This window comes from Lepus europaeus, chromosome 17 (assembly GCF_033115175.1).
Source record: "Lepus europaeus isolate LE1 chromosome 17, mLepTim1.pri, whole genome shotgun sequence".
NCBI lineage: Eukaryota > Metazoa > Chordata > Mammalia > Lagomorpha > Leporidae > Lepus > Lepus europaeus.
The window spans coordinates 68,755,472-68,898,359 of NC_084843.1; the positions used below are offsets into that span (position 1 = coordinate 68,755,472).

The following is a 142,888-nucleotide window of genomic DNA, read 5'->3' on the forward strand; positions in this document are numbered from 1 at the left end:
CTGGGGTCAGAGGCCCGGGAGGACTTCCTGTTCGGGACAGGCCATCAGAAAGGGCACTTTGTGGCTGCTGGTCTGGGCTCCTCCCCTTCTAAGTCTCTTGTCCCATCTACTTTGCATGTTCTTGGCAAGATGATTGGAGAGAGGGCAAGACAGAGCGTGGTCAGGAGGCACTGGTGTCAAGCGTCCAAAACCTTAAACAAGGTTAAGCAGCAGGGGGCTGCCAGGCTCTTACAGCAGAGGACAGGGGCACGTCCGTAGGCAGAGAGATGGGTCCAGGCTCCGGGGGCCGAGAGGGACCCTGCAGCACACCCATCGGTATCTCTGCAGATTGCCCCGCCCTCCCCAACTGCATGCAGACCCTCCCCCCCGCAGGTAGCAAATGGGGCAGGAACCCCCTCAGCCACGGTAACAGAAACTGCCCCTTCCCCTGGTGTTTGTGAAACAGACCCAGCCCCGAGTCTCAGGCCTGACCCACAAGCGAGGCGGGGATGCTTGCTCGGCAGGCAGAAGTAGCTCCTCGCTGTACTCTGCCACTTCAGGTTATTTTGATTTTCCAAGTTAGCAAGGAATCAGGCCCCAGACTGAGAAAAAGGGAAATAGCGTGTGCTTGGCTGAATTTCATAAATTCCTTATACAGTTAATGCAGACGAAAGCCCTGTGGAGCACTCTGAATTTTTTTTTTTTTTTGTAAGATTTATTTATTTATTTGAAAGAGTCACAGGGAGAGACCGACAGAGAGCTTCCATCTGTTGGTTCACTCCCCAGGTGGCCGCAACGGCCTGGGCTGGGCCAGGCCAAAGCCAGGAGCTGGGAGTTTCTTCCAGGTCTCCCACTTGGGTGCAGGGGCCCAAGCACTTGATCCATCCTCTACTGCTTTTCCCAGGCCATTAGCAGGGAGCTGGATCCACAGTGGAGCAGCTGGAACTGGAACCAGCGCCCATATGAGATGCTGGCATTGCAAGTGGCAGCCTGACCCACTATAGCACAGCGCTGGCTCCAAGTGCCCTGATTCTTACCCAAGAGAGACTCACGAAAAAGAGAACTGCCTGGATCTTGGGGCTGCTGGGTTGGCCGCAGCCCTGGGCTCTGCTGCTGGAATCAGAAATGTGCGCGCGTGCGTGTGTGTGTGTGTGTGTACAGTGGTTTGTTTGTTTACAAATGTCAGCGTGGGTAGTCTTGTCTTTTACACACGCTTAGATGCCACCGGTTCTGTGGCGAAGAAGGCGCAAACCCTCCTCGTGAGTTCTACGTAGTGCGGGGGACTCATGCTCCTGGCAGCCCGTGTGCTCCTGACTCCTGTCTCCTTCGGGGATCTCTGCTTAGCCCCACTTCTACCCTGGCAGAATTTGATAAAAATCCACATTTTAAAAATAATAAATCTCACTGTGCGGGTTTTGTGCTTTAAATCAGTTTGATGAAGGTGGGGTGGTCCTCAGCCTTGTGTCACCTGGCCGCTCCCTCTCTGCTGCCATCTTTGCAGCTCAGGAACCCTAATTTCCAGCCCCTTGGTTGTGTGGGGCAACTTAGCTCCTCCTCTGGCATCGCCTCCTCACCTAACAAGGTATCCAGCTCAGGGGGTCCTTCATTTTAGTGTGACTTGGGAGGGCGCAGTGAATTTAACCATTGCTTGGGACTCCTGTGTTCCATATTGGATTGTCTTGGTTAGTCCATATCTGATTCAGCTCCCCGCTAACGCGCCTGGGAAATCAGCAGATGATAGTCCAAGTACCTGAGCCCCGGCCATGCATATAGGAGACCTGGGTGGAGATCCTGGCTCTTGGCTTTGATTTGGCCCAGCCCCAGCTGCTGTGACCATCTGGAGCATAAAACAATATATGCAAAATTTATGTCTCTCTGTCACTCTGCCTTTTGAATAAATAATTAAATCTTTTAAAATGAGACTTATTTACTCTCCTTAGAAAACAGTGGGGGCTAAACATAAAGCTGGGGCCATATTATACAGAGTATGATAGTACTTTATAAGCTGAGCATCCTCAGGCCAATATTCTTCTCACTATCAATTCTTTTTTAAAAGATTTATCTACTTACAAGGGACAGTTAGAGATGGGGGAGAGACAGAGAGAGACCTTCCATCCTCTGATTCACTTTCCAAATGGCTACAATGCAATGGCTGGGGCTGAGACAGGCCAAATCCAGGAGCCAGGAGTTTCATCTGGGTCTCCCACGTGGGTGCAGGAGCCCTAGCCCCAGCCCAAGCTCAAGCCCAAGCCGTCCTCCATTGCTTTCCCAGGCCATAGGCAGAATGGCTCAGAACAGGAGCAGCTGGGACTCAAACCAGTGTCCATATGGGATGCTGGTGCCACAGGCAGAGGCTTTACCTTCTATGCCACAGCGCCGGCCTCACCAGCAATTCTAATATCTGTATTGCACTTTATCCTGTAATTGTGCATGACTGATTAATCCAAATCCCCTTTATTGAACACATCAGTTACTCTGAAAGATGTACTCATGCTGCAGTAATAACTCTTATGTATGTCTCCAGAGGAGAGAACCGCTGAGGGATGTCCTGGTAGCATCATGAGTAACAGGTGAGGGTGCAGCACATGTCCCCTGCTTCTCTTCCTGGGCATGCCTTCTCTTTGCACTGTTTTGGACTTCCATTTCAAACTAATGAAACGGCAGGGCCCTGTCTAGGTTCTGTGTACCGGCTCTTGTCTCAGGACAATATGTCTTAAGTTTAGAAGTCTGAATACCAGCAGGATTCTCAATATTTTTGAGGCTGTTCTCATCTGTTCATACTTTTGGCTAACTTGGGAATCAGTTTATTAGGCCTCTCCCCCACACCCCAATTTCCTTTCAGATTTGTCTTGGATGATATTAAATGTATAAACTGATTCGATACTGTATTAGGCACTGCTGCATGACAGGGCCCCTCCAAGTGTAGTTGTTTATATAAATAAGCAACACATATGCAGGGGGGTTAGGAATCCAGGAGCAGCTTAGCCACATGGTTCTGGCCCCAGGCTGAGTCTCTCTCGGCCAGAGCTGGGGGTCCTCCTCCAGCCTCGCAACATGAGTGTTGGCAAGAGGCTCCAGTTTTTCTGCATGTGGGTTTCACAACACGGTTTCCGGAGAGGGAGTGAGGGGAGAGGGAGAGGGAGAAGGAGAGGGAAAGGGAGAGGGAGAGGGAGAGGGAGGGAGGAGAGAGAGAGAGAGCCCGAGATAGAAGCCAAAATGTCTGTTATGACATACCACCACTTGCAGCACATTCAACTGACCCTAGAGAGCAGCCTGGTATGTGTGAGGTGATCATGCAAGGGTGTGAGTTCCAGAAACTGGAGATTACTGGCACCCATTCAGGAGACTGGCCAAGCCAGATGTGAATTGGATAGTTTATAATACTGGGTCTTTCTGATTGTGAATGTGTTGTGTTCCTAGACCAACTTAAATCCTAGATATGCTCTCAGCAACGATGGTAGCTTTTCTTCATTACTGGTCCTCACATTGTGAAATTCATCCCTAGGATCTTTTATTTGCATTGCATTTTCTAGTCTGGTGTTGTACTCACATGGGGACACTCCTGGTTTTTATGCCTGTGGGTTTCCAGTGGTGACATAGCAAAAACTACTGTAGATTCTGGGTTGCAAAACTGAGGCCAGGGGAGTCGCTGAGGATGCTTCTGGGGGCAGCTTCCCTACGTGACCATGTGCCAGAGCAAGTGGGCAAAATGCCATGAGCTGATCCTTCTGCGTTGGCTGTGGCAGACTTGGCTGTGCCTGAGATGATGGGGCTCTCAGGCCATCCCCGAACCCTGCCTGCGTGGTCACAGCAAGAGGGGAAAGCCGGGGTAGGGTCCTGTCACGACCATCAAGCCACCTGCTGCCCCACAGATACAGCGCATCTGCCCATCACTCCCAGGTCCCTCTCCAGCAGCCTGTTTGCACCGGCCTAGGCTCTAGTCAGTTCTCTTTTGAAAGCTTCATTCTATTTGAAGAGACACTTACCCAGCGCCTCTGTGCACCAGGCAGTGTTCCAGGTCAGCGAACCTGCCAGAGAGAGACAAATACATGATAACCAAATAAATAATTGAAGTGGTATTTTACAAAGTAAGTGCTAAGGGAGAAAACAGAGCAGGAAGGCAAGGGTCAGGAGTACAGAGCGGGTGAAAAGTCTGAGGTAGGACTTGAAGGAGGGGATTGAGCCAAGTGGGTTCTAAGCAGCATTGGCTCCAGGCCCTGAGCAGGGTGCCTGGTGTGTCTGGCAAGCAGCAGGGAGGCCCAGCGTGAGGCCAGAAGCCTGGAGCTGGCAAGACAGTGGAGGAGACTGGGGGCTGGCGGTGACATTTGAGGGGGTAAGGGGTGGGGCAGATCGTGGAGGGTATTGTGGGCCCCTGCAGGGACTTGTCCTTTTTTTAATTTTTAATTGATGTTCCTATTTCATCCATATTCATTTAATTTGCTTGCAAGGCAGAGAGAGAGAGATCTTCCATCTGCTGGTTCACTGCCCAAATGCCTGCAGCAACCAGGGCACGGGCCAGGCGGAGTTCAGGAAACAAGAACTCCATCCAGGTCTCCCTTGTCGAGGGAAGGACCCAAGCACCTGCACTCGCTGCCTCCAGGATGCACATTGGCAGGAAGCTGTTTGGGAAGCAGAGCTGGGACTCAAACCCAAGCACTCCCGATAAGGATGTGGCATCTGAACTGCTGTGTGACTTTGGCTCTGACTCTGAGTAAGGTGGGCTTTCAGTTGTAAAAGAATTTCAGATGAGGGTCCGGAGCTGTGGCGTAGTAGATAGGCTAAGCCTCCACGGGCGGCACTGAATTCCCATATGGGAGCTGGTTCATGCCCTGGCTGCTCCACTTCTAATCCAGCTCTCTGCTGTGGCCTGGGAAAGCAGTGGAAGATGGTCCAAGTTGGCCCAAGTCCTTGGGCCTCTGCACCCATGTGGGGAGACCTGGAAGAGGATCCTGGATCCTGGCTTCGGATGGATCCAGCTCCGGCTGTTGTGGCCACTTGGTGGGTGAATCAGCAGATGGAAGACCTCTCTATCTCTCTCTCCCTTTCTCTGTCTGTAACTCTACCTCTCAAATAAATAAATCTTTTTAAAAGAAATTCAGGTGGAATCAGAGGTATGGGCACCTGCAGTTCTGCCTTCCTTGTCCCCACTGGCAGCGCACCCAGTCCTTGTGCCTTGTGTCCTGGGATCTGGCTGGAGCCTGAAGTCTGTCTTTTGTGTCTCCTGCATCCTCCTCTCCCCACCACACCAGTGCCAGAGCCATCTCCCAGGCCTCAGAAAAGAGCAGGCATTGTGATGCAGCAGGTTAAGCTGTGGCTGTAGATGCCCATATCCCATATCAACTGCTTCAACCCTCACGGCTCCTCTTCTGATCCAGCTTCCTCCTAATGTGCCTGGGAAGACAGCAGCTAAAGACTCCACTGCTTGGTCCCTGTCATTCATGTGGGAGACCCAGATGGAGTTCCTGACTCCTGGCTTCAGCCCAGCTCAGCTCTGGCTGCTGTGGTCATGTTGGGGAGTGAACCTACAGATGGAAGATCTCTTCCTCTCTGTGCCTCTTCCTGTCATTTCGCCTTTCAAATACATTATAAATATATAATTTTTTTTTTAAAGAAGTGCCTCAAGCAAACAAAGTCTTTCAGTTTAGGCGCTCCGAGCGGCATGAGTGGTTTATCCATCCCCACTTCCAGATTTCCTGGCATGGGAAAGCCCAGCTCCGGCTGCAGGTTTGGGTCCCTCCCTATGCCATTGGCCGACTTCCAGAGGCTGGGATTTTGGATCACATGGTGGGATTTGTGAGATGCATTTCATTTCAGTCATCTGAATTATAATTACACATATATAATTATATACACTCTATATCTTACTCATTGTATAAAACAACAAAGAATTGTCTGAAGTGGTCTACTTTGCTCTTCCGGGGGGTGGGGGCAGGAGACCTAAGAAACCATGCTGAAGAATTGGGTATGTAATTTGTAATTTCCATATTTTTCCTTTGTCTATACAAAAAGGGAAGAGCCATCTGGACTGTTTATAATACGTATTACTCTGTGTGCGACACTGCGCATGGTGTCTTATTTTATCTGCGTGGACATTTTCCTTCCGCAAAACAGCGGACCCCATTCTCTGTGACAGGCACAGAGGGCATTCAGGTGCTTTCCAATTCCTTGCACAACAGCCTCGCAGGCCTGCGTCAAAAGGAATTGCGTTAGCGTGCAAAATCAAACACGCCACAGCGGCCAAACTGGAAACGAAACGAAACCAGCCGAAAGGCCACCGGAACCCTTATCCCGCGGCCCTGCGTCCAGGCCATTAACGCCCGTGGGCAGGGCATCCTCCCGCACCCAGTCCCGCCCCCTCCAGCCCCGGGCTCCCCACGTAGCAAGAGCTGGGCCCAGGCTGGACGCCAGGGGGCGTCGCGGGCCGTGCCGGGCCGGCGGTGGCGCCGCGCTGGGCGGAGCCACTCCTCCCGCGTGTTTTAGGAAACCGGGTCCGGCTCGCGCAGGCCGCGACCCGCGGCGGGGCCCGGCCCCAGGGGCTCAGCGTCTCCCGGCCTCCTGCGGCTCTTGGCCTGGGCTCGCCGGGCAGCTGCCCTCCCTCAGGGAGCTCGCCCAGCCCGCCCAGAAGGGGGCGCTCGCCGTGCCCTCTGCCGGAGGACGTCCACCTCAGCCACTCACCTGGCTGCCCAGACGCTGCTCCTCCCGCCCTGCGCCCGCCCGCGTTTGTCGTGGGTCGTCTGGGGAGGGGGCTCCAAGTTGGCCGGCAAGAGGCCGGCTCCCCGGCGGCTGTCCTCCTCGTGTCTCCTGCCAGGCGTGGGCGCCACCCGGCCACAGGTAGCGCCAGAGGCTGACGTGAGAGCAGAAGGTGGGAGTCCCGGCCCACAGCTCTGGCGGTGGCAGAAGCACCTGCGTGGGGGCGGCAGAGAGTCCCGGGCACCCTGTCAGTGCTCCTCTTTTTGATGCGGTGGACTGACTGACAGCCCCTGGGAGCCACTGAGCCACGCCCCTTCCCTCCCACGGCTCTTGGGTGCCTGACCTGTCTCCCGCCCTGTCCCCCCTGGGGACCTACGTGGACGCAAAGGTCACCAATCCCACCAGGCCATCTCGCTGGAATCCTGTGTGCGTCTCCCTGGTCAGATGACACTTTCGAACCCTCAACAGAGTGGCCAGTGGGCGTCAGATTTGATGACTGGGTCCCGATGCAGCCACTTGTCGATGGGGACAGCCAGAGGCGAGTCACTCAGCCTTCTCCCAACCCAGCTTCCTTGTCCGAGTAAAACGAGGAGCTCTGGGCCCGTGTTTATTCAAGGTCTTTGTGTCTCAGGGACAGCATCCCTCCTGCCTGTCACAGGCCAAAGGGGGGGGGGGGGGCGGCGGCGGCTTCTAGTCGAAGCAGGAGGCGTGACCTCGCCCTGGCCAGGGTGCTTCTGATCAAGATGGACACGAGCCGGTTTCCTCTTCTTGTTGGTGAGCTCCAGAGGCCCGCCACAAACAATGAGATCGCCAGCCACCACCTAAATGGACACTATCTGTGGGACTAAGCTATAGCTGGTCTAGGCGAAGGGGAAGGACTGTGCATCTCCATCCTCCTCTTGCATTCCACCGGGAGCCCCGCTTCAGCTGCTCTGTGTTGATTCCATTTCATTTTCTCCCTTGGCTATGATACAGACAGGAGGAAAAGTCTTTTCTCCCCCAGCGCAGAGTTTTCGAAGCATTACCTTGCTATGCCCGGTGTCCTGGAAAAGCCAGATGACAATGATGACGCAGGTGGAGTGAAGGCCCGAGGAGCTCAGTAGCTCCTGCTGGCTCCTCTGGCTTCTGAAATTGGCTCCCAGGACATGGAATGAGCGTGCACACTGCCGTCTCCTCCTCCTCTTATCTGCGTAGCAGAGATCGGTTCTCAGCTGGCCGGGGGCAATGTCATTGATACAGCTGGTGTCATTGTTACCTTCCACGAACAGATCACTCGACACCTACCGGCCCAGGCAGAGCTGGACCTGGGCATTGCAGGCCTGGGCCCTCCCCATTGTCCCAGAACCTCAAGTGAGGCCTTGATGGATGCAGGTGTTGCTGGGATGCGGTGCTTGGTGACCCAACAGAAGGACTGAATTTCGACTGGCGGCTGCTTTTCCCTGGAAGGTCTTGGCTGCCTGTTTGGCGCCTGCTGCCTGGTGTCTTTCGCTATCCTGGGGCAGAGGAGATGAATTTACCCCCGGCTGGCTGCTGAGGCAGAGTGATATTGTTGCCCAGAGCAGGGGCACTGGGAGCGGCCCTGGAGTGAGTAGCAGCGGGAGGGGCATCCTGCCTGGCGCAGCCTCCTGGGCTGGCGGCCGCCTGCGCGGTGCCTCGCAGGTGGCATCATGCTGCAGCAGATCCTGCACGACATGTACATCGACCCCGAGCTGCTGGCCGAGCTCAGTGACGTGCAGAAGCACATCCTCTTCTACAAGATGCGAGAGGAGCAGCTGAGACGCTGGAGGGAGCGAGAAGCCGCGGAGGCCCTGGCCCAGGCCGAGGGCCTCAGGCCTCCTCAGGGCAAGCGAGGTATGTGGCTGAGAGGGGGCTGCTCCAGCGGGCAGAGGTGCTGGCAAGCCTCGGCTGGGCTCTTCTTCAGGAGTGGTGTGATGAGGGCTGTGGGCCTGAGACCTTTGTCCCATGGGCATCGGGTCCCATCAGCCTGGGCTTTAATCTTTCGGCCGGGGTGACAGGGCTTTGGGGTGGCGTGCGGGTGTATCCCAGGACTTGCTGTATTACAGGTGGAAGGTCTCGGTTCTGGGAAGACACCATCGTGGGGCCCCCAGATGGTGCTGACGTGGTTGGTATTTCCATGGTGGGTGAGGGGGCGTATTCTCGAACCTTACCACTGGTTCTCGGCCAGGGTACATTGCACACTCACAGTTCCTGTCTTCCTTGTGAGGTTCAGTGTTCCAGCTGGGGCTGGCACTGTGCACTGTGCCTTGCTCTCATGGGCTGTGTTATACCTGGAGCACCACTGGGCCTCTGGAATGAGGGTGTCAGGGGGGCTTTATACCTTTCAGGTAGTTTGCATGCAAAGTCCTGTGCAGTCAAGCCTGTGGACTGGTTCACCTGGGAATGAGGGAGATGCTTCAGGATTCCCCCGGGTGGAAGCAGGCAGGCTCCTGAGACTTGTACAGGCCTCAAGAACCTGCTGGGACAGGACTCATATGGCTGCTACATAATTGAAGTGCAGCTTTGATTTGATTTTTAAGATTTATTTATTTATTTATTTTTAAGATTTATTTATTTATTTGAAAGGCAGAGTTACAGAGAGGCAGAGGCAGAGAGAGAGAGAGAGAGAGAGAGAGAGATATTTTCCAGCATCTAGTTCACTCCCCAAATGGCTGCAACAGCTGGGGCTGGGCCAGGCTGAAGCCAGGATCCATCTGGATCGGTAGTACTTGGGCCATCATCTGCTGCAGGGATTGGGATCAGAAGTGGAGCAGCCGGGACTCGAACTGATGCCCATAGGGAATGCTAGCATTGCAGGTGGTGACTTAACTTGCTCAGCCACAATGCTGGCCCCCAAAGTTTTTTTTTTAAAAGATTTTATTAATTTGAGAGGTAGAGTTACAGACAGTGAGAAGGAGAGACAGAGAGAAAGGTCTTCCTTCCGTTGCTTCACTCCCCAAATGGCTGCAACAGCCAGACCTGTGCCGATTCAAAGCCAGGAGCCACTTGCTTCTTCCTGGTCTCCCATGTGAGTGCAGAGCCATCTTCTACTGCTTTCCCAGGCCACAACACAGAGGTGGATTGGAAGAGGAGCAGCTGGGACTAGAACTGGTGCCCATATGGGATGCTGGTGCTTCAGGCCAGGGCTTTAACCCGCTGCAGCACAGCACTGCACACACACACACACATACACACCCGCCGAAGTTTTTAATCTGGGATGAAATGCTTTGCTGGGGCTCTTGCCTTTCACTCCAGGCATGCCATGGTGCACTTGCTTACTGTTGCCTCTGGTTTTGGTGTGTGCAGTTCTTCCTATGGGGAAAGCCCGGCTGCCTTTGTTTTGCCTGGTATGCTCCGTCAGGACGAGCCCCGCCTGTGGAGTCTTTGGGAACACTCCTGGCACAGGAAGTGCTTGCTCCTCTGCAGCCGCTAGTGCTAGCACACACCCCTGTCGCTGTCATTCATCATCTGTTTGCCTGGCTCTCCCAGTGGACTCTGCGCCTCTGGAGCACAGGACTATGCTATACTCTGTCTTCCTCCCTTGGGTCTTGCAGGGAGCGGGCACACAGTGATAAATCCCTGTTTTGAATAAGACACGGAGGACTCCAAGGTGGGACGTTGTGGCAGAGTGGCAACTTGGCTGCAGGTGGGTGTTGTCAAGGCCGAGGCCTTCTGGGCTGGGCCGTGTGGCAACTGCGTCACTGGCTGTGAAAGCAACAAGCCGGCCTTCCAGCCTCACCTGGTCTGAACCCTGGGGCCTCATGTCATCTGTCTGGGGGAAGATAGATGCCTCTGAATTTAACTGCAAAAATGGGGATTTGTCACACATTGACATCTGCATTTTCATTTAATTATACATTAAACTCGATTTGGGTTTCTGGTGCAGGAGACTTTTCCTGGGTAATTAATTTTCCGATTTATAAAGTATGGAAACGAGGGGTAATATGCTGTGTGTATCCAGGTCAGGATCCTGTTGAGATCCCAGCTCTTTGCTTCAATTCTGCCTGTGGAAGCATCTGGGCAGCACCTGGAGGTGGCTCTGTGTCCTAGGAGGCCAAAGAGCCCTTTGCCTGTGGGTTCAGGATACACAGTGGTGCTTCCTGTCCTGAGATCATGAGGACCACTTGCAACTAAAAAAACCCTCCAGCTTGTCTGGAAGCTTTCTTTTTGCCAGGGGCCTGCCCTGCGCTTAATCTCTCTTGTGTCTGTTCAGTGTTCCCCACTTCACGTGAGGAAGCTGAGGCCCACAAAGGTGACTCAGCACACCCAAGGTCACCCAGCTGCTGAGCAATGGAGTCAGGGTGCACATCCTGTGATGCTGACCTGGGATCTGGTGATGGATGTTTCCTCTACTCATTCACTTCTGGACTTGGGACTGCAGCTAAAAGATTGATCTATGCAGCCGGCGCCGCAGCTCACTAGGCTAATCCTCCGCCTTGCGGCGCCGGCACACCGGGTTCTAGTCCCGGTCGGGGAGCTGATCCTGTCCCAGTTGCCCCTCTTCCAGGCCAGCTCTCTGCTGTGGCCCGGGAGTGCAGTGGAGGATGGCCCAAGTGCTTGGGCCCTGCACCCCATGGGAGACCAGGATAAGCACCTGGCTCCTGGCTTCAGATCAGCGCAGTGCGCCGGCCGCAGCGGCCATTGGAGGGTGAACCAACGGCAAAAAGGAAGACCTTTCTCTCTGTCTGTCTCTCTCTCACTATCCACTCTGCCTGTCAAAAAAAAAAAAAAAAAGGTTTATTTATTTATTTGATAGGCAGAGCCATAGAGAGAGAGGGAGAGACAGAGAGAGATATTTTTCATCTGCTGATTCATTCCCCAAATGGCTTCAACAGTCAGGGCTGGGCCAGGCTGAAGCCAGGAGCCTAGAACTCCATCCATCCAGGTCTCCCATATGGGTGGTGGAGGCCCAAGCACTTGGGCCATCATCCTGTGCTTTCCCAGACACAGTGGCAGGGAGCTGAATAGGAAGTGGAGCAGCGGGGACTCGAACTGGTATTCATATGGGATGCTTGCTTTGCAGGTGGTGGCTTAACCCACTGTGCCACGATGCTGACTCCTGTGCACACATCTGTTTGTTCATCCGTTTTCTTATCCGACATGACTAAGTGCTGACTTTGGTGAGCTGGGTGGAGCTTGGCCCTTGAGACTGTGGGTGGACAGATCACAGGGAACACAGCCAGAGGTGCTGGGAGCAAGACTTGGTGCAAAGTGGCTGTGTGGTGATTCAGGGCAGGAGCCTGTGGACAGGGACAGGCTCCCTCAACTGAGTGTTCTCTCTTCCTTCATAGACATCCTTTTCCCTGTGCTCTTTCCCACGATTTGTCCAAGAAGAAGCATTAACTGTGCTCCTGTTGAGCTGTGTGCCGGCCTCTCAGGATCGCTGAGCCTTACTTTGCTCAGTCCTGGTCAGCCTGGAATAACATCGTGCCTCCCCTGCCTGTCGTTCCCCAGTCCTGCTTGTCATCTGAGGCCTCCTCTTTCACCCTCTTTTCTGGGAACATGTCACAACTCCTAGCAGGCCTGACCTTGCTGTACCTGTAGCACTCCCGTGACACTGTTGGACAAGGTGTGCCTTGGCCCTGAGAGCCTGCAGGCCCTTGCATTGTCTCTGGAGAGAGTGGAGTCAACCATGGTGCGATGGCTAGTTTGCAGAACCCCAGGGTTCTGCCGATCATGGGACATGTGTTTGGGAGCCTCAGAAATAAACTGGGGTGGAAGCTTTAGAGGTACAAAAGGAGAAGAGTCAGGTTCTGGGGTTGCACACACTGCTGCCCTGACCAGCGGGCATTGCTGTCTTGTTTTCACTTTACACCTTGGGGAGGCTCTTCTGATATTCTGCACTTTTGTGGAAAATACAGACCCTTAGTAGTTTGCTCATGTACCATCACATTGACTGTTTGGATCACATTTCTGACAAGTGTTTTGTGCAATAAGTGTTTTGTGTTGAGCTTCTGGAAGATTTAGGCCAAGCTCCTCCAACGTTGGTATGACCTGTGCAAATTCTTCCGCCTTGGTCCCCCTCAGCTACCACCTAACTCGCACCCTATGTTGGGAAACTAGAAACTTTGCAACCTTTTGGACCCCTTCTGTGCTTGTTCAGTCGTCCCAGGGCTCTCAGCTGGAGCAGGGTGTGGCCTGTGGACAGAGACTTGGGACATCATGGGGGTTGCATTGTGGTACAGCAGGTTGAGCTGCTGTGGTGACAGTGGCATCTGTATCACACTGCCAGTTCGAGTCTCAGCTGCTTCACTTCCAATCTAGCTCCCTGCTAATGTGCCTGGGAGTACCTGGCTCAAGTACTTGGGTCCCTACCACCCATGTCAGACTCAGATGGAGTTCTAGGTTTCTGGCTTCAGCCTGGCACAGCCCTGGCTATTGCAGCCATTTGGGGACTGAACCAGAGGATGGAAGACATCTCTTTCTCTCTGTCTCCCACTCTCTCTATGACTCTGCCTTTCAAATAAATAAATAAATAAATAAATAAATAAATAAATCTGTCTCTCCCCCTCTCTCTGTTGTTCTGACTTTCAAATGAACAAATACATCATAAAAAATTTTTAAAAAAGATTAGGGACATGGGCTTACAATGTTGTCATGACCCAGGAAGCTCTCCTGCCTGGGCCTGTTAGTTCTGTCCTCACTGACACTTTCTGTGAATGTTGATTTCGCTCCTCTGTGACTACTTCCTCCTTTCTTGGGGAGCCAGATGGCCTTTGGCCTCCTTCCTGCTTTGGTTCTTGGTGGAGGGCCAGCCTGTAACCTCAAGCAGCTGGCATATTCTGCTTTGGTTTTCTTACCACGCAGCCCACCTATGTTAGCATCTCCCCTCTCTCCTGTGCCGGCTCACTGCCTGTCCTTATTCCAGCCTAGGATGCACTGTGAGTCCAGTGGGCCTCCAGCTGGGCTCAAGATGGGCTCCCACCTTGTAGGCCGCCAGGGGTCTGAGGGCGTCACCCTGCTGAGCACCCCATCTACATTAAATCACACCCGCTGTCCTGACGGAAGGTGTGTGATGAAGTCCATGTCACTGGGCGCCAGCCAGTAATCAGGACAACCTTGCCTGCTGGGCCTGGGCCCTCCTGTCCTCAGCGTGTTCCCTTTCCAGGCATGGAATTGCCAACCTTGAATGCCTGAGGAGCCCCGACCTTGCCTGCAGACATTCCTAGGGTGGCCCTGTTCTCAGGGGTCTCCGTGCCTCACACAACCCCTTCTGTACACAGTGTCCAGAGACCTCAGACACATTGATGAGCTCGTGCACACAAGTCCGCTCCTGCATTCCCTTGCCACGGTGCCCAGCTTTGGACTCACAGTCAGCACTTTTCACTAGCATCTGCCCGTCTCTCCGACCAGGTCTTCTCCCCCTTGTGTCCATCCCACTGCTTCAGAAGCTCTTTCCCCCAAACCCTCTCGGGCTGCTTTCTTCTCTAGTTAAATACTGAGTGTGCCTCTGGCCACCCATTCTCGATGAGCCCCCACCCTGTCTTGTTCTTACAGCACCCGGCTCCCCGCGCTCCCTGCATCCAGAAGTACTTCTTTGTTTTATCGTGGTAAAGCACACAGAACATACAATTTACCACTTCAACCATTTTGAAGGGTGTAATTCAGCTCAGTGACATTTTAGTACATTCAAAATGTTATCATCAGTCACCACTCTACTTCCTGAACGTTTCCTTGCCCTAAGAGGAAACCTCACATCTATGAAGCATTGCCCCATCCCTTTCTCCCACCAGGTCCTGGCAGCCAGCGAGCCCTTCTCTTCCCCTTCCCTTCTTTCTTTTTTTTAAAATTTATTTTATTTATTTTTTTGTCAGGCAGAGTGGACAGTGAGAGAGAGAGACAGAGAGAAAGGTCTTCCTTTTGCCTTTGGTTCACCCTCCAATGGCACCGCGCTGATCTGAAGGCAGGAGCCAGGTGCTTATCCTGGTCTCCTATGGGGTGCAGGGCCCAAGGACTTGGGCCATCCTCCACTGCCTTCCCTGGCCACAGCAGAGAGCTGGCCTGGAAGAGTGGCAACTGGGACAGAATCTGGTGCCTCGACCGGGAATAGAACCCGGTGTGCTGGCGCTGCAAGGCGGAGGATTAGCCTATTGAGCCTCAGCGCCGGCCCCCTTTTTTCTTTTATTTTTCTTCTCTTCTCCTTCTTTTTTAAAAAAGGTCTGTTTATTTATTTGAAAGGCTGAATGACAGAGAGGGAGACACACACACATACACACAGATATCTTCCATCCTGCTGGCTCACTTCCCCAGATGGCTGCAATGGCTGGGGGTGGGCCATGCCAAATCCAGGACCCTGGAACTCCATTTGGGTCTCCCACGTGTGTGACAGGGTTGCAAGTGCTTGGGCCACTTCTGCTGCTTTCTCAGGCACATTGATAGGGAGCTGGCTCGTAAGTGGAACAGCCAGGACTTGATAGTGGATGCTGGCTGTGCCACAACACTGACCCTCACTGATTTCTGTTCTGTCTCCATGGTTTTGATATCTCTTCCTTCTCCCTCTCTCCCTCCCCTTCCCATCAATAAATCCATTGTTTGCTTATGGTTTGTCTTCTCCAACAGTCCAAAAGTGCATGAGACCATGGATGTTGCTTGCATTGTTCAAGTTTCTGTCCCATAAAGGAAGGCCTAGGGGAAGGATGGGGTGTGTAGGGGTGAGTCGTGGCTAAGACCCTTGCGTGTGTAGTGTGTCAGAGGAGCCTGATGGAAGACTGATGGGAAAGAACTTTTTTTTGAGTGCAAGTCTGTGTGCTACACAATGTGACCCCTCCCCTAGACCGTGAAAGTCTCCGGCAAAATCCTAAGAAAAGTCACAATATACTTGTGCTTTAGGGTTAGTTGTGGAAGCTGATACACACTACCATAACATATGAGTAACAACAATGCTTTCACCTTTCCACTGGTGCTCGTAACTCATTTCATTTTCATTTCCTGTTTTTGAATTTTGACTTGGATGTGAGCTTGATCACTACTGCTTTTTTCCTTTGTGTTAACTGACTGGGTACCTGCTGGCAACTTTCTTCCCAGTCTTTTGATGACATCTTGTTTTAGGAGACTCTATTGGAAAATGCTAATAACACATGCTGTTTTAAAACTTATTTTCGTAAATGTTCTCAAACCCACAGTCTATCTTTATCTGGAATGACGCATACTGAAGGTGAGAAACATAAGCCTATTTTTATATTCTCCATGGTTTTGTTGGTATAATCAAGGATGTTAGATCATACTTTAATTAATTTTGTTTACATGATTATTTCCTCTTTCAAGATTTATTTTTTGTGCCTACAATAAGGCTTTCATAATCCAATAATAGCAGGCATTATTTGGACATGCACTTCACTTTGTACTGGTTTCATGGCACCTCACATTTTTTCCTCTCTGAAGGGAAAGTGATAAATGTTTTCTTTCCCCTTTGCCCTTTGGCCAATCAAGCAGTGCCTCCTCCCTGTTAGGATTCCCAGCATGCCCCACTGAAGTCACGAAGCATCATGGGAAATCTACATTTGATTCTGTCTTCTGCCCCATCTCTGTTCTTGCTGTCCTAATGTGTCAGAGCACCACTGGTCCCTCAAATCCCTTCTTGATTTCTCTAGTTCCCGCGGTTGCTGAGTTGCTTCACTTGGTACTTGGGAGCAGTCGTGCATAAGAACGTGGGGGAACCTGGGGTGTGGGTGCTCCCAGTGTTTGGCCTGTAGCTTGTTGCTGCTGTTTCTCATGGCCCCTTTTCCAGGCACTGAGGACATTGCTTCTAGGATGGCACCATGGGGGTAGGAGTTATGGAGAGGATACAAGCTCCACACTTTTTTGTTAAGAAAATGTTTCCTGTTAACCTGCAACTATTCAAGGAACAATTCTCCAGGAGAACTCTTTGACCTCTCTCAGAGAATGTGTGTGAAGGAGAAAGGCCACAGTGTCGGGGCAAGTGGGAGGCTACTGAATGGCTGAGTGTGGTTCTGAGCCCCCAGTGGAGGCAGAGAAGAGCAAGCTGCTGCTGCTGCTGCTGCTGCTACTACTACTTTAAAAAAGAGAGAAAGGAAGAAGGAGAGAGATCTTCCATCTGCTGGCTCACTCCCCAAATGGTTGTAATGGCCAGGGCTGGGCCAGGCCAAAACAGAGAGCCAGGAACTTCACTTGAGTCTCCCATATGGGTACAGGGGCCCAAGCACCTGGACCATCCTCCATTGCCTTTCCAAGCCATGAGGAGGGAGCTGGATTGGAAGTGGAGCAGCTGGGACTCGAGTCAGCGCCCATATGGGGTACTGGCACTGCAGGCAGAGGCTTAACCTATTGTGGGACAGCACTGACCCCTGGAATAACAACTCTTAGTCACAAAGTTTCTTCAGCAAGTGGGAAAGCTTCCACTACCAGGCAGAATCCTAAGAGCCAAGTCAGGCTCATCTCCTTCCTTTCCTGGTTCTAGTGGAAGGTCCCCTTGGACTTGGCTCAGGCCTCTTCCTGGGTGCTCTGTCCCTAGCCCTCACCCCTTGTCAGATCTGCAAATTTACTTTTATACTTGAGGATAAATTGGAAGACATTCAGTTATTCCAAAAAAAGTTCACTCTTGGTCCTTGGGATGCTGACAAACTTTCCTGTGGATAAAGTGAAGATGTGGCTTTACGGTGAGTATGAGAAATAGTCCACAGAAAAGTGCTGTGAACTGCTGACAGCTGGATGTATGATCTGTGACCTGTGGCTGTGTGGCTAGTTGTGGCACTCCTCCTGGGCAAGGCAGTGGGGCTAAGACTGGGGATCTCTGAGAGCCGTGGTGGGATGTGGGATGCATATGCTTGTGATTGGTCTGTGTTCTGCTCAGAGTTTCGTGACATTTTGAAAAGTGCAGCTGAGGGCCAGACGTTTGTGCCCTGGGACTGTGAGACCCAGTATAGGCCTACAATGCAGCAGGTGTTCCACTTAGGTTTGTGGCCTTGAAATTGATGAGGCTTCACTTTCTGGTGTTCCCCAATGGTGCTGGCTCAGCCTCACTGGACTGGTCACTCTACCCTGCAACTCAGTCCTTCATCTGAACCCCCTCCCTCCGTGGGAGGGATTGAACAGGTGCTGGGAGCCCACACTGCACGCAGAGCACTGGCTGCCTTGCTCCTGTTTCCTTCCTGCCTTCCCTAAGCCCAGTGGTGTGGTTTTCCTTCTTATCCTGCTTCTCCTTTTCTTCCTTGGGTTAATGAAGAGACTTTAATAAAAGGGACCCTGGTGTGGGTGTTGTGGCACAGCAGGTTGAGCCACAGCTTGGGATGCCTGCATGTTTTATCGTAGTGCCTGGGATCAAGATCTACCTCTAGTTCTAATCCAGTTCCCGCCGATGCACATCATGGGGAGCAGAACATGATGGTTCAGCTACTTGTGTTCCTGACACACATTTGTGGACCTGAATAGAGTTCTTGGCTCTTGGCTTCTGCCTGGCGTTTGGGGAGTGAAACAACAGATAGAAGATCTATTTTTCTGTTTCTATCTTTCTCTGTCACTTTTCCTTTCAAATAATTTTAAAACAAAGAGATATTTACATATCTGTAGGCAGTATCTATGGAACAAACAAGGGTTGGGGCCCAGAAACCCACAGAACAGCAATAGCAGGAAGCGGTCACTCGCTTACCCAGGGGAGAGGGTATAATAGTCAGCTTTTCTGTACTTTCATAAACTTCCTGAAGGAGCTACTTAGAAAAAAACCAAGATTTATTTCAGCTTACAGTTTCCGAGGTTCACAGTGTAAGACCAGGCAGCCACACTGGTTTAAGCACGTGGCAAGGCTGGAGGATGGCAGAGGGAGGATCACATAGCAGACCAGGAAGCAGAGAGAGGCAGGACGCACCCTCGGCTTATAGAACCAAACCCTCGTGAGAGAACTGCCTTCCAAGAGCAAGCTCCCAGGGACTTAAAAGATCTCACTCCAGGTCCACCTCCCAGATGCCATCATTAGATCAAGTCTCTGCCCTTCATCCATCAACCATTAGCATTAATTCACAGTCTGGGGCCTGGTGCCTTGGCTCACTTGGTTAATCCTCTGCCTCCAGTGCTGGCATCCCATATGGGCACCAGTTGTAGTCCCGGCTGTTCCTCTTCCAGTCCAGCTTTCTGCTGTGGCCCGGGGAAGGCAGTGGAGGATGGCCCAAGTGCTTGGACCCCTGCACCCGCATGGGAGACCAGGAGGAAGCACCTGGCTCCTGGCTTCAGATCAGCGCAGCACTGGTCGTAGCGGCCATTTGGGGGGTGAACCAATGGAAGGAAGACCTTTCTCTCTGTCTCTCTCTATCTGTAACTCTACCTGTCGAATAAGTAAATAAAAAATCTTTAAAAAAATTCACAGTCTGTTAACACAGGACTTTGGGGTTTAAACTTCTGCATGTGTTTGGGGAGCCAAATAATATTCAAACCACAGGAAGGAATGAATAGAACTATTTAAAAAGTTTATTTATTTATGTTTTAGATTTATTTAATTTACTTGAAAGGCAAAGTTACAGAGAAAGGGACACACACACACACATACACACACAGAGAGAAATGGAGCTATTGGAGTCTAGTGGCAGCTGGAGCTCTAGATGGGAGGCTGCCCACAACTGCTGGCAGAGATAATAGTCAGCAGATAATAACCAGTGTATTTCATTAGCAATGTGTCCTCAGTGAGACAGCTGTACCTGGCAAGGGTGTCAGGGTCCACTGCTCCCCACCTCCAGTGCCAGCCCTTTCAGAAGCTGCACAGTTCTTGACTTACCAGGTGGGCAGCAAGAAATGTCAGGACACAGACTACTAGGAGAGGGCACAGGGTCACCCATAGTGACTGATGGTGATAGCTCTTGGTGCCCGGCAGGTGAAGGTATTCCCAGGGGTGAGGGTGCAGGTTTCGTGGCTGTCGAGGATAGGTTACTTTATGTGGAGCCCTTGTCAGCTCAGAGCATTCTGTTCCTACTGGAAAGAACTAGAGGCCTCTGTCAGCTGGGGGCTTTTGGAAGGGGAAGCCCAGAGGGGTCCCCAGAGATGGGTTCAGGTTCCAGAAGCTAAGGAGGTAGGGCCTTCGAGAAGCTGCAGTCTTTGGAATGAAGGAGAATTCACCCAGGGGAGCACCCATCTGGCTGTGCTAGGCCCTCAGCTTGTCTTGCCCTCTCTGTGGCCTAGAATATGCACCCTCATGGAGTTCATAAAACCTGAGCGTGAATGATTGAAAAGATGAACTATTATTTTGGTGCTATTAAGAAAGATGTTAATTAAACCATGATCTACTATGTTGGTTGCGTCCCGGCTGCTCCACTTCTAATCCATCTCCATGATAATGGCCTGGAAAAAGCAGCAGAAGATGGTCCGAGTGTTTGGTCCAAGTCCTTGGGCCCCTGCACCCGTGTGGGAGACCCAGAAGAAATTCCTGGCTCCTAGCTTCAGCCCTGCCCAACCCTGGCCATTGTGGCCATTTGGGGAGTGAACCAATGGATGGAAGACCTCTCTCTCTGTCTTTCCCTCTGTAACTCTGCCTCTCAAATAAAGACATCTTTTAAAAAAAGAAAAAAGAAAAGAAAAAGAAATGGAAGATCTCTCTCCCTTTTTCTCTGTGACTCTTTCAAATAAATACTTTTTTTTTTATTTTAAAGAAGTATTCTGATTTCAAAAGTGTTTAAATGTCTGTCTTTGAATCAATGAAATGAGGTATTATCTGCACGTTAGCTGAGCAAATGAAACCACTGCAAGCCTTAGCAGTCTGCTATGTGGGAGATAGAGTTAGACCAGCCTGGGCTGCTGAGATTCAAGTTTCTTCCTCTTTTTACTACAACACACAACGGTTTCCTCCTGACAGCTTCTCTCGTAATGAAAAAGATCTATTGCAGGCGATTAAAGACCAACACAAAAAGGCAAAAGCAAAATAAAATTATAAAAGGAAATATGAGAGACTATTGGGCATAGTGAGGGCTTTCTTATAGCACAAGGAAAATAAAAATAAACGTGACTAAATTTTAAAATCTCAATAGTAAAATATGCTGAACTAAGTTAAAAAAAAGATAAATGGGAAGAAAATATTATCAATGTATTTAGCAGACAAAAGATTAGCCTCCATAAAATACAAAGACGTTCTCCAGATAAGTTAGCAGAAGATATGCAGCTAGGGGCCGATGTGGTGCTGAGTGTTAGGTCACCACCTGTGACACCAGCATCCCATATGGGCACTGGTTTTGGTCCTGGCTGCTCCACTTCTAATCCAGTTTCCTGTTAACATGCCTGGGAAAGCAGTGAGCCCCTGTACCATGTGGGAGACCTAGATGAAGCTTCTGGCTCTTGGCTTCAGCCTGGCTCAGTCCCAGCCATTGTGGCCATTTGGGGAATAAACCAGTAGATGGAAGATCTGTATCTCTGTAACTCTGACTTTCAAATAAATAAATAAATAAATCTTTTTTTCTTTAAAAAAAATGTGCAACTAATAGAAACATGGAGAAAAAATAGGAAGGAAATTTCAAATAACAAGTAAATCACACAATGGAAATTAAAACATAAGATTAGCAAGAGCTAAAAAAAGCTTGATAGGTGTAATGTTAGTGAAAATCCAGCTACTCTTTCCCGCACACTGTTGAGGGAGGAGATTTAGGAAAGGATGGAGAAGGGCAGGCGTTTGGCCTAGAGGTGAGGACACCACTTGGGTTGCCTGCATCCCACATCAGAGGGCCTGAGTTTGAGTCCTGGCTCCACTCTCAATTCTGGCTTCCTTCTCAGGTGATGGCTCCTCTAGTTGGGTCCCGGCCCCTCCTATGGGAGACTCGGATTGAGATCCTAGTTCCCAGCTTCAGCTTGGCCCAGCTGTCTGTCTGCCTCTTGCAGGCATTTAAGAAGTGAACGAGTGAATAGAAGCTCCCTCTCTTTAATCAATTAAATAATAAATTAATTTAGAAAATAAAAAGGGATGGAAGCCTTGTCCCTTCCTAGTGTTCCTGAGAGTTCTTGAAGCATTGGGCACATGTGGATGGGGCTGGAAGTATCTTGGTTGGCTCAGGCTGCTGTGACATTATCAGACTGGATAGTTTGAGTAACAAACATTGACTTCCTTTTTTTAAAAAAAAAGATTATTTATTTCAATGGCAGAGTGAGAGAGTGGAGAGAGAGACAGAGAATGATCTTCCATCTACTGGTTCATTTCCCAGATAGCTGTAACAGCTGGGGTTGGGGCAGGCCAAAGCCAGGAGCCAGGAACTCCATCCAGGTCTCCCACAGGGGTGGCAGGGACTTAAATACTTGATCCATATTTCCCAGGTGCATCAGCAGGGAGTTTGGAAGCAGGATAGCTGGGTCTTAAATCAAGCACTCTGTTATGGGATGGGGGCAGCATAACCAAGCTAAATCTGCTGCACCACAATGCCCACCTCCAAACAGTTGTTTCTCATAGTTTAGAGGCTGGAATTTTGAGCTCTGCCAATACAGTTGGGTTCTGGTGAGGACCCTCTTCTATGTCACAGACATTAACTTCTTCTTGTAACTGCATGGCTAGTTTGCTGGGGAAGGCCAGCTGGCTCTCTCTCTGGCCTCTTCTTTTAGGGCACTAATTCCATTCATGAAGGCTCCACACTCCCAAAGGCCACATCCTCTAATACCCTCACCTTGGGTTAGGATTTCAGCACATGAGATTTGGGTGACACAACATTCAGTGCATTGCAGGGTGATTTTAGAGAAGAGAGGCCTGTGCTTGGGGTCACACTAGCTGGGGGGCAGTGATCCACTGATCAGCAGGGGACTTGAGTTTCACGGTCATTTCCTCCTTTTTCTGCCCTAACTGTTGCCAGTGCCCAAGGACTGTGTGAGGACTGAGTTTCAGTCAAGTCTGCAGAGAGGGAGGCTCCTCTCCAGCCTTGTTTGAAAGCCCCAGCTGGGAAACGCTGGATAGAGCTGCCCAGGCTTTATTTCCCTCCCGTGGTCTCAGGGATGCTCATGCCTGCAACCCCTATACTTCTCCTTCCAGCCTCGCAGCCAGTTAAAACTGTTCCTGAGAAAGGCTGGTTGTCTCCTAACTCCTAGTAACCTATCACAGGTCTTTGCTCCAGCTCAGAGTAGCTGGGCTAAATTAGCAACTTTCAGACACAACTCCCTGTCCCTCTGCTGTCTCTCAGAGTGGCTAGCATTACTGCTTTCCAGCTTTTTCTCACTTAGGAATTAGCAAAGCTTTTAATGGCTTTCCTAATTTGGAAATGAATTTTGCATTAGACTTTCTTTTTCTTTTTCTTTTTTCTTTCTTTCTTTCTTTTTTTTTTTTTTGACAGAGTGGACAGTGAGAGAGAGAGAGAGAGACAGAAAGGTCTTCCTTTTGTCGTTGGTTCACCCTCCAATGGCCGCCGCGGCCGGCGTGTTGTGGCTGGCGCATCACGCTGATCCGAAGCCAGGAGCCAGGTGCTTCTCCTGGTCTCCCATGGGGTGCAGGGCCCAAGCACTTGGGCCATCCTCCACTGCACTCCCGGGCCATAGCAGAGAGCTGGCCTGGAAGAGGGGCAACCGGGACAGAATCTGGCACCCAGACCGGCACTAGAATCTGGTGTGCCGGTGCCGCAGGCGGAGGATTAGCCTATTGAGTCGTGGCGCCGGCCGCATTAGACTTTGAGGTCTAATATTTTTGGGTTCGTTTTCACACCTATTTCCCCTGCGTACTTCCAAAATGACATAACTTAGGCCTCAGGAACCATTTGTTTCTTTTTTCCTTTTTAAAGATTTACTTATTTATTTGAGAGGTAGAGTTACAGATAGAGAGAGGGAGAGACAGGGGAGGGATGGAGGGATGGAGAGAGAGAGAGAAAGAGAGAGAGAGAGAGAGAGAGAGAGAGATCCCCCATCTGCTGGTTCACTCCCCAAATGACTGCAATAGCTACAGCTGGGCCGATCCAAAGCCAAGAGCCAGGAGCTTCTTCTGGGTCTTCCACGTGGGTGCAGGGGCCCAAGGATTTGGGCCATCTTTCATTGCTTTCCCAGGCTATTAACAGGGAGCTGGATTAGAAGAGGAGCAGCCGGAACTCAAACCGGCACCCATATAGGATACCAGCACCACAAGCAAAGGCTTAACCTACTACACCACAGCACTGGTCCCAGGAATCATCTGTTTCTATGCTATCATTTCACATATGTGCTTATTTCCTGGCCATTCTGGTTGGGTTCTCATACTTAGACCCCATGAGATGCTAACAATTTATGTTGTCTAGTTCCTGCTTCCAGAATGTGCACAACCTTCTTGCTATGGTTTGGATGTGGTTTGTCTCTCAAGAGTTCAGGTGTTGAGCTGGCACTGTGGCGTAGCAGGTAAAGCCACCACCTGCAGTGCCAGCATCTCATATGGGTGCCGGTTCAAGTCCTGGCTGCTCTACTTCCGATCTAGCTCTCTGCTATGGCCTGGGAAAGCAGTGGAAGATGACCCAAGTCCTTGGGCCCCTGCACTCACATGGGAGACCCAGGAGAAGCCCCTGGTTCCTGGCTTCAGATTGGCCCAACTCCAGCTGTTGCAGCCATTTGGGGGAATGAACCAGCAGATAGAAGATCTTTCTCTCTGTCTGTCTCTGTCCTTGTCTATGTATCTGTCTCTGTCTGTAAGTCTACCTCTTAAATAAATAAATCTTAAAATAAAAAAGAGTTCAGGTATTGGACACTTGGTCCCCAGGATGGCAGTGTTGGCAAATGGTGTGTAACCTTTAAGAAGGTTGGGAGCTCCTTAGGTCATTGGGGGAGCTGCTCTCAGAAGGGATGAGGGTAGCCCTCCTGTGATCCCTTAAGGTTTCACAAGAGCAAGTTGTTACAAGAGCAAAGCCCACCTCCAGGTCACCTTCCGACTTCCTGTTTGGCAATGTGACATCTCTCTCTTGCATATGCTCCTACCATGAGGTCCTCACCAGAGCCCAGAAGATGCTGGTGCGTGCCCTTAAAGCTCCAGAACTGTAACTTCAATAGGCCTCTTTTCTTTATAATGTAGCCTGCTGCAGATGTTTCAATATAGTCATGAAAAATGGGTTAATGCACTCCTCACTTTACAGTTTATGTTGGAACACGGTGAGGGTCCTGAGCTCCTCACTGGCACATTGGATCTGCCACAACTCAGGATGGAAGGAATTTCTGACAGTCACACAGAGTAACACACGTGGAGTAGCATGGCCCTGGGGGGGATCTTAGGTTTGTTCCTTGTTCTTCTCACAAGAAAGGGTCAAGCTTTAGCATGAGGTTTGACCTTGATTGGGTGTGTAGGGGGGAGGTCACTTCTCAGTCACAAAGTTGGAGGGAGTGATAGAGTTTAGGGTGCCCCAGCACTATGTCTGTGTTGCTGATATTTAGTAAGACCAGCACTGTTATAGCATGGAATTCACTCGCCTACCTGGAGTAATTGCCTACTGTGTGCAGTGTGCATCTACTGTGAGAGATGCTCAGGATCTGCTTAGTAGTCTCCTGCAGCTGGACTGAGTATGGAAGTATTTGTTGGTGCAATCTCTGAGTACCAACAGCCAGAAAGAAGTGGGAGGAGAGGAGAGTAGGTATTTGCCATAGTATGTATTGCACTTGTTTTACCTATAGGGTTGTTTGTTGTTTCCTATTCATTCATAGGAATTCTTTGTATGTTTTTAGGTATATATATATATATATATATATATATATATATATTTTTTTTGACAGGCAGAGTTAGACAGTGAGAGAGAGAGACAGAGAGAAAGGTCTTCCTTCCGTTGGTTCACACCCCAAATGGCTGCTGTGGGCAGCGCGCTGCGCTGATCCGAAGCCAGGAGCCAGGTGCTTCCTCCTGGTCTCCCATGCAGGTGCAGGGCCCAAGCACTTGGGCCATCCTCCACTGCCTTCCTGGGCCACAGTAGAGAGCTGGACTGGAAGAGGAGCAACCGGGACAGAATCCGGCGCCGCAACCAGGACTAGAACCCAGAGTGCCGGCGCCACAGGCGGAGGATTAGCCTAGTGAGCCGTGGTGCCAGCCATTTTTAAGTATACTTTTAAAAATTAGGATTCTGTATGAAATGTAAGCTCTGATGTCCTGACAGAGATTCTCAAAATGTGGTTCATGGATTCTTGAGGGTCTGTGGGCCTTTACTGGAGGGTCTACAAGGACAGAGATTCTCAAAATGTGGTTCATGGATTCTTGAGGGTCTGTGGGCCTTTACTGGAGGGTCTACAAGGTCAAAACCATTTTCACAATAACACTAAGGTGTTATTCACTTTTTAAACCATGTTTTTGCTTGCACTAGGGATGCAAAATCAATAGCGAGTAAGACTGATGTACTGTAGGGGTAGTACTTGTGTTTTTCACCATTACATAGTCATATGTAATGATGAATGATGGTTTCGCTCCTTGATGGACATGTAAATCTCATTCATTTTATTGTGTGGCCAAATGGAAAGTATGCATAAAGCATTACTTCTGGGTAAGTATGAGGGATGTCTTGAAGAAAAGTATTATGGGATTGTTTGAGTTATGTGCTCAGCTAGCCTCTTTCATGGAACACCAGTTTTACTTGTAAGAAGACCAACAAACAACATATATATATATATATATATATTTAGACTTGAGTATAAGAAAAGGAATTAAATAAATATGCCACTTCAATGGAAGTGACTGATAGAATTTATGCCAGTGATAAAATTCCAGGTTTCAAGCAAAAATTAAAATTTTTGGAAAACTTGTATCTACCACAATAACTTATTAACTGCCCAATATACTTTTCTCATAAGATTAATGGTGACATTTAGAAATGTGACTTTTCTGATATTGTAAAATAAAAAGGAGTCCACATTTGGAAGACCAGCTTGACTCAATAAACTATTATTTTCTTATGTTTATTTTTATTATTTATTTGAGAGCAGAGAGAGAGAGAGAGAGAGAAACAGACAAGAGTGAGAGCGAGCCACTATCTGCTGGTTCATTCCTCAAATGTCAGTCTGGCCGGGCCCAAAGCAGAGGGCTAGAAACTCAATTCAGGGCTTCCATGTGGGTAGCAGGTGCACCATTCCTTGGGCCATCACTGCTGCCTCCCTGGGTCTGCATGAGCACGAAGCTGAAGTCAGGAGCAGAGCTGGGGATCAAACCCAGGCACTCCAATATGGGGGTGAGGTGGGGTGCGACTCTTAACTGCCAGGCCAGATACCTACCTGCAAATCAGTATTTTCTGAAGAAATAATGAGTAATGTTCTAAAATCATTCATGAATAGAAGATTGATACAAAGTGAAACATAAACCAAAGGATTTTTTTAAAAAAAAATATTTTATTTATTTATTTGAGAGGTAGAGTTACAGACAGAGAGAGGGAGAGACAGAGAGGAAGGTCTTTCACTCTCTGGTTCACTCCCCAAATGGTTGCAACAGCCAGAGCTGGGCTGATTCGAAGCCAGGAGCCAGAAGCTTCTCCTGGATCTCCCACGCAGCACTTGGGCCATCCTCTACTGCTTTCCCAGGCCTTCAGCAGAGAGCTGGATCAGAAGAGGAGCAGCAGGGACACCAATCAGCACCTGTTTGGGATGCCAGCGCTGCAGCCAGAGGCTTAGCCTACCATGCCACAGTGCTGGCCCCCAAAGTATTTTTATTTTATTTTGCTTTGTAAATGCTTAAGCTTTTAAGTTTGAGATAGCTTTAGATTTACAGAAATTATAAAGTTCAGAGAATCTCCATATACTTTTCACCTAGCTCCTCATAATGGTAACATCTCATGTCACCATGGCACACTGATGAAAACTAAGAAGCTGGGCCAGCGCCGTGGCTTAACAGGCTAATCCTCCGCCTTGCGGCGCCAGCACACCAGGTTCTAGTCCCGGTCGGGGCGCCGGATTCTATTCCGGTTGCCCCTCTTCCAGGCCAGCTTTCTGCTATGGCCTGGGAAGGCAGTGGAGACCAGGAGAAGCACCTGGCTCCTGGCTTCAGATCAGCGAGATGCGCCAGCTGCAGTGGCCATTGGAGGGTGAACCAACGGCAAAAAGGAAGACCTTTCTCTCTGTCTCTCTCTCACTATCCACTCTGCCTGTCAAAAAAAAAAAAAAAAAAAAAAAGAGAGAGAAAACTAAGAAGCTAACATGACCAATGGATTTTATTATAGCAAAGTACAATCAGTTCATTGATATGATCTCAGATTCCACAGCACAAGACGTTTGAAACCACAGCTTGTTTGAATTTTGGTACAGTGTCAAAGAATATCTGAAAAAGCTATCAATTCTTCTTTTCTTCTTTTTTTTCCAGCCACATATCTAAGTGAAGTCAAATTTTTTTTAATATAGTTCAACCAAAATTGCATATTGTAATAGAGTGAATGAAGGAGCAGATATGAGTGATCTATTTTCTATTAGGTCAGACATTGAATAGTTTGCCAAAATATAAAATAAGGACAGTCTTCTAATTATATATATATGGAAATTATATATGATATATCTAATTACACATATATGGAAATTATATATAATATATAGTATGTTATACATAAATAAGATATATAATATGTGATGTTATCTATTATAATATTCTATATAATTTCCATATATATATATAATTCCATCATCTCCCCGTGCTCTCATGTCCCTGGTAACTTCCTTTTTGTGCTTCCCATCTAAGTGAGACTGTGTATGGCATTCGTCTTTCTGTGTCCTCCAAGTTCATCCATGTTCTAAATGACAGGACTCCCTTCTTTGTAAAAGCTGCATGGAATTCCATGTCACATTTTCCTTATCCATTCGTCCGTGGATGGGTAGTGAGGTTGATTCCCTATCTTGGTTGTTACGTATAATGCTGCAATTAACATGGGAGTACAGACATCTCTTCAACATACTGGTGTCATTTCCTTTGTATGATGTACCCAGTAGTGAGATTGTTGGATTGGAGGATACTTCTATTTTTAATTTCAGAAGAAACTTCCATACTGTTTTACACAATGGCTGTTCTAATTTACATTCACCAACAGTGTGCCAGGGCTCCCTTTCCTCCGTGTCCTGGCCAGCACTGGTTGTCTTTTGTCTTTTTGATAATTGCTTTCATACCAGGTGTGAAGTGAACCCTCATTGTGGTTTTGATTTGCATTTTTCTGATATTAGTGACACTGAGTTTTTTTTTTTTTTTTAATATACCTGTTCGTCACTTGTAGAGTTTTTTTTTAATTTATTTGAAAGGCAGAGTTACAGAGAGAGAGAGAGATTTTCCATCTACTAGTTCACTCCCTAAAAGGCCACAATGGCCAGGGCTGTGACAGGTCGAAGCCAGGAGCTTGTTCCAGGTCTCCTATGTGAATGCAGGGGCCCAGGTGGCTTTACCTGCTATGCCATACACCAGCACTCACATGTAGAGAAATGTCTTTTCATAGCCTTCACCCATTTTTAAACTGTTCCCCCCACCCCGGCCTGCCTTTGAGTTGTTTCACTGAGTTCCTCACTCAAGCTGGATATTAACCCCTTATTAAATGCACAATTTGCAAATATTTTCTCCCATTTCATAGGTTGGCTCCTTTTTTTTTTTTTTTAATTTGACAGAGATAGAGAGAGGTCTTCCATCTACTGGTTCACTCCCCAAATGGCCACAATAGCTGGAGCTGCACCGATCCGAAGCCAGAAGCCAGGAGCTTCTTCCGGGTCTCCTACGTGGGTGCAGGGGCCCAAGGACTTGGACCATCTTCCACTGCTTTCCCAGGCACATTAGCAGAGAGCTGGATAGGAAGTGGAGCATCCGGGACTCAAACCGGTGCCCCCATGGGATGCCAATGCTGCAGGCTGGGGCTGTAACCAGCTGTGCCCCAGCACCAGCCCCTAGGTTGGCTCTTCACTCTGTTGATTGTTGCTTTGATGATGAAGAATCTTTTTTTTTTTTTTTTTTAGACAGGCAGAGTGGACAGTGAGAGAGAGACAGAGAGAAAGGTCTTCCTTTGCCTTTGGTTCACCTTCCAATGGCCGCCGCGGCCGGCGTACCGCGCGGATCCAAAGGCAGGAGCCAGGTGCTTCTCCTGGTCTCCCATGGGGTGCAGGGCCCAAGGACTTGGGCCATCCTCCTCTGCACTCCCTGGCCACAGCAGAGAGCTGGCCTGGAAGAGGGGCAACCGGGACAGAATCTGGAGCCCCGACCGGGACTAGAACCCGGTGTGCTGGCGCCGCAAGGCAGAGGATTAGCCTGTTGAGCCACGGCGCCAGCTGATGAAGAATCTTTTTAGTTTGATTTGATGTAACTCCACATGTCTGGTTTTGTTTGGTTGCTTGTGCTTTTGGGTTTATATATATATATATATATATATATATATATATATATAAAATCATTTCTCTGACTAATGTCTTGGTTCCGATTTACAAATCTTTTGTTTTAGAATATATTGTTATTTTTCATAGGAATGTTATACATGTTAAAACATAGTGAACTTACCATTATTTGGAATAAATAACTAAGAATGTATCAACTTGGGGCAGGCATTTGTCTTAGCAGTTAAGGTGTTGGTTACGATGCAGGCATCCCACATGGAAATATTCCAGTTGGATTCCTAGCCCTGGTTCCTAATTCCAGACCCGTGCTAATGAAGACCCTAATGAAGGTGATGCCTCAAGCAATTGGGTTCCTGCTACCTACATGAGTGATCTGGATTGAATTCCTGGCTCCTGGCTTGGCCCTCCAGCTGTTGTAGGCATTTGGGGATTAGAGCAGCAAAAATGAGAGCTCTCTGTCTATCCTTTTGTATCTCAAGGAAAATAAAAAAAGAAAATTTTTATCAACTTTAACTTCAAAAATGATAAATATTGATAGCCAGAGTCCACATAAATGAAGGCTCATTGAGACACTCAGTATTTTGAAGGTGTATAAAAGAATCTTGAATGCAAATTGTTGATTACTGCTGACCTCAGGAGTGCATTGTATGGAGTGAGTCATCTGGGCCCAGTCTGGTACTGTTTGTGCATCACCCTTGGGAGAGTTGAGAAGAATTGTCATTCAGATGATTTTTTCAGGGCTTGTTTCTGTTACAGAACTGCGGTGGAGAAAAATTGTTCTAGATCTTAAAATATTAGTAAATATAAAATGAGTTTTGCTTCAACTAGTAGTAAGCCCCCTGGAGAGGTTTGCTGTTACTATTGCTTTTATTCATGGTTGCAATTGTGGGGTAATTATGTGTGGTCAAATGTCTTCTGTCAATCAATTGATTTTTAATTATATTTATGGTGTTTTGGTGTTGAAATCTCAAACTTTAATCTGCATTCACATTTATCAACATTGTTTCTAACAGGTATTCTTTTTATGTCTTTTAAAAAAAGATTTATGTATTATGTGAAAGGCAAAGTGACAAGAGAAAGAGGGAGAGGCGGGGGGGGGGGAGAGAGAGAGAGAGAGAGAGAAATCTTCCATCTGCTGGTTCACTCCCTAAATGACTATGATGGCCATGGCTGGGCCAGGTCAGAGCCAGGAGCCAGGAACTCTATCCAGGTCTTCCCCATGGGACCAGGCACTTGGGCTATCCTCCAGTGCTTTCCCAGGCACATAAGCAGGGAGCTGGATGGGAAGCGGAGCTGCTGGGACTGGAACTGGCACTCTGATACAGGGTGCAGGCATTGCAAGCAGCCAGCTCTGTGTTTTTTCTTGTAAAAGAAGTTCTTTTTCCCCAGTCATAAGGGTAGAGCAGTGGGAATTTTTATGACTATTTTTCTCCATTGACTTCTGTTTTATTTTATTTTTTTAATTTGTTATGTGAAAGAGTTACAGAGAGAAAGGAAGAGACAGAGAGAGAAGGAGAGAGAGAGAGAGAGAGACAGAGAGCATAGAAAGGAGACAGATCTTTTATCTGCTGGTTCACTCCCCTGGCTGGTCACGATGGCCAGGGCTGGGCCAGGCTGAAACCAGGAGCCACAAGCTGCTTCCGGGTCTCTCATGTGGGTTCAGGGGTCCAAGCATGTGGACCATCTTCCACTGTTTCTTTTTCAGGCACGTTATCAGGGAGCTGGATCAGAGTTGGAGCAGCTGGGACTTAAACCGGTGTCCATATGGGATGCTGGTGTTACAGGTGGCAGGCCCTGGGTTCTGCTTCTGATTCCAGCCTTCTGGTAGTGCAAACCCTGGGAGGCAGCAGATGATGACTTGAGTACCTGGATTCCTGCTGCTGTGATGTGAGACCCAGGTGGAGTTCCTGTCTCCTGGCCTCAGTCCAGCTCAGCCCCATATGTTGCAGGTGTTTGGAGAGTGATCCAGCCAATAGAAGAACTCTGTCTATCTGTCTATCTGTCTGTCTCTATCTGTTTTTCAAATAAAATGAAAATAAATTAATAAAAATTTTAGAATTTTTGAATTTTTTGGGGGGTTATTTAGTTTTTCTCAGCGTTGCAAGATCAAAAGAATAGCACATGCTCAATGTTTAAGGAATAAAGATCTGTAATTATTCAATAAAATTTGTTGACTGTATTTTCGATTCTTCTACCTTAAAATCTTTTTGAATCACTCCTGAAATAGATATAGTAAACCACCCCCTGCTCCATGAGTATAGACTCGTATACATTTTCAGATTCTCCTTGTGTTGTTAAGAGTTTTTGTTTTATGCAGTTGGCTGTTATGTTTGTTGTATAAAGTTTATGGCGTTTTATCTTCTTTGTGGGTTGCATCTTTTATTATCCGTGGTACTCTTTAATGCCTTTGTCCTTGAGTTCTGCCTTGTCTGACATTGCCATTTCTGCTTCCCTTTTGCTTGCCTTTGCATGGTCTATGGCTTAGCTCTTTGTTTTTACTCCCTTTCCCCCCATTTTTTTTCCCTTTAATGCATGTTTTCTTTTTCATTTCTTTTTTAAAAATTTGATTTATTTGAAAGACAGAGTTACAGAGCGAGGCAGAGACAAAGAGAGGTCCTCCATCCGCTGGTTCACTCCCCAGATGGCCGCAATGGCCAGAGCTGCACTGATCTGAAGCTAGGAGCCAGGAGCTTCTTCTGGGTCTCCCACATGGGTGCAGGGGCCCAAGGACTTGGGCCATCTTCTACTGCTTTCCCAGGCCACAGCAGAGAGCTGGATCAGAAGAGGAGCAGCCAGGACTAAAACCGGCGCCTATATGCGATGCCGGTGCTCCAGGCCAGGACTCTAACCTGCTGTGCCACAGCGATGGCCCCTTTCATTTCTTTATTTTAAAGATTTATTTATTTATTTGAAAGGCAGAGTTACAGAGACAGAGAGAGAGAGGGAGAGATCTTCCATCCATCTACTGGTTCATTGTCCAAATAGCCACAATGGCTGGTGCTGGGCCAGGGCTGGGCTGGGCTGAAGCCAGGACCCTGGAACTCCATCTAGGTCCCCCATGTGTATGGCAGGGGCCCAAGCACCTGGGCCATGTTCCACTGCTTTCCTAAGCACATGAGCAGGAAGCTGGATTGGAAGTAAAGATGGTGTTGGTGGCTTAACCTGCTGTACCGCAATGCGGGCCTCCAAAATACATGTTTTCTTTGGATAACACATAGCTTTCTCTTGCCTTTTTTTTTAAATCACATATGACCATCTCAGATTTTTTTTTTGACAGGCAGAGTGGACAGTGAGAGAGAGAGAGACAGAGAGAAAGGTCTTCCTTTTTGCCATTGGTTCACCCTCCAATGGCCGCCGCGGCTGGCGCATCTCGCTGATCCGAAGCCAGGAGCCAGGTGCTTCTCCTGGTCTCCCATGCGGGTGCAGGGCCCAAGGACTTGGGCCATCCTCCACTGCACTCCCGGGCCATAGCAGAGAGCTGGCCTGGAAGAGGGGCAACCGGGATAGAATCCGGCGCCCCGACCGGGACTAGAACCTGGTGTGCCGGCTCCGCAAGGTGGAGGATTAGCCTGTTAAGCCACGGCGCCGGCCAAGTGCTTGATTTTTCTCGAAGGATAAAAATCTGGAGGTGTCTACAGAGGGTGGTGTTTTAAAAAAATAATCAATTAATTATTTGTGTGAAAGAAAGGGAGAGAGCAGGTGTCTGTCTGGCTCATTCCTCAAATGCTCACAACGTTTGGGGTTGGGCCAGGGCCTCCTAAGCTGGGATCTGGGGACTCAATCCAGGTCTCCCATGTGTGTGGCAGGAACCCAATTCTTTGAGCCATCACCACTGCCTTCCAACTTCTGCATTAGCAGGAAGCTGGAGTCAGGGACCAGAGCCTGGAGTCCAACCCAGGTCCCTTGACGTGGTAAGTGGGTGTCTTAACCAGTAGGATAAACGCCTGCCTAGTGGATGGTATTAATAAAGCTGCTCAACAAAATTATCAGGGACCCATCTCTTCTTTCTGCTACCCTATTCTTAGCTGTAAAAGTCTTCCGCAAACTCCAGGCATTGCCGCCTCATTTCCAGCACGAAGAAGGAGTTGGGTGAAAGAGCCAAGAGTGAGGAGGTTCTCTGATAAAGTCTTTACCTTTGGAGAAGAGAGTCCTTCACTAGGGCTTCTGCCTGCATCTGCTTTGTCGGGATTAGGGGCATCTGGCCACTCCTAGATTGGTCACTTGCCAGTGAGAATAGTATTACATGATGGATTTAGATAAGTTGCTATTTTTCCTATGAGGCTGGGGTAGAAACTCAACTTTCTTGAACGTGAGGGATCTCTGCTACTCCATGAACCATCTGAGAGTCCTCTGGTGAGAGAGAAAGGTGGGCTGTGTTGGATAGTGGGTAGGGGACAGACAGTGTCTGCTGATGTAGTTACACTTTTTTTGTGTGTTCTCTTTCCTTTCACTTATTTTTGAGGATTAGTAAATCTCTCTCTTTTTTTTTTTTTGACAGGCAGAGTGGATAGTGAGAGAGAGAGACAGAGAGAAAGGTCTTCCTTTTTGCCGTTGGTTCACCCTCCAATGGCCGCTGCGGCCAGCGCATCTCGCTGATCCGAAGCCAGGAGCCAGGTGCTTCTCCTGGTCTCCCATGCAGGTGCAGGGCCCAAGCACTTGGGCCATCCTCCACTGCCTTCCCGGGCCACAGCAGAGAGCTGGCCTGGAAGAGGGGCAACCAGGATAGAATCCGGCGCCCTGACCGGGACTAGAACCCTGTGTGCCAGTGCCGCAAGGCGGAGGATTAGCCTGTTAAGCCACAGCGCTGGCCGGTAAATCTCTTATAATTTACTTTTTCTACTATTAATTTGAGTTTTGTAAATATAGTGGTGATTGCTGTCCTGTTTCTAGAAGTCATAATTAATTCCATGTTTCTCTATTTTATACTGCTTTTTAACATCCTAAGAAATAGTGTGTATATATATATACACACACACACATACACACACAAACACATGTGAATTAATGCTTCCTTGTACAATAGGTTGATCCTGATATTTCAGTAGATTACTATGATGAAATTTCGTTTCTTGAATACTTCACACTTTGGCGTGGGTTGGGCTGCTTTTCTGTGTGGCTTGGTTTGAAGCGAAGGCTGGTGGATCTGGCTACTTTTTTTTTTTCTTGAAATTCCAGCTTTGAGTCATTTGTTTTGAGCTGCCTGTACCAGAGAGAGCAAGTGCAAAAGGCATACCGACTGCTGTAACCTCAGTATGAAAGTGGCACAAATCACATCACTTTCCCTGACATTTCAAAGACAAGAATGCCGTTCATACGGTCCCATGGAACTGAAGGGAAGCTGAGGATTGTAGACATCCGTGGGAAGAGGAAATGGGTGGTGGACCTAGCATTGCCACTGTCACCGCACATTTCATTCTCTGAATAAAATACACTTTCAGTCTCCTTAGTGGGAGTGCCTTCAGGCCCCATCCAGGCACTGCATTCAGCTCACTCACAGTCTCCCAGGCTCTGCACTGGTCTGATGTGTGGAAACCGTATCATCCCAAGCCTGTCACCTCTAAGACACTCTCCTTAGATCAGTGTCTTTAAATATGCCTCCTGCTCATCAGAGTTGGGTGCCCAAGGGTTTTTTATGTCTTGAATAATCAAAGGCTTTTTAGTCCAACTCGGAAACTTAGGAGGCTTCTGATCTGCTGGCTTCCAGTTCCCGGTAGCGTCATCTAAAATTCTCCTCTGGATAACATTTCTCAAATGGACTTCTTTGCCTCTCAACCCTCGTGTCTCTCCCTTTCATCCAAGGGCCATGTGCCTTGAGGCTGTGAGAGTTGGCAGTCTCTTTTAAAATCTATTTTTAACAGATCCATCAAAATTGTGCATATTTGGAGATTAGACGTTGCACTCTTAAGGTGCTTGTGTTTTTCTGTTTCCTCTGAGAGGCAGAGGTTGGGATGGGATTTATCAGATGCGTTAGTCAAGTTTTCATTACTACAGTGAAATAGCAGAGGCAACTACCTTTATAAAGAGAGATGGTTTATTTAGCTCAGTTTTGGAGGTTTAAGTCCAAGACTGGGTGGCCCCATGGGTTTGGTGTCTGGTGATGGTGTTCTCGCTGGCAGAGTCCCAGGGTGGCACAGATCATCACATAGCAAGAGCCAGGGAGCCCATGTCTATCTCTCTGTCCTTATTAAAGTTGGCAGGGCTCAGTCTTGGGGGTTCCACCCTAGTGATCTAATCCAATCCAGTGACTCCTCAAAGGCCCGGACACTAAACATCATAATTTGACTGAGTTTCCACCTCTTCAGAACCATTTAACATAAGACTTTGGGGACCAGAATCCTGAGTTCTGGGTGGGGGGCACAATATTGAAACTAGAGCACCACACAAGGGTGTCATTAAGGGAAATGCCTATGAGGAGAGGGGAAGAGCCGGGGGCTGGAGGCGGCTGGAGAGCCATGACGTTGCGATGCCGGCTGGCCCTGTGTGAAGGAGAGGGGGAAGGCAGCAGGATGGAGGTGTCCTAGGCAGCAAGGCCATCCAAGGGATGCAGTCCTGCAGCAAAGAGTCAGTGTCTCCCAGGAATGAGCCTGCCATACGCAGTCAAAGGCTGGGAGCAGCCCCTGGGAAGCATGGCCTTGGGCACGCGGATCCCAGGGGCCGGAGTGCCCCGTCAGTTTTGCTGTCTGTGGTTGGAGGTCTGTGGGCACTTCCTCATGACCACCACTGCTATTCCGTTTAGAAGTTTTACTGGAGGGTGGGGTGGGGGCATTGTGGCCCGGAGGGTTAAGCCTTTGCTTGTAATGCTGGCATCCCATGTAAGAGCGCTGGTTTTGAGTCCTGGTTGCTCTGCTTCCAATCCGGCTCCCTGATAATGTGTTTGGGAAAGCAGCAGATAATGGCCCAAGTGCTTGGGCCCCTGTCACCCACATGGGACATTTGGGTGGAGTTCCAGGCTCCTGACTTCGGCTTGGACCAGCCCTGGCTCTCGTGAACCGGGGGAGTGAAACAATGGATAGAGGATCTTTCTCTTTCTGTCTCTCTTGCTCGCTCGCTGTCTCTCTGTTATTCTGCCTTTTAAATAAATATATTTGAAGTTTTATTTGGTTCATTCATGTAAAACCTTTAAAAATCCCATCTCTTGCAATTTGGGCCCTAGAAGAAGCAGAAAGGATTTTTCCAAACTCTCTAAACTCCAAATTTTTGTTCTCAGTTCTCTTTCACTCTACTCGGCAAGAGTTCAATTCTTTTTTTTTTTTTTTTTTTGTGGGACAGGCAGAGTGGATAGTGAGAGAGAGAGACAGAGAGAAAGGTCTTCCTTTTTGCCGTTGGTTCACCCTCCAATGGCCACTGCAGCCGGCGCACCACACTGATCTGAAGCCAGGAGCCAGGTGCTTCTCCTGGTCTCCCATGCGGGTGCAGGGCTCAAGCACTTGGGCCATCCTCCACTGTACTCCCTGGCCACAGCAGAGAGCTGGCCTGGAAGAGGGGCAACCGGGACAGAATCCGGTGCCCCGACCGGGACTAGAACCTGGTGTGCCGGTGCCGCAAGGCGGAGGATTAGCCTGTGGAGCCACGGCGCCGAGAGTTCAATTCTTTACATTCTTTACTTGAAAAAAATTTTGTTTTATTTATTTGGAAGGCATAGAGACAGACAGACAGACAGACACACCCACACACACACACACACACTGGCATCCACTGGTTCACTCCCCAGCAATGGAGGAGACAAAGCCAGGAGCCAGGAACTCAATTCACCTCACCTGAGCCATCATCTGCTGCCTCCCAGGGTCCACACTGGCAGAAAGCTGGAGTCGGGAGCTCAAGCTGAGGATTGAACCCTGGCATTCCTCCATGGGATGTAGGCATCTTAACCAGTGTTTTAACTGCAAGGCCAAATGCCTGTTGCAAATTCTTTCTTGAATTCATTTCTTTCCAAACACAGCCACTAGCAACTAACATACACTCCTAACACTTTATTTCTTTTCTTTCTTTTTTTTTTTTTTTTTTGACAGGCAGAGTGGACAGTGAGAGAGAGAGAGAGAGAGAAAGGTCTTCCTTTTTGCTGTTGGTTCATCCTCCAATGGCCGCTGCGGCCGGCACATCTCGCTGATCCGAAGCCAGGAGCTTCTCCTGGTCTCCCATGCGGGTGCAGGGCCCAAGCACTTGGGCCATCCTCCACTGCACTCCCTGGCCATAGCAAGAGCTGGCCTGGAAGAGGGGCAACCGGGATAGAATCCGGCGCCCTGACCGGTACTAGAACCCGGTGTGCCAGTGCCGCAAGGCGGAGGATTAGCCTGTTAAGCCACGGCGTCGGCCCTAACACTTTATTTCTGACCGGTTTCCTTAGGATGCTAAGTTCAGAAGGCAGGGGTCTGCCTTGTAAAGCCATAGAGTCTGACCCAGTGTTTTGCTCCCGTGTGACTCGGACCTCCTGCTCTTTAGTCTCCTAAACATCACTCACTCAGATGCTAAGGTGAGCACACGTGGTTCATGTTTCTGCTTTAGCAGCTCCTTATTTGCAGACAGATCTCCACTTCTATCATCGTAATCAATGGAATCTGTGGCCACGGGCAAACTGAGGAATCTCAGCGGCCGCGTGTGACACAGGTTTATTCCTTGCTCATGTTTCAGGCTAATGTAGGTCACCGGGCCTCAGGGCCTCGGACTTCCTTCAGAGAGTACTGCCTGTTGCTGTCTCTGCTGGGAATCTCAGGAGAGCTGGGCCTCAGCCGGCTGCTCCAGGAGCCTGGCTTGGCTCTCGTGTTGCTCCTTAGAGGGAGGGGAAGGGCGAGGGGGTCACGGTCCTGGTCTCTGCCAGTGTCCCTCTGGAGTCCTGTTGATGGACGGGTGGCATTGTGTAAGGGGTGTGATGGTTGTGTGCCATCAGCCAGCTTAGGTCATTCCTTGCAAAGGGAAATCAAACCTGCTGCTCCTTCCTTCTTTGTTCCTCTTCCTGTCGCGAGGCAGCCAGCGGCAAGCACATCCAGTGGCTCCTGGGCGCTGATGGCGAGGTCTGGGTCTGGATCATGGGAGAAGGCCCCGGCGACAAGCCCTATGAAGACATCTCTGAGGAGCTGATTGCCGAGAGGGCGAGGCTGCAGGCCCAGAGGGAGGCTGAGGAGCTCTGGTGAGGGTGCTCAGGACTGCGGGCTGGCTCCCCACTGAGGACGTTTGGTCATGGGTGGGAGGGAGGTGGCACCAGTCAGCTGGCTGTTTGAGCTCCGTTGACATCAGCTGATCAAAGCATTAGAGTCTTGAGTCAGATAAACTGTGTGTGTTCAAATCCTGGCTCCAACAGTTAGTAGTTAACTGACCTGTGGCCTCGGTGTTCACATCTATGGAGTGGGCATAACCCTTTCCATAAGAATGCAGGTTGGAGACACCGAGACAATATGCATGACATGCTTTTGCTTTTGTTCTCACTAGCAGAGAACAACAGTTGAGAGTCCTTCTGGTCATCAGCTTTTTCTTCTTTGTGTTACCTACATTTTTCATGCAAAGTGGACAATTGAGTCCTTGGTGACATTTGGAGTCAGACTTCTTTCATAAAGAACTTAAGAAATTTTTGTCCAAATTTGGAAGTCTATGTGAGGTTGACTTGAATATCACCTACCAATTTGTGATGACAGTGCTTTCTTTGTAAAATTGTAAAAACAAACAGTCCTGAAAGCCATAAGACAGCCTGCACCTACCTCCTGAGCCAGCCATGGTGAGCATTTAGGTGATACGTGCTCCACTCACCGTTTGACATATTGATTAAAATAGACTCACATAATAGTTCCATTTAAGAGAACGATATAGCATTCTATTGCATGAGAAGCCCAATTTGCTGACCCTGTTGATGGATATTTGAGTTGTTTATCAGCTCTGTACTATAAAAATCCTCAGATGAATATCTTTTACACACAAGAAGTTTTTGAAGAGTTCGTGGAACTATGAGTGATTTCCATTTTTTTGCATCAAAATTATTTTTTATTCCATTTCTCCTCAAATTTGTTAAAAATATTTTATTTAGGGACTGGTGTTGTGGCATAGCAGGTAAGGCTGCCACCTGCATCCCATATGGGCTCCAGTTTGAGTCCATAAGCTTCTCCACTTCTGGTCCAGCTTCCTACTGGTTGCCTGGGAAGGCAGTGGAGGACAGCTTAAGTGCTTGGGAGGAGGCTCCAGGCTCCTGGCTTTTTTAAAAAATAGTTTATTTATTTATTAGAAAGTCAGAGTTAGAGAGAAAAAGAGGGAGAAGTAGGGAGAGAGAGATATTCCATCCACTAGCCCACTTCCCAGGTGGCTTCAATAGCCAGGATTGGGCCAGGCCTAGGTCAGGAGCCAGGATCTTCATCTGGGTCTCCCACATGGGTGGCAGAGGCCCAGACATTTGGGCCATCTTCCACTGCTTTTCCCAGGCTATTAGCAGGGAGCAGCCAGAACACAAACTGGTATCCAGGTGGGATGCTGGCATGGCTGGTGGCAACTTCACCCACTATGCCACAATGCTGGCCCTCTACACACTTTTTGAAGTATCATCATAGTCCTTTGTACACTTGTGTGAAAAATGGGTTTTCTGAGTCTTTTCCTGGCTTCTGGAATGGCTCTGTGGATTTATACTCTTGCACGTGACAGCGCCTGTCTCTCCCTACCTGTACTACTACTGAGTTTTGTTGAACTTAGATATTTGCCATGCTGATAGACCCAGGAGAGATTCTCATTGTCGCTAGCAGAACTCTCATTGTTGTGTGGTCCTCATCCTTACTGGTGCTTTCCTGGAAGGAGACAGAAGGAGGCAGAGATCACCAAGAAGTTCCGGGATGCTCTGGCCAATGAGAAAGCCCGGATCCTGGCGGAGAAGTGGAAAGTGGAGATGGAAGACCGCAAGGCTGCCAAAGTCCTGGAGGAGCGCATCCACGAGGAGTTCAAGGTGGGCCAGGGGGACACAGCCGTGGGAGGCCACGGGGGCTGCTCCCTGATTTGGCCCCGTCCCTGGCCATTACACGGCACTGGGTGTTTTATGAGAACGGAAATCTGGCCTGTCTGAGCAGAAGGGAGCTTAACACACCATGTGGGCCAGTCCACCTCTTGTACTGATGAGGAAGACTTGCCAGGGCCACACGTACTCATGGCCGGGGACAGCGTCAGGGTGAGAATTCATGCCTTCTTTTTTTTTTTATTTATTTTTTTATTTTTATTTTTTTGACAGGCAAAGTGGACAGTGAGAAAGAGACAGAGAGAAAGGTCTTCCTTTTGCCGTTGGTTCACCCTCCAATGGCCGCCGCGGTAGGCGCGCTGCGGCCGGCGCACCACGCTGATCCGATGGCAGGAGCCAGGTGCTTTTCCTGGTCTCCCATGGGGTGCAGGGCCCAAGTACCCCACACTAAGGATCCTGAGACGAAGCCTGGGAAGAGCTGGGTACCTGCTCAGACCAGCCTGTGACCCAGTTCCAGCTCTGCTGCCTGCTGCTGTGTGACCTTGGGAAATTTCTGAGCTTCTCTGAGCCTCTACTTTCTTGTTTATAATAATACTTTGCTCGAGTTTTTTTTTTTTTTTTTTTTTTTTTTTTTTTTTTTTTTTTTAATGAGAATTCGAAGATGATGTATGGACATTTTCTGGCTTAGGATAGGGAGTTAGTGTGTCTGCATATCTGTGCTTGGAAAGTTGGTTATTGGGAAGGTAGCGTTCTTGTCTGCTGGTAGGAAGCTTAGGTTGCCTGAGAAAACATTTTTTTTTCCCTTGGTCTTCCATGTTGAGTTTTTTTTTTTTTTTTTTCCTATAGCTGTAATTAATTTTGGGGAGAGGGGATGAGAAACAAAGAAAATACAGATAATCAGAAAGAAGAAAACAACAATGCTGAACCCCAACAGTGTATTGTTTGTGAACAAAAGACAAACACAGCTGGACAATAAAGTGGTGAGAACAGATGTTGAGTAACTGCTGACCTTAGGGGAATGAGTGGAATTCCATTTGGATTCGTGCAGTGGTGAGGTAGGGGAAGAGCAGGGTCTCAGCAGAGCCGGGAAATGAAAAGTCACCGAGGGTGGCTCAGCGTCAGTGTGAGTGGGCAGCGTGGAAGTTCAGATTGTCCCCCCCCACGGCGGAGACAGAGGCCCTGTCCCTCGTGATGGTGCCACTTCAGGTCACTGGGAGAGACACCCCTGGGTTGTGAGGGACACATTCACGATTGTCAATTCTTTCCAGCGACTGCTCCACCAAGGCAGCTGGGGGCCTATCCACAGGTGCTGGTGAGAACCCAACAGTGAGTTTTCCTGGCTGCGCTGAACTTCTCAGGCAGGCATTTTAATTGGAGCCTTGGCCATCCTAGGCACGCGACTTCCACTGCTGGAAGCTGGGAGACAGTTTGGTCAAGTCTCTTAGCACAGGTGTTTGTCTTTGCTGGGAGTTCTGCGGTTGTCAGTATATTTATAGCATTTACCCATTTAAAAATTTTTAAGAACTTTTGGGGCTGGCGCTGTGGCATAGCTGGTAAAGCCGCCTTCTGCAGTGCTGGCATCCCATAGGGGCGCCAGTTTAAGTCCTGGCTGCTGTACTTCTGATCCAGCACTTGGCTATGGCCTGAGAAAGCACTGGAAGACTTGGGCCCCTGCACCAGCGTGGGAAACGTGTAAGAAGCTCCTGGTTCCTGGCTTCAGATTGGCACAGCTCTGGCTGATGCAGCCAATTGTGGAGTGAACCAGCGGATGGAAGACTTCTCTCTCTCTTTGACTCTCCTTTTCTCTGTAACTCTTTCAAATAAATAAATAAATCTTAAAAAAAAAAAAAAAGAACTTTTCCACTAACGTGATTAGATTGTGAGGACATTAGCCTTTTTTTTTTTTTTAAACTTTTATTTAATGAATATAAATTTCCAGTGTACAGCTTATGGATTACAATGGCTTCCCCCCCCCCCCATAACTTCCCTCCCACCCGCAACCCTCCCCCCTCCCGCTCCCTCTCCCCTTCCATTTGCATCAAGATTCATTTTCAATTCTCTTTATATACAGAAGATCAATTTAGTATAAAGATTTCAACAGTTTGCACCCACATAGAAACACAAAGTGAAACATACTGTTTGAGTACTAGTTATAGCATTAAATCAAAATGTACAGCACATTAAGGACAGAGATCCCACATGAGGAGCAAGTGCACAGTGGCTCCTGTTGTTGACCCAACAAATTGACACTCTAGTTTATGGCGCCAGTAACCATCTTAGGCTGTCGTCATGAGTTGCCAAGGCTATGGAAGCCTTCCAAGTTTTCCGACTCTGATCATATTTAGACAAGGTCATAAAAGACAGAGTGAGGATAGTAACCAATGATCCTAAGAGTGGCATTTACCAGGTTTGAACAATTATACAGCATTAAGTGGGGAAGAGGACCATCAGTACACACATGTTGGGAGTAGAGCCATTGGTGGTAGAGTAGAGGTTATGATTACAAAGGAATGAGGCCCAAGTGCACTAGACAGGGCCTAGAACAAAGGACAGAGTCATTATTAGAGGAGCTAAGAAAGGTGCTGTCTAAGCTACAATTAAGTTTTCTGATTGAGAGGCAAATAGAACCTGACAGAAGCGGCTTGATAATAATCTGGTGGGCTTTAGGCCTTGTAAATTCAGAGGCCCAGACCTATCTATCTCTTCACATGGGGTATATCCTAAGGGAGGTGTGAACCTCCTAAGGGAAGGCACTCTGTTGACTTTCATTACTTGGCTGGCCTGGGAGGAGAGCTGGCCAGGTAAAGGCAGGTGGCATCTCTAACAAGAAATTTACAGTTCTGCCTGCAATGTTGCTGACCCTACTTGACCATCCCCTCAGCTGCAGTGGTCACTTTGGAAGTTGGGCTGAGTGAAGGGCTTTTCAGCTTAGAGCCAATAAGATCTGTGGCTCTGACCTGGGCATCCTTCGACTCCAGGGCAGGTCCATTTCCAGTGATCCAACTCTTGGCAGAGCTGCCAGGGCTCTTCACAAGCTGACTTCTGCTGAAGCCCAGGCTTACCACATTGAAAGCCACTGCAGTGGACTGGCCTGTTGGGTCTCCTTGAGGGCAGATCACTGTACAGATCAGCCATTAATAGGCCTGCCACCCATTGCTTCTGATGCCGAGCTTTCCTTTCCTCCTGGTTTGTGTTAAAGCAGACCAGAGGATGCAAGTCAAGGGAGTGCCCGTTTCCCATCTCTAATCTTCGGTGGCCTGAACTACAAGTCTATAGTCACAGGCATGTTCTGTAGTAGTTTTTCTAAGGTAGACAATGCCCATGAGGAAAATTATATTCTCACTTTAAAACTTTCTTTCCCTTTGGTCTGAAAGGGAGGTTTTTTCTACTTACTGTATACTTCGCTGATGGCGAAGTGAATCTAGCTATGAGATTATTATTTGAGTTCTTATTTTGGCTATGCTATTACAGAAAAATGTTAGCCATCTCTTTTATAAGGTCTAAAGATTAAATTGTGCATCCTACAGATTCCTTCATAATAGAATTCGTTTCCTAGCTTGAAGAGAATAGAGAAATGAAAGAACAAGTTGGGCTTAGAATAGAGAAATGAGGGAGCAAGTCCTAGATCGCTTGCTGACAATAGCAATATCACATGAATACTTAGCAAACCGTTTCAACCATTAGATAACAACTTAAGAAAACATTTACCAGAAGGTCCAATGCCTTCTATAAATTTTAAGAATCATGTATTTGAAAACACCTCTTAAATATCTAACATGGTGTAGTTTGTTTAGCCAGTAAATTTAAGCACAACCATCTAAAATGTTTTTAGTTTCTTTCTACCAACAAGTCTAAAACATATGATACACAGATTCAGGTCCCACAAATTAAAATGTATCTTTGATTGATTTTAGCAGCTTAAATTTATGGACAATCTTATCTATAAGCCATTTAAAATAAAACTCTTAATAAAATTTCCCCATGTGGACATACAATATGTACACACATATAATATAGCATAATAGACCAATATAGCAATTTTAATAATAGCTTTTAAAATCTTTAACTCTTTTTGTAGATTGCCAATTGATTTGAATTGCTTTTTCTTTTTAGTAACCTCAGTTAACCATACTTTCTCTCAGTTGGTACTGTTAATACATTATTGGCTTCATCTGTTTATAGAGCCATCCCAAAGTACTGAATACAATAAAAGTGGCTGGAAAAAGTCCATAGGAACCTATAGGAGGACAGCTAAACACAGAACCAACAATGCTTTAGTTTTATGAGCAGCAGATCATATATAACTGTGGATGACAAAAGACTTTAAGTCGCCATGTTTAAAATTATAAACTCATCAACCAACAAGAGGCACTTGCTTACTTCACAGTATTTTTGAAAGCACCTGTAGGATTTTACAAGTATTTAACCCTTTAGGCCTCTGGGGCTTTCTCATTAAGATAACTATCATGTCTAGTAACACAAGATCATTAGACTTTTTAATTCTCAAACATTTGTATTAATAGCATTTTCCATTATAGAAACTTAAAGTCTGGTACCACATCACATCTTGACAGTACTTCTAATATACTCCAAATAGACTGATTAGTTGGTGTCTCTATAAGATGAGAGACATAGGTCCTTCGGTTTTTTCAGTTGGGCCCAAACTGGAAAAACCAAAGTCCAGGATTTACTGGAAATTTTAGAGACCAGATTGTTTGAAACTTTGATTTTTTGAATGCCTGTCAAGAATGCCAAGAAGGCTCAAAATCCAAAATATCTGGTTGAAATAAGATTTCTTAAAATCATGACATAACATAGACCAAATTTGATCATTGTTACAAGGTGATTATTCAAATTTTTGAAAAAAGCACGTATTTAAATAACCCATAGCTCTTAATAAAAATTCAGCTGTTTTTGAACAATTAGAATTTAACAGAGATCAAGAGAACATAATAGATTACTTTAACACATTGCTTTAACAGAGCATCAGAGTTTAATTCTATGTCAAAGAGAAATTGAGCTTCCTGTGATCTTTTGCTGTGAGGTTTCCTTCCTTTACCTTCTTTCATATTGGTGACCATGTTTCTGTGTTTCTGTGTGTAAGACATCTTTAAGCATCTTTTGCAGGGCAGGATGAGTGGCAACAAATTCTTTCAGTTTCTGTTTGCTATGAAAAGTCTTAATTTCACCTTCATTCACAAATGAGAGCTTTGCAGGATATAGTATTCTGGGCTGGCAGTTTTTCTCTCTTAGTACCTGGGCTATGTCTCGCCATTCCCTTCTAGCTTGTAGGGTTTCTGATGAGAAGTCTGCTGTGAGTCTAATTGGAGATCCTCTAAGAGTGATCTGACGTTTCTCTCTTGCACCTTTTAGGATCTTTTCTTTATGTTTCACTGTGGTGAGTTTGATTACAACATGTCGTGGTGAGGATCTCTTTTGGTCATGTTTATTAGGGGTTCTATAAGCTTCCTGTACTAAGATGCCTCTGTCCTTCTCCAAACCTGGGAAATTTTCTGCTAGTATCTCACTGAAAATGCCTTCTAATCCTTTCTCCTTCTCCATGCCTTCAGGAACTCCTAGAACCCGAATGTTGGGTTTTTTAATAGTATCCTGTAGATTCCCGACAATATTTTTTAGATTTCTAATTTCTTCTTCTTTTCTTTGGTTTGCCTGTTTCCTTTCCTGTTCTCTGTCTTCTAAGTCTGATATTCTCCCTTCTGCTTCGCCCATTCTGTTTTTAAGGCTCTCTAATGTGTTTGTCATTTGATCTATTGAACTCTTCATTTCATTATGATTTCTAGTCACTATCAGAGTTTCTTGTTCCAGTAGTTGTTTCATTTCATTTTGATTCCTCCTTAATATTTCACTTTCAAGAGAGAGATTTTCTATCTTGTCCATGAAGGATTTCTGTAGTTCAAGAATTTGTTTTTGAGAACTTCTTAATGTTCTTATCAATTTTTTGAGATCCGCTTCTTGGATTTCTTGGATCTCATCATCTTCATAATCTTGAATTGGGGTGTCTTTTTCATTTGGGGGCGTCATAGTTTCTTCCTTGTTCTTGTTAGCTTGGTTTTTGCGTTTGTTGTTTGGCATGTTGGAGATATTTGGTTTCTTCACTGTGGTGTTTTTTCTTGTTACACTATGGCTCTATATTAAGTGGACTGTCTGCTTTCGGTGGAGCCTTAGAGGCTTGAGATGAGTGTGGACTGAGAGCTGTGTTTGGTTCCTCAGGGTTGAGGGTGTGTCAAGGATGACACTCCCAGGTTAGGTGTGGTAAATCTCTCTTTCTTTTTTTGATTTAAAAGGGAAGTAATTCCGCACAGCTGAACGTAATTGGAGGTAGTTAGCAGGCAAATGATATACCCATAGGAGCCAGAGATCGGAAGCTCTTTCTCGAGGGCCACACAGGGAATCTCTTTTGCCCTCAGTGTGGGCTCCAATTCTCCTGCAGTCTCCCACTGGGTTGCCAAGTTAGATGCTAATCTCCTGTTATTTCACCCCTCCCCACAGAGTCAGGTTTTTCTGCTAGGCTCAGGGCCGGTGCAGACCTGAGGTCGCCCTGCTTATGACGTATGTCCAAAATGGCGCCTGCTCTGTCTTGCTCGCCTTTGAGAGGTGAGCGGAGAGAGAGAAACTTGTGTCCGTATCAGTCACTTTTTTTATTTTTTTTTCTCTCTCTTCTAGTTAGCCTGGTGAACTTTTCCCCACGGAGTTTCAAGCCTCGTTCCCTCTAGCCTCCTCTTTCCGCTTGCCTGCTGGTATCTCGGGCTATGGAGGTTCGGCTCACCTCGCGTTCCAGCGCTGGTGCGTTGAGTCTGCCGCTGGTGTCCCGAACTTGGGCTCCCACGCTCTCCACGCAGGTCCACTGTGAATCACTAGTTCCGGAAGAGTTTCCTCTGCTGTTTCATCCGCTACTCTTCCTTGACCCTGCAGTATCTCCACTTATATTGAACTTTCTCTCCCCCCGGACTAAGTGTGCTTCCTGCCTATTCCGCCATCTTGCCCGGACATTAGCCTTTTAAAGTTTCCTATGTTGGAAATATTTTCTCAGTGTTTTGATTTTGTTAATGGTATTTTCAAATAAATAAAAATTTTAGTAGTCAAATCTATTGATCCTTTTCTTTATTACTAGCTCCCTTTTTTAAAAAAATATTTATTTATTTATTTGAAAGGTAGAGTTACAGAGAGTCAGAGTCAGAGAGAGAGAGAGAGAGAGAGAGAGAAAGGTCTACCATTCACTGGTTCACTCCCAGGTGGCCGGTATGGCTGGAATTGTGTCAATTTGAAGCCAGGAGCCAGGAGCTTCTTCTGGATCTCTCATGTGGATGCAGGGGCCCAAGGACTTGGGCCATCTTCTACTGCTTTTCCAGGCTATATCAGGGAGCTAGATTGGAAGTGGAGCAGCCAGGTCTGGAACAGGTGCCACATGGGATGCCGGCACTGCAGGTGGTGACTTTACTGGCTATGCCACAGCACCAGCCACTATTACTTGTTTCACACTTAGAAAGCTCTGCATGAAATGGAAGAGAGAGGCTGGTAGACTCCAAACATAAAGAATTACATTTACAGAAATGTAAAGGCTGACTGCCAGATTTGGTCAGTTATACAAGTGTTGAAAAATCGCATAATATATTGTAAAAATGTGCAAGTATTACAGGTCTATCAAAAATTTTGAAAAAGGGGGTGAGCATTTTGGTTAAGATGCCTGTGTCTCACAACAGAGTATCTGGGTTTTAATCCTAACTCCAACTCCTGACTCCAGCTTCTTGCTAATGCAGATCTAGGGAGGAGGTGGTGATGGCTCAAGTAATTGGGTTCCTGCCACCCATGTGGGAGACCTGGATTGCGTTCCTGCATCCTGGCTTTGGTCTGGATGTTGTAGGCATTTAGAAGGGAGCTCTCTGTGTCTCTCTGCACCTCCAAAAAGTTATGAAAGATCCTAGTCACCACAAACTTATAAAAATATGAATCTACATTGTTTTATATATCTTTCATGATTTTATTTCTTTTTTTTCCCCCAAATATTTTATTTATTTATTTGAGAGGTAGAGTTACAGACAGTGAGAGGGAGAGACAGAGAGAGAGAGGTATCTCATCCACTGGTTCATGCCCCAAATGGCCACAACGGCCAGAGCTGGGCTGATCTGAAGCCAGGATCTAGGAGCTTCTTCCAGGTCTCCCATGCAGGTGCAGGGGCCCAAGTACTTGAGCTGTCTTCCAGTGCTTTCCCAGGCCATAGCAGAGGGCTGGATTGGAAGAGGAGCAGCCAGGACTCAAACCGGTGCCCATATAGGATGCCGGCACTGCAGGCAGAGGATTAACCTGCGCCACAGCGCCGGCCCCAGCGATTTTATTTCTTACATTTAATTTTCCTTCACCTTGGAGAGTGGCATGTTATAGCACTCTAGCTTTCTTTTTCCCAGTTGCATCTAATACCCAATATTATTTATTATGTTATTTCACCTTTCCCTTCTCATTGCCTTGATTGAAGGCTTACTTTTTATTTACTTCTGAATCTCTTTGTAGATTTTTCTTCTCAGACTTATTATTCCTGAGCCAGACTTAATTGTTTAATTATTGTAGCTTTAAAATAAATTTTAACATCTATTAAGAACGTTATCATTACTCTTCATTTCCAAAAATATTTTCGGCTGATCTCACTCATTGTTTTCCATCATGGAAATTTTTGAATTATTTCGGTGCTGTCCTTCCACTCATCTCCACCAGCCACCCCCAACAACAACAGCATAAACCACAGTGATTTTCACTGGACTTGCATCAGCATTGTCGCTGTGTTGGTGGAAAATGGATATTTTTACAAGACTGAATCATTGAATCATTTTGTTCAGGAATGTGGTGTTTTTCCTGTTTTTCTAAGCTTCCTCTTGTCTTTGTTAAATTTTTAAAACATGTAAATATGCTGGCCACCGGTCCTGAACATTCTTAATAACTTACCTAATACCTATGTGCATCTATTTTTCAGTCCTTGGTAAAATTTATTATTTTTTATGTGTTCTGCATTTCTTTTTTTTTGTTAAACCTTAGGTTTAATATTTTTGTTATTGTTGTGAATGAGACTGTTCCCATTTTAAAATATAAAAATGGGGAAGAAAAACTGGGGAAGAAAAGCAATTCCTAGTTGTATATTTGTATTGTTATTGACCTCCTCATTTAAGTTTCCCATGATTTGGAATTAATTTGGAGACTCTCTTTTCAAAAGAATGAATATTTACTCCCAGAGCATTGTATTAAAAAAGTTTCAACCCTGCAGAGAGTTGAAAGAAGAGAATGAACACTGATATATTCTCTACCTGAATTATTAATATTTTGCCATATTTGCGTTCTTTCTTGCCCCTGTTTCTGATTCTCTCTTTAGGTCTTAGTTGGACAGATTTGGTCCTTGTGGTTTTGCTAAACAATTTGCAAGGCAGCTGCAGGTATCAGGATACTTTAACTCTGGGATTAGCAAACCATCTCCAGGAAGGGCCAGTTTATATCCCAGCCTTTAAAAAGTTTATGGCTTTGCAGCCATACTGTCTCTGTAGCAGCAACTCAACTCTGCAGAGGGGGCACAATGACAGCTAGAGATGGTGTGACTACAGATAGACGTGGCTGTGTTCCAATAGGACTTTGTTTTTAAAAACAGATGGAGGGGGCCGGCGTAGTGGCTCACTTGGTTAATCCTCCACCTGCGGCGCCGGCATCCCATATGGACCCCGGATTCTAGTTCCTGTTGCTCCTCTTCCAGTCCAGCTCTCTGCTGTGGCGCAGGAAGGCAGTAGAGGTTGGCCCAAGCGCTTGGGCCCTGCACCCGTGTGGGAGACCAGGAGGAGGCACCTGGCTCCTGGCTCCGTAGCGGCCATTTGGGGGGTGAGCCAACGGAGGGAAGACCTTTCTCTCTGCCTCTCTCTCACTGTCTAACTCTGCCTGTCAAATTAAAAACAAAACAAAACAAAACAAAAAAACAGATGGATGCCAGGTTTGACTCGAGAGCAGGCATCACCTATGAAAAAGGACCTTTCCCTGTAGAGCCACGGTGATCTTCATCAAATCTACCATAAGGAACAGTAATCCCATGGAAGTATTTCAAATCCAGTCCATAGTAGAGAGGTATTTAGTTTACACCGTTGGGTTTTTGCGTACGACTTTTTAAAGTCCCCTAGGGAAGAAAAGCAATTCTTGTTATATATCCCTAACCCCAGACTCACTTTTCCTGGTTCTGGCCTCTCTCTTCCCCTGATGGGCTGAGCCCCAGATGCTGGAAGGGGAGCTCGGTGGAGCTGGGTTCTGGGGCTCAGTTCTCAAGGAACTCACGAAGGGATTAAGTTACTGGCAGAGGTTTTCTGGCTGACGGTCTCCTTGAGAGCCTCTGTGACAAGGAGGGAGATAAGTGAGGGGAGACTCTGGGCAGGGACTATAGGGACACAGCAAGGACGGGGCGGGGGGGGGGGGCAGGCCCTCAGGCTTCATAAGGAACGCAAAGGCAGGCTGATGGTGTCATTTCCAAGGGATGTTATCATTCTGTTGTGTTTTTGTTTAATAAATTATTTCGCTAAATATGAATGTTTAAACTTGAATGGAAGTAGCCGTCTTCATTCTGAGGAGCCTCAGTCACCACTGAGAGGCCCTGGAGGGGCTGCTGAGGGCAGTGTCTGACTGGGACATCTGGTCAAGGGGCTGGACAGTCCAGGTTTATGAGCTGGGGTGTTTTTGTTAGATCTGTCTGTTGTGCGAGCTCTGCATCCCAGGAAATTAACATGTGCATCACCTGAAAATGTTCCTGTGGTGGGTTACATACAGCTGGTGGCAAATTCTGTGTGGCTTCTCCTTAGAGAGGTGAGGTCTGTTCCCCCCACCATGAGCTGGCACTGATGCGTAGAACGCAGTAGAAATGACTCTGTCTGGGGAGGCTGTTTAGCTCAGTGGTTAAGACACCGTGTCCTATTTCAGAGTTCCTGAGTTCTATTCCCAGCTCCAGCTCCTGACTCCAGCTTCCTGCTATTGCAAACTCTGGGAGGCAGCACTGATAGCTCAAGTGATTGGTTCCTGCCACCCATGCGGGAAACTTGGGTTGCATCTCCCAGCTATGGTCTTGCTGAGTCCTGGCTATGTGGGCATTTGGGAAATAGACATCAGATGGGAACTTTGTCTCTGTCTCTCCAAAAAGTAAATAAAAATATTTTAAAAATAAATAAAAAATTACAAATAGTGTTTTATTCTTAAAAAATGTTTAACTTTTCAAAAAGTGTAATAAAATAAACTAACATAAATTTAACATAAAAGTGTAATAAAATAAACTAACATAAAAGTATTTAGACATCCAACCCACAAATTCAGCAAACATTAAAATTTCCCATGTTTCTTAACATTCAGAAGAAATTAACAGTATCACCAAACTTCAAAAATCCCTCATTCCCATTTTATTAGTCTCCCTCCCTTGCAAATTGATGTATTTTCTTTCTTTCTTTTTAAGATTTATTTATTTATTTGGAAGGCAGAGTTACAGAGAGAGAGGAAGAAGCAGAGAGAGAGAGAGAGAGAGAGAGAGAGAGAATCTTTCATCTGCTCGTTCACTCTCCAAATGGCTGCAATGGCCAGAATTGGGCTGATCTGAAGCCAGGAGCCAGGAGGTTCTTCTGGGTCTCCCACATGGATGCATGATCCCAAGCACTTGGGCCATCTTCCACTGCTTTCCCAGGCCATAGCAGAGAGCTGGATTGGAAGTGGAGCAGCCAGGACTTGAACCTGTGCCCATATGGGAAGCTGGCACTGCAGGCTTAAGCCACTGTGCTAGAGCAAACGCCTCAATTTGGAGTTTGTACTTTATAAAATATATGAAGCCATAGAAACATGTAGTTTCTGTATTTCTGAGAGATTATTTTTACAAATTGTAATTACCTGTATAAATTATCCAACCTAAAATTGAATTGTTTTAAAAATCTGTTCTTATTAGTACACACATTCATTTAACAGCTACATACAATAAGTTTGAGTGAATATACCATGTTTATTGTGTTTCAGTTCTTTCCTAATGCGTTTAACTTGCTTTTAGACTTGGTTAGGGTAAAATGCAATGTAACAATGTGAACATCCTTGGACAAGCTTTCTTGTAGGAGGCTACTTCAAGAAGGTTATGGGGGGTAGGCATTTGGCCTAGTGGTTAAGATACTGGTTAGGACGCCTGTGTTCTATGTCGGGGTGTCCAGGCTTGCTCCAACTCCTGACTAATATAGCCCCTGGGAGACAGTGGTGATGGCTCAAGTAATTGGGTTCCTGTCACCCACATGGGAGACCTGGGTGATGTTTCTGGTTTGGCTCCAGCCCTGGGTCCAGCCTGGATGACCATTGTGAGCACTTTTAGAGGTGAACCAGTGGATGGAAAATCTCTCTCAAATAAATAAATAAATATATTTTTTTCTATTTTAAAGACATTTATTTATTTCAGAGGTAAAGTTACAGGCAGAGAGAGGGAGAGACAGGAAGGTCGTCCATCTACTGGTTCACCCCCCAGATAGCCGCAACAGCCAGAGCTGAGCAGATCCAAAGCTAGGAGCCAGGAGTTTCTTCCCGGTCTCCCATGTGGGTGCAAGGGCCTGAGCACTTGGGCTATCTTCTACTGCTTTCCCAGGCCATAAGCAGAGAGCTGGATCAAAAGAGGAGCAGCTAGGACACGAACCGGCGCCCATATGGGATGCTGGTGCTGCAGGTGGAAGCTTAGCCCACTATGCCCCTATGCTGTAGCGCCAGCCCCGATAAATAGTTTTTTTTTAATGTGGGAAAGTGGAATTAAGAGATATTTATTTTGTGGGTGAGCATTTGGTTAAGTGGTTAAGATGCTGATTGGGAAGATCTCTGTCTCTTCTGCCTTTCAATAAAAATGACAATAAATACAAATAAAAAAGATTTATTTTGCCGTGAGAACCATTTGAAATCCATGCATATTTTTCATAGCACATGTTTCCCTTGAATGTGATGATCCCTCCTATGCATGGATTTCAAAGTTTTTCTTGCAACAAAATAAATTTATCTTTAAATTTGATTTTCAATTGACTTTAAAAAAAGATATTTATTGGAAGGCAGAGCAACAGAGAAGAGAGAGAGGGAGAGACAGAAAGCAGTTTTCCATCTAATGGTTCACTCCCCAGATGGCCATAACAGCCAGGTCTAGGCTAGGCCAAAGCCAGGAGCCAGGAGCCAGGAACTCCACCCCAGTTGCCCACATAGGTGGCAGGGTCCCAAGCACTGGCACCATTGTCTTCTGCTGGCTTCCCAGGCACATTAGCAGGAAGCTGGATTGGAGGCAGAGGAGCCAGGACCAGAGCTGGCACTCTGATGCCAGCATTGCAAGCAGCAGCTTAACCTGTTGGGCCATATGCTGGACCTCCGTGGAATTGTGGAATTTTCTTAAGTGGTACTTTTAGATGAATTCTATCTGTGTAGCTTTTGAGGGGGAGCCTATAAGAGATTCACAACTTCTAATTTGCATATCCTGGGAAACTCACTTTTAGAAGCCCCTATGCCACCATGGGATAAGGAAATCCTTGGTAGCCCCAGAGACGGAGAGGGGGAGTGGGAGGGGGAGGGGGAGGAGTAGGAGGAGGAGGGGGAGGGAGACTAAGTGGAGAGACTCTGAGGCATTAGACTCCTGAGTGGAGCTTCTTGGCTCTGCCAGTCCATCCCCGTGAATGAGCCCAGCCCCCTGACTGATGTCCACTGAGACCCCGTGGAGCAGAAGAGCCACCCACAGGAGCCCTCCCTGAATTGTTAACCCACAGAAACCTAAGTAAATAAAAAGGTTGTTTGTCTAAGCTGTTCAGTTTTTTGTAGTTTGTTATTCTGCAATAGATAATGAAACAGTTTCAACGAAAGGATTTATACATTGGATTAAAATTAAAATTAAAATTAGCATAGCTAATTTTTATTGTGGCTTTCAGCTTCACCATGCTAATGTTCTGTGAGTCTTTTTTTTAAAGTTTATTTCTATTTTTATTATTTGACAGGTAGAGTTACAGAGAGAGAGAGAGAGAGAGAGAGAGGGAGAGAAAGGTCTTCCCTCCATTGGTTCACTCCCCAAATGGCCACAACGGCCGGCGCTGCACCGATTCAAAGCCAGGAGCCAGGTGCTTCCTCCTGGTCTCCCATGCGGGTGCAGGGGCCCAAGCACTCCATCCTCCACTGCCTTCTGGGGCCACAGCAGAGAGCTGGACTGGAAGACGAGCAACAGGACAAGAAACCAGCGCCCATTTGGGATGCAGGCAGAGGATTAACCTAGTGTGCCACGGCGCCGGCCCCTCTGTGAGTCTTGCACATAAGAAGTTACCAACAGCTTTCCTTTAATATTTTCACCACCCCCCACCCCCACCACCAAGAATCTAAGTGCAGGTTTTTTGTTGGGGGAGTGGGGAGGGAAGGGAGGTATAAATTCTCTGCTAATGAAAAGCTAACAGGGTGTTGGGGCTGAGAGAGATGAGCGGCCCTCAACCCCAACCCCCAGGGAACTGCCCTGGAGGGCAAAGGGAGCCTTCAGGCATCTGGGCTGGAGTGCAGGCAGGCCTGTGGGAAGGTGGATGATCGGCTGGCACTGGGGAGGTAAAAATCCCGTGATGGTGGAGCCTGACGCTGGCAGGGTCAGTCTTGGAGCCACTGAATGCTGTGTAAAGGAGGTCAGCTGTGCTCTGGGCAAAGTGGGGTCTTGATCCTGAGGGGCATAGCTTGACCAGGTTTTCAAAAGAAAATTGATTGATTTGAAAAGGAGAGGGAGGGAAGGAGGGAGAGAGAGAGAGAGAGAGAGAGAGAGAAAGATAATCTTCCACCCACTGTTTTACTTCCCAAATGTTCGTAACAGCCAGATCTGAGCCAGGCTGAAGCCAGGAGCTAAGAATTCCATTCTGGTTTCCTATGTAGGTAGTAGGAGCCTAACGACTTGTGCCATATTTTTAAAAGAGATTTATTTATGTATTTGAAAGGCAGAGTGACAGAGAGGAGAGAGATCTTCCATGTACTGGTTCATTCCCCAAATGCCTGCAACAGCTGGAGCTGGGCCAAACTGAAGCCAGGAGCCTGGAACTCCATCCAAGTTTCCCATGTGGGTGGCAGGGGCCCGAGTACTTGGGCCATCTTCTGCTGCTTTTCCAGACATATTAGCAGGGAAGTGGAGCATCCAGGACTCAAACCAGTGCTCTGATATGGGATGCCGGGTTTCTGCTCTGCCACTACATTGCCCTGTGATCAAGTTTTAAGAGCACACCTGGTGGTGATTCAGGTGATGAATGTTTGTGGGAGGGAGGACAGCTAGGAGATTTTACAGTGGTCAGGGTGAGAAAGGATGAGGGTGTGGACAGGAAGGTGTGGAAGGCTAGAGGGTGGTGGACATAGAGAAATGGTGGGGCAGTACCAGTAAGGCTTGGCTTCAGCTGGACACTGGGGTGGAGAAAAGCAAAGAGAAAGACTTCTGAGTCCAAAGCTGAGTGCTGAGGACTGGGGAGCTCCCTGCCATGGGGGCTGAGAGGCGCAGCCTTGGAGGAAAGAGAAAGTTCTAGGATTGGCTGCAATGAGGTTTGTACTGCCGGAAGGAGGGAGACAGGTGGAGACTGGAGGAGAGGAGACAACTCGGATGCCAGACCTGGTGGTGGTGGGCAGTTGGCTAGAATCCTCCCCACAGCTCCAGGTGAGGACTAGGCATGTTCTGATAATTCCCCAGATCATAGAAAAGACAATACTGAAAACTCCTTTTAGAAAATGGGAAGGTGGGATTGGCGCTGTGATGCAGCCGGCTAAACAGCAGCCTGCAGCACCGGCATGCCCTATGGGTGCCGATTTGAGTCCCAGCTGCTCCGCTTCCCATCCAGCTCCCTGCTAATGTGTCTGGAAAAGCAGTGGAAGATGGCCCAAGTCCTTGGGCCCCTGCCACTCACATGAGAGACCTGCAAGAAGCTCCTGGTTCCTGGCTTCATCCTGGCCCAACCCAAGCTGTTGTGGCTTTTTAGGCAGTGGATCAGCAGATGAAAGATTCTCTCTCTCTCCCTATAACTCTGCCTTTCAAATAAATAAAATAAGTCTTAAAAAAGAGAGAAAATGGGAAAGAAGTCTCAGAATCCTTGTGCAGGATTGAAGAAGGAACTTCAAAACTGAAGACAGAGACAGCTGGAAACCTGTTTTTAAAAATCCTTCTGTTGTGGCTAGCACCATTTGAATGTAATTTACATGCATATAAATTTCTCCTTTATAAAAAGGAGATCCTGGGGCCAGATAATATTTGCATTTCCCCCCTGTTTTCTCACTTCTGAGACTGCTTCCGGATGCTTCTTTTTCTGCTCCAGATCACAGAAGACAGCTCAGTAAGGATCCTGCCTTCTCCTACAGGTCCTGTGACTGAAGGCCTCTCCATTTCCAAGTCTTCCCTCCCCTTCCTGCCTCCTCCCAGTTTCCCAGACAGGGAAGACACACAGCTGATTCAGAGAAGGTGTTCTTGAGTTTTTCTTTTTCCTGTCGCTGCCCCCACCCACTTTTCCTTTAAAGTTAGAATTAATTTGGGCAAGTTAATAAAATAACATCTTCTACAACTATATAAATTGTTGCTGTCTTATTCCCAATAAGACTAGAAGTGGTGAGAAAACTTTTCTCAAAAAGGATTTATTTATTTATTTACTCGAAAGTCAGAGAGAGAGAGAGAGAGAGAGAGAGAGAGAGGTCTTCCATCCGCTGGTTCATTCCCAGTTGGCCGCAATGGCCAAAGCTTTGCCCATCCAAAGCCAGGAGCCAAGGTCTTCTTCCAGGTCTCCTATACGGGTGCAGAGACCCAAGGACTTGGACCACCTTATATGCTTTCCCAGGCCATAGCAGAAAGCTGGATAGGAAATGGAGCAGCCAAGACTTGAAGCAGTACTCATATGGGATGCCAGCACTGTAGGCAGCAGCTTTACCCGCTACTCCACAGGGCTGGCCCTCAAAAACTTTTTTTTTTAAAAAAGATTTATTTATTTATTTGAAAGTCAGAGTTCAGAGAGAGAGGAGGAGGCAGAGAGAGAGAGAGAGAGAGAGAGAGAGAGAGAAAGAGAGATCTTTCATCTGCTGGTTCATTCCCCAAATGGCCGCAATGGCCAGAGCTGGGCCAATCTGAAGCCAGGAGCCAGGAGCTTCTTCTGGGTCTGTCAGGCGGGTACAGGGGCCTAAACACTTGGGCTATCTTTTACTGCTTTTCCAGGCTTTAGCAGAGAGCTGGATCAGAAGAGGAGCAGCCAGGACTCGAACCAGCGCCCATATGGGATGCCAGCACTGCAGGCGGCGGCTTTACCCACTATGCCACTACTGCCAGCCCTGAGAAAATTTACTATTTCTCAGTTTTTTCTTGAAAATTTTAGGCTTCACCTGAATGGGACAAGGTTGACATGAGTGTGACAGCATGATCAGGTGAATCCTTTCTGCTGGGCCATGACAAGCCCTTACTGTCACCTGTGTGTTGATTCCCTCCCTCTCTCAAGGCAGTGTTTTTGAAGCATCTGCAAGGCTATGAACTGCAGGTGGAGGCATGCAAGACACAGGCCCAGCCCTGCCGATCGGGAATGCATCAACTTACAAAGCACGGTGATATTATTGGGGTTAGATTAACAACACAAACAATGATGCCTTCCAAAAAAGCGTTTGTCTTGATGAGATACTCCACTGGGGTGAGGCAGACCGGGGCATCTGTGGGTGCCTATGGTTTGCTGTTACCGATGGGTTATCAGGAGAAGGGGGATTAGATAAACTGGACAGCTCAGAAGGCTTTGGGCAGCCAGAACAGGGTGGTGAGTGATTTCTGGGTGGAAGGGGAGTGGCATATCTCCTTTTTGTCTGCACAGACCTTTCTCTTTGGCTGCTGAACGACTTTTTTTTTTTTTTTTTTGATCTCAGATCGGCCAAAAGATTCTGAATTTAGGCAATTCAGCAGTGAGGGCTGAGTCATTTTGGCAAAGCTGGGGGGAGAAAGATGCAATTCTGCTTATCTGCAGTTGCACCATGTTTTCTCCTGCTGAGAAGAGCCTGCCTGTGTCACAGTAACTGGCCAGGCATTTCCTTTGCAGTGGAGGTGGCCGCTGACCTCTGGGGCCACTGGTGCTGAGAATTTGTTAGTGGAGATGGCTGGAGATGGCTGGAGTAGAAGTCCTTGTCTGCCAGTAAGAAGGGAATGCCAGGTGTGAGACAGAGAGCAGTGGCAACCAAGGCAGCAAGGTTTAGTGAGGTAGTGCATTCATCAGAACAGATGGCATCTGGACATCCAGGCTGGGGTTTATAGAAGGGTGGAATCCACTTCTTCCCTCGGTTTTTCTCCTCCCCTACCTCACTGCTTCTCCTAGACAGAGGGTTTCCTTTGTGAAATAAGTGAAACTCCTGGGGCCTGCACTGTTGGCACAGCAGGTTAAAGCCCTGGCTTAAAGCACTGGCATCACATATGAGCACCGGTTCTAGTCCTGGCTGCTCCTCTTCCGATCCAGCTCTCTGCTATAGCCTGGGACAGCAGTAGACGATGGCCCAAGTCCTTGGCCCAAGTGCCCTGCATCCATGTGGGAGACCTGGAAGAAGCTCCTGGCTTCAGATCGGCGCAGCTCCGGCCGTTGCAGCCATCTGGGGAGTGAACCAGCGGATGGAAGACCTTTCTCTCTGTCTCTACCTCTCTCTGTAACTCTGTCTTTCAACTAAATAAAATAAACCTCTCTCTAAAAAAAGAAATAAGTGAAATCCCTCCCAAGGTTTTATTACCCAGTGTCACCAGAGTGTAGCCCTTTTGGCTCCTGGCAAAGAGGATTATCCCTGGGGTGCTTTTCTTGGAGAGATGGCTAGGGCCACCTATAAAGTTACGGGGGTATGGGCAGGACTTTGCAGTGTGAAATCCTGCCTGCTTCCAAGGTTGCTCCATTCCTTCACATAGGTGCTTTGTTTTCCTGAGACCCCTTTCACAGGCGTGGGCTCATTTCTACCTTCCTACCTAACAAATCCAGTGAACAATGGAATGGCCATTTAATGTTCTGCTTCCTGTTAGTCACAGCTGGGTGGAGCGGGAACACTGCCTGGCAATTTGAGGTGGTGAGTGCCACTTAGCCACTGTATGGCCGTGGTGACCCTTCTCTGGGGTGCGATCTCTTTTTATGGGCTGAACTGTGTCCTTATGAAATCCACAGGAACGTGGAAGTCCCAATTCCCAGTATTTCAGAATGTAACTGTCTTTGGAGGTAGGGTCTTCAGGGAGGCCGTTAAGTTAAAATGCGATCTTTAGCGTCAGCTGGATCCTAATCTAGTACGACTGGCGTCCTAGTAAGAGGGAATTGGACAGACTGACACATACGTGTAGAGGAGAGGCCATATGATGACATGGAGAGGAGGCAGCTGCCTACAAGTCAAGGAGAGAGACCCTGTCTCCTTTGATGTTAGACTTGCAAAGAAACACATTTCTGTATTTCAGTCATGCAGTCTGTGGCACTCTGGTGTGGCAGCCTGAACAAACTAATTCATTCCTTGTCTGTAGTAGGTACTGGAGCCTTTCCGATTTGGGCAGGTCTTGACTGTTTTCCCCAAGACCTGCGCCTGCCTGGAACACACCCGTGTGGTGGGCGATGGATCTAAAGGGCCCGCGTGGACGTTGCCTTGGCTGATGCCCTGTTGATTGAGTGACGTGATGATCGTGGTCCAAGATTAGGGAGCTCTGGGGAAGGAATGGGAAGTCCACTGTGTAAGCTGGGAAGGGCTGTGCCAGTGTGAGGGGTGACTTTCCGTGCCGCTGAGATGCTGGTGAGGGAGGAAGGCGACGTACAACTTGGAAGTACAACTCGCACAATTTAACTTTGGAGTCTTGGGGACTTGAGTTCTGATTCTGGGTCAGTCAAAAACTCCCTGCTCTAATAATGTCCACCCTAAAACCAACCAACCCACCACATTTGTATCGTAACCCCATGTTCCCCTCCTGCTGCCGCTGCTGCCTCTGCTCCTTTTTACAGGAAATGGCATACAAGGCTTCTTCGCGGTCCCCTCCTTCCTCCGTGGTGCCCGCCTGGCTTCTCCCTACTCTGCACCAACTGCTCTTGCCAGTATCCTGTGTGACTTCCTGTGGCCACATCCACCACCCTTGTGTGGCTTCTGTGTCCTTATCTTTCCTGAAGCCTCAGCAGCCTTCGGCTTGACCTCTCCCTTTTCCTCGAAATGCTTTCTTGGCTTGCTCATCAGACATTGCCCCTTCTGCATTTTTACCTTGTTCCTTGGCCTTCCTTCTCAGTTCCTGTTCCTAGCTCTGACTTTCTCCACTTGTAAATGGTGCAGTGACTCAAGACACTCTGGTTGTCTTCTCCTAAACTATACTCTTGCTCTCAGTCATATCTTTAAGTCCTGTGGCTGAGAAGCATCACCCATATGTAAATGATCTCTCCCTGGTCGGTATCTCCAGACTGATGTCACCCTTAACCCCAGGCTCAAGTCCCCTTCTGCCCCCAGATCTCCTGGGTGTTGCACAGCATGTCAAACTCAGCCAAAATTAGAGTCCAGCCGCAGTAGATAATTCTGTACTCAAACAGGCAAATGTGTCGCAATACTGGGGCTTTTGCCCTTGTGGTTCCCTCTGCCAGGAAGTTCCTTCTGCCTGATACTCTCTTGGCCGCCCCTGTCTTGTTATTCACTTCTCAGACCACGTGTCACCTCTTCTGCCAAGTCTTGTGATCCTGAAGCCGGAAGTAACCTCTTCGATACGATCACCTACACTGTTTTAATTCTCTGAACACTGTTGTGTTCTTTTTTTTTTTTTTTTTTAAACAGGCAGAGTGGATAGTGAGAGAGAGAGACAGAGAGAAAGGTCTTCCTTTTTGCCGTTGGCTCACCCTCCAATGGCCGCTGTGGCCGGCGCATTGTGCTGATCCGAAGCCAGGAGCCAGGTGCTTCTCCTGGTCTCCCATGCGGGTGCAGGGCCCAAGGACTTGGGCCATCCTCCACTGCCTTTCCGGGCCATAGCATCTCTGGCCTGGAAGAGGGGCAACCGGGATAGAATCCGGCGCCCCAACCGGGACTAGAACCCGGTGTGCCGGCTCCGCAAGGTGGAGGATTAGCCTGTTAAGCCACAGCGCCGGCTTGAACACTGTTTCTTATTTTTGTGTTTTTCTTGATTTTTTTAAAATTTGTGGAGTTGTTTTTTTTTTTTTTTTTTTCCCACCACTAGAAGGCAAGCTCTGGGCTAGCGGGGAATCTGTCTTGCTCACAGCTGTAACCCTGGTGTGGTAATCCCAGGACTGGCTTTGTAAACGCTCAGTAAATATTTGGGGAATGAGTGGATGAAGCCACTTCGTTAGCTCTTCATTCCCAACTCTTAGTGACTAGGTTGTTAGGAAGTTGGAATTTGGAGTTAAAAATTTGATCATTGATTCTGCGAGTCTCATTACTACAGTAAAACACTTGAGGCAGCCTAAGGTACGAAAGGAAAGAAGTGCATTTGGCTCTTGGTTCTGGAGACTCACAGTCCAAGATTAGGTAGGCCCCACTGGCTTGGCCCTGGTGATGGCTTCTTGTTAGCAGAGTCCTCAAGTGGCACAGAGCATGCATGGCAAGAGACAGTGGGAGTGCTTGTCTCTGTCTCTCCTTATAAGCTACCCTGGGCCCACCCTAATGACCCAATCCAGGCTAAGCATTTCCCAAAGGCCCTCCCTGGGAACATCACCATTGGATTTTCTACCCTCTTAGTGCCATTAACAAAAGACAATTGGATCCAGACTCCCAAGTTCCAGTGGACAAGCATCAAACAGTAGCCATTGTTGGAAGAAAGTCTTCAGTCTAAACCATTTCAGAATCCACAAAAACCTTGGCATTTGTTAATGAAGAGATTAAAAATTCACGGTTATTTTTCTTTTTTGTCCCTTATTGATCCATTAAAATAATACCAAAGGACAGAGAAAGTTACAAACCACAAGAACAGACAAAGGAGGAGGGGAGAGAAGAATAGATGAGCAAGTGTCCAGGAATATTTGGGCTGGAAGACACAATGAGGGGCTTTGCAAGTCACCTGTGGGGAGCGGATGAAGGCAGTGAACTGACTCCATCCAGGTTTCTGCCAGGTGCAGGGCTTGGAGGCACTGGGTTCTGCAAAGGGCAGGCCTGAGGATGTGGGCTTGGCTGCAAGTTTCTGTGTGGAGTGGCTCTACCTACATGTCCCCATTTTCACCTTTTTCCAGTCTGCTAAATCTCTCCATCTGACCAGAAAGATGGGGAGTTGAAAGGGAAAAGTTCAGGGCTTGGAGTATCAGGAAGATGGTCAACAGTTAGGTGAGAACAGGTCTGATCACTGGACAGTTTACCAGGATTGTCCTTAGGGTATTCAGGGTTGGGATTTTTTTTTTTTTAAAAGCAGGGTCTTTGTGTATATTTGAGCCATGTAAAATCAGCCTATAACCAGGACTCAGCCACTGGGCCCCAAGATTACCCCATTAAGTATGAATCCTGGAGTTTCTTGAGGGTATCTGGTCAACTCTTTGCATGGGGGAGAGGGCCAGAGGGCACCCTGGAAGGAAGAACAGGGACTAGTGTTTGTACAGTATCTGATCTGGGCTTGGGGGGGCTTTATCTGGACAATACTACTGCCCCATCAGGCCTCAGGGGCTAATTCTGGCAGTTTTGGGAAGACTTGAGGAAATTTACAAAGAAAGTGCTTCGAAGTTTGGATTCCCAAGAAGTATGAATCTAAGAGTGTTTCTGCCTGCAGCTGGCTCCCCCTGGAGGCGAGGAAATGCTGGTGTTCCGACACCACCCAGAAAGGCTAGAGAAGACACCAAACACTGTTGCCTACATGTGAGTGTCCCTCAGTGAAGTAGCTTATTCCTTACCCAACTGCCCTAGAGTGAAGCCCACCTCTCAAGGAAGCTCTGGTCACATGCTGTGAGCCTTCTGCTCCCATAGTGTCACCTTCTCTAGGGAATATCAGACATCGAAGGAAGGCCCCCACAGGAATGACAAGCACCAAATCAAACACACTTTAAAAAACCCACACAGAGAACTAGATCTGAAACAAAGTAGTGTGGGGAGAAATGCCCTAACACCCTCCAAGCCATTGCATTCGTGAGACAAGTACAAGATACTATGAAAAAGGACAACCAAAGAAGAAGAAAGAGGGCTGGAAAATCACAAATGTCAGAGCTGAAATCAAACAATTTCATACAAAATTTGGAAGAAAAAGTCAGTGGAATCAACCAGGAAGTGGGCCAAAAAAGATGAGAGAAATGACAAGACACTTAGCAGATCAACTCAAGGAGAGCAGCACTTGGCAAACAGGGTTCTACGGAGAAGAGAAAGGAGAGAAGTCATCAAAGGATCCCACGGAAAGATGTATTGCGCTGAAAAAGCAAGAGGCTCCAGATGGAAAGAAGTGTCCTATATAACGTATGAAAGAAAATCCACACCAAGACACGCTATTTTAAATAGTTCAGAACATCAGTGATGAGGAGACCCTAAAAGATTCCAGAGAGAAAAATTAGTGCCTTACACAGAATGAGGATCTGGGCAGCTGAACTGGGTTCCAGAAGACTAGGAAATAAAGTCTTCAACATTCTGCAAGAAAATGATTTTTCATCAATTGCACACTGATCCACATTAGCAGTTACCTGGGAAGCTGTATATCGATATTTTCAGAGAGGTAAAGACTCAGAAAGGGTCTCTGTGCATCTTTACCTAAGAAGTGTTGCAATATAAGTTGCTGCCACAGGAGAAATAGGCCAAGAAAGAGGTAGGAGCTGCAAGTCAGCCAAGGCAGAGGGGCAGGTCCTGGGTGCGTGGCTGAAGAGGGGACCTAGTAAGCAGCCAATGCAGCCTGGAGAAGAAGGGACATGGCATCAGGGGCAGTGGTGTCCCTTGGAAAAAGACAACCATGGCTTCATCTGTTAGAAAAAGCACTTGGTGGGGCCAGCACTATGGCTCAATGGGTTAAAGTCGCCGCCTGCAATGCCAGTAACTGTTGTGGGCACTGTTTGTGTCCTGGCTGCTCCACTTCTGATCCAGTTCCCTGATAATGGCCTGGGAAAAGCAGTGGAGGATGACCCAAGTGGAAGAAGTTCCTGGCTCCTGGCTTCGTCCTGGCCCAGTGCTGGCTGTGGGGCCATTTGGAGAACTAACCAGCAGATGGAGGATCTGTCTTTCTGTCTCTCCCTCTCTCTCTCTAACTCTGACTTTCAAATAAATAAATAAATCTTAAAAAAAAAAAAACAAAGAAAAGCACTCAGTTAAACTTAGAGGATTTACTACTCTGAGAGAAGTTTGGAAAATTTAATATCCAATTTCAAGAAAAAGCAATTACTGACCCAGAAAAAAAACCAACAAAGTATTTGAAAGAAAAGACTATCATTCCACTCTGTTTTACTGAATTTAAGATGCCATCAGCTGTGGAAATCTGTTAGGAAGAGAAAACTGTTTTTTTTTTTTTTTTTTTTTTTTTTTTTTTTTTTGGTGGTAAGTTGTAAGACATACTCAAATTTCGGAAAAAAAATTTGAAAATGACCGCGGGGCACAGTGGATTAGGCCACCACTAGTGATGTCAGCATTCCGTATCAGAGCGCCAGTTTGAGTACTGACTGCTCTACTTCCGATCCTCCTTTCTGCTAAAGCCTCTGGGAAGGTAGCAGATGATGGCCAGAATACTTGGTCCACTAACACCCATGTGGGAGACCAGGATGGAGTTCCAGGCTCCTGGCTTTGGCCAAGTCCAGGCTGGGCTCCCTGCCATTTGGGGAGTGCACCAGTGGAAAGAAGAGTCTCTCTCTGTTGCATTGCCTCACAAATAAAAATCTAATAAGTAAAAAAAAAAAAAAATAATAAATCTTTTTAAAAAGTACTACTTTTTGAGACTGGTGAAAATATCATCCTATTTGGCTTTACAGTGAACTGTATTTACATTGGTTATTGATGTGAATTTAAAGTGAGGAAGAGGAGGGGGAAAGCGTGGGTGTTCACTTCTGAGGGAGATACACTCTGAAGTACCACGATCAAAGGTGATATTTCATGTCCATTTTTGATAAACCAAGAATTAGTCAGACGTGCATATGGTAGTTGGAATGGTGGCCTCTGGGTACCGGCTTGGGTGGGTTGGGTTGGTTTGGGGTGAAGTGGCTCAGAGGACTGATAATTTCACACATGTGCTTTTGGCTCATTATGCACGTTTACAAGTGATGCAAACAAAGAAGAAAATTCATACACACACACGCACACACACACGACCTGCTTGGAGCTTAACAATGGGACAGAAATGGGGAATTTAGGGCTCCCAAACCTACTGTCTCTTGGAAAATTCTGTCATTGCTGGGCTTCTATGGGGGATTGGTTCCAGAACACACCCCTCACCCTGTGGGTACCACAAGTTCATGGATGCTCAAGTCCCTTATATAAAGTGACATAGTATTGGCATGTAACTTGGTTACATCATCCTGTGTACCTTAAGCCATCCTATATTACTTATAATACCTAGTACAATGAAAATGCCTTGTAATTTCCATTATTTTCTATTCGTGGCTAGTCGAATCTGCAGATTGGAACCCACAGTCACAGGGGGCTGCTTGTGTCTTGTCCAGGCTGAGGGTAAAGACAAGACAATATCCTGCTTTGTGACCTCCAGGAAGACTAGATACACTTCCTGTACCTATGCCCTCTCTTGCCCAAGCATGGCTCAGAAAGCTTTAATATCTATAACTCATTCCACACATGTCAACCCATTTAATCCCTACCCAGGCTTTTTTTTTTTAAGGAGCAACCGTTGTCATTTCACATGTGTAGTGACTGAGACCTGACAGCCCAGCCCTATCCTGCTGCAGAATCAGAGGCACTTCGACTCTGTAGAGTTGGGGTCACCTAACCGGATTCCGTCTCCATGGTATTTTAGAGGAAGGAGGAAGAGGAGAGGAAGCGAGGAGAAGAGCAGATTCGCCTCCAGGAAGAGCAGAGGGCGAAGGAGCTCTACTGGACCCTGAAGCAGGCCCAGCTGCATTGCCACCCCAGCGAGAAGGAGGAGCGCGAGTGGGAAGAGCAGTGTGAGTACAGCTTGCTTCCCAGCGTCCCTGTGCACCCACACTCAGCGTCATTCAGGTCACTCACCCTGCAAGCCTTGCCCCTAGGCTCACCATGTGCATGGTCCTGGGCCTGGAGAGTAGGGGTTCCACCTTCTCGGGGCTTACATGCCCGCAGGGGAGATAGCTGATGTTTAACACAAAGTGCTGCATTTACCAAGTTGCCAATGACTTCCTGCTCTGTGCTAAGCCCTGGGGATCCAGAGATGAGAAACCATGGCCCTTATTTTAGAGGAACTCGGCAACTGGAGCAGAAAACAGACACACAGAAGAAGGGCTTTGGGGTGGCGGGGGGATGCAGCACACACCGTGGGCACACACAGTGGCTGTCCCAGGGGGCTTCCAGGGGAGGCGTTGAGACACAGTCCAGTAGTGGTTTGAAATATAAGGGAGAGAGAGAGAGAGAGAGAGAGAGAGAGAGAGAGAGAGAGAGAGAGGAGAGGGGGAGAGGGAGAGGGAGAGGGAAAGGGAGAGCGAGAGGGAGAGAGAGAGGGAGAGGGAGAGGGAGAGGGAGAGAGAATTCCTCTGGACAAGGAGAGCATTTGGAAAAGCTTTTGGTTTGGGAAAATGGGTGGGTGAAGAAGGTGGAGAAGGGTGCCATAGCAGAGGGAACAGCACTGAACGAAGCACGGCCACTGTGGGCGTGGGTCACACACACGTCACAGCGTGGCCACAGCCTGGGGATCATGCTGGGTGATGATGAAAAGGGAGGCCAGAAAGACAAGATGTGCAAATGTTAAAGAACAATTCACTCATTTAAGTTTAGAATGGAAGAAGAGGCAGGGGAAACAACAGGCAGGGCAGAGGTTTATATTGGACGAGATCAGGTGCGTTCAGGGTGGTTTGGCCGTAGACAGAGGTTTATATAGGAAAAGAGTGAATTGTTGCAAAGTGAAGTCCCATGCGGCTATTGCAGTGTGGGGGAAGGGGCACTGGACTGGGAGGCCTGTCCTAGCGCTGCTGCTTGTGAGTGTGACCTTGTGTGAGTTCTTGCTCAGTGTCTTCATTGGTAAAATGGGATTAGTCATGCTGACCTGAGCCTTGTTGGGAGAGGGAAATGGAAGCCAAAGTGCTTTCTGAGCTGTCCAGGTCTGTGCTCCTGGGGCCGGTTCCATTAGGGACAGAGAATGGAAGATCACCTTGCCCAGGAGCCGCCTGGTTGCTAATTAATGTTCTGTGTGGCAACTGAAAAATAGACAATAGATGTGATAACTCAGGCTCCCTGATTTGAGGTCTGCATTTTGTACTTAAAAATGATGAGCTACACTCTGGAGACTGTCATTCACATCCAACAAAGGCATTCTGCCCTCAGTTAATTTAATATGAAAGATATAGGGGGCCATTCATCTAGCGAGGAGTAGAAGTTTCTGATAAAACCCCCAAATTAAATTCTCCAAGTTAGAAAAAAGGGAATTATCCCTTTTTGCATCTCTTCAATACAGAGTTAGCTGCTCAGTGGAATCCGCGGAGCTCTGGCTTCTGAGGAGCTCTGAATATTTCGAGAACAGAAATGTATCTGTAACTTTCCATCTGTGAACCTGTCGGCATGCCCTGGGATTCAGAGATGAAGCAACGTGTCTTCACAGAGGATATTATTTATGAAAACTGGACATCTATTGTTGCTGTAGTTCTTTGGTCAGAAACGCACGCAGGGTCTTTGAGCTGTTGGCAGGACTTGAGTTCACCCCTGGATCCTTGACTCGTGTGATTTGGCTGTGGCCCCTGACCAACCATCTGCAGGCAGTTATCTCACTCCCAGCCAGGCTGTGACAAGGCTGCGTGAGAAATGTGTGCTCAGGCCCAGGGCGAGGTCTAGTAATCTTGGTTATGTTCCCGTCACTCTTAGAGAGGCACATGTTTTGGAGTCTGAGTTGAAATCAATTATTATTATTTTAAAAAAAAGTTTATTTATTTATTTATTTAAGAGGCCGAGTTAAAGAGAGAGGGAGAGGCAGAAAGAGAGAGATCTTCCATCCACTGGTTCACTCCGCAAATGGCTTCAATGGCCCAGGCGGGGCCAGGCTTAAGCCAAGAGCCTCGAACTCCATCCTGGTCTCCCATGTGGGTGGCAAAGGCCCGAACTCTTGGGGGCGTCTTCTGCGACTTTCTCAGGCACATTAACAGGGAGCTGGATGGGAAGTAGAGGAGCCGGGACTCCAATCAGCGCTCATGTGAGATGCCAGTGGTGCAGGTAGCAGCTTAACCTGCTGTGCCACAAAGCTGGCTCCTGAGTGTCAATGATTCTGAAATGCTGCGGGGGCAGGCATTGTGGTGCAGTAGGTTAAGACATCGCCTGGGATGCCCACAATTCCGTATCAGAGTGCAGGTTCAAGTCCCAGCTTTTCTGCTTCTGATCCAGGCTCCTGCCAGTGCACATCCTAGGGGCAGCAGATGATAGTTCAAGTACTTAGACTCCTGCTACCCACATGGGAGACCTAGATGGAGTACCAGGGTCCTTCCTGGCTTCAGCCTGGCCTGGCCCTGACTGTTGTGGGCATTAAGATCTCTCTCTCTCTCTGCCTTTCAAATAGATGAAAATAAATAAAAATAAACTTAAAAATATGGTGTAGACTTGGGACAGGCTGAACCTGAAAGGGTTTGTGGTGATGCTGTGTGGCCTGGAAGTGAGGTGAGGCAGAGCAGGGTTTGGGGCTGGGAGGAAAGCCAAAGGATGACATGATACACTGATGGTTGGGAGATTGTGTGCTTTCTCTTGGACACAGTGACAGGTACTTATAGACTTATGGTGGGGGACATCCTGATAAGCATATCGGAAGTTGAAAACGCATTGAAGGCACCTAGCCTTCCCTGCATCACAGTGAGCAGCACAGCACACTGAGGAGCATGGGGCTGATGGGGAGATGTGCTCACTGCCCCTGCCCAGCACGGGGAGGCCCATGCCACCCAGGGGAAAGATTCACCTTCCAAATTCCAAGGACTGCTTCCACTGAATGTGTGCCACTTTTGCACCTTGCACTGTCCAATGGAAGGATCATTAACTTGAATCATCTTAGGTTGAGGACGTCTGTACTCCCTAAACTTTGGGCATCACCTGTTGTTGATCTTACAACTCAGAATAACACCAGGCTGAGCCCCCAGGTGTTGATTGTCTTGAGGATCCAACACTCAACGCTCAGTCCTCAAGGAACTCCTGCAGTTTCTCCCAAAGGCCACAGGGGGTCACTGTTGGCAGCCACCAGGAACAAGCAGGTGGCAGGCCACACCAGAAGCAGGTGAGGCAGGTTTCCCGGGTGGAGGTTAAGAGACTCCATTCCTTCAGCCTAATGTTTAGCTGTGGGTGAATGTTGCTTGTCTTCCTGGAGGTTCATCTCTCAGGGTTCAACGTCTTGAGTGCCAAACCCACCCATTCCCTCAGGTGTCAGCATCTCCAGTGGGCTGCTATAAGACATCTGTGTGCACCATCAACATCGGGGCCACCTGTTCTTTCTCAAGGGTCAGGAAGCCTCCCCTTTCCACAGTGTTCATTTGCCCCATTCCTCATTTCTAAATCCTTTCCCTACCACCATCCAGGGATGGACCCTTTGTGAAGGTGGCATTGCAATCCCCTTTTCTCACAGCCAACACAGCTAACATCAGCAACAGTAGATATCTAATCTCTAATGAACCTCCGTGTGTGCCAGGAGCTGTGCAAGCTCCCTCCGTGTACTGCCTCACAGTGCAAAGCAACCCCGTGAGGCCCCCATTTTATCGACAAAGTAAAGTGTAGGTCAATCCCAGTGTGGGTAATTCAAGGTGCACAGCACTGCATGGGGCAGAATTTAAGCACCTCACCACAATACACAATCTGAATCTTTACTGATACCTTTCTGTATTACAGGATTATTCAGTAATTTTCAGGGACGTTATACCATTCACTACAACTTGACACTGGTCTGCAGCACTTAGCTTCTCTGTAGGATGCAACTGAATGAGCTGAATCCTATATGGCAGGCACTGACTCTTTTCTACCCGGACAAAGGAGGGGATAGCCCAGGGCCAAGGGAACCACGAGGAGCAGGTACTCCTGGGCCTCTCCTCCTGGACTCCCATGGTCACCTCTACCTCAAATGCCCCAAACTCAATCCTCCTCTTCCCCCCACCTGCTTCATTGCTTGCTGTCAAAGGCAGGAATTTTGCTGTTATTCCAGTGCCTCCCTTTTGTTTGCTACCAATTCAAAAAGTTAGCAAGTTGCAAGGATTCTACCTCCTCTTAAAAATTTTATTTATTTTCATGTTATTTAAAAGGTGGTGGGTTGGAGAGTCTCGCATCTGCTGATTCACTCCTTAAATGCTCACGATACTCAGCGGTGGGTCAGTCCCTAAGCCAGGATACCAGAAGCCGATCTGTCTCCCACGTGAGTGGCAGGGACCCAACTAATTGAGCCATCACCTTTTGCCTCCCAGCGTGCATTAGCAGGAAGTTGGATGGGAAGCAGAGGAGATAGGACTTGAACCAGGCACTCCAATATGGAGTGTGGGCATCTCCAGCAGATGCCCGCACCCCAACCTCCTTAACTTGCTCTGAGTGTGCACCCCTCTTTGCTTTTTCTCTTTCTGTCTCTTAGCTTAGGTCCCCTTTGCTCTTTGCCTGAATTTCTGTTTTCCAAGTTGTCATTCTTGCTGCCATCATTCCCAACATTGTACAGCAATCTGTCTCTTAAAAGTGCAAATACAGGGCTGGTGCCTGTGGCGCACCAGGTTGATCCTCCACCTGTGGCGCTGGCATCCCATATGGGCGCCGGTTCTAGTCCTGGTTGCTCCTCTTCTAGTCCAGCTCTCTGCTATGGCCTGAGATAGCAGTAGAAGATGGCCCAAGTGCTTGGGCCCCTGCACCCGCATGGGAGACCAGGAAGAGGTACCTGGCCCTGGCTTCGGATCGGCGCAGCTCTGGCTGTTGCGGCCATTTGGAAAGTGAATCAATGGAAGGAAGACCTTTCTCTCTGTCTCTCCCTCTCACTGTCTGTAACTCTACCTGTCAAATAAATAAAAATCATTTTAAAAAAGTGCAAATATGAGGGGACTTTATAGAGTTTGTGGACAAATGGAAGTAAAAGTCAAGGTTGTTTTGGTGCAAAAATTTTGAAAGTCCATGCATAGTTTTTAGGGTAATACTGGTATGCATTTCCATGAACTTTCTGAAGACCCCTTGTAGCATCCTGCTCTCTCATTTAAGACCTTCCAGCAGCTTTCAGTGGCCTTTTGGTAAGGCATTAGAACACATGAGACAATATTTGTTGGTCTCCTAAGTGACCTTTTCTGTTTCTTCACCCCCAGCTCTCAGTGCCTTCTTCCAGTCACACTGAAGTGGGGTGAGGGGGAGAGAGAGAGAGCAAGCTCCTATCTATGTGCTGGTTTGTTCCCCAAATGCCCACAACAGCCAGGGCTGGACCAGGTTGAAGCTGGGAGCTGATAACTCAATCTAGGTCTCCCACGTGGGTAACAGGACCCAACCACTTGAGCCCTTACCTGCTACCTCCCAGGGTGTGCATTAGCAGCAAGCTGGAATCAGGAGTGGAGCCTGGCCTCCAGCCCAGACACCCGTATATAGAATCCAGATGTCTCCACTGCCAGGCCAGATACCCACCCCTGATGTTTTTGTTGTCTCTGAATCCAGCCTTTCTTCTGTTTTCGTCTGTCTCAGTAGTGCTTACAGAACCCTAGGAGGCGAGACACATTCTCCCTGTAGCAGAGGAGACCATGGGACCCCCCCCACCCAGGAGCAGGAAAGACCTCTTGGGCTCCTTTTGCTCTTTGTGCAATGAGGTTCCTGGATAGGCCCACAGAGTCCTGTTTGGGCTCAGCACCTGGGTAATGTGGATCTGGCTGCAGGGGGAGGAAGCAGAGAGTGCCTGGATCTGGGCCCTCACCTCTGCAGTAAGCACAGGAAACAGTTCTCTCCCTCCTAGCTCAGGGCCCAGTTGCTTGTGGTGGCCGTTAACATTTGTTTTAGCTGTTTTCACTGGGTTAGAGTTTAAAAAAAAAACAAACAAAAAACTTCCATGAGTTCTGGCAGAGTTTCTGTGGCATTCATGGGCTACAGTTCAGATCCACTCCTGGGCCAGAGTTCAGGAGAAGGAACCAAAGAAATCTTTTAGGATTTTGATTTTTAAGCATAATTTAGTGGAAGCTGCTTGTCAACTGTTGGGAGCAGCTTCCCTGAGATTGACCAACAAGGGTGCCCCCTTCTGGGCTGGCCACGAATTGCTAACAGTTAATTTTAGAGATGTGATACCAGGGCTTATGGAAGTGAAAATACGAGCTAGCACTTAATAGGCTTCTCAGTATGAACTTGGCATGGTTCTGAGTGCTGTATATTATTAGCTGTTCTAATCATCATAACAACGTTTTCGGAGAGAGAGAGAGAGAGAGAGAGAGAGAGAGAGAGAGAGAGAGAGAGGTTTTCTATCTGCTGGTTCACTCCCCAAACGGCATAATGGCCAGGGCTGGGCCAGGCTGAAGCCAGGAGCCTGGAATTCTATCCAGGTCTCCCACATGGTTGGCAGGGGCCCAAGTACCTGGGCCATCTTCTGCTGCTTTCCCGGGCTCATTAGCAGGGAGCTGGATCAGAAGTGAAGCAGCTGGGACTCAAACTGGCACTCATATGGGATATGGACATTCAGGTGGTGGCTTAACCTGCTGTGCCACAACACTGGCCCTGGGTCTATTCTTTTTTTTTTTTTTTTAATTTTTTGACAGGCAGAGTGGACAGTGAGAGAGAGAGACAGAGAGAAAGGTCTTCCTTTTCCATTGTTCACCCCCCAATGGATGGCCGCTGCGGCCGGTGCACCACGCTGATCCAAAGCCAGGAGCTAGGTGCTTCTCCTGGTCTTCCATGCGGGTGCAGGGCCCAAGCACTTGGGCCATCCTCCACTGCACTCCCGGGCCATAGCAGAGAGCTGGCCTGGAAGAGGGGCAACCGGTATAAAATCCGGCGCCCCGACCGGGTCTAGAACCTGGTGTGCCTGCGCCGCAGGCGGAGGATTAGCCTATTGAGCTATGGTGGCGCCAGCACCCTGGGTCTATTCTTATCTCCATTTTACTTTGAGGAAACCGAGACCCAGGGTGGTTAAGTATCTTGCCCAGCGTCACATGATGTTGAATGGGGCTGGGCTCTGAGCAAGGGCTGCCTGGCTCCAGGCTTGGGCTTTGGGAGACTGGGAGAGTCAGAGTGAGATGCCTGATTAAAGAATATGTTACTGGGCTGGGTGTTGTGGCACAAGAAGTCGTCTGCTGCTAGGGACTCCCGCATTCCATATTGGAGCACTGGTTCTAGTCCCCACTGCTCTGCTTCTGATCTGGCTCCCTGCTGATGCTCCTGAGAAGGCAACAAAAGATGGCCCAAATACTTGGGCTTCTGCCACCCACGTGGGAGACCAGGATGGAGCTCCTGGCTCCTGGCTTTAGTGTGGCCCAGCCCTGGCTGTTGTGGCCATCTGGGACGTGAGCCAGCAGAAGAAAGAACTTTCTGTCTTTTTCTCTCTGTCACTCTTTCAAATAAATAAATCTTTTTTAAAAAAAGTTGTTGGGGCCAGTATTGTGGCGTAGCAAGTTAAGCTGCTGCCTGCGACACCAGCATCCGATATGGGGTACTCTACTTCCGATTTAACTCCCTGAAAAACGTGCCTGGGAAAGCAGTGGACAATGGCCCAAGTCCTTAGGCCTCTGTACCCATGTAGGAGGCCTGGATGAAGCTCCTGCTTCCTGGCTTCAGTTTGGCCCAGTCTTGGCTATTGCGGCCATTTGGGGAATGAACCAGTGGATAGAAGATCTCTCTCTCTCTCTTTCTTTCTTTCTCTCTCTGTAACTCTGACTTTCAAACAAAATAAATAATTTTAAAAAAAAATTCGTTGCTTTTCGAAAGCACTTCATAGTTTTCAGCATTTTCCTGTCTTATTTAATCTTCATAAGAGCTGGGAAATGCTCGCATCATACTCATTATGACACAGGTGGAAACCAAGGCCCAGAGGTGCTCAGGACGTTGTTAAGGAAAGCTGTTGTGGAGCTTCCCCTTGACCCTGAGTCTGTGTGCTTCCATGTCTGTCTCTTTCCCATCATCCAGCCTGGGAGGCAGGGCCGACTTCCCAAGACGGGGACGGAGAACCTGCTTTTGCCTGAAGCCCTGGCAGCTTCCCCTCTGAGTGCCCGCAGCTCCACCTCCTGTGTTTCTGAGCGGGCCCAGGGCTGGTGTGAGCAGGTGCGCACAGCTGCACAGAGGCAGTCTGCAGTGTGCTGCGTGCGTGACGGAGCCCGAGCAGAGGGTGCTGGGCTGGGAAAGCAAGGGGAGTGGGCGGGGCACTGCCAGGCTAAGGGATTTACCCTTTATCCTGTGTGCAGTGGGGGCCTTGCAAGGCGTTTGAGGAAGAGGCAAGATGAGAGCTGGGCTTTAGGAGGGTGGGTTTAGTGTCAGTGCTGGGCCTCACCTACCTGAATGCCAAAAACCTGCCTTCCCTGCCTTCCCATTCTGTGTGTAACTTCCTCCTGCAACTTGCCTGTCTGTCACTGAAGGCCATTGTCTTTCAGACCCTGTAAACTCCCTGTAGCGCACAAGCTGGCGTTTTGTTTGTTTGTTTGTTTGCTTGTTTTTTTTTTTTTAAGATTTATTTTATTTATTTGAAAGGCAGAGTTAACAGAGACAGAGGAAGAGAGAGAGGTCTTCCATCCACCAGTTCAATCCCCATATGGCTGCAACAGCCGGGGCTGGGCCAGGCCGAAGCTAGGAGCCAGAGGTTCTTCTGGGTCTCCTATGTGGGTGCAGGGGCCCAGGGACTTGGGCAGTTTTCCTCTGCTTTCCCAGGCGCATTAGTAGGGAGCTGGATGGGAAGTGGAGCAGCCAGGACTCGAACTGGCACCCATATGGGATGCCAGCGCTGCAGGCGGCATCTTTACCTGCTGGCCCTGAGCACAAGCTTCTAACTGGTAATCCAGTGACTGCCAAGCTCATCTCATAGGTGCTGAAATGGACTTGAGCCTCTCACAGTGCCAGGCAGGTGTTGTGGCATTCTTAGTGTCTGAAATCTACAGGTCAGCCAACTCATCACCCAAACCTCTCTCTGTTTTTTTTTTTTTTTTTTTTTTTTTCCTGGATTGGCCTCCTCTTCCTTCTTTTTCTGGAAAACTGTTGATCTCCCCAGACTGGATCTTCTCTGTCTTGTGATGGCTCCCAGCTCCCTAGCAGAGGGTGAGTGCTGCTGCCCCTAAAACTCTGACAACACCTTAGTTTTTTTTTTTTTTTTTGACAGGCAGAGTGGACAGTGAGAGAGAGACAGAGAGAAAGGTCTTCCTTTGCTGTTGGTTCACCCTCCAATGGCCGCCGTGGCCGACGCACTGCAGCCGGCGCACCGCGCTGATCTGAAGGCAGGAGCCAGGTGCTTCTCCTGGTCGCCCATGGGGTGCAGGGCCCAAGGACTTTGGCCACCCTCCACTGCACTCCCTGGCCACAGCAGAGAGCTGGCCTGGAAGAGGGGCAACCGGGACAGAATCCGGCGCCCCGACCGGGACTAGAACCTGCTGTGCCGGAGCTGCAAGGCGGAGGATTAGCCTATTGAGCCGCGGCGCCAGCCTATTTTTAAATTTTTTTTCTTTTTTTTTTTTTAACTTTTATTTAATGAATATAAATTTCCAGTGTACAGCTTATGGATTACAATGGCTTCCCCCTCTCATAACTTCCCTCCCACCCGCAACCCTCCCCTCTCCCGCTCCCTGTCCCCTTCCATTCACATCAAGATTCATTTTCAATTCTCTTTATATACAGAAGATCAATTTAGTATAAAGATTTCAACAGTTTGCACCAACATAGAAACACAAAGTGAAACATACTGTTTGAGTACTAGTTATAGCATTAAATCAAAATGTACAGCACATTAAGGACAGAGATCCCACATGAGGAGCAAGTGCACAGTGGCTCCTGTTGTTGACCCAACAAATTGACACTCTAGTTTATGGCGCCAGTAACTACCCTAGGCTGTCGTCATGAGTTGCCAAGGCTATGGAAGTCTTCCAAGTTTGCCGACTCTGATCATATTTAGACAAAGTCATAAAAGACAGAGTGAGGATAGTAACCAATGATCCTAAGAGTGGCATTTACCAGGTTTGAACAATTATACAGCATTAAGTGGGGAAGAGGACCATCAGTACACACAGGTTGGGAGTAGAGCCATTGGCGGTAGAGTAGAGGTTATGATTACAAAGGAATGAGGCCCAAGTGCGCTAGACAGGGTCTAGAACAAAGGACAGAGTCATTATTAGAGGAGCTAAGAAAGGTGCTGTCTAAGCTACAATTAAGTTTTCTGATTGAGAGGCAAATAGAACCTGATAGAAGGGGCTTGATAATAATCTGGTGGGCTTTAGGCCTTGTAAATTCAGAGGCCCAGACCTATCTATCTCTTCACATGGGGTATATCCTAAGGGAGGTGTGAACCTCCTAGGGGAAGGCACTCTGTTGACTTTCATATTTTTAAATTTTTTATAAAGATTTATTTATTTACTTGAAAGTCAGAGTTAAAAAAAAAAAAAGGGCTGGCGCCACGGCTCACTATGCTAATCCTCTGCCTGCTGCGCCGGCACCCTGGGTTCTACTCCTGGTTGGGGCGCCGTTTCTGTCCCGGTTGCTCTTCTTCCAGTCCAGCTCTCTGCTGTGGCCCCAGAAGGCAGTGGAGGATGGCCCAAGTGCTTGGGCCCTGCACCCACATGGGAGACCAGGAGGAAGCACCTGGCTCTTGGCTTCGGATTGGCGCAGCGCGCCGGCCGTAGTGGCCATTTTGAGGGTGAACTAATGGAAGGAAGACCTTTCTCTTTCTCTCTCTCTCTCTCTCTGTCTAACTCTGCCTGTCAAAAAAAAAAAAAAAAAGAAAGTCAGACTTACATAGAGAGAGAGGAGAGGCAGAGAGTGGTCTTCCATCCGATAGTTCATTCCCCAATTGGCCGCAACAGCTGGAACTGTGCCGATCCAAAGCCAGGAGCCAGGAGCTTCTTCTAGGATTCCCATGTGGGTGCAGGGGCCCAAGGACTTGGGCCATCTTCTACTGCTATCCCAAGCCATAGCAGAGAGCTGGATTGGAAGTGGAGCAGCTGGTATTAGAACCTGACACATATGCGATGCTGGCGCCTCAGGCCAGGGTGTTAACCCACTGCGCCACAGTGCCAGCCCTCTTATTATTATTATTATTTTTTAACAATTAAAAATGTATATATTGGGGCCTGGTGTTGTGGCATAGCAGGTAAAACCACTACCTGCAGTGCATCCCCTACTGGCGCCATTTCAAGTCCTGGCTGCTCCACTTCCAATCCAGCTCTCTGCTATGGCCTGGGAAAGCAGTGGATGATGGCTCAAGTCCTTGGGCCCCTGCTCCCGCTGTGAGAGACCTGGAGGGAATTCCTGTCTCCTGGCTTCGAATTGGTACAACTCCGGCCGTTGAGGCCATCTGGGGAGTGAACTAGCAGATGAAAGACTTCTCACTCTCTGTAACCTGTAACTCTGTCTTTCAAATAAATAAGTAAATCTTTAAAAAGTATATATTTATCATTTGAGAGGCAAATATTTATAGATATATACAGAGAGAGCTCTCCCAACAGCTGGTTCTCTCCTTAAATGCTGGTAATGGCTGGGGCTGGGTCAGACTGAAGCCAGGAGCCAGGAACTCAAACTAGGTCTTCTAGGTGTATGGCAGGAACCCAACTACTTGAGCCAGCACCTGCTGCTTCCCAGGGTGTGCAGTAGCAGGAAACTGGAATCGGAAGCAGAGCTGGAACTCAAACTCTGATAGGAGACAGAGGAGTCCTCGCCTGTGTCTTAACTACCAGGCCAAAGGCCTGACACTGACAGCACTTTATCAGCCTCCTTTTAAATGATCTTCCCTCCTTCTTCACCAGATGGAGCTGTTTATTTGTCTTAGTCCTCAGCTTGGCTCGTGTTACAGGACTATGTCTCTCAGTATTTATTCCAAGTTCTTGTCCCCACAGAGGAAGGAATTCGAAGCAGAGGTCTAAGTAGGGCACGCAGGTGAGAACAGGATTTATTTATTTATTTATTTATTTTTTGACAGGCAGAGTGGACAGTGAGAGAGAGAGACAGAGAGAAAGGTCTTCCTTTTGCCGTTGGTTCACCCTCCAATGGCCGCCGCGGTAGGCGCGCTGTGGCCGGCGCACCGCGCTGATCCGATGGCAGGAGCCAGGTGCTTCTCCTGGTCTCCCATGGGGTGCAGGGCCCAAGCACTTGGGCCATCCTCCACTGCACTCCCTGGCCACAGCAGAGAGCTGGCCTGGAAGAGGGGCAACCGGGACAGGATCGGTGCCCCGACCGGGACTAGAACCCGGTGTGCCGGCGCCGCAAGGCGGAGGATTAGCCTAGTGAGCCGCGGCGCCGGCCAGAGAACAGGATTTATTTAAAAGTGAGAGTGAATATACATGCACGCTGAGTGTGGGCCATCCACACAGAGAGATTCCTGCCTTGAGTGGGCCAGAGAGTGGCCTACGAGGAGAGAGCATGGGAAGAGGCCAGAGAAGGACAACAAAGGGCCCGAAGCCAAAAGGCACAGAGAACTGCTTCCCCGTTGTAGCAGCCCCCTTTATGGGAGAGGCAGTGGTGCCCTAATTGAGCGTACACACAGGGTGGACTTTGGGTGGGGTTTTGTGTGTGTGAGTCTTTCTGGGGCTTTCATCGTGCCTCCACATGGAGTCTCACTTTCACGTTGCCATAATGGCATCTCCTCTTTCCTGGTCCCCGAAGAGAAGCAGGTGCATCATGGGGAAGTGCTCGTACTTAGATTGATAGGTAAGGGTTGGGTTTACAATGCAAGGCTAGAGGCAGACATCGTGAGAAAAATCTTCCATTATCTTACCTGTTTCTACCTCATCTTCTGGCCTGAAGAAATGCTTTCTTTAAGAACCAGGGTGGATTCACTCAGCATCCTGCAAATGCTGAGCCGCACCACATTTCCTGGCAGGTTTTTAGGTGCTTGTTGAGCATGTGTTGAATGGGGTGGGTTTAGAAATTTGATTTTACTCCAGGAGGGGTACGGCGACCTGCTGGGGACAGGGCCATTGCTAGCTTGGTGTGTTTAGAAGAGCAAGGCCATCTTCAAGAGCTTTCTCTCTCTCTCTCTCTCTCTCTTTTTTTTTTTTTTTTTTTTTTTTTTTTTTTTTTTTTTTACAGGCAGAGTTAGACAGTGAGAGAGAGAGAGAGAGAGACAGAGAGAAAGGTCTTCCTTTTTCCATTGGTTCACCCCCTAGGTGGCCACTACGGTCAGCGAGTTGCTGCGCTGATCCGAAGCCAGGAGCCAGGTGCTTCCTCCTGGTCTCCCATGCGGATGCAGGGCCCAAGGACCTGGGCCATCTTCCACTGTACTCCCAGGCCACAGCAGAGAGCTGGACTGGAAGAAGAGCAACCAGGACAGAATCCGGCACCCCAACCGGGACTAGAACCCGGAGTGCCGGCACCGCAGGCGGAGGATTAGCCTAGTGAGCTGCGGCACTGGCCAAGAGCTTTCTCTTTAGAGGCAGATACAGGCCTTGCAAGGTGCAGTCAGATTCCTATGAAGTAATTTGTTTTCACGGAAGACCTGACTCTCTCTGGCAGACTTTGTTCCTGCTCTTGCATTTTCCCAGTCCCAGGCTTCCCATAGGGAGTTTGAAGCAGCAACACCCAGGTGTCTTTTCAGGGACAGTCAGTCGCAATGGGCTTGAGGAGCAGAAAAAGAGGACAGGCCAGAGAGGAGGTGTCTCGGAGCCCTGTAACCTGTGGAGTGACTGAGTTTTTTCCACAACAATCCTCTCCCCTCCCTCCAACATGCTCATTTTCCAGTGCTCAAGGTCACAGGAAACAAAAAAGGAAAGGTCACCAGGATGGGGACCCCAGTGTTCCCAGCAGCTCATCCTGTGATAGCAGAAAGTGCGCTTCCTGGCCCCACGTGGCCACTGATGCACGTGGGCAAGTCGCTGACCTGCCTGGAGCCTCCGTTTCCAGAGGAGGGACGTGAGGAGGTTGCACGCTCTGGGGTCAGATTCATGGGATTTAAATCAAGGGAGGCTACGAGGTGAGGCTGTGTGGTGGGAAGAAGCTGCTTGGGTTCTGGAGTTAGGGATGGTGGGGCTGCAACCCTGGGCCTGCCGCTTGGTTTCTGGAATCAGGCATACCAGGGCTGCAACCCTGGGCCTGCTCCTTCTTAGCTCTTTGGCTTTGGGCAAGTGACTTTAATGTCCCAGGGCCTGGGCATCCTCACTTGTGGAGCAGGAATGGTGACGGGCTCTGGTGGGCAGCTGGGCAAAGTGTCTGTAATTAGATATTGCAAAGCACAGGAAGGAGAGCCCAGGGCCTGCCTGGGGAGAGAAAGGGCACCATCAGCGTGGGTGGTCAGCATGGATGATCAGTGTGGTGGTCTGCATGGTGGTCAGCATGGTGGTCAGCATGGTGATCTGTCTGGGTGGTCAGCATGGATGATCAGCGTGGTGGTCAGTGTGGTGGTCAGCATGGTGATCTGTATGGGTGGTCAGCATGGGTGATCAGCACGGTGGTCAGCGTGAGTAGCCGGTGGTCAGTGTGGGTGGTCAGTGGTGGTGTTTGCAGAAGCTGACTACCTTGACAGGTGCAGTTGAGCCTGGTGAATGAGCGAGACTTTGAGAAGCTGCTCTGAGGATGGCATTCCCAGGAAGAAGAGCGTGTGGAGATGGAAATTTCCATCCAGAGGTTGCTTGGTCATTCTGGAATGCGACTACAGGAACAGCCAGACAATCTGAAACTACTGAGAATGTCTACCCCCACCAGAGATGGGTTTGCCTTGGGATGCTATGAGGGCCGGGCCTGCCTGCCTGCCATCCTGGGCTCTGGGCCCCCATGCAGCCCATGTGAATCCTGGGTCTCTGGGTGAGTCTGGGGCTCCTGGACTGCCCCTAGTCCAGGTTTGTGCAGTGCACAGTCTGGGTGGTGGGTCTGAGTGATGGCGTTGTGTCTGATTTTCCAGTGCGCAGGTCCAAGGCGGCAGATGAAGAGAGGAGCCGCCGAGCCCAGCGTGCCCGGGACGAGTACCGACGCCACTCGCTCCGTGCCATCCAGAAGGGCACCGTCGCTGGCCTCAGTTCCATGTTCCAGGAGCTAGGCCAGAGCCACGAGCAGGAAGCCAGACTCTACGACCACCTCCCGGGCCCGGGCCCGCCTCTGTCGCTTGCTATGCCTGTCCGGTAAGTCAGAGGCACCGTGCAGCGTGGCTGGAGCAAGCAACAGTGGGATTCCAGTCTGGGCTGTGCCCCGGCTATTCGGGGCTCCTTGTTTCTCCCCTGTGGGCCTCAGTGTCCCAGTCTGTATAAAGGGGTAGGAGGTAGACTGAGTGGGGTGGGTTCAGATGTCTCTCATAACTTGAGAGTTGTGAGAATCTTGACCATTTTAGGGTTGAGGCTTCCTCTGAGAATCTGAAGAAAGTTGTACGCCTCTCTTTTCCTCCAAATGTGCGTGTGTAAATACCACCAATGTTTGCCTTCAGTTTTACACACTTAAAGATTCACGGACCCCCAGCTTAAGAACTTGTAATGGAAGAACTCAAACAGCTTAAATGTGGCCTGGTGACCTGCGGACCGGGGCTTGCAGCCTTTTGTAACCACGGTGGCGTGGGGTCACCCCCAGCTCCAATGGCAGGGCTGCAGAATGGCACTAACTAAGGGCAGGAGGGCCCTCACACACATTTGTGCTCCTGAAGGGTTTGGTTCGTGAGGTTGCTTGGGCGACTGCCCGTGATTGGCCGCGCTGAAGGTTGAGGGGTCACTGGGAGCCACTCCACTTTCCACCTGTCCCCACCTCAGGCCAGCACTGAGGTTTGATTCCTCTCCTCTCCTGTCCTCCGTCCCTCTATTATCATTCAGTAACCACTGCCCTGAGCAAGGATCCAGAAATGGTGGATCATCCCTAACTACAGGTAACCTTTGGGAGAGTCAGTTCACCCCTAGGTGATGGGGGACTGTCTGAGTTTGCTTGGATTGTGATTTTTTAAAAAAAAAATTTATTTATTTGAAAGAGTTACACACTGAGAGAAGGAGAGGCAGAGAGAGAGAGAGAGAGAGAGAGAGAGAGAGAGGTCTTCCATCTACTGGTTTACTCCCCAGTTGGCTGCAATGGCCAGGGCTGTGCCAATCCAAAGCCAGGAGCCAGGAGCGTCTTCCGTGTCTTCCATATGGGTGCAGGGGCCCAAGGACTTGGGCCATCTTCTGCTTTCCCGGGCCATAGCAGAAAGCTGGATTGGAAGTGGAGCAGCCAGATCTTGAACCGGCGCCCATATGGGATTTCAGCACTGCAGGGGGCAGCTTTACCCGCTACACCACAGCACCGGCCCCAGATTGTGATATTTTTAAAAAATTATTTTGTTTATTTGAAAATCGGGGCTGGCGCTGTGGCGCAGCAGATTAAAGCCCTGACCTGCAGCACTGGCATCCATATGGATGCTGGTTCTAGTCCCAGCTGCTCCTCTTCTGATCCAGCTTTTTGCTATGGTCTGGAATAGCAGTAGAAGATGGCCCAAGTCCTTGGGCTCCTGGACCCATGTGGGAGACCCAGAAGAAGCTCCTGGCTCCTGGCTTAGGATTGGTGCAGATCCAACCGTTGTAGCCATCTGGGGAGTGAACCAGCTGATGGAAGACCTCTCTCTCTGTCTCTACCTCTCTCTGTAACTCTGTCTTTCAAATAAAATAAATCTAAAAAAAATAAAAAGAGAATTAGAGAGAGAGAGAGAGAGAGAGAGAGAGAGGGATCTTCCATGTTTCATTTGATGGTTCACTCCCTAAATGGCTTCAACTGCTGGGGCAGCACTGCCCCGAGGCCAAGAGCCAGGAGCTTCATTCAGGTCTCCCATGTGGGTACAGGGGCGCAAGCATTTGGACCATCTTCCACTGCTTTCCCAGGTGCATTAGTAGGGAGCTGGATCAGAAGTGGAGCAGCTGGGACTTGAACTGTCACACATGTATGGTGCCTGGGTCACAGACGGCAGCTTTACTGGCTATGCCACAATGCCGGCCCTATGGCTTGTGATTTGAGGATATTCACAACCTTCTTCTCCCTCCCCTGCTGTCTAGGGAGAGCTGGCCCTGTCTTCATTTCTCACCTGCCTTTCTCCCACCTTCCTTCTAGTCAGGTATGATTCTCAAACCAGAAAATTTGAAAAGATATAGAGGGCCGGCACTGTGGCATAGTGGGTAAAGGCACTGCCTGCAGTGCTGGTATCCTATATGGGTATCAGTTCAAGACCCAGCTGCATCACTTCCAATCCAGCTCTCTGCTATGGCCTGGGAAAGCAGTTAAAGATGGCCCAAGTCCTTGGGCCCCTGCACCCATATGGAAGACACGGAAGAAGCTCCTGGCTCCTGGCTTCGGATTGGCACAGCCCTGGCCGTTGCGGCCAACTGGGGAATAAACCAGTAGATGGAAGACCTCTCTCTCTCTCTCTCTCTCTCTCTCTCTCTCCCTGCCTCTCCTTCTCTCTCTGTGTAACTCTGACTTTCAAATAAATAAATAAATCTTTAAAAAAAATAGAATGGAAAGTGGTAGAAGACTCCAAACACTGGCTCAAGTGAACTTCATATATTTGTGCAGTAATGTAGCCAAATTCTCTTAAAAAAAAAAAAGGAAGCTATTGGAAAGTAATTCAAGAAGTTTGTTCAAAAATGAAATGAAAAGATGGGTATATTTTGGTGCAAAAAATTTTGAAACTCATGCATAGTTTTTAAAAATAATATATATTTTCTGTGAACTTTTTGAAGTTTTCTGGCACTGTGCTGAGAAAAATCCAGCTCCTTTCCTATTTTCCATCTGTCCGATATTCTTTGCCCTCAGAGCAATGATGCTTCCTGCTCCTCATGTGATCCCCCACCTCGTTTCTCTTTGCAACTACTGATGTGACAAGTCTTATTCCCCCTTCTCGTTTTTTGTATGAAAGTTTGCATATTATACATGGGGTTGCATCTTGATTTTTTTCCCTCCATTTATCTATCTTTTGAAAGTCTTCCTATCAACTCTTAGCTTATTTATTTTTTACTTTTTTTTTTTTAAAGAGATTTTATGTGTTTATTTGAGAAGTAGAGTTACAGAGAGAGGAAGAGACAGAGAGAAAGGTCTTCCAGCCACTGGTTCACTCCCCAAAAGGCAGTATGGAGCTGGGTAGATCCAAAGCCAGGAGCCAAGAGCTTCTTTCAGGTCTCCCATACAGGTGCAGGGGCCCAAGCACTTGGGCCATATTCTATTGCTTTCCTAGACCATAAACAGAGAGCTGGATCAGAAGAGGAGCAGCTGGGACATGAACCGGTGCCTGTGTGGGATTCTGGCACCATAGGTGGGGGCTTAGCATACTATGCCACAGCTTGGGCCCCTATTTTTTTTTCCTTCCTTCCTTCCTTCCTTCCTTCCTTCCTTCCTTCCTTCTTCTCTCTCTCTCTCTCTTTCTTTCACAGCTGTATAGCTGCATAGATGTACTGTAATTTGCATATTGAAAACTATTCATGGACAATGGTGCTGTCTCAACTGTTTGGTTATCACTAACAGTGTGCTTAATGCATAACCTTCGCTGTTTTATACACATAGGTATTATTTGCAAAAGAAATCCCCAAGAGTGGGATGACTGGGTCAAGGGCTGTGTACACTGAAAATACTGACAGTGGTCATCAGCTTGCTCCACCCCTGCATAGTGTTGGTGCCAACTCATGGTCATCTCAGCCTTGCCTATAGTGTGCTGGCAAATTTTTGTGTGAGAAATAACATCTTAAGGCTTAACATCTTAAACCTGCATTTCTACTCATGAGAGAGACTAAGCATGGGTATATGTTTAAGGGCCATTGCTATTTCCTTATGAGTCTGCTCATCCTCTATCCATTTTTCTTTGTGAGGTTGGTCTTTATTGATAGCTAGGAACTCCTGAAGTACTAGGGCAGAGGATCCCTTTGTTCTAAACAGTTTTTCTCAGGTTGTCATCTCTCTTTTGACTTTTGTGATAGAATTTTATGGCATGCAGAAATTCTGGATTTTCTTTTTTATGATGTCAAATTTTCTCTTCTGTTTTTTGTGTTTTGGTGCATAGGCTCTCCTAGGGGCCACTCTGTGGTGCAGCGGGTTAACACCCTGGTCTGAAGCGCTGGCATCCCATATAGGCACTGGTTTGGGACCTGGCTGCTCCACTTCCGATCCAGCTCTCTGCTATGGCTTGGGAAAGCAGTGGAAGATGGCCCAAATCCTTGGGCCCCTGCACCCATGTGGGAGACCCGGAGTAAGTTCCTGGCTCCTGGCTTTGGATCAGCGCAGCTCCGGCTGTTGCAGCTAATTGGGGAGTGAGCCATCAGATGGAAGACCTCTCTCTCTGCCTCTTCTCTCTCTGTATAACTCTGACTTTCAAATAAATAAATAAATCTTTAAAAAAAGCCTTTTCCTCCTTCTGTGCTTTGAAAAAGAAATCTGTGATTTGTCCCTGGGGCCCATGTGATGGAGCCTCATGGACCATGGTGCAGCCTGGCTCCAGGTTGGCTGTGTGAAGGCAACAGGGGAGCGGTGGCTTCCACAGTGGGCCTCAGGCAGGCCCCAGCACAAAGAGAGTCACTTATCTGCTTCCCTCTTCTGGCCACGTCCCTGTGGCCTCACTGCTGTCAACGCTGTGGCACTGGCCATGTCTAGCAAACCCTTGTCTTGGTGCAGCGTGAACACACACTGCTGGCAGGAAGAGCTCCAAGTGCCCCTCTCCTATAGCATTTATATTCTGAGAAATCAAACTCCCTGCTCAGAAATCCTCTGCTTAGGAACAAATTCAGATTCATTGCTTAGAAACAGAGGGACAAGAGGGAATGAGCTTTCCTGGCTGTTATTTATAACCTCCTTTTTGCCTTTTAAAGGGACTGAGTCCTAGAAACATGAAGAGTTTTCCCCTTGAGCACAGGGATTTTTTTGGGGGAATGCAAATGCAGAGGAAGAGGCTGGGTGGAGCAGGTGCTTCCTGGTGCTGGTTAGTAAAGAGGAAAGGCATCTGAGGATACTCAGAGGGGATGGGGGGCCCCAGGGAGGACACAGTGGAGAGTAAGGCCTGTTGGAGGGTTATAGGGGCAAAGCCAAGTCTAGAGAGGCAGTGAGGGGGAAGACAGGTCTTGGAAAACAAGCTTGGGGCTTTAACTTATGCAATGTAACCTCACCTCTGTCTTTCTTCCTCCTCTTCCCTCTTTTCCTCCTTCTATCCTTCTTTTAATTTTTAAAAATTTTTTCAAAAGGCATAGTTAGAGAGAAGGGAGAGAGGTCTTCCATCTGCTGGTTTGCTCTACACATGGCCACCACAGGTAGGGCTGGACCAGACCAAAGCCAGGAGCCAGGGGCTTCTACTGGGTCTCCCACGTGGGTGGTAGGGACCTAAGTACTTGGGTCATTTTGTGCTGCTTTCTCAGGCACACTAGCAGGGAGCTGGATTTGAAGTGGAGCAGCCACCACAGGAACTGGCGCCTGTATGGGATGCTGGTGTTGCAGGAGGTGGCTTACCCAGCTGTGGTCCCTTGCCTTTCTTCTGAAATCTTCCCTAAACTCTACAGCATTCACTACTGTTTGTGTGCATGTGTGCACACATCTATGTGTAATCGAATTCATCTTAGGACAAGTAAAAATATGCAAGGAGCTTCCTTCTGGGGCTTGGCTGGCAGGGCTCAGCTCAGTATCCAAGTGCTGACCTGGAGACAGCGTGAGGGGACAGCTGGCATTTGTTTTATTAAAAAGACAGTGATGACAGTGGTGAATTCAGGATGCCAGTACGAGGAGGTGGGTGGCAATGACAAAATAAGCATTTACTAGGTTTCTGCCATTCAATTGGAAGTAGCAAAGAGGTTCTGATTGTTCAAGGTAGGTCTTGGCTGTGGCTGTTCAGAGGTTGTATTTCCACACCACATATTGCTGCAGTGTGGATTCATTCAACAAACGGTAGTTGAATGTTTGTAATGTGTCATGTGCTGTCAAACTCTTTGAGTGTAACCCAAATATAGCAGGGGTCTTATGTGGCCCAGTCTCTGTCGGAGTTCATGAACCATAGCTCAGACACAAAGCAATGAGAGTCTTGGTGCACATGAAAAAAAATCAACAGTGCATCAAGTTAAGCCACTGCCTATGACACTGGCATTCCATATGAGCATCGGTTTGAGTCCCAACTGCTCCGCTTCTGATCCAGCTCCTCACTAATACACCTAGAAAGCAGCAGAAGATGGCCCAAGTGCTTGGGTCCTTCCCATATGGGAGACCTGGATGGAGTTCCATACTTCTGGCTTCAGCCTGGCTCAGCCCCAACCATTGGAGCCATTTGGGGAGTGAACGAGTTGATGGACAATCTCTCTCTCTTTGTCAATCTGTCTTTCAAATGAATAATCTTTAAAAACAAATAAAAAGCTATTTCTTAAGAAAAATGTGTATAGTTCATCTCCTAGATTCTTCACGTGTTCTCACTCATCTCTGGGTCTCCAACCCAGGGTTCCTCGACCACTGTCAGCTGATGTACAGTTTAGTTCCCTCCCTTCTCCAACTCCCCTGTCCTGTCCTTTTTTACGTCCTGAGTGGGGAATTGCAGTCAATTCCAAGGCAGATTGGGGTTCTCTGCTTTCTCCCTGTCTGTTCCCAGTCCTGGCTCTGTCTCACAAAAGCATGGGAGCTGGCAGAGGCAGGAGAAGGGGAGATGGGCAAGGGACAGGGACACTCACGTTGATAACTTGCTCCTGTTCCATCAGGATCCATCTTCACTGAGGCTGATATTTATGCCCTGGCTATTTGCAAAGAAAAAAAAGTCTTTTCTTTCCCTCAGTCATCCCTTCCTAGCCTCTTTTCACTCCCACCTGTGTGGCTTTTTTTGGAAGTAAGTGGTAACAGTTTTCTTTTGGAAAAAATAATAACAGCTGGTCCATTATAATCCGCAAAGTGCCTTCAAGTACCTGGGCTCATCAAATCCTCTCCATGGACCTGAATGTGGACTTCATGCTTATTCAATTCTCTCAATGGCCCTCCCTGTCTCCCTTTCTCTCCTCTCCCTTCCTGACTCCCCCACACTACTCCCTCCCTCCTTGGCAGAACTTGGGAGCGTCCACTGCGTCCTGTCTCCACGGAGATCATCGTCCGCTGGTTTAAGGAGGAGCAGCTGCCTCGCCGCGCTGGCTTCGAGAGAAACACCAAATGCATCGCCCCCTGGTTTCATGGTAGGACCACTTTCCAGGCCCTGGGCTGGTGATGGCCATGCCTCTGCCTGTCTCTGGGGGTGGGGGAGGGTCTGAAGGGATGCGATAATCAGAGGTAGAGACTTTAGACACCACACTCTGTCCTGGAGCAGGAGCTGGGTGACAGGAAGCCCCAGGGATGAGGAGTGAGAACTTGCTCCTTGTTCTGGAAAGGGATGAGAGGCATCCTGCCCACTGTTTCCGCCACACGCCTCCTTGGCTGCCGTGGGCCCCCGTCTTTGTTCATTTTCTGTTACTATAACAAAACACCTTAGACCAGGACATTTATAAGAAACAGAAGTTTGTTTAGTTCATGGTTCTGGAGGCTGAGAATTCCAAGAGCATGGCATGTGTCTCTGTCCTGTACCTGGTAAGGGCCTCTCGCTGCATCCTAACATGGCAGAGGGTAGCACGTGGTGAGACAGAGCAAGCTACTAGTGTGGGTCTCCCTTCTTCTTCCTGGAAAGCCATGAATGCCACCCCGGAGGGTCTTCCCTCATGACCTCATCTCATAGTAATTACTTCCCAGGCCTACAACTCCAAGCTCATGACTTGGGAGATTAAGCTTCTCACCCATAAAAGTCATAGCAGCCCCTCCAAGGCATCAAGGCCTCATCTCTGTGCTCACAGGACAATCAGTTCTCACTGGGCCAGAAGCTCCTGGTGGGCTGGACCCATGTTTTGGTGTCTGACCCTGCATCCCCAGATCCTGGCTGCACCCTGGCCCACTGCAGCTCCGAGTAAGTGCTTGTTGATTGAATGAAGAGATCAGAGGCATCTAAAGAGAACATCAGAGCTGACAGCCTCCTTGGAAGTCTTCATTTCACAGATGATAGAACTGCAGCTCAACGAGAGGAGGAGGTTTATAAGGTCACCAAGGAACTTAACAAAGTCAAGTTCAAGAATCTCTCAAAGCCCAGACCCCAGTCAAGTGATAATGAACACGCAAACTTCCAAACAGGGAAATGGGACTGTGACTTCAGCAGAGACTTGAGGCAGGGATATAGGAGTGGCTGCTGGCCACCCAGTCCCCCTGGGTAGTTAGCTATTGCTGTAGAACGACACACCCCAAAATGCATTCCACTAAAGCAAATAAGCAGTTGGTGTTTTTTCATGAGTTTTAAAATCAGCTGGGCAATTCTTCTAGTCAGGGTCAGGCTCAGATGATCTTGGCTGAGCTTGGTCATGTGTGTCTGGGCAGTTGGAGGTCAGTTGAGGACTGGCTGATCCAGGATGGTCTCTGCTGAGACATTTTCCTTCTGCTACATGTCCTGCAGCGGCCGGACCCAGACTGTCTGGTTTCTCTGGATAAACTCCATCCTGGCTTTGCTCTCTGAGCCTTTTCCCTTCACCAGCAGTGAGCTCAGGTTTGTCTGGGACCCTGTGGCTGCAACAGTTCTCTCCTGGCAGAGTTAGCACCATCTGACCCTTACCTGCCTCTGTTTCCCTCTTGCCAGACTCCTGGGAGCTTGCTCAGCCTCCGTCTTCATCTGTGTTTCCCCTAGTGGTGTGCACTGCCAACCTCCTGCCTGGCCAGCTTCCAGTGTTCTCAGTTCCATCCAGATAATAGATGAGTGCACTAGAGACTTGGACCCTAAGAATCAATACACAGCTGGAAGAGAGAATCCTTCCTGGGCAAGCTCTGGGCATGGCCCTGACTCTAGGAAAGGCTGCTGGAGTCTTAGAATAGATCACACAGGGTGAGCAAGGCCATCTGTACCTTCATCCCCACCTCCAGGAGCCCCACAAGCCTGGGAATGTGGAGTGCAGGCAACTGCCCTCTGTCCAGATGATACAACTGAGAGGCAGCACCACAAGGACCCCTCAGGGTCACAGAGGTGATGACACCACCCAGTCCAAGCTGCAGGAGTGTCCACATGGGCCTGTCCCCTGTGTACTCTGTCCTTCACACATCATCTCAACCTTTTGATATAAACCAGATCCTACCACTCCCCTCTTCCCTTCACACTTGAAATGGACTCCATGGTCCATGCTGGGCCCCACAAGGCCCCAGGCGATGGATTAGCTTCCCATTCCAGCCTCGTGCCAGAATTCTCTCCTGCCCAGCTTGCTCACAAAGCCTGACCTTTTTTCTGTTCCCTAAATGAGCCACCCTTTTCCATCTCATATACCTTGCAATTATTGTTGCTATCTTCCCCCAGCTCTCTGCATGGCTGACACGTTCTCATTTTTCATCTCAAATATCCCCTCTCCAGAGAGATCTTTCCTCAACCCCTTCCCTAAATCGGTCTTCCCCAATTTCTCTCCACTCACCCCATTGATTTCCTGAAGAGTACCCACCCAGTGGATACTTGTTTTATTTGCTTATCGTCTGCTCTCCTACCTGAATGAGGGCTGTGAGGCTAAGGTCTGTTTCACTTGGTGCTAGCCGCAGTAAGTGTCCGTGGGAGGAAAGGATGAAGGTAGGGATGAGGTGTCAAAGTTGGATCAGATCCCAAGCTTTCTGATTCCAGCAAACAACCTTGATTCTCTGCACTAGGCCTTGGTAGGTGTGTGAGTCTCATGACCTGGAAGTAATCAGAAAATCCAGACCCACATGTGAGAAGGTTCAGCGGGCTTCATGCAGTGGCTACGTCCTCAGTGGCGCTAAGGTCATATGTTTTAGGCATTTCTGTGTTCAGCTGTCACCTGTGCTTCCTACCTGGCCTGGAGTCAGGTGCAGAAACACATCCAAGACGAACTCACCACCTTTCCCTGTTGCTGCTACTGTTGAGCCCACCAGCTCAGTCCACAGCATCCCATTGTGTTAGTCAGCAAAGACTTTGTTACACCTCAATAACAAGTGCTTGCAAGGTCTCAGTGACTTCTACCAATGGAGGTTTTGTTTCTTTTTTTTTTTTAAATATTTACTTATTTATTTATTTATTTGAGAGGCAGAGAGAGAGAGAGAAAGAGAGGGAGAGAGAGAGATGGAGAAACAGAGCTTCCACCTGCTGGATCTTTCTCCAAATTCCAGTAATGGCTGAGACTGGGCCAGACCAAAGTTTGGAGCTGGGAACTCAACCCAGGTCTCTCACATGGTGGTAGATACCTAGCTCCTTAAGCCATCACCCACTGCCTCCCAGATGCACATTAGCAAGAGGGTAGAATTGGGAATAGAAACAAGACTCCCAGGCACCTTGTTATGGGATGTGGGCATCCAATGGATCATCTTTTTTTTTTTTTTGAGATTTATTTATTTATTTGAAAAAGCAGAATTATAGAGAGGGAGGGAGGGAGAGGGAGAGAGAGGGGGTGGGGGAGGGGGAGAGAGAGAGAGAGAGAATCTTCCAGCTACTGGTTCACTCCCTAAATGTCTACAACGGCAGGAGCTAGGTCAGAGCTGCGCCAGTCTGAGTCTCCCACATGGGTATAGAGACCCAAGTACTTAGGCCATCCTCCTCTACTTTCTCAGGTTCATTAGCAGGGTGCTGGATCTGAAGTAGAGCAGGCGGGACTCTAACTGACACCCAGATGGGATGTATTGTTGCAGGCAGCAGCTGTACGCCTGTCCCCAAGGTTTATTTCTTACCACATGTCACATTTCCATTGGGAACTAGTTGCAGAATTTAATCTGGGCCTCAGACAGAAGGAAGTTCCTCTATTGGAAACTTGAGGATTCATGGTCAAGGTAGGGGGAGACCTTGGTGAGCCACAGCTGGGCCTCTGAGGCCTCTGTTTGGAGCTGACACATGTCACTGTTGCTCACTTTTCATTGGCGCTGGGCGGCTGTGAATGACAGTGGACTGTATCATAACTACCATTCACTTTTAGATCACTTCCTTTTCCCAGGCACCCACAAAAGGATGGAGTGGCTGTTTGTGGCTCAGAGGGAAGACAGTCAACACTCGGGGCAGCTGTGCCTGTGTCCCTGGAGCTGATAGCAGGGATTCCTTGCCCTTCACTAGTGCCCTACAGCACGTGATAGAGCCTTCATTTAAATCACCACTTTCCTTGTCACTCATGCATTATTATGGCCATGGAAGCACAGCATAGCTTCCTGGGCACCTGCCGAGGGCAACTCCATATCCTGCGGAGGTGGGGCTCTGGCAGCTGCTCCGACCGCACCGAGGAGCTGACGGGGAGGGTGCAGCAGAGGTGTTCTCATTTATCTTTTTTTTTTTTTTTTTTGACAGGCAGAGTGGACAGTGAGAGAGAGAGACAGAGAGAAAGGTCTTCCTTTGCTGTTGGTTCACCCTCCAATGGCCACCGCGGCTGGCGCGCTGTGGCCGGCGCACCACACTGATCCGAAGGCAGGAGCCAGGTGCTTCTCCTGGTCTCCCATGGGGTGCAGGGCCCAAGCACTTGGGCCATCCTCCACTGCACTCCCTGGCCACAGCAGAGAGCTGGACTGGAAGAGGAGCAACCGGGACAGAATCCGGTGCCTGACCGGGACTAGAACCCGGTGTGCCAGCGCTGCAAGGTGGAGGATTAGCCTAGTGAGCCGTGGTGCTTTATTCTCTACCAGGATGGGAAAAAAGTTAATTTTTATATTGTCGCCAAACAAACAGAACCAAGATTTAAATCTCACAATTTATGTAACTGATTTCATGTTCTCTGACAGTGGTACCATAAAGCATGCAGGGATGCTGCTCTTACACAGAATGGAGCTATTTAGTGACCAAGTTTTTACTGAGTGGTGACAGAGTGGAAGAAAAAGGCTGCCCTATGGAGGGTGGCCAAGTTTCTTTGTTTAGAAAGAACTGTGTTGTATTCTCAGAGTGTATCCTTGCCTCAGCTTTAGTGTTTAAATGTCCTATCTCTACTCAATTGATGGTGAGAGTAAGCAGTAGTTATTTTTATATATTGCCCTTGCTTGAACAGCAAAAAATTAGCAGCCCTATGTTGGTTCCCAAGATTTTTTTTTTTTTTTTTTTTTTGTAGATTTATTCACTCCTGAAATCCCAAAGTCTAGAGCAACTGGTATGGTTCATCTTCTCTCCTATTGGAAGAATTCATAATGGGGAGGGAATAGGACACCCTCTGTACCGATTCTTAGAGAGGCAGGAAGCACACCACCCCACAGGCCACCTAGAGCAGTGTAATTGTTAAGGAGCTTTTGCTGTAGGTGGGAGGGAGCTCTGCTCTCTACTGGGTGTGGCTGGGCACCTGAGCTGGAGCAACTCTGCTCCTCTTTCCTCTCCTGCTCCTCCCAGAACCCATGGGCTAGTTCAAGCATGCTTTCCTCATGGCAATAACACAGGTCCCTGAGAGCAGCTGACAGTACATGAGGCTGCAGAAGTCTAGTCTCAGGTCCAGCCCTCTGTCGTGCCATTGGCCACAACATGCCACTGGGCTGAGGGATGGGGAAATATATTCTTTTTCTTATTAGGAAGCACAAAGCTGTATGGCAAAGGTTGTGGTGGCCTGGGGCAGTGGGTTAAGCTGTAGTTTGGGATGCCCCTGTCCCAATTAGGGAGTGCCTGGTTCAAGTCCAGGTTACTCCTCCTTCAATCCATCTTCCTGCTAATGCAACTGGGAGGCAGAACTTGAATCCCTGCCACCCATGTGGGAGACCTGGATAGCCTAGACTGGCTGTTGTGGGCATTTAGGGAATGAACCAGAAGATAGACAATTGATTCTCTCTCTCTCCCTCTCCTTCTCCCTCTCCCTCTCTCCCTCTCACTCTACCTTTCAAATAAATTAATAAGTACCTTAAAAAAAGGTGTGGAGATGGAAAGGGAAGAAGAATTTAAGCCAAATAAATGATCTATCATAATCCCAATATTAAGGTTTTCTTTCCTAGGTAAAACACTCCTAGTTAATGTAGCTGAGTTTTAGATGCGAGTTGAAAATGAATGCTGTGACTTTTACGTCCTTCCCTTTCCTCAGACACACTTGGGTGTGCTGTGGTGTGATCCAGACAGCAACATGGACAAGGGATTTAAAAATATGGGCCCATTCCAGAACCCAGCAGCTCCGTGACCTGGGACTTTTTTTTGTTTTTGGACAGGCAGAGTTAGTGAGAGAGAGAGACAAAGAGAAAGGTCTTCCTTCTGTTGGTTCACCTCCCAAATGGCTGCCACGGCCGGCTCACTGTGCCGATCTGAAGCCAGGAGCCAGGTGCTTCCTCCTGGTCTCCCACACGGGTGCAGGGCCCAAGAACTTGGGCCATCCTCCACTGCCTTCCCGGGCCACAGCAGAGAGCTGGACCGGAAGAGGAGCAACCAGAACAGAATCCAGTGCCCCAAATGGGACTAGAACCGGGGGTGCCAGCGCCGCAGGCGGAGGATTAGGCTAGTGAGCCATGGTGCCGGCCCTGGGGTGGGACTTTTAAGTCCCCCATCTGTGAAAGTGATATTACAGTGTCTACTTCCTAGGATGCTTGTGAGGATCAAGTCAGCAGAAGTGCTTGGATCACTGTAAGGAGCCACGTCGGTGTGGGCGCTGATGGCTCTCGGAGTCTGGGGACAACCACCAGTGACTGCACCTTCACTGGGAAACAGACTAGGGGGATTAGCTCAGAGTACAGAGTGCGAGGGGATGGGAACAGGCTTCCCTCTGGGACCATGAAGTTCTCCAGAAAGTCTCCTCTGTTAAAAAAGAGTGATGGAAAATTAATTCCTCATTGCTCCTCTGCTCATTATTATGGACCACGAGTTCTAAGAGAGACTTTGAGTTATATAAAACTGCTCCTGAGAAATGCCAGTGCTATGAGATTGGCTTTGGGAAAAGTCTATTTTTGGACTTTGACATGTATCTGAAATGATTAAGAATGTCCTCTATCTATACATTGGCTCATTCAGAGCCCATTTTTCTTCCTGAGTTTTACTTCTAGCAAAGAAGTGTAGTGCAGTCCAGTGTTTACTAACTTGGCAACAACCCATTGGCTGTCTTGCTGCTCAGTATAAAGTGGGACTATATCTAGACCATGTGGTTAGCATCATTGGTAAATCTTTCCCATGGGACTCTGCTCAGGTGCTGGGAGTGGATCTCAGGGGTGGCTTCACCTGGACTTGGGGAGCAGCTGCACCTGGTGAGGTGTTGCTGGCTTGATGCCTTTTCTGACAGGCACAGAGTGCCTATGAGAGGATTCAGTCCCCACCCATGTGGACAGAGCAGTCTGCAGGGAGTCCAGCAGGTAGGGATGGCTTCTTGCCTAAAGAGGGCTTCCAAGTGGCATGAAGACCACTTCCTGTCTTCCACACTGTGACCTCAGGTTGTGTTTAGAGGGTGCCGCTGAAGGTCAGAGAGCTGCTGGTTCTGGAATGAGCCCCTATCTTCAGACTCCTTGTCCATGTTGCTGTTTGGATTATATCACAGCACATCTAAATGTGTCTGAGGGAAAGGAAGGACATAGAGGTCCCGGGGGAGTATTTGTCTTGGAAATATGCCATGGGGTGGGATGGATGGAGGAGCAGAAGTTGCACTTCTTGGTCCTGCTGCTCTGGCCTGAGAAAGGGGAGTGTTCAAGAAGGCTCAGGGCTGGGGTTCTCCAGAGGTACATTCCACCTCCATAGGAGGAAGAGATTTTGGTGGCTTCAGCTTGCTATCGGGCAGTCTGGACAGTTAGTGATGCTGAGGGCCGGGTCTGCTAACATCAACCCGGGACCTCTGGCTCTGTGCCTGCCAAGCTTCCAAAGCTTTTTCAGGTGGTTAGAGACATTGGGGAGGTTGGTCCAGTTGCGGGACTGTTCACCGAGTGGGTGCCTGGGAGTCTTGGGCTGAGGATCGCAGATGCTCCTTCCCAGGAGCTCACCCTGTCATCAGGGGAGGCAGCCTGCAATGAGGTGGATAAGGATTGTGCCCTGCAAGGCCGTAGCTGAGTGAGAATTGAGTTTAGATTTGGCCCCTCTAACTGTGCAGGCTGGGAGGTCACCTCCTTGCTGGGCCACACAGAGCAGGAAGAGGTTGGGCTGGCTGACCAGGGCTGGCCGTTGGGCATCCTTCCTGCATGGTGCTGCTGTTTAGTCCCACGTGTTCCTCTGGCAGTGTTGCTGTGCACCATCTCATGGTGCTATTAATTGCTGCTGGAGTTGGTCATGGTCAGGTCTTTGCAGATGTCCACACTGAGACCCAGAGAGCTTTAAAAACTAATCCACATTTGCACAGCAGTAAGCACAGGAGCTGAGACAAGACACAGAGGTTCTGGCTCTTAGTTTTACCTTCTCCATTCTAGCTACCTCCTTGAATATACTGCAGTCTAGACATGGATATTAGGACCAAAGCTGTCTTCTCTGGATTTATAATCACTTATTGGATTCTTAGTACATTGTTTTAGGTGCAGTCTACGTCTCACCTTTCCTCACTGTGTGACTTTGCAAAGTAGAGCTGTCACTGGTATCCGACCTGACTTGGAGGAAGAGTCTGGGAATGTCCTGTTTGCTCCTGGGATTTATTTCCGGAGTTAGAATTTCTGGGGTCAAGATGGAGAGAGTGAAACAGTCCAGACCTCTGTCATTGGCTTCCAAGATCAGTAGGAGGAGAGAAATAATTATGGTGAAGCTTTGGAGTCTGGTAGAGGTGGCAACCAGGATGGGGTACTGGGAACTTTAGGAATGTGGACCCAGGTGCTGAAATCCATGTCAACCAAAGGGTTGCTGAAGAAATCAGGGTTGGAGAAAATAATGATACCCACTCCATAGTGGTGTTACAAGGATTAGATGCTTTAATATTTATAAAGTGTTTGGAAAATGCCTGGCATGAAAACATAAGTGGAATACATACACACAGTGGCCCTTGGAGACACCACACCACAGCATGTATGATGGTGGCTTCATAATCTTAAGTCACTGCTGTCATTCAGAAATAAAAAGATGACACTGCATATACAGCAGGGAGGTGACCTTTATTTAGCTTTCCAGAAATTACAAGTCTAAAGTTTCTTTCATTATGACCATGACACCCATTTTGTAATTTTTTAAAAAGACATTATGTGTAACACACAGGACACTTGGAAGGCTGGTTAGCATGTCATAAGCCATCATGTCAAGTCAGATTGCTAATTTCCCTCTCCTGAGTACAATTTGGGAAGGAAATTTCCCACCAACTCTGATCTCAAATGCAAAACTTTCTAAAGGAGAAAAAAGTAGGTCAGTTGACCCACTTTCCTGTTAAGTTTTTGTTTAAACTGTTCTAACTGAGAAATAATGGAATATTTTTCATTCTTTTTTTTTTCTTAAGGATTTACTAGCTAGGTAGCTTCAAAAAAAAGATCTACAGAGAGAGACGGGCTTATGTTTGCTTCAGGAGAGCATAGATTGTGATGGTTTTTCCAACAATTTTTTTAATTTGAAAAGTAGAGTTATTGACAGTGAGAGAGAGAGAGAGACAGAGAAAGGTCTTCCTTCTGTTGGTTCACTCCCCCAGTGGCTGCCATGGCCGGCGCTGCGCTGATCTGAAGCCAGGAGCCAGGAGCCTCCTGACTCCCATGTGGGTTCAGGGGCTCAAGCACCTGGGCCATCCTCCTCTGCCCTCCCGGACCACAGCAGAGAACTGGACTGAAAGAGGAGCAACCGGGACTAGAACCTGGCGCCCATATGGGATGCCAGTGCTGCAAGCAGAGGATTAACCAAGTGAGCCACGGTGCTGGCTCAGTTTTCCCAACATTTTTACTTCTTCCAGCTATCTAGAGTTCTGATGCCTGCTCTGCTTCCAAGCCCTGTTCCCTGTATGGGCCTGTGTCTATCTGGAGGTGCAAAAAGTTACCTCTTGGATTGGTGCCATACTAGGCAGGGGATGTCTGACCTCGTACCTGTCCTTAGATGAGCACTGGCCAGTATCCATGAAGTTTAGTGGTTGGCCTCACCTGTGGGGCCACACTGACTTTTTGTGTTTTAACCAATAACTTATTGGACATTTACTTTGTTGCTGGCATTAGGTCAAGTAAACACTGAATATCACTATTTCATTCATTCCTCACACAACTCTCTGGAGTAGGTAGTAATACCAGCGTGTATGTACACAGTGCTCACAGAATGCTGGGCAGTCTGCTGGGTACTTCCCATATGTTCACTTGTTTAATCTTTACACCCTCACCTTGTGCTACATGCTAGCATTGGTCTCTTTCCACAGAAAAGGCAGCTGAGGCACAGAGAAGTGGAGTCATTTGTCCGGGTTACACTGTTAGGAGGTGAGGGAGGTGACGGTGTCAGGATTCTTGCTCATGTCAGTGATGCAGCCTTGCTGACATCTCCCAGGGGAGGAAATAGAGCTTCTGGAGGTTAAGTAACAGTCCTGGGTGTCGGTCCATTTCCTGTCCAGAACATCTCCTTGAGGATGGAAAGGTGGCTATCCCCAGCCATCTCCAGTCTGAGAGGCCAGCTGTTTCAGCTGCTGTACCCTGTTCCTGGCTGGGGAGAGTGTCTTCTCCTGAGGCAGAAGAGAATTCTTAAAGGATACCATGTGAGTCTCCATACAGTCTGCAAAGTCCTTATGTACTCGTAGAGTAAGATGCGATCGTCAATGTTTGAAATTGTTGAGTTACCTAGATAGGGTTCCTAGGGGGCTGGCCCCTCTCCATCCCTCATTTGTTGCCATCAATGTTCTTTCCATTCTCAAGCAATGCATCGGCTTGAGATTGCATGCATGCATTCTTCTAGGTTCAAATCCATCAGGAGAGAGCACATGTTTTGCTCCCAATAGCCCCAGTATTAGTCCCCATTGCTTGCCTTACTGATTTTGATTTTGATACATGTCCACATGCCATTCCCGGTCTATGAGCTATCTGATTGGCTAGTCTGGAGTCACGTGGCCATGTTTGGAGTGCATGTATTAGTCAGCTTTTGTGTCATGGCAACAAAATACCTGAGGCAACTAACTGCATAAAGGGAAAAGGTGTTAATTTAGCTCACAGTTTTGTAGGTTCAAGTCTAAGGCAGCGCCTTTGGTTTGGTCTCTGCTGGGATGGTAGATAGCAGTGGTGGACAGGTGCATAGGAAGGATCATAGGACAAACCAGGAAGCAGAGAGAGAAATTGGGCCCAAGCTCAAGCTTTTATAACAACTCTCAAGGAATCTACCTTCCCAGGGTGCATCCCCAGTGACCTAAGGATCTCAGACTAGGCCTCCTCCCAAACACCATAAGTGGATTAAATTTCTACCTTCTCTTAACCTACAACTTGGGGGTTTAAAGTCCTGTATGGGTTCAGGAGCCAAATCGCATTCACATGATAGCAGTAGGGGTAGGTGGACTTCACCCTATGGCACAGATGGGCAGCATGTGACTTCCTAAAGGAAGGTCACGGTTCCCTCCCTCACCAGAAGACGGGTGAATGGCACGGTGCAGGAAAGACCAAGCTATGTCCACCATAGACTGAAAAGTAACCTGGTCTTTGCTGTAGTGAGGCTGCCAGTGTAATCAGCAAGAGTGACATTAAACTAATAACCATACCATAAATGTATACACCCGGTGGAGTAAGTGCTACCCGGGACCCATGTATAGCCAGTTTCAGGGGTCATTTGCTGGTTGGTCCAACCCCTGTTAGGAATGACGTTAGTGATTAGAACCTGGCACATCTGCTTGAAGCAGACCACTGTGGACGTGGGTGTTATCTCTCATGCATAAATATATCTAGAGCCAATAAGTTCACTCTGCGAAACCCTTGTCTCAGCAGTTAGCCGTGGTTAAGTTTCATTTGCAGTTATAAAAAATGAAGGCATTTGAACTCATTCATCATCATCTCTGTGGCTTTAGAATGCTTTGAGAAACTGTCGAGAATGAAGAGCTTCCAGCCTCTTTAATGATATCGTCTGGAAAGTATGGCAATAAGAAAGGGAAGTCACAAAAATGAATGAGAGATAGCTAAGCAGTAATGGAGGAGTTGTCAGCTGGTGAGGCGTAGCTGCAGTGAAAGCTTTGAGAAATATGCACAGCAGATAAATTGATACCCATAAAAAGTAAAACATCGTGGCTGGCCTGCCTTGGTTTCTTTCTGTTCAGGGTGAAATGCTAAGGGAGAAATAAAAAAGAGCTCATTTGGTTACTCAGGTTCAATTCCGAGCTAATGATTTCAGGGAACGGAATGGAGGTGGAGGAGGGGCTGGGCTTGGAGGTCCAGGTCTGTTTGGAGGATTTGCTAACAAGAGGATTTATGGGTCCATTAGAGCACAGTGTCCTTTGAGAGCATAAAGTGCCTTCCCTTTCCTAGGTCTGCTGCCGATTAGCGTCGTTGGAGTAAGTATTTTGATGGTGAACCTGAAGTTGTTGGCATTGTTTGAGAGCACCCGTGTGGAATCCAGGGAGATGATTAGGGAGGTGTTAGAAAGAACTCCCCAGGATTTGTGCTTATGGTGCAGAAACACTGGAGGTGGGTGTTGCTGACCCCACTGTACCAGGTGCTGGCTGCAAGTGCCTGTCTGTAGCAGTAGTGGTGCTGGTACTGGGACAGTGAAAGCACACTTGGATTTGCTGGCTAGGCCAGCTTACACCTTTTCTTCTGAATCCCCTTCATTCTCTACAGGGGGAGGGGCTCCTGCCCTAATGAGCCTCTGTCCACCACCTTGGCCCTGTCCTTTCTGCAGAGGCCTAAGAGTGCTACAGCTACTTGTGTGACCTTGGGTGCCTGGTCCTGGAGGCACCGTGTGCACCTACAGGTAGGCTCAGGTGCATTCTTCCTTAGTCCTTCTTGAGGGCCTTGATCTGTATGCTTGGCTTCTGGCACAGTTTCCTGATGATACCTCTGTCTGCTTCTGCCTTTGATTCCTAGACTAATTGGCTTGGGCTGAGTCTGTGCTCAGGACCCACTATGGTCGCAGCAGGAAAAAAAAAAAAAAAGAAAGAAAGACATAAAGAAAGAAATTCTGTCATTTGCAACAAAATGGATGCAACTGGAAACCATTGTACTTAGAGAAATAAGCCTGTCACAAAAGGATAAATACCATATAGTCTCTCTGATCTGTAGTAACTAATACAGTACTTAAAATGTAATTTATAGGAGCAAAACTGACAGTTTTACTGCTGTGTAGTATTCCATAGTGTATATATACCATAATTTCTTTAGCCAGTCTTTAGTTCATGGGCATCTGGGTTGATTACATATCTTAGCTATTGTAAATTGAGCTGAAATGTACCTGGGGGAACAGATAATTCTTTGATATTTCATGTCCTTTGGATAAATGCCCAGGAGTGGAATAACTGGCTCATATAGTGGGTCTACATTAGGCTTTCTGAGATATCTCCATACTGTCTTCCACAGTGGCTGTACCAGTTTACATTTCCACCAACAGTGGATTAAGGTACCCTTCTCCCCACATCCTAGATAGCATTTGTTGTTTGTTGATTTCTGTATGTGAATCATTCTAATGGGGGCAAAGTAAAACCTCAATGTGGTTTTGATTTGCATTTCTCTGATGATTAGTGATCCTGAGCATTTTTTCATGTGTCTATTGGCCATTTGAATTTCCTCTCTTGAGAAATGTCTGTTCAGTTCCTTTGCCCATTTCTTTCTTTTTTCTTTTTTATTTTTTTGACAGGCAGAGTGGACAGTGAGAGAGAGAGAGAGAGAGACAGAGAGGAAGGTCTTCCTTTGCCGTTGGTTCACCCTCCAATGGCCGCCGCGGCCGGCGTGCTGCAGCCAGTGCACCGCGCTGATCCAAAGGCAGGAGCCAGGTGCTTCTCCTGGTCTCCCATGGGGTGCAGGGCCCAAGCACTTGGGCCATCCTCCACTGCACTCCCTGGCCATAGCAGAGAGCTGGCCTGGAAGAAGAGCAACCAGGACAGAATCCGGCACCCCGACCGGGACTAGAACCCGGTGTGCCGGTGCCACTAGGCGGAGGATTAGCCTGTTGAGCCACAGCGCCGGCTGCCCATTTCTTAATTGGATTGTTTGTTGTCATTGAATTTCTGGGGTTCTTTATAGATTTTGGAAGTTAGTCCTTTGTCAGAGACCCAACTACTTGAGGCAACACCTGGTGCTTTTCAGGATGTACATTTGCAGGAAGCTAGAATGGGAAAATGAGCCAGGACTTGAACCCAGGCACTCTGAATATGGGATACAGGTGTTCCAAATAGTGTCTTACCTACTACACCAATAAGCAGCCAGTCTGGAAAGTTCAAGGTCTTCTGTTTCCAGGGATCTCGAGGTATCACCCACAGGGAACTTGTTTTCCTTAACTGGTTTCCTGAACTTTCCTAATGGAACAAGGGCCAGGAAAGTGTTTCAAGTCCACAGAGCTTCCCTGTTGGTTGTGTTTGTGTAGTGTCCACAGGTAGGGCAAGAACTTGTTTCCTGGGATTTCCAGGCTCCATTCCCTCCCTCGTGTGGGTCTGGATCTTCTCTTTCTTTCTTCTCTTTACCCTGGTCTTTCTCAGTTTTGATTCCACTTCCAGTGGTTGAAACTGGCCTTGGAGGGTCTTGACATGGGCCCCTTCCATTCATCTAGGAGAAGGGAAGGCAAAGCCTTTTCTGATCTCAGCTGTTTGGTCTCTGGCCTCCCAGCCAGTTGACTACTCTTGGAGCCTTCCAACACCCTGGCTGTTTATTTCTTCTTCCTCCTGTGCAGACACTGGAATCATGAAAGTCTTTTTTTTTTTTTTTAAATATTTATAGATTTATTTATTTATTTGAAAGTCAAAATTACAGAGAGAAGGAGAGACAGACAGAGATCATCCATATGCTGGTTGTCTTCCCAAACGGCCACAACAGCCAGGGCTGGGCCAGGCTGAAGCCAGGAGCCAGGAGCCAGGAGCTTCTTACAGGTCTCCAACGTGGGTGCAGGGTCCCAAGCACTTGGGTCATCTTTCACTGCTTTCCTAGGCCATCAGCAGGGAGCTGGATTGGAAGTGGATCAGGCGACACTTGAACCGGCACTCACACGGTATGCCAGTGTTGCAGGTGGCAAGTTAACCCAGTACACCACAATATTTTGTGTTAATGGTTTGTTCTCATCATTATTTGTATTTGATTTTTGTTTCACTCTGTCTGGGATTCTATAGTAAAATATCCAGGACAGGGTAATTTATAAAGAACAGAAACTTGGGTCCGGAGCTGTGGCAAAGCAGGAAAAGGTGTTGCCTGTAACACTGGCATCTCATGTGGTCTCCGGTTTGTGTCCTGGCTGCTCCACTTCTGACCCTTGATAGTGTCCTGGGAAAAGCAGTGGAGGATGGCCCAAGTGTTTGGGTCCTAGCTACCCGTATGGGAATCTGGATGAAGCTCCTGGCTCTTGGTTTGGACCTGGCCCAGTCCTGGCCATTGAGACCATCTGGGAAGTGGGCCAGTGGATGGAATATATCTATGTCTCTCTCTCTTTCTCTCTCTCTCTGTAACCTTGACTTTCAAATAAATAAATAAATAAATAAATCTTAAAAAAAACCCAGAAACTTATTTCATCACCATTCTGGGGGCTAAAGACCATGGCCCAAGCATGCTCGGTGTTGGGTGAGGGCTCAAGTCTCTGCTTCCAAGATGCTGCCTTGAACATTGTGTCTTCGCATGGTGGAAAAGTAGAAGAGAATGATCCACTTCCACAAGCCCTTTTATAAGAGCCCTAATTTCATCCATCAAAGCTTCACCTTCATGATTTCATCACCTCCTAAAGTCTCCAGTTGTTAATGCTACCAGACGGGTAAATAAGTTTTCATGTAGGAATTTGGGAGGATGCAATCTGACTGTAGTAGGGTTCATGGGGATATTTATCACCTAGTTTTATTGTAAATATAGTCCATGGCCTTTTGTTTTGCCCTGTTTTTATTTGGGGATTTGAAGAGAATGAAAAATGATGCTGCTGCCACTGCAGCATCTTCTCAGAATTTACTTCCTGAACCTATACATGCAGCTGCATGAATTGTGAGGTGCTTTCAATAATTCATGCTTCTTTATCTCACTGAGCACCATGCCACTAGATCGGTGCTGTGTGTACTTCGGATATTTTATTTCTAACTGCTACAGACTCCTCCAAGGGTTCATCAGCCTCATTTCACCCCCTCTGTTTTCAGAGTCTAGGACATCTTGTTTGCCTTCAACTCATTGCCACAACTACTTGAGCTCCTTGCACTGGCTCTTTGTTACCTGCATGAGGACTTTTGCTCAATACTTCTCAGGAATGGAATTGTTGGCCAGACCATGCACACTGGTTCCCTGGAGGCTTCTCCAGAAGTCTGACCCAGTCTCTGGTTCCACCAGCCACAAATGAGGGTTGCTCTACCTCCTTGCTCCAAATCCTACACTAGAACTGTCATAGAACCCCTCCAAGCCTCCTAGAAACTCGGGGAGGCAGGAAGTCAACACTTCTAGACTTCTGTCTCCAAACCTGCCACTTCTGCCTGCCTAAGTCCCATCATGCAAGCACAAGGCACCTGTTAGATTCTAGAGTAGACATGGGGGCACAGGAACTCCTCTTTTCCAGCCGCCATCTCAGTCTCCTTGGAGTGTGGGTTGCAGAGGAACGATGAAGTGTACTCCTTCAGTCCTTTTCTCCCTCTGCCCCAGCTCCAGCCCAGGAAAAGCTCCCTTTTCCCCTTTCCTGTCTGGCCACAAGTTCTCATGGGACCCATCCTATATCCCCTCTAGAGTAAGTCTAGAAGACTCTGTGAAGTATTGCTCTGAATCCAGAGGGAGTTTCTAGAATGTGAAAGCTACTTTTTATGTCTCTGCCAATCCTAGCTTGTAAGACAACTGATTTTCAAATCTGGCTACATAATAGAATTACCTAGAAGATTTTAAACAGTACTGATGCTTGGTATACCCTTCATGAATTAAGCCAGACTCTCTGGCTTAATCAGCCAGGGTCAAGAACCATGCTCAGGGTGCTGGGTCTGTGGCGTAGTGGGTAAAGCTGCTGCCCGCAGTGCCTGTATCCCATGTGGGCACAAATTCTTGTTTCAGCTGCCCCACATTGGATCCAGCTCTCTGGTAAAGGCCTGTGAAAAGCAGCAGAAGATGGCCCAAGTATTTGGGCCCCTGCCACCCATTTGGGAGACCCAGATGAAGCTCCTGGCTTCAGTCTGGCTCATCCTTGGCTGCTGTGGCCACTTGGGGGAGTCAATCAGCCAGTGGAATCTCTCTCTCTCTCTCTCTGAGTGTTTCTCCCTCTCTCTCTGTAACTCTGACTTTCAAATAAATTAAAAATCTTTAAAAAAAAAAAAAAACATGCTCAGGGACTCAAGGTACCTGGCAACATTTAAAGCTCTTTAGTGACCTTTAGTTCTGGGTGGCAACCTGCTCAGTATCCAAAGCGCATTGACACTGAGTGAGTGCCATAGTGGCTTTGTGGGAAGCTGCAGAGCACCAATACTAATATATTTCAAATATGAAATATTGAATACATACTACGTATACCCATGCATAAAGGAAGCCTGAGTAGTGGAAATAGCAGCCATCCTTGGGCCCCGTGTGCTTCTCCCTTCCACAGTCCTCTCCCTTCCCACATGGGATCCCTGGGATGAATCATCTCTGCTTCATTATTGCTTGTATATCTTGAACACTGTACTGTTGAGTTTTGTGAGCTTTTCAGCCTAATAGAAATGGAATCACTGTGTACTTATTCTTCAGGTATTTGCTTTTCTCACTCTTTATTGAAAACATTTTTTCTCACTCCATTTTGCCACCTTTATTATTTGCAGGTTATACCACCCTCAACACCCACATTTTTTTGTTAATTTAGATAATGTAACATGCACACTTAACACACACTAAACTTGACATACATCTTTGTTCTCTTCCTAAACAAACAGAAGTTTTAATCCCTAACAGACTGTTCCATGTGGCTAAGATGTTCAGTATTGTAATTCTATCTTTTCTAAACCCTCAAAGGATCCATTATTGTCATTTCATATGTAAATTTTAAAAAAGAGATCGCCCTACAGTGCCTGTATTCGGTTGTGAATACCATAATGCTGCAGACTGGGTAGGAGGTTTATTTTGGGTCATGGCTCTGGAGGTGCAAGGTCGAGGGTCTGTATCAGGTGACACCCTCTCGCTGGCAGTGTCTGAGGAGTGCAGGCATTGCATGGAGACGGGGAGTGTGCATGTGCTGGGCAGCTCCCCATTGCTCTCAGAACTGAGTCCTGCAACCTTCCCATGGTATGGAGAATCGTTTGGGGGTTTGACCCTTACTGACCCCCTACATATCTTGCCACGCTCAACTTCCACGTGAGCTTTCCCCAAAGCCACTAGGACCACATGCTAATTATTTTCACCAGCTGCCCTCCTTGTCTTGCCTCTTAAATCTAACCTTTCTGGTCTCATTATAATAACTGTCATTTTCACTCCTGGGCTGCCAAGCTGGGTGAGCTGCCTGTCCTGGGTGCTCCCACAGTACCCAAGCCCAAACTCACACGGCCTTTATTCTCACTGCTTACAGTTAGCCCACTTTATTTTTTAAAAAGATTTGTTTATCTATTTATTTGAAAGGCAGTAGGGGAGGGAGAAAGAGAGATAGAGAGAGAGGGAAAGAGAGAGAGAGAAAGGGAAGAAAAGAGAGAAAGAGAGATCTTTTATCTACTGGTTCATTCTTTAAAAGGCTGGGGCTGGTCCAAGGTGGAGCCAGGAGCCTGAAACTCCCTCAGGGTCTCCCTTGTGGGTGGCAGGGGTCCTTGTGGTTCGGCCCTCCTCTACTGCCTTCCCTGGTGCATTACCAAGGAGCTGGATTGGAGGCATAGCAGCCGGGACTCGAACTGGTGCTCTGACATGGCATGCGAGCGTTGCAAGTGGCGGCTTAACCTGCCGTGCCACAGCGTCAGCCCCTGTTTCATTTTGTTAAGAACACATTTCCTGCCAGTCTTTATTTCTGTACAGAGTCAGAGCTTCTGAAAGGCAGGAGCTGTGTCTCATTCATTGCTGATTTCTGGGGCCCAGCAAGAGACCTGGCTCCTCCATAGTGCTTCATAAATATTTACCAAAGGGAGGAAAGAACAATAGCAGAAAGGAAGGACCCAAAATGTGCTTGGTGACTACAGGAAAACTATGTTTTCCTTCTGCCAGCCCTGATCTTTAGTGAAGTCAGAAAGTGGCAATGAAAAAAAAAAAAAAAAGAAAAAAAAAGAAAGTGGCAATGGCCCTGACAGTATATTTGCTCCCCAGATGGAAGGGGTGAGGAGATCGCCCCTCCCCAGAGGGTGTAGACTGTTTAGGAGGCAGAGGTGGGGTGAATGGAGGATGATTAATTCTTGTTCCCCTACCGCTCTACCATTGCCTAAAGGCAGTCCAGGGAGAGAGAAAGGGAGAAGGTAAAGTACATGGGGTTGGGAGGCAGAACAGCTTCTTCCTGCATATTTCCTGTACCTGTTCCCTTGGGGGTTGGGTCTTCTGGGAAATGCTCTTTGCATCCTGTACTATGAGGCTGCATTAGCTGTGGTCTTGTGCCAAATTATCTTATTGATTTCTGGGTAAGTATGGAAGAGAGTGCAGAATTCATGGGCACTTATATCCGAGTCAACCCAGGTGTCTCCTGGAGTGGCATGGGTTGGGCCCCAGGGATCCAGGCTGGGGCACCTCTGGAGGAGGTCTCCCCCAGCAGCCCGTGTTGAGAAGATTGGGTTGTAGGGGACAGCAAAAGCTGGTGGGACCATCACCATTGCCACCTGCACAAGGTGGCCTCCAATGCTAACCCATGTGTGGGATTCTCAGTGAACCCAATGCAAGCAGTTACATCATATTAGGTATGTATTAGGCTCTTAGGCACTTTGATAAGAACATTCATGCATCCATTAATTCTTAAGTCACTTTATGATATAAATGTTATCAGTACTACTAAATAGATAAGGACAACAAGCTGGGCTTCAGAGAGGAGTTTTTTTTATGATTTGTTTTGTTTATTTGACAGGCAGAGTTATACACACATACACACAGATCTTCCAACTGCTGTTTTACTCCACAAATGGCTGCAGGGTCTGGACCAGGCTGAAGCCAGGAGCCTGGACCTCTATCTGGGTCTTCTATATGAGTGGCAGGGGCCCAAGTACTTGGACCATCTTTGGCTGTCTCCCCAGGCACATTAGAAGGGAGCTGTGTGGGAAGTGGAACAGCCAGGACTCTGATTGGCACTCCCATGTGGGATGCCAGTGTCAAGGCAATGGTTTACCCTGCCACAGCACAATGCTGGTCCCCGGCTTCTTTTTCTAATTCAACCACCCCAGGGTCATCTATTTCTGACTTGTACAAGGTTGGGGTGAAGACCAGCAGTCTGAGATTCCTGGGATGGAAGAGGAATGGGGCCTTCAGTGAAGGGTTAGAGTCAGCTAGGGTAAATGGGGCTAGGAATGAGGGTGAAGCTTCAGCCCAAGGAAAGCAAGCAGGAAGCCTGGACAGGGAGGTGGTCAGGGGCATGGATGTTCATTGCCATTGTTCCTGTGCCTGGCTCTGCTCTAAGTCAGCAGGGAGCTGTTCAGGGGATTTAGATGAAGGGAGCCATAATGTGGTCATTTTGCTGTTACTGATTTTGGGGTGTTATGAAGTCGGGCACTAATCAAATTTGATGAGTCTTCTGCCTTATGTAACACCTCCCTGCTTTATAAGCTCTAGCCCAGGCTGTGCATCACCTTTATGTTCTTGGAGTAGTCATGGCGGTGACATCTTCTGATCTGTCTTCCCCAGATCCCTCAGCCATGCCCTGTTTCCCTTTATTTACCTCCCTACTGCAGCTGCTTTTGGGGATGTGGGTTCTCTGATGTGGGGCCAGGGAGGCAGCAAGTCTTTGAATCCTGGAAATTGCCTTTTTTGCTGTCACTGCTGCTCCAGCTAAAACCACCAACGGCACCAGGTGTACCCTGCCTTGCACACAGGAGAGTGGGTAGTCTTTGGAGCCCTTTCTCTTTTTTCTTCCTGACTGAGGAGGAGGTAGCTGACTCAGTTGCTTTTTGGTTTAAGTCCTGAGTAAGGAGGACATCGGTGGCCCCAAGCATGCTGGCTTTTTCTAAAAGGTGTGGCATTTGACAGTGTGGTGGCCTCTGTGCACCTGCTTTGGACACAAGCAAAGTCCCGTGTGGCATGCATCATGTTAGTTAGGAGAGCAGCGGAAGCAGTCTGACTGCAGGCAAGCTGGGGTGGAGGCACAGGTGTGTGTTGTCTCTCATGGTCATGGAGATGAACAGCCCTGCTCCTCCTACCGCTCTGCCTGTCACTGGTGGTGAATAAGGCCTTGACAGTAGGTAAAGGATAAACAAAACAGGTGGCTGTGCAAGGAGGCAATGTGGTGCCATTCACCTCTCTCCCAGGATAACAGATGACAACATTTCCACAGCTATTCTCAGTGTATAAAATGATTTTGAATTCTTTATCTGGCTTGGTAGTCATGATGTATCATTGAAGTAGATGAATTATGATCATTTACATGTCAGCTGACATTGGCGAAATTGAGGGCTTGGCTGAGGTCTCCATAGCCAGGTCAGGGCAGAGTTTGGGAGTTAATCCAGCTCTTTCTTTAACAAAGATTTATTTATTTATTTGAAACTGAGGGATTGATGGAGCAGGTGATAAACAGACACAGAAAGATGTACCATCTGCTGGTTATTCCCAAATGCCTGCAATAGATGGGGCTGGGCCATACTGAAACCAGGAACTCCATCTGGGCCTCTCACAGAGGTGGCAGGAACCCAAGTACTTGAGTCATCATCTGCTGCTTCCCAGGGTGTGCGTTAGCAGGAAGTAGGATGCTGGAACCGGGAGTGAAGCCAGGACTCAAACACAGGCACTCCCATATGGCGTGCAGGCATCCCAAGTAGTGTAACAGCTGCATCAAGTGCTGGCCCCAATCCAGCTCTCCCGACCTTCCTCTTCCATCCACCTCTCTGCCCTGCAGAGCCTGATCCACCAAGCACATCCCCTCCCTTACATCAGCTGGATGGGAGCAGATCTCTGAAAGCAGTTCAGGGGGTGGCCGGCCACCTACGTATTAGTGACTCTAAGGCCACACCTGACTTCATACTGTGTTGAAGCCATGTTGCCTGGGGTTGCAGCACCTTAGAAAGTTTGATTGCTTGGGCCAAAGTGCAGCTTAGTGCTGTGCCCCCATTAAGAAACCTTTTGAAGGAGGTCTTTCCTTCTTATGGGAATAGACTGTTCTCAGGGGCTCACTTACAGGTTCCCAGAGATGTTAGGCATTCATCATCAGTCATTGTGGGCTACCCATTAAGACAGGGCTCTTAAGGCTGTCGACAGGGCAGGGCCCATTGCCTTGCATTTATAATCAATAGAGGCTATAATTCCAGCTCATTAGTAATTCCTTGCTTACCCAATTAATCCAAATTAATGTGGCTTAATTTGGAGGAAAGCGTGCTCAATTCGGGTCCTTGTAGAGGCTCTGTCCCCAGGCTCCTAGCTGGTGCTCCAGGCCAAGATATCTCCTCCATGGAATGAGGCGAGTGCTGGCCAGCCCCCTCCCGATCCCCCTGGACTCAGGGACGGCATGTGGACTGAGCCACAGGGCTCGGGGCAGGGGTGAGTGCAGGAGGGACGAGAAGGCAGTGCAGAAGCTGCTGACTTTTTAAGTTTTCTTCTGTAAATCAGGAATCATCAGCCGAGAAGATGCGGAAGATCTCCTGGAGAACATGGCCGAGGGAGCGTTTCTGGTCAGGGTCAGTGAGAAGATCTGGGGTTACACCCTCTCCTACCGCCTGCAGAAAGGGTTCAAGCACTTCCTTGTGGATGCCTCTGGGGATTTCTACAGCTTCCTGGGAGTGGACCCGAACCGCCACGCGACGCTCACGGATCTCATTGATTTCCACAAGGTATCCCAAAACTGGAGGGTACTTGAGCTGAAGGGAGAGCCAGAGCAAGTGCAGGTGGCAGGCTCTGAGCCATGGGGTGGAAGAGACCAGGCTATGGCTCATCTGCTGACTCACTTGGTGCACTGTGACCCGGCTCCCAGGCCTCTTCTCACCTTGAGAACCTGAGTGCTGCCTACTGTCAGTCTTTAGGGGCTGTCTGATTGGTCCTCTCTCTCAGCCCGTGTCTCACTCCTAGGAATAACCCTCTTGAGGTCATTCTAGTCAGGCTTCTGGCAGCTTCCAAGTGTTAGCTCAGGTGTACCAGGAAACCCTGTGGTTAGAGAAGCTTTTCTAGCAGGAGAGTTACCACCTGTCTTGCTTGAACTCCAGCTTTACCCCTCACTATGGATGGGACTTTGAGCATGTTATTATAAATCTCGCTGAGCTTCAGTGTCCTAACCAGGTGTCTTAGTCCTTTGCATGTGGTTATAACAGAATACCACAGCCTGGGAAATTTATCATGAAGTCTAAGACCAAGGGGCTGGTATCTGGGGAGGGCCTTCTTGCTGTGTCACTGCATGGCAAAAGGCAGAAGGGCAAGAGATGGTGAGAGAGAAAGAGAGCAAGAGAAACCAAACCTGTCCTCTTACAGGGAACCTGCTCCAGTGATAAGAGCATGAATTCATTCATGAGGGTGCAGCCCTCATGGCCTAACCATCTCTTAGTGGATTCTCCTCTTCATACTCTGACACCGGTAATGAATTTTCCAGCTCATGCTTGGAACCATAGCCCCAGGCACATGGATGTAAAAAGCTTGTGTTATATGAGATCATGCACCTCACAGCGTTCTGAAGCTGTGAAGTGGTTATAGAAGTTCTCGTGTCCTGGCTGTTTTTGTTCTTTGTCACGCTGCCTTGGACCCTACGCTGGGACAGATGTTGTTTTACCAACCTTGTGTGTACAAAGAAGAAACTTCTGTGTTAATGTGGCTGTTGGCATCTACAGTAACTGGGAGAAAGCCAGAGGTGGAGCTGACCCGGAAGGGTGGGCTGAGGCATTCCAAGAGACAGAGCAGAGGTAGCTCAGGGCTCCAGCCTCTGCCCAGACCACACAGGCACGGAAAGGTCCACAGAATTACTCGACTGTCTCACTGGGCTGTTGCTGTACTAGGAGCCCTTGGATTTGTGTTGCTTTGCCTTGTCTCTTCATGGATGTCAGCTTTTAACCTGACCTTGCAAGTAGAGCATACAGAAAAATCACACATGCAGAGCACCTGGACACTGAATACGGCATACTGCCTGGAAAATGGATTCACCAGGACCAAGGCAGATATGTGCCTGTGTCAGAAGGCCGCTCCCAACAACCAGAGGGAAAAGGAAGGGAGGGGATGAGTGGAGGCCGGCCCCCTCTCTGTGTCCGGCACCGAGCCTATTGCTCTCGGTCCATGCTGTCATTTAATCATCATGGTGGCTCTGCCTGGGAGGCAGGAAACCTCAGATCAGGAAACCAAGGGCAGGGGGGCTGGGAAGTTTGGCTGAGTTCTCTGACTGGCACCAGCCGGGACCAGGAGTGAAGCTCAGTCTGTCTCCCTCTAAAGTGTGTGTTTCTCCCACTAAACCACATTGTTTGCTTTCTCTGTCCACTGCTTTAGCAGTGATGAGCTCCTTATGGCTGGAAGTGTTTCCGGCAAGGGGTAAATGGATATCTCCCAGGACAGGTTCCTGTCTCCAAAAGCCAGGCACAATATCTTTGAAGGTCTTTATTCTCTTCTAAATCTAAACTTTTGGGACTGACAATTTTGTTTCTAATACTACAGAGGGAGGTTCTCTGTGCCCAAGTGGTGATCTGGTGGCTAGCTTTTATAAATTGAAATTTTAATTACCCAGTTAATTCATGATTACATTCTGAGAAAAATTAAATATGATATAAAGTGAAAGTCTTACTCATTTCAAATCCTCATTCCCAGATTCCACCTGAATTATTAGTTTAGCACGTACCTGTTCAAGAGTTTCCAAAGCAGTAACATCAAAACCTATGCACATAAGGAAATATCTAGTCCTGTTATTTTTCCCATAAATTGTGTCCAGTCTTTATGTATAGCTCAGCAACTTTGGTTTTCTAACATGGTCAATAAATCATGGGATGTGGTTTTTAAAAACATGGTCCCCAGGATCATGCTGTTGAGTGCTAAAGCCTAGCTTCATCACTGTGCATGACTGTGGGCGACTCACAGGCTTTTGTGCCTTAGTTTCCACATGGATTTAATGTAGCACTCACTTCTTGGGGTCATGGTGAGGTGGCAATGAGATATTGCTATACACAGTGCAGCAAAAAATGTACCCAACAGTTATAGGTCAGCAGGACGTGCTTGCTGTTACTAGTCCGTCTTCAGGGTCTTTCCATGTCAACATGTTTTGATCCTTGCGAGTGCCCTCCGGTATGTATGGCATGGATGGATATTCCAGTCTGCCCTTTCTTCCTGCCCGCTTATGTGGCTTCCAGTTTTTTATGACCACAAATTGCTGCAGAGACTTCCCTGTGTAAATCACTGTGGATGCCTGTGTACTCTTTCAGGTGGGTCCCTTGAACTGGAATTGCTGGAGAGAGAAGGATGCTCATTTTAACAGAAAAGATCTGCCAGACTGCCCTCCGAAATCATGGCAACAATTCATGTTCTGCCAAACTCCAGGAGGCTGTTTCCTCCCGTCATTTAATTCTTTTTCCATCAGATGGACAGACACTGTAGCTCACTGTTGTTTAGTCTGCATTTATCTGATTAGCACTGAAGTTGAGAAACTTTTTTTAAAAAAAGCTTTATTTATTTTATTTGGAAAGCAGAGTTATACAGAGAGAGGGGCACACACACATACAACACACACACACACACAGAGAGAGAGAGAGAGAGAGACAGAGAGAGAGAGAGAAATTGAGAAAATTTTCATTCTCTGGTTCACTCCCCAAAGTCTGCAATGGCCAGAGCTGAGTCAGGCCAAAGCCAGGAGCCAGGAGCTTCTTCCAGGTCTCCCACGTGCATACAGGGGCCAAAGCACCTGGGCCATTTTCCTCTGCTTTCCCAGGCACATCAGCAGGGTGCTGGATCAGAAGTGGGGTAGCCGGGAATTGAACTGGAACCCATATGAGAGGCTGGCACTGCAGGTGGCAGCTTAACCTGCTATACCACAATATTGGCCCTGTTGAGGAACTTTTTATTTACTTAAGGCCACTTGGGTTTCTTCTACGAAACTTTTGTTCATACCCTGAACCCATTTTCCTATTTAGATGTCTCTTTCCTGGTGTGAGTTGCTGCGTTGTTCTTTAGTCTGCTCTGCTTTTAGTACTTCTACTACACTTTCTATTTTTAAATTACATGACTATACTTTCCATTTCCATTTGTTCTTTTATATTATTATTATGGCTCAATCTTGTTTCATGGATGACTTTTCTTATTTTTTTTTAAAGATTTATTTATTTACTTGAAAGTCAGAGTTACACAGAGAGAGAAGGAGAGGGAGAGAGAGAGAGAGATTGAGAGAGAGAGAGAAGCCTTTCATCACTGGTTTACTCCCTAGATGGCCGCAATAGCTGGAGCTGAGCTGATCCGGAGCCAGGAGCTGCTTCCAGTTCTCCCACATGGGTGCAGGGGCCCAAGGAATTGGGCCAACTTCTATTGCTTTCCCAGGCCATAGCAGAGAGCTAGATTGGAAGTGGAGCAGTCAGGACTTGAACTGGCACCCATATGGAATGCCGGCACTGCAGGCTACGGCTTTACCTGCTATGCCACAACACCGGCCCCAACTTTTCTTCTTATTCCATGGAGGAGATTAATATTCTTAAGGACTATTTTTGTTTGTGTAGTAGAGTTAATAGATTGTCAGTCCTATTGTTTAGTTTAGCATCTTTCTTTTATGGTTATGATTTTCCTTAAATGCTTATAAATTTGGGCTATGAAGTGATCTCTCAGTTTTAAATTTCCTGTTTGACACTGGGTGGATCCATTTTCTGTTTCCCAAATCTAGTCTCTCCGTGCTGTTGGATTTGGAGTTGGAAGTGAGGAGCTCATCTTTTGCCATGGAAGGGTCTGAATTTTTTGGTCTCTTTGACTTCCTGGGGACTGCATGCTTTTCCTCATTTTCTGATCTGTGGAGGCTCCCAATCTGTCCCCAGCCTGTGCCCCATATTGACTCCTCTAAAAATCTCATCCTGTGTGTCTTTTTTTTTTTTTACCCAAGGATTCTTCAACATTTTTGCTTTGTTAGTGGCCTGCCTTTTTTTTTAAAAAATTTATTTGACAGGTAGAGTTATAGACAGTGTGAGAGAGAGAGAGACAGAGAGAAAGGTCTTCCTTCCATTGGTTCACCCCCCAAATGGCCGCTACATCTGGCACTGTGCCGATCTGAAGCCAGGAGCCAGGTGCTTCCTCCTGGTCTCCCATGTGGGTACAGGGACCCAAGCACTTGGGCCATCCTCCACTGCCCTCCTGGGCCACAGCAGAGAGCTGGACTGGAAGAGGAGCAACCGGGACTAGAACCTGGTGCCCATATGGGATGCCGGCGCCACAGGCGGAGGATTAACCAAGTGAACCACAGTGTTGGCCCTTGGCCTGCCTTCTTAATTTTTTATACTTTCGTGGATGTATTTCTTTCCTTTTTTTAAAAAAAGATTTATTTATTTGAAAGGAAGAGTTACAGAGAGGCAAAGGCAAAGGTAGAGAGAGAGAGAAGTTTTCCATCCGCTGGTTCAACCCCCAAATGGCCACAACAGCTGGAGCTGGGCCGACAAAAAGCCAGGAGCAAGGAGCTTCCTCCAGCTCTCCCATGCTGGTGCAGAGGCCCAAGCAGTTGGGCCATCTTGTACTGCCTTCCCAGGCCATAGCAGAGAGCTGGATTGGAAGTGGAGCAGCCGGGTCTTGAACCAGATGTTGGCACTGCAGGCGGCGGCTTTACCTGCTATGCTACAATGCTGGCCCCAGATGTATTTCTTTTTAAAGACATTTTTTCCTGTCATTTATAGAAATTTCAGTGAAGGCCAGGCAGATGCCTTGTCTTTTTCTGCCTTGAATTTGTCTCTCTCTGATGGATGCTTATTTCTATTTCTTGATTATAAGTGGATGTTTTCTTTTTTTTTTATTTTAGGAGGAGATTATCACTGTTTCAGGGGGAGAGTTGCTGCAGGAACCCTGTGGACAGAGGGACAGCCCACCAGACTATCATCTGTTATTTGAATGATTTTTTTTTAACTTTATCAATTGGATCCCTTTGGGCATCCTTTTCTTTTCTTTTTTTTTTTTTTTAACTCAGCTTAAGAACTTAAGAACTTACCAGCTTGATTCCTTATGATTCTGGAAGATGCAGCACCCTCCAGAGGAACAAGCAGATTTTTATGACTCAAGGGATAAGAAATATATGGCATATGTGCTACTGACCCCTGCCCAGTGGTCAGGAGAGAAATTGCTAATAGTTGATGCAACTCTTTCATCAAGAGTTTAGCTATGACCTCATATGACAAACTCTGTCAAGGCTATCCTAAACTGAGTTCTTAGACTGCATTGATCATATTTTAATAACCCCAAAATTATTCCAGTGCCGAACCCTACACGTAACAAAATGTGTGTTGAATGAATGCACTTCGGAAAGTCTCTCAGCATTAATCAACAATGGTTTCTAGTAAGTTATTTCCTGCTTCTCACTTTTTAGAAGTCATAGTGATAACAAAAGAAAGATTTGCGAAGGGTTTAAGTGGAGGACTGCGATACTGAGTCTTTCATGACGCTCATTATCATTTACGTTGGAATTCAGCCTTCTGAGTCCCAGCATCTACGGCAGGTGATTAATGCTGCTCTGCTTTCCTTATTTAACCCCTTCTTCTCCCCTCCTCTAACTTTGAATCATATCTTGGCCCTGGTTTTGTAATAGTGAGGCAGTGATTCATGTATTCCTATGGATGTGTCCGAGACCTGGGTGAATTATAAATCCGAGAATGGTTCTAGATGTCTGGCAAGGCCTCTGTTGCCTAGGAGTTGGCTCTCTTTGTACAGGTTACTCCAGCGACAAGCTCTGTCCTCACTGTCCTTTTGATTTTGAGTCTACTGTCCACTTCATCTGATTATGTTCTTCATAGTAACAAAATGACTTCCCTAATAACTCCTCAATCAATAACTCTCAGGATGGTGACTGTATGTGCACACCGTGTTCCACCTTTATAGCCATACACACAGAGGCAGCATATTGTGATAAGAAGATTACAGGCTTTGGAAGACTTGGGTTCAAATCCCCACCCTGGAATTTCCTAGCATTTAATGCTTATAGTGTTGTCCTGGTGAGAGTAAAAGGATGGATGGACTCTGAGGATATCAAGGAACTGGTTTGCCTGACTTGATGATCCACCCAGCTTCCACCACTATAACCAGTTTTGCTCTGCTCTTCCTTACTGCAATGCTTAGCATCATGTGAGCATAAGTACACATGGTGCCCTGGGCCTCTCTTTCCCTATTGGTGCAGAGGCCCAAGACAAGAGGGGCTGGGAAGTTAAGGCCCTACATGGTGGACCTCAGATCAATGGGAGACTGAGACTGGTTGGTCAGTTCATCTCCCTTCTCCCTCCTGGAAGGTCAGTTCTGAGAGGCAGCTCTTCATAGGGCCTCTTAGAAGATGGCCTTGTAAGACAGAGCAACCAGTTATGATGAAACCCAGCAGTGGCCGGACTGCTATGACGCTTCCCTGTTTGTTCTTTCTCCTTCCCTGCTGCCTACCCATCCTGCCCCTTTCCTGTTCCTCTAGGGTTGCGCTCCTCAATCAAGTAGCACTGTGCTTTGTCCGTGGTCTCTGCCTTCTGGGGAAGCAAGGGTAAGGACCCCTCCTACAAATGTGTTCAACAATAGCAGTTTGCAGGTCAGTGCTGAGGCTTCCCCCCTGTCTGCCTGTCTCACTGAATGGATGAAATGAAGAGGTGGAGGGTACTTATTTCTGGAATCTTAAAGTGTTTTAAAGCCATACCCAATCAGTATGAAAATAATCTGGTTTTTATTGGGGATTCAGAAGAACCGAGCTTTAGTCTTGGCTCTACTACTTACCAACTATGTGGCTTTGTTTAAGTCATTTGCCCTTACTAAACCTCAGTACAACTGAGAGGAGGATTTTTTTGTATGAACATGGTTAGGTTTTTGGGCAGGCCAGTTAAATCGGCATTATGAAAACTCTGTCCAAATGAAAGGAATTGCTAGCCACAACCACAAATGCAGCAAAACTTTGTCAGGGAGTCGGATGTGATGATTTTCAGGGTGTTGGAAGGAATTTCAAGCAGCAGCTTTGAAAGCAGACCAGGTCCGTTGAGAATCTGAATCCCTGGGCTGTTGTTCCTGTCACCCACTAATTAATACGTGAGAGCCAGCAGCTCAGTTCTCCATCCCTAACACATTCATTTCATTTTATTTGGGGCCAGCACTTTCTGCATGTCTCATATATTTTAGGTTTTACCTGGCTTTCAAGTAAATTCCTTGTAAGTTGTCCTGCAAATGAAATTACTGTCTGGAAAACTGCAATTTCATCTTGAGAGTTTTATTATGCTAATAAATGTCAGGATTCTCAAATAAAGGAATTGCCTCTTTTTTTTTTCCTTGAGCTCTACGAATGTAATGAAAAATAGTTGGCTATAAGACTCAGCAGAGGGAAAATTTACAATCTATAAGTAGAAAGATAAGTTGTAAAAACACTATGCAACTTAATGGAAGATAAATTTCAAGGAATTAAAGGGTAGCTTGGAATCCAGATTCACAGAGATCCCTGTGGGGCACAGACTTTCTTGCAGAGCATCTAAGGGATGTGGCTCAAAAAGGCTGCAGAGTCTGGACAGTGTCCTCTCTTTTGCACCCTGGGACCCTTCCTTACCCTCGGGGATGGAATTGCAATCTCAGATAAGCTCTCCAATTTTCTGGGCCACGGCTTCTTCTGAGAAGTAGGGTAAACATGGCCCATTTCAGAGGCATTGTTAGTAACATAAGACTTGTGACAATAATGGCAAACATTGTTTCAAGTCCTGTATGTGTGAATTCTCACAACATATTCTTGATGGTGATAATGCACAGAGGGAAACTGAGGCACAAAGTGGCTCAGAATTTCCCCAAAGGCAATTTTCTGGGGAGTTGCAGTATAGAGATTGACCACAGTTTGTTTCAGAGTCTGTGTAGATTTTTTAAAAATTATTTTTCAAAAGAAGTATTTACTGTGGCCAGTGCTGTGGTATAGTGGGCTAAGCCTCCACCTGCAGCTAGCATTCCATATGGGTGCCAGTTCGTGTCCTGGCTGTGCCTCTTCTGATCTGGCTTTCTGCTTATGGCCTGGGAAAGCAATGGAAGATGGCCCAAATGCTTGGCCACTGCACCCACATGGGAACCCAAAGGAAGCTCCTGGCTCCTAGCTTTGGATCAGCTTAGCTCCAGCTGTTGTGGCCTTTTGGGAAATGAACCAGCAGATGGAAGACTTTTCTCTGTCTGTCCCATTGTGTAAAACAGTGGGTCCTAAGCTCTAGCGTCGGCTGTCTCACACCCGGATGACTGTCTCCTCCTCCATGTTCCCTTGAAGTTTTATACTCTGTAGTCCTGGGAGGTGAAGTTGTGTTACTAAAGCTGAGTGCAATAAATGTTGTTGAAACCCTAAAAAAAAAAAAAAAAAAAAAAAAAAAAAAAAAAAAGAAAAGAAATTGCTAACCCAGAATACTGTACCCTGCAAAGTTCTCATTTACAAATGAAGGTGAAATAAAGACCTTCCAAAACAAGCAGAAATGGAAAGAATTCCTTATCCCTTGTCCAGCCTTTCAAATGATTCTAAAGGATGTGCTACACACAGAAACAGAGAATATAGTCATTATTATGAAAGAATGTGATGGTGGAAAATGTGCTAGTAAAAGTACAAAGAGAAGCCAAAGCAAACAATAGGAATATTTATGGAAAAATGGTAGGACCAAGTCATTACTTATCAATAATGATCTCTAATGTAAATGGTCTAAGTTCTCCAATTAAAAGATACAGACTGGGGACCACCACTGTGGCGCAGCGGGTTAAAACCCTGGCCTGAAGTGCCGGCATCCCATATGGGCGCCGGTTCTAGTTCCGGCTGCTCCTTTTCTGATCCAGCTCTCTGCTATGGCCTGGGAGAGCAGTGAAAGATGGTCCAAGTCCTTGGACTCCTGCACCCATGTGGGAGACTGGAAGAAGCTCCTGGCTCCTGGCTTTGGATAGGCACAGCTCCGGCAGTTGCAGCCATCTGGAGAGTGAACCAGCAGATGGAAGACCTCTCTCTCTGTCTCTACCTCTCTCTGTAACTCTTTCAAATAAATAAAATAAATCTTAAAAAAAAGATACAAACTGGCTGAATGCATAAAAAATCCTATCTATTTGCTGCCTACAAGAAACACATCTCAACAACAAAGAAACACACAGACTGAAATTGAAAGGGTGGGAAAAGATACTCCATGCTATTGGAAAACAAAAATGAGTAGGTATAGCCATCCTAATAGCAGACAAGATAGACTTTAACACAAAAACTGTCGAAAGAGATGAAGAAGGGCATTATGCAATGATTAAGGAGGGATCAAGTCAACAGGAAGATATGACTATAATTAATGTATGCGGACTCAATGCCAGGGCACCTGGCTATTTAAAACAAATATTAGTGGATGTAAAGGGAGACATAGACTCCATAATAACAATAATGGGGAACTTCAACACCCCACTCTCCTCATTGAACAGATCAACTAAACATAAAATCAACAAAGAAACAACAGAGCTAATCTACTCTATGGATCCAATGGACCTAATTGATGTCTACAGAACGTTTCATCCCACAGTTGCAGAAAACACATTCTTTTTATCAGTGCACAGAACTTTGTCTAGGACAGACCATATGCCTGCCAATAAAACAAGTCTCAGCCAATTAAAAAAATGAAATCATACCATGTATCTTTTCTGACCACAGTGGAATTAAGCTGGAAATTAAAAACATAAGAAACTCTAGAAAATAAGAAAGCACATGGAGACCGAACAACATGCTCCTGAATGAACAGTGGGTCATGGAAGAAATCAAAAGAGAAGTAAAAAAATTCCTGGAAATGAATGAAGATGACAATACAACATATCAAAACTTATGGGAGGGGCTGGTGCTGTGTCACAGTGGGTTAAAGCCCCAACCTGCAGTGCCGGCATCTCATATGGGCACCAGTTTAAATCCTGGCTGCTCCACTTCGGTTCCAACTCTCTGCTATAGCCTGGGAAAGCAGTAGAAGATGGCCCAAGTGCTTGGGCCCCTGCACCTGTGTGAGAGACCTGGAAAATGCTCTTGGCTCCTGGCTATGGCTCAGCTTTGGCTGTTGTGGTCATTTGGGGGTGAACCAGCAGATGGAAGACCTTTCTCTCTTTCTGGCTTTACCTCTCTCTGTAACTCTATCTTTCAAATAAATAAAAATAAATTAAAAAGAAACTATGGGATAGAGCAAAAGCAGTGTCAAGAGGGAAGTTTAATAGCAATTAGTGCCTACATCAGGAAATTGGAAAGACATCAAATAAATGATCTATCAATGCATCTCAAGGTCCTGAAAAACAACAACAAACCTAACCCAAATTGGTAGGAGAAAAGAAATAATTAAAATTAGAGAAGAAATAAACAAAATTAAAATAAAAAAATGATACAAAAGATCTGTGAAATGAAGAGCTGATTTTTTTTAAAAGTAAACAAAATCATACTTCATTGGCCCAAGTAAGAAAAAAAAAAAAGAAAAAGAAGGAGAAGACCCAAATAAATAAAATCAGTTATGAAAAAGCAAATGTAGCAATGGATACTACGGAAATAAAAAGAATCATCAGGAATTACTTACCAATATCTGTATGCCAACAGATTGGAAAATATAGAAGAAATAGATTTCTAGACACATGTAATCTATCAAAATTGAGTCATTAAGACATAGAAAACCTAAATAGATCAATAACCAAGATGGAGATTGAATCAGTGATAAAGACCTTCCCAAGGAAGAAAAGCCCAGGATCAGATGGCTTCACTGCTGAATTCTACCAAACTTAAAGACGAACTTTTAAAGAAATTTAAAGGGAGGGAATTCTGCCAAACTCTTATGAGACCAGTATCATCTTAATTCCTAAACCAAAAAAAGATACAAAAAAGAAAGAACTATAGACCAATATCCCTGATGGACATAGATGCAAAAATCCTCAACAAAATGCTAGCTAATCGAATTCAACAACACATCAGAAAGGTCATTCACCTGGACCAAATGAGATTTATCCCTGATATGCAGGGATGTTTCAACATATTGAAATTGATTAATGATACATCACATTAACAAACTGAAGAATTAAAACCATATGATTATCTCAATAGATGCAGAGAAAGCATTTGATAAAATACCACAGTCTTTCATGATGAAAACCTTAAACAAACTTTGTATGGAAGGAACATTCTTCAACACAATCAAGGCAATATATGACAAAACCCCCAGCCAGCATCATATTGAATGGGGAAAAGTTGGAAGCATTTCCACTAAGATCCAGAAGCAGACAGGGATGCTCACTTTTATCATTGCTGTTCAATGTAGTTCTGGACGTTTTAGCCAGAGCCATTAGGCAAGAAAAAGAAATCAAAAGGATACAAATTGGAAAATAGGAAGTCAAATTATCCCTGTTTGCAGATGACATGATTCTATAAATAGGGGAACCAAAAGACTCCACTAAGAGACTACTGGAACTCATAAAAGAGTTTGGTAAAGTGGCAAGATATAAAATTAACATACAAAAGTCAATAGTCTTTGTATACCCAGACAAAGCCAAGGCTAAGAAGGAACTCTAAGATCAATCTCGTTCACAATAGCTACAAAAAAATTAAATACCTTGGAATAAATTTAACCAAGGAGGTGAAAGATCTCTGTGATGAAAATTACAGGCCAGCGCTGCGGCTCACTAGGTTAATCCTCCTCCTGTGGTGCCGGTACCCCAGGTTCTAGTCCCGGTTGGGGCGCCAGATTCTGTCCTGGTTGCTCATCTTCCAGTCCAGCTCTCTGCTGTGGCCCGGGAAGGCAGTGGAGGATGGCTCAAGTCCTTGGGCTCTGCACCCACTTGGGAGACCAGGAGGAAGCACCTGGCTCCTGGCTTTGGATTGGTGCAGTGTGCCGGCCATAGTGGCCATTTGGGGGGTGAACCAACGGAAAAAGGAAGACCTTTCTCTCTGTCTCTCTCTCACTGTCTAACTCTGCCTGTCAAAAAAGAAAGAAAATTACAAAACGTTAAAGATAGAAATAGAAGAAAACACACAAAAAATGGAAAAATCGTCCATGTTTGTGCATTGGAAAAGTTAATATAATCAAAATGTCCACAATACCCAAAGGTATTTACGATTTCAATGTGATCTCAATTAAAATACCAATGACATTCTTCTCAGATCCAGAAAAAACAATGCTAATATTCATATGGAAACACAGGATACCTCAAATAGCTAAAAAATCTTATACAACAAAAAACAAAGCCAGAAGTATCAAAATACCAGATTTCCAGACATACTACAGGGCAGTTATAATCAAAACAGCCTGGTACTGGCACAAAAACAGATGGATAGACCAACAGAACAGAATAGAAACTCCACAAATCAATCCACACATCTACAGCCAACTTATCTTTGACAAAGGAGCTAAAATCTATCCCTGGAGCAAGGACAGTCTAACAAATGGTGCTGGAAAAATTGGGTCTGTGTGTTCAGAAGTATGAAACAATACTCCTAGCTTATACCTTATACAAAAATCAACTGAAAATGGATCAAGAATCTTAATCTACCACCAGATACCATCAAATTATCAGAAGAAAACATCAGGGAAACTCTGTAAGACATTGGCATGGGCAAAGTCTTCTCGGAAAAAACCTCAGAAGCACACACAATAAAGACAAAAACAGATAAATGGGATGACATAAAGTTAAGACATTTCCTTCCACACTGCAAAGGAAACATTCAACAAAGTGAAGGAGCAATTGACAGAATGGGAGAAAAGATTTGCAAACTATGCAGCTGATAAAGAATTAATATCCAGGGTCCAGAAGGAGCGCAAGAAACTCAACAACAACAAAACAAATAGGCCAGTCAAGAAATCAGCAAAGGACATGAACAGGCAATTTTCAAAGGGTGCCCAACAGACATGAAAAAAATACTGAGGATCACTAGTCATCTGGGAAATGCAAATAAAAACCACAATGAAGTTTCACCTTATCCCAGTTTGAATGAGTTTCATCCAAAAAAAAAAAAAAAAAAACCAGTAAATTTTGGTGAGGATGTGGGGAAAATGGTACTCACTGTTGACAGAAATGTAAAATAATACAACCGTTATGGAAGACAATATGGAAATTCCTCAAAGATCTGAAAATATATCTACTCTATGACCCAGCCATTCCACTCCTGAGAATTTACCCAAATGAAATGAAATCAGCATATGAAAGAGTTATCTGTACCCCTATGTTTATTGCAGCTCAATTCACAATAGCTAAGATATGGAATCAATATGTCCAGCTGATGACTGGATAAAAAGATGTGGTATATATACTCTATGGAACTCTACTTGGGCATAGAAAATAATGAAATCCTGTCTTTTACAATGAAATGGATGCAACTGAAGAAGCCATTATGGTTAGTGAAATAAGCTAATATCAAAAAGACAAATATTGTATGTTTTCTCTGATATATGGCAGTTAATATTGAATATCAAAATTGTATAGGAATGAAATGGACATTTTGGAATATGATTGTTGTTTTTTAGCCCTTTATTTATGTTTCTGTGGACCTATGGTCTTCCTACTTTTTACTTGTTGAATATTATGGTTAGTGGCAAATTAAACCTGAGTATAGAGTGTATTAAAATTATGTCTTTGCAAAAACTGAGGAATGGGGGGGGGAGAATTGGAACAGGTGAGTGAGGGAAGTATGATTGTCTTCTTGGAACTGTACCTATGGAATGCATGAATTCTGTTCTCTTTGTATTAACAATTTTTTTTAAAAAAGAAGAGTCTCCTGCAGAGGACCTGGGGTTGGGCTGGAGAGTCTGTTTTTCTGGCAAATTCTTGGTGCTACTGATACTATAAGGCTGCTGGCCCTACTGTGAGAAGCCAGCCTTTAAGGCGGGATGGGCAAATTATAGCTATGAGCCAAGCTCAGCCGGCTGCCCGAGTTTCTACAGCCTGTGAGATAGGACTCATTGGGAAAAATTAAAAAGAGGAATAATGTTTCATGACCTGTGAAAACTATATTACATTCAAATTTCAGTGTTCACAAATGAAGTTTTATTGTCGTACAGTCACACTCATTTGTTTATGTATTGCCTTTGGCTGGGCATGGCCCCCAAGGCCTAAAACACTTACTCTATGGTCCTTTGCAGAACAAGTTTGTTGACCCCTGCTTTCAATTATAGTGCACATGTTAGGAGTTATTTTGCTCTCTTTCCCTGCTTAGCTAAATCAACTCCTAGGGAAGACTCTAATGCCATCTTTTATATTTCTGAGACACTTCAGCAAATGTATCATATTTTCTAGTAGCATTTTCATCTTTGTTTTGTTCTTAAATGTTTATTTGTTTGCTTTCTTCTACTTGAAAGGCAGAGCGGCAGGAGCAGAGAGGAAGGGAGAAAGAGGAGAGAGATCTTCCATCTGCCGATTTTCTCCTCAAATACCTGCAATAGCCAAGGCTGGGCCAGGCTGAAGTCAGGAGCCCTGGAACTCCATTTGAGTCTCTATGTAGGTGGCAGGGCCCCAAGCACTTGAGCCGTCATCTGCTGCCTCCCAGGATGCATTAGAAGGGAGGTGGGTCTGAAGTAGAGTAGCCAGGACTCAATCTGGTGTTCCGATAAGGGATGTTGGTGTTTTAAGCAGTGATGTAATCCACTGTGCCATAATGCTTGCTCTATCCTCTCCCTCCATTTTAACTTTGTATGTCATCTTATTTCTAGTATTCAAAAAGAAAATTTTTCTTCTTGCTAAAATATTCTAACCAAATGCAAGCAAATGTATTACAATTATACATATACTTTACACAGGCATTTTGATCTTTTACTTTCTGGAATTTGTCATACTTTCCTAAATGTAGTTGTGTATATATAGGATACTTCAAAAAGTTTGTGGAACATGGAATTAAAATGTAGGGTTATTTTGGTGCAAAAAATTTAGAAATCCATGCATATGAGGGATCTTCAGAAAGTTCACAGGAAGTGCATATTTTGAAAAAACACTGTGTGGATTTCAAAACATTTTGCCCTAAAATAAACTTACCTTTTATTTCCATTCTGGATAACCTTTTTAAAGTCCCCTTTTGTGTTTATTTTTGTATTTCATGGTGCTTGGAATAGGTGATGATGTGGGATTATGTTTGTTATGGGTCAGGGAAAAATGGACTGTGCAGAACTCAAAGACCTGCTCTCACAATTAGGGGAGCATCTATGGGAGCAAAGCCTGGACTGAGCATTCTGGCTGCTTTGAGTTAAAGTCGTGAATCAACTATTTTTCAGTTATTTAGGGGAATAAGCAAACCAATGAGAATGAGGAGGTAAGATACAGCTATATATTTTTAAAAGATTTTATTTATTTGAGAGGTAGATTTACAGACAGTGAGAGGGAGAGACAGAGAGAAAGGTCTTCCCTCCACTGGTTCACTCTCCAAATGGCTGCAATGGCCGGAGCTGAGTCGATCCGAAGCCAGGAGCCAGGAGCTCCTTCTGAGTCTCCCACACGGGTTCATGGACCCAAGTACTTGGGCCATCTTTTACTGCTTTCCCAGGCCACAATAGAGAGCTGGATTGGAAGAGGAGCAGCCGGGACTAGAAGCGGCGTCCACATGGGATGCCGGTGCCGCATGTGGAGGATTAACCTACTGCGCCACAGTGCTGGCTCCCACAGCTGTTAAGAAGCCTGCATCCCACATCAGAGTGTCTGGGATTGATGCCAGCTTCCAGCTCCTGACCCCAGCTTCCTGCTAATACAGACCCTGCGAGAGGCTGCAGTGATGGTCCAAGTCATTGGGTTCCTGCTACCCATGTGAGAGACCCATTTTCTGGCTTTGGGTATTTGGGGACTGAACCAGACAGAGCTCTCTCTGTCTCTGTGCCTGTTAGATAGATAGATAGATAGATAGATAGATAGATAAGAATTAAGACAAATGAACAGGGGGCTGGTGCTGTGGCATAGTGGGTAAAGCTGCCACCTGCAGCACCTGCATCTCATATGGGTGTGGGTGTGAGTTCTGGCTACTCCACTTCTGATCTGGTTCCCTGCTGATGTGCCTGGGAAAGCAGTGGAAGATAGTCCAAGTACTTGTGTCCCTGTACCTACATGAGGGACTCAGAGGAGGGTCCTGGCTCCTGGCTTCAATCTGGTCCAACCCTGGCCATTGTGGCCATCTGGGGGGTCAGTCAGCAGATGGAACATTCTCTCTCTCTCTCTCTCTCTCTCTCTCTCTGCAATTTTGCCTTTCAAATAAAATAACAAATCTTAAAAAATACAGCAAAAGGGCCGGTGCCGTGGCTTAACAGGCTAATCCTCCGCCTTGCGGCTCTGGCACACCGGGTTCTAGTCCCGGTTGGGGCGCTGGATTCTATCCCGGTTGCCCCTCTTCCAGGCCAGCTCTCTGCTATGGCCCGGGAGTGCAGTGGAGGATGGCCCAAGTGCTTGGGCCCTGCACCTGCATGGGAGACCAGGAGAAGCCCCTGACTCCTGGCTTCGGATCAGCACGATGCGCCGGCCACAGCGGCCATTGGAGGGTGAACCAATGGCAAAAAGGAAGACCTTTCTCTCTGTCTCTCTCTCTCTCACTATCCACTCTGCCTGTCAAAAAAAAAAAAAAAAAAGAGTTTAAAAAAAATACAGCAAAAGAACAGACAATTCTGCTGACAGCTTGTCTGAGTTGGGCAGAGAATTGAAGCAGGAATCTCATTTTGCAGATCTCTTCCATGACTTGAAAAACAGAGCCCAGCCAGTGCAGGCCGGGAATCTGCCTAACCTGCAGCCACTGTAGCTCATGCGGACCCACGTGTCTTAGGTGGGACATCAGAGGAATGGACCCAACAATGACTGAATGACTGTTTTTTTTTTTTTAACTTTTATTTAATGAATATAAATTTCCAAAGTACAGCTTATGGATTACAATGGCTCCCCCCCATAACTTCCCTCCCACCTGCAACCCTCCCCTTTCCTGCTCCCTCTCCCCTTCCATTCACATCAAGATTCATTTTCAATTCTCTTTATATATAGAAGATCAGTTTAGTATATATTAAGTAAAGATTTCAACAGTTTGCACTCACACAGAAACACAAAGTGAAAAATACTGTTTGAGTACTAGTTATAGCATTAAATAACAGTGTACATCACATTAAGGACAGAGATCCTACATGAGGAGTAAGTGCACAGTGACTCCTGTTGTTGACTTAACAAATTGACACTCTTGTTTATGGCATCAGTGATCACCCTAGGCTCTTGTCATGAGTTGCCAAGGCTATGGAAGCCTTTTGAGTTCACTGACTCTGATCATATTTAGACAAGGTCATAGACAAAGTGGGAGTTCTCTCCTCCCCTCAGAGAAAGGTACCTCCTTCTTTGATGACCTGTTCTTTCCACTGGGATCTCACTCACGGAGATCTTTCATTTAGGTCATTTTTTTTTTTTTTTTTTTTTGCCAGAGTGTCTTGGCTTTCCATGCCTGAAATACTCTCACGGGCTTTTCAGTCAGATCCAAATGCCTTAAGGGCTGATTCTGAGGTCAGAGTGCTGTTTAGGACATCCGCCTGAATGACTTTTTTAAGCAGTATGGCGAAATGTACGTGACATAAAGCTCACTGTTCATGTCATTGCACATGTGCAGTTCCTGGGCATTAAGGACTCACACTGCTGCATCACTACCACCCATCTCCAGAACTCCTTTGGTTTTGCAAAAATTGAAAGTCTCTATCCATTAAACAGCACCCATGTGCTGTTCCCACTCGCCTAGCCTCTGACCGTCATCATTCTACTTTCTGTTTTATGAATTTTACTACTCTAAGGCTTCAAAGTTAACCCATGCTGTAGCATGTGTTAGAATTTCCTTCCTTTTTAAGACTGAATAATATTCCATGGCATGGGGCCAGCACTGTGGTGTAGTAGGTAAAGCTGCCACCTGTGGCACTGGCATCCCATATGGGCACTGGTTTGAGTCCCGGCTGCTCCACTTCCAATCCGGCTCCTTGTTAGTGTGCCTGAGAAAGCAGTGGAAGGTGGCGCAAGTCCTTGGGCCCCTGCCACCCACATGTGACACCCAGAAGAAGCTCCTGACTCCTGGCTTCAGCCTGGCTCAGCTCTGGCTATTTTGGCCACTTGGGGAGTGAATCAGAAGATGGAGGATCTCATTTCTCTGTCTGCACCCCCCCCAACTCTGCCTTTCAAATAAATAAATGAATCTTTTTTCCCAGGCCATAGCAGAGAGTTGGATTGGAAGAGGAGCAGCTGGATGTGAACCAGTGCCCACATAGGATGCTGGTGCCACAGGCGAAGGCTTAGCCTACTGCGCCATAGCACTGGCCCCCAAATAAATGAATCTTTAATAAAAAATATTCTATGGCCTGCATATACAGCATTTGATTTATTCATTCACCTGTGGGTGAGCAATCAGACTGCTTCTACCTTTCAGCCATGTGAATGGTGCTTCAATGAGTACAGGTGTTCATCTCATGATGTTGTATTCAAGGATAAAGTTGGACTGTTCCAGAGACTCCCTGTCTAGATTCTGACCCGCCGAGGACATTCAACTCCAGCCTGATCTCAGTAAGTACCGTGCTCTAGACTTTCCTTTTTTATTTTTTTAAAAATAGTCTTTGTTCAAGAGACAGAGCTCCCGTTCACTTTCTCTCTCCAAATGCCCACAATGGCCAGGGGTTAGAATGGAGAAAAGCTGGGAGCTGGGAACTCAATACAAGTCTCCACATGGGTAGCTAGAACTCAGCCACTACTGTTGCCTCCTAGGGTCTGCATTAGCAGGAAGTTGGAATCAGGAGTCACAGCCGGGAATCAAACCCAGCTACTCTGATAGGGGAAGTGGATGTTTTAACTGGTGTCTTTTATTTTATTTTCATTAAAGATTAATTTATTGGGCCCAGCACCATGGCTCACTTGGCTAATCCTCTGACTGTGACGCTGGCATCCCATATGGGCGCCAGGTTCTAGTCCCAGTTGCTCCTCTTCCAGGCCAGCTCTCTGCTGTGGCCCGGGAGGGCCGTGGAGGATGGCTCAGGTGCTTGGGCCCCTGCACCCGCATGGGAGACCAGGAGGAAGCACCTGGCTCCTGGCTTCTGATTGGCGCAGCTCTGGCCGTTGCAGCCATTTTGGGGGTGAACCAATCTTTTTTTAAAAAAAGATTAATTTATTTATTTGGAAGGCAGAGTTACAGAGAGGAAGAGAGAGAGGGAAAGAGGGAGGGGAAGAGAGAGGGAGAGAGAGAGAGAGAGATCTTCCATCCACTGGTTCCTCCCTACATGGCTGTAAAGGCCGGAGCTGCACCTATCCAAAGCCAGGAGCTTCCTCTGGGTCTCCCACGTGGGTACAGGGCCCAAGCACTTGTGCCATCCTCCGCTGCCTTCCCAGGCCAGAGAACTGGATCAGAAGAGGAGCATGCAGGTCTCAAATTGGTGCCTGTGCTGCAGGTGGTGGCTTTACCGGCTATGCCATGGTGCCAGCCCCTTAACTGGGTGTCTTAACCACTAGGCCAAATGCCTGCCCCTAACATTTACCTTTTGATGAATCATGATTCCACTGGTATGTTTGCTCCCTGATGAGCCTAACTTTACCACACGTGTATTCCTGGTGAACTTGAGCTCGTGGGCACTGAAGATGTCGTCTGTGAACGGTGGTGTCCACAGAGACACCCAGGAAGACCCACATCCTCTCTGTTACTGCGCTGAGTCCCTTCTGCAAGTGTATCTTGTGTCCACTTCTAGCCTCATCAGAGGATGAACTCATGGTCTTGCTGGACTCACATGCCCCTCCCCAGGGGGCTGTGTTCAGTGGAGGTGGTGGAGCCAGAGACAGACCCGGAAATGATTGTGCCTGCTGTCTTTCTAAAGGGAACTGCTGTACCACCGGGGGCTCCCCGTGTTGGAGGTCAGCACTGGTAGACCCCTGGAGGGCAGCTGGAGGCGAGGAAGCTGAGGGAGCATGCGTCTTCTGTTGGATGAGGAGGCTGCCAGAGCTTGTCTCCCTGGACTTCTGACCCGCTTGCTGAGGGGACTCTGCCCTTCTGGACACCCACTCCTGCTTCCTGCGCCCAGGTGGGAAGAGTAATTCTTTAGGGGTCTTCACTATAAATGTGAATTTGACTGGAGGTGAAAGAAGAGGTTTCTAGGAAGAAGCAACAGCTGGTATAAGCAAGGATCTGGAGTCATGAACGTGTGTGTGTGCACGTGTGTGTGTGTACATGTGTGTATGTGCGTGTGCGTGTGTGTGTGTGTGTGGGTGCGTGTCTGCCTGCACCCCTGGTCAAGGGCAGACAGCTTTATATGTGGTCCACAGGGGTCATGGGAGTGTGTTTTTATGAATGCAGGCCTGCAATGGGCTCCTTGGTGTAATGCATTCTGTATCACTCAAATAGAACATTGCTACTACCAACTTCTTCCATATTCTGAGCAAGCAACCAAGGGTTTTGGACACCTTTGCCAGCAGATGCGCCAGTAGCAATTTGTATCAGTAAGTTGGTGTTGGCCACAAACGTAGCCTAGACCTTACCTGATTTGCTTTTCTCCTGGAATATCTTTTCCGGATTCCTGTGATCAGTGTTGGGTGTGTTCTGCTAACTCCCTTCTATGTCCTTCTGCTGGCATCCCTCTTACCTGCTCACCACGCTGGGTTATTGTGGTTGGCTGCAATGATTGCTTCTCCTTCTGCTGTTCCCTAATGATTCTCTTTTCTGTGGGGCAATTTGAGAAGAGGGGAAACCCAACCCCTTACAGCTGGCAAGTGTATTCTTTTCAGCTTCATATGTCTACTGGAAGCAGGTAGTGGAACAGAACCACAGAAAATGATTTAGGATAATTAAGCCTCTTTCTTTACTTCTTGTTTCTAAGGATTTTGAAAAGCACAGCAAACAAAACAGCACAACCACAATATCACAATGAGAAAGCAGAGTAGTATCTTAATACATGACTAAATTCCTAAAAATAACCTACTACTCCAGAACAGTGTTTTGGAAACAGATCTAACACTTCCCTAAGTCTACCCAACAAAATATTGTTTTCCATGAACAGTTTAGCAATTTGTCTAAGAGATGTGGAATCCCTGAACAAATGGGCCATTGGGAAGCTAATTAATGACACTCTGCATCAGAAATGCTCTAAACCTTAAAGTGCACGCACTCAGCACTCACTCACAGCAGGAGCGGATGCTGCCTTGATGTCACAGCCTCTCCAGGCCTGCTCTCGCTCAGCCACACGGGAAAGCATCCTCTGCTTCTTGGGCCCTCTGTCCGGGGGTGTGGGGAATCTGTGACCCTGCCTTGGGTCCATCCCTGCTCCTCCTTGTTTCTTTTTAAAAGATTTATTTATTTATTTGAAAGAGCTACAGAGGAAGGAGAGGGAGAGAGGGAGAGATGGTTAGAGGGAGAGAGAGAGAGAGAGAGAGAGAGAGAGAGAGATGCCAAATCATGGCACTCTGCTTTTTTGCCCTAAAACAGGAGAGGGAAAGAGCCCCCTGCCTCCCACCCCAGTTCTGCTCTTTCTCTGAGGCTAGCCACTGGAAAGCCTAGAATTGGAAACAGCCTTCTAGAGGCAGACTGGACGGGCTCTTCTGGGGGCTCCTGCCCACCCTGCCTCCCACTCGCCAGGCAGTGAGGAGGAGTGAGAGCCACAGCCCCCTGCCACATCCTTTGGGGATTTTGTGTGACTTCTAGAAACTGCCGCATCAGCTCCAGTTCTGCCCTCTTCCTAGAGGAAGTGGCAGCCCTGCTGTGGCTGCTCGCTCTGCAGACTGGGTCTCCGAGCAGGGACAGGAAACTCCGCTGGATCGTACCAAAGACAGGAGCTTCTGACCCTGGCGTGGACTCCTTCCTTTGACAGAGGTGCCACGGCCGGGATTTGTGAGATGAAGAAGTGAATGCAAAACCGGGCTGGAGCTCCCTGACCTCAGCCTGCCGTCTTTCTGTCTGGCCCCGCACCTGTCTCTGTCACTTCGCTCTACGTGCTGGAAAATCATATGCCCCATCTAAGCAGCATCTGTTTGCTTTTTGGACATTTCCTGGACACCTTTTAAGCTCCTGCCCTGCACTAGATGCTGGGAACACAGGGACCGATCAGCCACAGGTGGTGCTGGTAGGTCCGGCGGGGTCACAGGGGCAGACAGGGTCAGGGTTCTGCCCCACCTCCCGGAGCCCCTTTTCCTGTCGCTGCTGCTGACTTCAACAGCTCCTAGGTCACTGGTGAGGCTTTGCGGGGCAGCGCCCTGCAGTTTATGACTCCACCATCCTTCTCCAACAGTGGCTGCTATTGCTGGCCCGCCAGTCATGAGATATGGAAGCCCGGTCCCTTGCTTTGGGCTGGGACATTCCTGAGGCAGACTCTGCCCTCTTGACTTCCCCTAGGGAATTAGCCTCTGCCTCACTTTCCCCTGAGCCTGCTCCCTGGCTTGGCTTCCCTGTCTTCCAGTCCTTTCTCCTCTGCCTTCCCCAGGAAAACATCCCCCATCAGTCATTTGTACGTGACCTTGCCTTCTAGGCTGCCTTCTGGGGAGTCTGTCCTAAGACACAGAAACCCCATCAGAAAAACACAAAAGCACGTGACCAAGTTTAAGGGGTGTTGGGGCACAGATCAAGGGCAGTGGGCATGTCGAGGAGGGTGGGGCAGAGGGGGCTTGGTGGCACCATGGCTCTCACATGACATTGGTGGTGGCAGCAGTGCAGGGGCAGGGCTGTCTTCAGGGCTGGTGGCACTGGTGTTGCACAGGCTGAGGGCTTCAGTTGCTTGGTGGCGATGGTGGCAGAGACCACGCCCCTGGACTGTTCTGTTCCGTATCGGCTGTGTTTCCACGGTACTCTCTTTCCTTCCTGTCCCTCTGTCCAGCTGCTTTCTCCAGTGTTTCCAGGGATCTTGTGAGTCTCCTGATGTTTCCTTTCGGTTGCAGCTAAGAACCCTGCCTGGTCCCCGAGACAGACATTTGGGGGAGGGAATAAAAGGAAGGGCAGGTGAACAGGCACGGAGGTGTAAGCAGGTACTGGGGTCCAGGGAGCTGCAGGGGTTTGGATATCTGGGGATGGAGTCAGGGACTGCAGGAGAGATCTGGGAGCAGACGGATCTTAGGAACTCTCTTACGGAGACGCCACTCAAGTCATTTCAGTCGCTTGGAAATGTCATGCAGACGGGGAGACGAGCTGTTGACACTTGGTGACCTGAACTCTTCCAATGCAAAGTAGATCACTGTTTTATTTATGAGTGGGTATCGCTGTAACCTCTTCCTTCCTGGAACTGCAGGGCCCAGGCTAACAGTGGAGAAAGGGTCCCAGTGCCTGTTAAATTCCAAGCCCTCCCACCCAAGAGGCGCTGCAGTAATGGGGGTTGGTGGTGATCACCCAGAGCCCGTCATTCTCCTATTTGGGGGTATTGTTATCATCATCTGATCTGATGGAGGAGGTGGCCGAGGCTCGCATGGCTTACAGGGCTTGTTGAGGCTGCTCACTGGTGCAGTGGGTGGACCCAGACCGTCCTGGCCTCAGCAGCAGGCCTCTCCCTAGGCACTCTCAGATTTCATTTGCAGGTCACGTTCCACTGTCTGCCCGGAGCACATGTGAAATACAGCCCACCTCCAGCGTGGCGAGGCAGCATCAATCTTAGTTCTTCCATGTTTTTCCAGTTTGGATGTGAGAGGAGCCACGCATTCATCAGGGGTGACTGGGACCTCTGTGAAGGATCTGGCTCTGAACTGACTGTAAGCGAGGGCGTGCGGTCAAGGAGGGAGGGTGTCCAGCGTTGCCAGTGAGGCACTAATGAACGAAGCCAGGGCATTCCTAAGCTTGAGATGCTGTGATTCACGTGCCTGTGGAAAGCAAAGCCTTTCGCAGCATCCATGAGCAAGGAGCTGCTGGGCATGTGGACCCTGTGGGAGAAATCCACAGCACGGTAAGAGTCAACACTTCCCGACCGTCTGCTCTGTGCCAGACACCTACAAGACAGCTACCCCTATAATCCATATGACAAGGGCAACAAAGCAGATGTGCATATGCCCGTCTTACACGTATGGAATTCAAGGTGCAAGATGTTTAAGTCCTTTGTCTGAGATTGCACAGTTGGTGTAGTGTGTGTTACAAGAAACCAGAGGCAGCTAGTTTATGAAGAGGGAAGGATCACAGGTTGGGAGGCTCAAGGGCCTGGTGCCCGCCTTAGCTCTATTCTGGTGAGGACTACGTAGAGGGTGGTGGATGATAATGGTGGGAGGGTGTGCTGGGGTGAGGGGTGTGCTATCTCAAAGAGAAGCAGAGAGAAAGCGAAAGGGCGGGGCTTGCTCCTTGTATGATGGTCTTCTTGGCGAGCTACCACAGGGGTCTCAGAATTGCCATCCAAGTGCCCCCAGTGACTTGATGGCCTCCCATTAGATCCCGCCCTCAGGGTTCCACCACCTCCTAACAGAGCCACCCTCAGGATGCAGTCTCCAATTACAATGGATCCTTTGGGGACACAAGCCATGTGCAAACCAGGGCAGCTAGGAAGTGGAGAGCTTGAAGCCAGACATGTTGGTCTGATCCAAAGCCCTTTCAGCTGGAATGCTGCTGCCCAAGGTGTGTCCCTTAACCTGCAGCCGCATCTGGGAGCATGTTGAAACACAGGGTCCCAGGCTGCATCCTAGACCTTGCTCCTCAGCAACGCATTTTCACGAGAGCCACTGCTTTGTACACTTCACATTTTAAGGCCGGGCTCTGGGATGCACGATCTTGGCTTCATCTTGGCATTTTGTGTATGAAATCCTGACTGCCATAATCTCAACCGAACATGAGCAGAACAAGATCTCGCGGGTCACTTCTCTTCTCTTCTGTTCCATTGCAGTACCGTGGGAGTCCTAAGCCCCGGGGGAACCAATCTCAAGTTTGTAAAAAGCAGGGACTCCCAAGTCTGTGATATTCTGATTGTCCAGCAGGCGGCGCCCGCAGCACCAGCCGTGGCCGACTCGCTCTCGGAAAGGGGGGACATTGAGACCCTGGAGAAATGGCGGGGGCGAAGTATGGATTGAGAGCTGCTTTTTTAGCTGGGGGGGGGGAAAGTCTTGTTTTCTCTGCCTGTGCGGCACTGGCTTTGCAGCGCTGTGTGTGTGTGTGTGTGTGTGTGTCAGAGTCAGCGCCGGGACCCTCCCTCAGGCTGCCTGCACACCTGTGGGCCCTGGCGCCCTTGGCTCGGCCGTGGTCTTCTCAGCGGAGAGACGACCACCGTGAAGGGCTTAAGTTTCCGTGAAGTCGTGATTAAAACGCCCTGGGAGACTTACAGTAATTTTGTTGTTGTTAAACTGTGCAAGGCTGGTGAGCAGACCTTAATTCACTTGTTTTGTAACTTCCACTTTTTTTTTAAAGATATAAAAGTGAATAAGTTATATCAAGAAATCATAAAACACAAATTTAAGTTGCCAGATACCACAGACAACCCCAAATCCAGAAAGATGACATACTATTCTTACTAAATAATTACCTAAAATCCTTCATAGGACTTTCATCTTCCTGACATTTTTTTGGGGGGGCTTCATTTGCTTTGATCATCTCTCCAATGATTGCCATTTTGTATTTTTCATGTAAAGAATTAAAAAGATAAGCTAGCCTTCCCTCTAACAGAGTTGATCGAAATTTGTTTTATTAGGGATGAGATGTATGGACATCTTCAGCTACAGACACCCTCAGTGTAGTATCGCTGCAGGTTTGTGCTTTTTAAACAGGAAATCTGAAATATTGTCTTTCACCCAGTTCCCATCCACCAAGAAAGGGAGACAAGGAGTGCATTTGTCACTTTATAGGCAGTAGCCTTGAACAGATTCTTGAGAACTTCTGTTTTGACTAAACGTCAGTGAGAATTTGGCTTTCTATCATTAATTGTATACATGTGATGGGTTGAAGACATTTTCACTGATAACTTCTGGCTCCATTTATTTCAAAGTTTTCCCTCCAGTCACCCCCTCCACTACCCCCACCCCATCCTGTCACCTCTGGTAGCAGGTGCAGTCGGAGCGTCCTGCCATCACCGCATGTCAGGTGAGCCAGGCTGTAGAATACTGGAAGCCACGCCCCAGATCAGGGCGGATTCCGTCATTGCTGTTGAAGGATTTCCACCTGTAGGGGGCAGTGCAGGCCACCTGTTACGGCGAGCACGGCGCTGCTAGTCCCGGGAGAGGCTGCTTGCAGTGCTCCAATTTTTCTCTGCGTGTCCAGAGCCAATGCAAACATTTTATTTCCCTCCCACCTGATCTCTCCTTCGTTCCCATTGATTGCTTTCTTTACCATGTCCCCCCAGTCTGGAGCATTTCCGAATCGGGCTTGGAATGGAAATAGTTAAGATGTTAATTTTTCCCCCTCTCTGGTCTCTGCTTGAGAGATCAGCATAAGAAAAGGAAGCTAAGGTTAGGTTAGTCTTCCAGTGTCTTGCCTGGGCTGGTGATTCCCTGCCTAAGTTTTGCTAAAAACATTAGATTTCTTATTTGAGATAGAGAGAGATCAACCCTATCCAGTACTGATGCACTCCCCACGAGGACGGGGCCTGGGCTGGAGGAGAGCCAGGAGCTGGAATGCAGGTCTCCCGCTGTGGGTGTCAGGGACCAAACTATTGTAACCATCACTACTGCCTCCCTGGATCCACACTGGCAGGAAGCTGGAATCAGGAGCCCGAGCTGGGAATCAAACCCCAGTACTCTGATGTGGGATGTGGGGTTCTTAACCACTAGGCTAAATGCCTGCTCCCTGTTTTGTTTTTACATTAAGCCTCATATAGGGATGTAGTGAGCTAAACGCAGCCTGAAGGAAACTGTTGGAAAGGTAATGTTTTGGAAGTTTATTTGCACAAACAGTTGTTTATGAATCAGGCAGTGATGCAGAGCTGTGCTGAGAGGATGCAGGCCAAGGGGAGGCTGTGTTAGGCTGAACACAGAAGTACAGCAAAGCCAGCATTCGACTGGGCCCCATTCTGCACCTGCCTTCATTATTCTATCCTGCTAGAAAGTCCCTACCTACAGAATTCTGTGGTTGGTTGTTGCTTCTGATTGAGATTAAGTTCTGTTTTTCTCATTTAGGCATTTATACGAAGTAGCTCAGGCGAAAGCAAATTCGGTGTCAACAAAGTAGATCTGCTTTTCTCTCCTAACCGATGGCATAACCAGCAAAGCCCTTCCTTCAAACTTTTCACTGGGTAGTGAAATGAGATTCCCCTTAGAATTAGGTGGAAAAACTAATTTCTCACCCAGGAAAAAAAATGTTAGCTCAAAATTCATATTCACACAAAGTGACGGCAGTTCCAAACACGAGAAAAAACTGTTTCTGAATCTCTAAGTCTTTTTATTCAAGCATTTCTATACAGGTTTCAATGGTGCTCAAAGACTCAGGTTTCTTATTAAACTTTTATTAATGCATCTTAATGTTCTGTAACAGGTATTTAGTCAAGTTGTTTCCATTAATAAGTGGTGATTTTTTTTAAAAAAAGATTTATTTATTTTATTTGAGTTGCAGAGAGGGAGAGACAGAGAGGTCTTCCATCCTCTGGTTCACTCCCCAAATGGCCAAAATGGCCAGATGGAGCTGGGCTGATCCAAAGCCAGCAGCCAGGACCTTCATCTGGGTCTCACATGTGGGTGCTGGGGCCCAAGCACTTGGGCCATCTTTAGCTGCTTTTCCAAGCACATTAGCAGGGAGCTAGATCAGAAGTGGAGTAGCTGGGACTTGTATCTGGGACTTGTATCTGGGACTTGTATGCTGTCTGTAGTGCTGGCCCATATAGGATGCCAGCACTAAAGACAGCAGCTTAACCCACTACACCACAACAATGGCCCCCAAAAGCAGTGATTTTAAAAATGAATAACTTGGGGCCAGTGTTGTGTTATAGCAGGTTAGGTTGGCTGCTCTACTTCCTTTTTAAAACATTTTTAATTAGTTTTTTTTATCAGATTCAATATGATTTGTAGATATAATTCTTTTTAAAAATTTTATTTAATATAATTTTTAATTTTATTTTTAAATAGTGTTTAACAGATTCAATGTGATTGGTAGATACAATTCTAAGAACATAATGATATTCCCTTCCTCCGTCCCTCCTCCTTTCTCCCTCTCTCCCTCCTATTCTCTTTCTTTCTTTCTTTCTTCCTTCCTTCCTTCCTTTCTCTTTCTCTCTCTTTCTTTTTTTTTTTTTTTTTAAATGTTTAAAGAAGACCAACCTGTAGCTGCTAATGGACCAGAGGTGAACCCGTCTTTCCCACGGCATCAAGCTTTTTTCTTTTTTTTTTTTGGACAGGCAGAGTGGACAGTGAGAGAGAGAGACAGAGAGAAAGGTCTTCCTTTGCCATTGGTTCACCCTCCAATGGCCACCGCGGTAGCACGCTGCGGCCGGCGCACCACGCTGATCCGATGGCAGGAGCCAGGTGCTTCTCCTAGTCTCCCATAGGGTGCAGGGCCCAAGCACTTGGGCCATCTTCCACTGCACTCCCGGGCCACAGCAGAGAGCTGGCCTGGAAGAGGGGCAACCGGGACAGGATCGGTGCCCCGACCGGGACTAGAACCCGGTGTGCCGGCGCCGCAAGGCGGAGGATTAGCCTAGTGAGCCGCGGCGCCGGCCTTCTTTCTTTCTTTCTTTCTTTCTTTCTTTCTTTCTTTCTTTCTTTCTTTCTTTCTCTCTTTCTCTCTTTCTCTCTTTCTCTCTTTCTCTCTTTCTCTCTTTCTCTCTTTCTCTCTTTCTCTCTTTCTCTCTCCCTTCCTTCCTTCCTTTCTTTCTTTCTTTCTTTCTTTCTTTCTTTCTTTCTTTCTTTCTTTCTTTCCTTTCTCTCTTTTTAAGTTTTTGCAGCTGCTCCACTTCTGATGCATCTGGGAAAGCAACAGAAAATGGACCAAATTCTTGGGCTCCTGCACCCATGTGGTAGACTCAGATGAAGGTCATGGCTCCTGGCTTCAGCCTGGCCCAACCTTGGCCATTGAGGCCATTTGGGGAGTGAACCAGAAAATGGAAGATTTCTGTCTGTCTATCCTTCTCTCTCTGTAACTCTGCCTTTCAAATGAATAAATAAATATGGAAAAAAAAAAAAGAATAACTTGGGGCTAGTGCTGTGGCATAGTAGGCTAAGCTTCTGTCTGTGGCGCCGGCATCCCACATGGGTGCCGGTTTGAGTTCCGGCTGCTTCACTTCCAATCCAGCTCCCTGCTGTTGCCTGGGAAAGCAGTAGAAGATGGCCCAAATGCTTGGACCCTGCACCTGCATGGGAGACACGGAGGAGGCTCATGGCTCCTGACTTTGGATTAGTGCAGCTCTGGCCATTGCAGCCATTTAGGGAGTGAACCAGCAGATGACAAATCTCTCTCTCTCTCTCTCTCTCTCTCTCTCTCTCTCTCTTTCTCTCTGTAAGTCTACCTCTCAAATAAATAAATAAATCTTTTTTTTAAAGAATAACTTAAAATTGCTCCCCCAAACTGTCCACAAAACATTCTCCTTTCCTTCTGAAGATTTTACAATGCACTGTTAAATTAACCCATCTCTTACTATTAAAAGGCCAATTGAGACAAACAGTCCTGAGACTGTTCTTCCACTACTGATTAAGTCTGGGATGGCAGGTGTTTGGGATAATACTCATTTCACCTTTCGAGCTTTCCGGGCAGGCTTGATAACCTTGCTAGCTCCAGCAGCCTTCTTGTCCACTGCTGTGCTGACATCCACAGTGACTCTCTGTCTCATGTCATAAACAGGAAAGTGACCCAGAGAAAGCTAGTTAGAGAAGCTGTCAGTATACGTTGGCTTGCCAGGAACCTTACCAACAAAGGCAGCGTCACCAGACTCCAAGAACTTAGGGTCGTTTTCTGGTTGCTACCAGAGTGACAATCACTGTTTTCTTTCAGTTTAGCAAACTAACAAGCAAGGCGAGCTGTCCAGTCTAGGGGCATAGCCAGCTCCAATTTGGCCTGGATGGGTCAGGATAATTCTCTGAGCAGAGAAGCCAGTTCCATGTGTTGGTGGATCATCTTTGCTATCATCAGCATCATCACCACAACAAACATCTTTGACAGGCGTATTTTTTAAAAAAAGATTTATTTACTGGAAAGGTAGAGTTACAGAGAGAGAGACAGAGGCAGGGAGAGAGAGAGAGAGAGAGATTGAGAGAGGTCTTTCATCTGCCGGTTCACTCCCCAAATGGCTGCAATGGCAGGAGCTGCGCTGATCGGAAGCCAGGAGCCAGGAGCTTCTTCCAGGTCTCCCCTGCGGGTGCAGGGGCCCAAGGGCTTGGGCCATATTCCACTGTTTTCCCAGGCCACAGCAGAGAGCTGGATGGGAAGTGGAGCAGCCGGGACTAGAACTGGCACCCATATGGCATGCCGGTGCTGCAGACTGGGGCTTTAACCTGCTACGCCACAGCACCAGCCCTGACAGGCATATACTTGACATTGAAGCCCACATTGTCCGCAGGAAGAACTAAGTCAAAGCTCCTTTGTGCCTTTGTTTACTTCAGATAAGACTTCAACTAGAGCAAAAGTGCCCACACGTGGAGTTTGAGAATGCCAGTCTCCACTGTGCCTACAGGGACAGCATCAATATCACTGATTTTTAGGCATCCTGCAGGGGCCAATGCAAAGGCTGTCAGTTGGAGGGGTTGGAGGTAGGATGCAATCCAGGGCTTCATACAGTGTGGCTTCACTGCCATTGGCACCATCACGGGTGACTTGCCGTTGTGATAGCACTTGGCTCCAGCATGCTGTCACCATTCCAGCCAGAAATTGGCACAATCGCTACTATTGTGATCGATCTTAAAGTCGGAGCTGACTCTCTTAACAATTTCCTTGCATCTCTTCTGGCTGCAAGGCAGCTCCGTGGAATCGGTTTGTTAACACCAACAAGTAGTCGTTTCACTTCCAGCGAGCGATCCAGAAGGGTATACTCATAGGTCTGTGTACCTTGGAGATCCCTCCTCCAGCTTCACCAGCACAAGCAGCAGCAATCTGGAGAGCACAGTCCACCCAAGATGTGCCAGTAGCATAGTCACATGCTAGGCGCTGGGCTCAACCTTCCACAGGGCATTGACAATGGGGACACCGCTCTCAAGCTCAGCTTTCAGTTTGCCCAAGATCCAGGCATATTAGAGAGCTCT

General features: G+C 47.6%; 1 protein-coding gene across 3 annotated transcripts; it reads left to right on the forward strand.

The window, feature by feature from the left end:
• The first annotated feature begins 7,546 nt into the window (after positions 1–7,546).
• Positions 7,547–119,035, forward strand: SH2D4B (SH2 domain containing 4B). 3 transcript variants are annotated; one of them, XM_062214249.1, is made up of 9 exons: positions 7,547–8,520; positions 12,852–12,854; positions 38,794–38,953; positions 40,594–40,741; positions 66,615–66,762; positions 81,753–81,969; positions 88,838–88,962; positions 111,365–111,585; positions 116,697–119,035. In XM_062214249.1, exons 1-9 carry the CDS (start codon positions 8,337–8,339, stop codon positions 116,787–116,789), a joined length of 1,299 nt encoding a protein of 432 aa, XP_062070233.1. In that variant the 5' UTR covers positions 7,547–8,336; the 3' UTR covers positions 116,790–119,035. The 3 variants fall into 3 exon arrangements, with proteins under 3 accessions (XP_062070233.1, XP_062070234.1, XP_062070232.1); XM_062214250.1 differs by lacking the exon at positions 111,365–111,585; XM_062214248.1 differs by lacking the exon at positions 12,852–12,854.
• The last annotated feature ends 23,853 nt before the right edge of the window (positions 119,036–142,888 follow it).

Bases quoted from the DNA above. Each gene is read 5' to 3' on its own strand.
- SH2D4B (XM_062214249.1), top strand. From the start codon at position 8,337: ATGCTGCAGCAGATCCTGCACGACATGTACATCGACCCCGAGCTGCTG. The intron at 66,763-81,752 runs GTGAGTACAGCT...CTGATTTTCCAG, and splicing joins GCGCGAGTGGGAAGAGCAGT to TGCGCAGGTCCAAGGCGGCA. The intron at 111,586-116,696 runs GTATCCCAAAAC...TTTTTATTTTAG, and splicing joins ATCTCATTGATTTCCACAAG to GAGGAGATTATCACTGTTTC.